Source organism: Lepidochelys olivacea (assembly GCF_965140295.1).
Source record: "Lepidochelys olivacea isolate rLepOli2 genome assembly, chromosome: 15".
In the NCBI taxonomy this organism is placed as follows: Eukaryota; Metazoa; Chordata; order Testudines; family Cheloniidae; genus Lepidochelys; species Lepidochelys olivacea.
In genome coordinates this window covers 17,657,808-17,801,986 of record NC_140425.1, presented here as the reverse complement: position 1 = coordinate 17,801,986, position 144,179 = coordinate 17,657,808, and the positions used below count along the sequence as shown (strand labels likewise).

General features: G+C 40.7%; 5 protein-coding genes across 8 annotated transcripts; 3 read left to right on the top strand and 2 right to left on the bottom strand.

The window, feature by feature from the left end:
* Window positions 1-13,616: 13,616 nt before the first annotated feature.
* On the bottom strand, window positions 13,617-33,898 carry CDC45 (cell division cycle 45). Its single transcript, XM_084648826.1, has 19 exons — window positions 33,622-33,898; window positions 30,374-30,433; window positions 29,914-30,006; window positions 29,164-29,301; window positions 28,300-28,443; window positions 27,281-27,336; window positions 26,596-26,644; window positions 25,506-25,567; window positions 24,994-25,044; window positions 24,060-24,179; window positions 23,446-23,577; window positions 22,933-23,031; window positions 22,242-22,403; window positions 21,904-22,042; window positions 21,372-21,455; window positions 19,741-19,859; window positions 17,893-17,969; window positions 16,958-17,024; window positions 13,617-14,952 (listed from the first exon to the last, which is right to left on the bottom strand). The coding sequence occupies exons 1-18, from the start codon at window positions 33,670-33,672 to the stop codon at window positions 16,960-16,962; spliced, it is 1,701 nt and encodes a 566-aa protein (XP_084504952.1). The 5' UTR covers window positions 33,673-33,898; the 3' UTR covers window positions 13,617-14,952; window positions 16,958-16,959.
* Window positions 33,899-34,267: 369 nt separating this feature from the next.
* On the top strand, window positions 34,268-47,356 carry UFD1 (ubiquitin recognition factor in ER associated degradation 1). Of its 2 annotated transcripts, XM_084649609.1 has the most exons (12): window positions 34,268-34,553; window positions 35,644-35,776; window positions 36,525-36,557; window positions 36,982-37,103; window positions 37,484-37,614; window positions 38,324-38,396; window positions 39,523-39,591; window positions 40,757-40,822; window positions 41,206-41,253; window positions 43,279-43,367; window positions 45,194-45,275; window positions 46,301-47,356. In XM_084649609.1, exons 1-12 carry the CDS (start codon window positions 34,551-34,553, stop codon window positions 46,373-46,375), a joined length of 924 nt encoding a protein of 307 aa, XP_084505735.1. In that variant the 5' UTR covers window positions 34,268-34,550; the 3' UTR covers window positions 46,376-47,356. The 2 variants fall into 2 exon arrangements, with proteins under 2 accessions (XP_084505735.1, XP_084505736.1); XM_084649610.1 differs by lacking the exon at window positions 34,268-34,553 and having other exon boundaries at window positions 35,644-35,750.
* Window positions 47,357-59,969: 12,613 nt separating this feature from the next.
* Window positions 59,970-64,524, top strand: LOC311531796 (synaptic plasticity regulator PANTS). The gene is made up of 4 exons (XM_084649507.1): window positions 59,970-60,108; window positions 60,925-61,092; window positions 63,203-63,324; window positions 64,180-64,524. The coding sequence occupies exons 1-4, from the start codon at window positions 60,085-60,087 to the stop codon at window positions 64,196-64,198; spliced, it is 333 nt and encodes a 110-aa protein (XP_084505633.1). The 5' UTR covers window positions 59,970-60,084; the 3' UTR covers window positions 64,199-64,524.
* Window positions 64,525-64,672: 148 nt separating this feature from the next.
* MRPL40 (mitochondrial ribosomal protein L40) lies at window positions 64,673-71,348 on the bottom strand. 2 transcript variants are annotated; one of them, XM_084649506.1, is made up of 4 exons: window positions 71,081-71,348; window positions 69,460-69,543; window positions 67,293-67,448; window positions 64,673-65,126 (listed from the first exon to the last, which is right to left on the bottom strand). In XM_084649506.1, the coding sequence occupies exons 1-4, from the start codon at window positions 71,125-71,127 to the stop codon at window positions 64,817-64,819; spliced, it is 597 nt and encodes a 198-aa protein (XP_084505632.1). In that variant the 5' UTR covers window positions 71,128-71,348; the 3' UTR covers window positions 64,673-64,816. The 2 variants fall into 2 exon arrangements, with proteins under 2 accessions (XP_084505632.1, XP_084505631.1); XM_084649505.1 differs by lacking the exon at window positions 71,081-71,348 and adding an exon at window positions 70,744-70,981.
* A 1,252-nt stretch (window positions 71,349-72,600) lies between these two features.
* Window positions 72,601-139,064, top strand: HIRA (histone cell cycle regulator). Of its 2 annotated transcripts, none has more exons than XM_084649455.1 (25): window positions 72,601-74,527; window positions 94,168-94,230; window positions 95,867-95,977; window positions 96,789-96,879; window positions 97,407-97,501; window positions 99,526-99,621; window positions 100,673-100,833; window positions 105,008-105,175; window positions 108,087-108,200; window positions 110,618-110,688; window positions 117,370-117,475; window positions 118,091-118,318; window positions 119,170-119,255; window positions 120,478-120,672; window positions 121,791-121,961; window positions 125,935-126,139; window positions 127,040-127,144; window positions 128,069-128,217; window positions 130,176-130,337; window positions 131,234-131,292; window positions 132,435-132,540; window positions 134,082-134,204; window positions 135,975-136,138; window positions 137,019-137,107; window positions 138,096-139,063. In XM_084649455.1, the coding sequence occupies exons 3-25, from the start codon at window positions 95,899-95,901 to the stop codon at window positions 138,210-138,212; spliced, it is 2,940 nt and encodes a 979-aa protein (XP_084505581.1). In that variant the 5' UTR covers window positions 72,601-74,527; window positions 94,168-94,230; window positions 95,867-95,898; the 3' UTR covers window positions 138,213-139,063. The 2 variants fall into 2 exon arrangements, with proteins under 2 accessions (XP_084505581.1, XP_084505580.1); XM_084649454.1 differs by lacking the exon at window positions 72,601-74,527 and adding an exon at window positions 79,654-79,933 and having other exon boundaries at window positions 138,096-139,064.
* Window positions 139,065-144,179: the final 5,115 nt, after the last annotated feature.

Below are 144,179 nucleotides of genomic sequence, written 5' to 3'. Positions count from 1 at the left end.
AATAAATGGGTTAGTCTCTAAGGTGCCACAAGCACTCCTTTTCTTTTTGTGAATACAGACTAACACGGCTGTTACTCTGAAACCTTTCCAGAAACACACACTCTAAATAGTAGCATTTTCCTATTCCATTAAAATTATCACAAGAAAAATTTAAATCTAATTCTTTGGCAGTGCTTTTGCAAACGTCAGCTCACCAGTGATGCTGCAGAAACAGTGCTGAACTGGAAGGTTGCTACTCTATGATGTTATGTTATGGCTTATTTTTGTTCTGATGGTTTTTTCCTTCCTCCTCCTCCACTGTTTGGTTGTTGCTGCCGTTTTCTTGTATAGGTTAGATGAACAGAGTGAGCACTGATGAGTGCTGTAAAGTTGAGGAATGGGAGCGGTGTGCACTGTTGGTTTCTTAGGGAGATTTCATATGCTTCTTCCCTAGTTTCACTGGAGGAGGAAGGCACACCTATTTCAAGGCTTAGCTAGATTCAAAAATTAGCTGTTATCCTTTCAATGGTTCAGTGCCTTCATGGGCAGGTCTTTAGTAACAGCTTTAGCTCATGAATATGCGATCTACATATACAGTGGTAGCATAAAGGCTTGCATTTACATGCAAAATATTTGCAAATATGCTTCTCAAAAAAAGCTTATGGCATCTTTAATAAGGAATAGCTAGGTTTTCACAACTGAGAGGAAACATGAATTAGACATAACCCAAAAACATTTCCCAGCTATACATTAGGGCTGTTGATTAATCATAGTTAACTCACGCTATTAACTCAAAAAAATTACTTGCAATTAATCGCAGTTTTAATTGCACTGTTAAACAATAGAATCCTAACTGAAGTTTATTAAATATTTTTGGATGTTTTTCTACATTTTCAAAAATATGGATTTCAGTTATAACACCGAACATAAAGTGTACAGTGCTCACTTTATTTTTTTATTACAAGTATTTGCACTGAAAAAATGATAAACAAAAGAAATAGTATTTTTCAGTTCACCTCATACAAGTACTGTAGTGCAATCTCTTTATCGTGAAAGTGCAACTATCAATTTTAGATTTTTTTTTGTTACATAAATGCACTCAAAAAGATGTAAAACATTAGAGCCTACAAGTCCACGCAGTCCTACTTCTTGTTCACCCAATCGCTCAGACAAACAAGTTTGTTTACATTTGCAGGAGATAATGCTGCCCACTTCTTGTTTACAGTGTCATCTGAAAGTGAGAAAAGGCATTTGCATGGCACTGTCGTAGCCGTCATCGCAAGATATTTACGTGACAGATGCGCTAAAGGTTCATATGTCCCTTCATGCTTCAACCACCATTCCAGAGGACATGTGTCCATGCTGATGATGGGTTCTGCTCAATAATGATCTAAAGCATGTTCATTTTCATCATCTGAGTCAGATGCCACCAGCAGAAGATTAATTTTCTTTTTTGGTGGTTTGGGTTCTGTAATTTCCACACTGGAGTGTTGCTCTTCTAAGGCTTCTGAAAGCACACTCCACACCTCGTCCCTCTGAGATTTTGGAAGGCACTTCAGATTCTTAAACCTTGGGTCGAGTGCTGTATCTATCTTTAGAAATTTCACATTGGTACCTTCTTTGCGTTTTGTCAAATCTGCAGTGAAAGTGTTCTTAAAATGAACATGTGCTGGGTCATCATCCAAGACTGCCATAACATAAAATATATGGCAGAATGCAGGTATAACAGAGCAGGAGGCATACAATTCTCCCCTAAGGAGTTCAGTCTCAAATTTGATTTTTGCATTATTTTTTTTAACGAGTGTCATCAGCATGGAAGCATGTTTTCTGGAATGGCGGCCAAAGCATGAAGGGGCATATGAATGTTTAGCATATCTGGCACGTAAATACCTTGTAATGCCGGTTACAAAAGTGCCATGCGAACACCTGTTCTCACATTGAGGTAACATTGTACACAAGAAGTGGGCAGCATTATCTCCTGCAAATGTAAACAAACTTGTTTGTCTGAGCGATTGGCTGAACAAGAAGTAGGACTGTGTGGAATTGTAGGCTCTAAAGTTTTAAATACTTCTATCTTTGAATGCAGGTTTTTTGTACATAATTCTATATTTGTAAATTCAACTTTCATGATAAAGAGATTGCAATACAGTACTTGTAATGAGTGAATGAAAAAATACTATTTCTTTTGTTTTTCTACAGTGCAAATATTTGTAATCAAAAATAAATATAAAGTGAGCAGTGTACATTTGGTATTCTGTGTTGTAATTAAAATCAATATATTTGAAAATGAAGAAAACATCCACAAATATTTAAATAAATGGTATTCCATTATTGTTTAACAGTGCAATTAATCGCATGATTAATCACAATCAATTTTTTTATTGCGCAATTAATCGTGATTAATTTTTTTTAATCACTTGAGAGCCCTACTATACATGTTTTCCTTAAAATTAAATGATGTCTTTAGAGTGTCAATATTTTTATAATTCTCTGTGTGTGTGTGTTTGATTGAAATCAAGCTCTCTCCCTCTTTCAAGAGGGTGAAGAAGCCCTAAGCTCTGATAACATCTCTTATGGACCACTCCTCTTTGAAGTATCCTGACTAGAGAGCATTCTTCCATTCTTTTGAAGTTAGCTCAGAAACAAACTTTGTAAGATCTGGTTTAGAAAAACTCCTAAGACCATATCGATACCAGCTGGTATCTTATACAAGATGTGTCCTGTTCTTTGATGAGACAAATCTTGTGGCTTATTTGCCTTTTGCCCAAATTGTTGGATTTGCAACCTGCCATTTGCATTACATTCACAACTTGCAATAAAAGACTTCCATCAAATATTCTATTAATAGCACAATTATAACACTTATATCCATCTTTCAAAACATAATATAAAAAGAAAATACTATAAAATGTTAAAGCAAAATAGAAATTATAAATGCATTTGGAGCCTGTGTAATGAGTGGGTGTTATCTCCATTAACTCTTGAGGCTTCTCATGTTGAAGAAAACAGAATTCCTCCTAGAAATTACCTTAGCTACCTTAAATCTTTCATATAATTAAACAAACAATTAGAGCACAAGTATGTATATTATAGTCACCAAGCATAATGTATACGAAAATAATTGTAAATATTTCTTAAAATTTACCAACATGCAGAAAAAGTTTTTACAAACCTAACATTGATAAATTATTACAATTTGCATAATCCATTTTTTGCACGCATGTTGAGGTTTATCCCCCACAATTAAGATTAGTTGAGTCCCACTGTGAATCATTGGTACTTCCTGTGGGCCACATGGATGGACATATGGAAGTTCACATCCTGTTGGTTGAGATCCATGAACCAGTCTTAAGCTTCGAGAGACGGAATAATGGAGGGCAAACGTTGCCATCCTGCATCTGAGGCAATGTATGTATATGCCTATCACAGGCATCCATGGCCACAATGTTCTCATGACTATCTGCCCCTCCTTGAAGATGTATTTCATTTCCTCTCTGCCATCCCACAGGATTTTTTTTTTAAAGGAAGAGGATGACTCCCTATCACATTAGGTAATTGTATTTGGTGAACAGGGCTTGGTAGTTCACCACCCAGAGCGGCAATGAGGCTGATGAATATGCCTTTTGCCCAAGCAGGTCTAACTTCTGAGGGTCCTTGTCCTTAGGAGTGCCTTCATTAGACTTCAATTTCTCGTGTTGCAAGAAGCAATGAGTTAGACCAAGGACAACATGGAAACACACAAGAGAAGCAAGAAACTTATTAAAATTACATGGCAAGAAGTTAAAACTGCAGCAAGTGACTGTCAAAGATGGAAGGCAGTGGTGAAGGTCTTATTTTCCACATGGAATATAGAGGCATAAGCGCAAGCAAGCAGAAATGAGCAAGGACCCTGGATTCGTCTGGGCGTAAAAGTGCTCAAAACTTTTTGTCGGCACTTTGATACCTTATCTCCACACACTTGGAGGTGGGAGGAAGAGAGGATGGGTCTGTCATAGCCCATTGGCTGGATCTAGGATCCCTTCATTAATAGGGAGAGAGATTCTGACTTGTGTCATCACACTCAGGACATCAAAGAGCTTATGAGACTTTACTTGTACAAACGTAGTCTCAGTTGACCAGGGTCTCCGTAATTTGGGACAGGAAGTCCTGGAAGGTTTTAAAGTCATCTGTTGCTGGGGTGGATGCTACTGTAACTGCCTTGTCCAGTAATGGGTAGTATTTATTAGAGGGATACCAAGGTTTGCTGATGTCCCTCTGTCACCTCTTGTTCCTATGGGCCCACATCCAGTTCCGGTGTGGGTGGCCTAGACAGCAAAGCCATCTCGAAGTGCGATATCCTCCTTTTTAAAAATGCATTTGAGGGTGACCTGCTCCTTAACATATGGGAGGATGGCCACACTGACCTTACTGAGAACCAAGGTGGCATTTTGCACAGGTATTGACCAAGTTGGGGCTGGCTGGCCAAGTGCCACTCATGCCTGTGCTCTGAACAGAGGGATCCCTGATATCCTCTTTGGCATCCTTCTCCAATGACTGGGGAGAGGAAGCTCTGTTAGTAATAACTGTATACCTTTCTTAGTGTCTTTTTGACAGGTTTCCACATGCCCTTCCTTTTTTCTCGCTCCCTTTCTGACCAGTGAGCTGGCCATAGCATTTTGGAATTCCTTCCTACTTTCCCATCCTTTTCAGCACCCGTCAGAATCTTTTTTGGACATTTGCATTTTTGGTGCCATCTGCGATTTAAAAAATTAGATTTTTTCAAAAAATGTCTCTATTTACTGGAAGCATTAACAATAAATTAATAGATTTTATGCCTGTTCTTTTTTAAAGAGGGAAATATGATTTTATGCAGTTTGTATAAATATTTAAGATTTTATTTAGAATTGTACTAAATCTTAATGACAGAGGAATAAAGGAGAAGTGTTAATATATAATCATATATTTCCCTCATTTTTAGAGAAAAAGAACATGAATGTTAGATTTTTTTTTTTTACAAAATGTTAGTTTAGCAAATAGCATTATTTGTTTTTTTGTTTGTTTTTTATAATTCTGGACTAGGAATAAAATTTCCTCTTTCTACGCAATTCCTTTACTATTTGTCTTTAAAAAGTGGTAGACACATCCTAATGGCATTACATGCCAAACCTGTATTGCAATTTTCCTTATTCCATTGATTTAAAGTAATGTGTTTCTTCATAACCTTTTATATTTACTGGTAGCCAGCTCCTATTAGCTTAAACTGTATGAAAGGCCTCTTAATTTTAGTAACATGTTTGAAGTACAGCAATTAAAAAATGTCTCAGCAAAACATACACCACCAGACACACAGAGCACCAGCACCCACTCCTCCTTTCCAAAACAATTAAGCATACATTCACCCACGCAAAGGCGCTCAGTTGTGGCTGCTAACAAATCAAAACAGAATTGCAGAGAAACCCTATTTAAACTGTCCCAAATGCCTAAGAAAAGGGCCAAGAGGAAAAAGGTATTTCCCCCTGAAATCCTCAGGGCAGCGTCAGCACCTGTGGCTCTAGACAACAGACTTACATAATTTGTGTAAAATAGAGAGAAAAAACATTCATCACTTTCTGAAGGACAGGCAGCAAGGGTAAACATGCAAGGGAATACATTACCCTCCCGTCTGCACCACATCCACCTCCTCCTTCCCAAAACAATAAAGTATTCATTCAAGGAAAATGGTATGCTATTCTATAGATAAACCACCTTAAGAATACAAATAAACAAGTTTTATATTATTTTATAGATAAGTCCCCCTCCTTCCACACACACATTCATACTTGTTTCTCAGCATTATTTTATATGAAACACACAAAGCCTCACTTAAAGGAGTGTAAAATTGCTTAATACACCCATGTATGAGGCAAAATGCAGGTCTGATTTAAATTATTCTGTGCAAAACTCTTTTCACTCGGTTTTGTTTAAGGCAGATCTGTAACTCTTCCGGAATTTAAGGTACCCATATGGAATGCAGATTTATTAAAATGATTTAACTTGGATTTAATAAACAAAATAAAAACAGCAATGGAGTTTTAGTATTTTAGTATTTGTGAGGCAGTAGATACAAAATGTTTTCCTTAAGAGTAAATGTACTTTAAAGGCTAGTCATTTTGCATTATTAACTGTTGGATGCTGTTGAGAATGAATACATTGGCAATGGAGAGAAGGAATTTCTTTCTTCATTGAATGCCGATGCCAGGGGATAATTCAGGGCCAGTAACGGCAATCCTGTTTGGTACCGGGAATGTCTCCGAGTGTGATAGAGATGCCTCTAAAGCATATCTGAGGTCCTCACTAGGCTCCATCACAGTCATCAGTATTGGGATCAGTGATGAGTCCCTCCATCACAGGATGGGCAGGATTTGAACCTGAGGATCTGAAGTCCACCATGAGGCATGGCAGTTAGCATGAATTGCCTCACTACTGTAGTGGAGGGGAAAGAGTGAGGAGTGAGTGCACAGAGAAATCGATAGTCCTACTCCTCCACCCCCTTTTTTAAAAAAAAAAAAAAAGAAAGAAACCCTCTTTAAAGAAAAAATGTGAGGGTAGAATTCCTTCACCAAATCATTTGAAAGAACCGGTTAAAGGTGTCTGAAGAGAGTAGTGGGTCAAATCACTTACTGCCATGAGCGGTAAGAGGGAGCTGAGGGAGGATCACAGCTGCTTCACCCTTTGTGCCTTCACATGGGAGCGCAAGGGGCAATGCATGGCCCCAAATGACACAGTTATGTAAAGAAAATCCAATCTCTCACACAAGAGGTACGTGTGCCCCTCCACTGGGATCCACACTGATACATACTTGAAGGACCTTTTCTGTCCTCATTGGGCAGTTGTCCTACAAGCTAGCCCAGCAGTCCTTCTGAGTGCCCTCTTTTTCTGACAACAGCTGTAATGGTAGGTACAGTGCATCAGTATTTTAAAAATCACCGGTGCTTGCTCTAACATTCTCTTGTGAAGCAGAACTATTGCTATTTATCTCTGAAGCAGGAAAACATTCTGTGGCAAAACACTAGCTCAATAAAAAAAATCAACCTGTGATTAGTAAACTTCATGGATTTAATGGCTTTGAAAACATAAAACCCAGGTATCTCAAATATACTTATGAATGGAACAACCCCTAAATGTTTGATATCGACCTCTTTCAAAACAAAAAACTCTGAGGATCCCCAGGTTCACAAAGGACTCCGCTATAAAGCTGTAACACATCCAAAGGGAGAATTTCAAAGGCACAAGAGGCAGTTATGCACCCATCTTCCCCTTTGTGTTTGTTTTGTATCAAGCTTATAAACTGTCTGTTCTTTGGAGCAAGGACTCATTTGTTCATCCCAGCTACCCATGTATGCAGCACAAATGCTCCTTCAGAAAACAGCTACAAATTTTAAATCTTCAGGCAAATCGCCAAGCTGCAAACGACTGTCACATGAAGGCATGAGAAGCGACTATTTTGCAATCTAATTATTGGTTCCATTTGAACACTATTTAAATACTAGGATAATCACAAAAACATTTAAATAAAAGTTATTTTGTTCCCTTTGTCATCCCCTTTAAATGCCAGTGTTCTGTCTAGATTCTCAGAGCACACGGGAGATAACTTTCAGTGGCATAATTATTTCTGCAGCCCTTTGGTGACTTTTTCAGCAAATGAAAAACATACCAGAAGCCGAATGTCCCTATGAATTCTTTCCAACCTAATGGCAGGTGTCTCCGATTTTCCATTGACATGCTGCGAATGGCTGATTAAATGAAAGTAAATTCCACCAACTTAAACACCATGGGAACTGTGAAAACACACAAGCTGTGCCAGCTAGAAGGGAAGATTCTAAATGAGTTTCTGCCTAGCTTTATTTAAAAAAAAAAAAGTGCAGCACATATAAAGTTGAATAGGAGTATCACCTAAATAAAAACTAGTTATAATAGAAAATAAAAGTCTAGAAGATTATATTTAAAATGGATTACTTAGCTTACACCATTAAACACTCAGGGCAACATTCTGCAGTTCTTAATCAGGTTAAACACCCATTGACTTCAACCATTGAGGAACACAGAATTTGGACCTTAGGTCTTAAAGGACCTTCATATAGGAAAAATGTAGGTCTTGAACCAGCAAAAATGGGCCTAAATCACACGCTTAAAGTTAAGCACATGGTAAAGTCCTCTGCTGGATTGGGGCCTTAAAGATTTTCTTGGTCTCCAATTTGACACACACACAGAGATACAGGTCTCGTGTTGGTTGCAGCAACCATATGATCTTAACCCTGCAAACGTCAGTACAGGACAAATTGAATGTCCCCAAAATAAATCCACTTCCCTGCACACCTTCAGACTTTTTTCCAGATTTTTGTTTGCGCTAGTTCAGAAAAATATTAAGATGCCTTCACAGAAGTTTGATTGCATAAATACAGAAGTATAACTCCTATGCAGGATCATGCAAGTGTAGCTGGTTGTGAGAGAAGAAAGCTTTCACACACAAAAATATAATCAATAGCAAAAAGAAACATGGAAATTCCGGCCAGGCACATATCTTTTATGTGAACATCCTCTTTTCAAATTTGCTTCAAATGAAAAATTCTGCTTTAAGGCAAATATTTTAGACAGCTAGTCATGGTTTGGGAGTTTTATCATTTGATTTCCAAAGTCATCCCAGATCAAAGAGCTATTACACTTTGATAGAATGTAGCCTGTGAATAGAGGCAATACATTCCAGACCTTTAAAGTCCAACCAAGAGTTAAGTCCCTAGTTAGTCTGGTCTATAATAAAAATTAAGACCAGTTAAATGTTTTGTGCATCTGGATAAGCTCACTGAAGGACTGTTAAGCAATTTTAAAAAATGCTTACCTCTCTATCCATGAAAAGGGTGTAAAAATAATAAAAATATTGTAATTAAACATTTCACCCTTACAACCATTTAATTCAGATCTAATTCTGGCCTCATTCTAGTTTAGGAAGTTCTGGTTTTCGCCCACATGACACCAGCGATAGGGAAGCTTATATTCCTTGCTCTCTGCGGGAGCCAAAAAACTATATGCAGTTGTGTATGGTTGAGTAAAAGGCATTTTGGGACATTAATCCAGCTGCTGTATTTGATGTCTCACTTCTTCTACTGCCAAATTATGAAAAACAATTATAGAACCTAAACATTTGTAGAGGACTGGAGCCCAGCCTGAAATCAAGGGAAAGATTGTTTGGGTTTTTTTAATCCACATTGTCCTTTTATACTGAATGTTGCTTAATGTTTCCTGCTGAGAAACTGTTTATTTCCAAAACCTTAAGTGTTTTAAGGTGGCACTGTGCTTTATGACTCCACCCTTGAGCAGCATTTTTCTTAGTCCTTGAATTTGGTCCAAGTAGAACTTTCTGTACCACCTTGAAATCAACAAGTGATCAACAGGAATGATCAACAGTACCAATGGGAACTCTTTCTTCCAAATTTTCCATTTAGCAAAAATAAACATCTTGCTGTTGTTTTCCCCTCTTGGCCATACCCAATTCAGCCGTATGGGGATTTCCTGGGGTCTGGAAAGAAGGGTCTCTTAGTGCTCTTCACAGATTAACATGGTTTGGAGGTGGGGGTCAGGTTCCCCATAACAGTGAAGGTGACAGCAGAATTCCATTTAGAATAAGAATCCAAATTTCTCCAAAACTAACCAGGGTACCTAATGTATGGAAATCAAACTCTACAACAAATGCATCCTGGGAACCCTTGAATAAAGGGGTGATATTGACTACTGAAAGGATAGAATTGGTGTTTTCACCCTCCTCTTCCTGCTCAATTGCCATTTTTCTATTACCTACTTTACCCCCTTTTTGTGTGGCTACTCTAGTGGCATTCTTTTCTGCAATTACATCATGCTCTGAGCATCCCTATCTCCTTTTCGTCTCTCCACTCACCCCAAGGGGACATCACCTTCATAGCACAAACCCCTTAGGTAGGAAGCTGATTTTAAGTACTCTCTTCCCTGTCTTCAAAAACCAGCACACTCCAGGCCAGTGTTAATAGGTATAAATTTCATCCCCTTCTTAGAAAGAAGGAGCACTTTATCTCTCCAGTAACTGTGGCCATCTGAGGGCAAGGGAGAACAAACCCTGAAAGTGTCCCAGAGCCAGTGTGTCTCTTTTTCACCATAAGATAGCTTTTTAATCTACCCTATATGGATAGATAAAAAACTAAAAAGATATAAAAACAGACAATAAGTTTTATACAGATTCTGAAAACCTGATTTTTTGGATAATTGACTTATTTTTAGAGTAAGTCCCATACCGACAGAAGGAACAAACATGCCAATCAATTCTAGGTAGCCAAATTTCAGAAAACCACCAACCTCATAGCATATTCTTTGGTCACACTTCACAGTACTGTGTGTTCACCCTCCCAAACTATGTGACTGGATGCAATTTATGTGCAATTTGCAATTTATTGTAATATGCAATTTAGCCTCAAGTGTTCTACCTGGCACCTCTGTTAGGCTTCAGGACTTCTGGGTTTACTATCCTAGAGCCTATAAAATTCCATTTGTCCTGCAGGAACTCTCCAGAGTGAATTCTACTGAACAGTACTGAGTTTATGTATTAAACAAATGACAACTCCCTGCAAGTGAGTTGGAATTTTAAGGGTCCAGGATTGTATTGACAATCACAGTAGAATTTAAACATTGCAGTATAAAAAACAGGCTAAGTAAAGATTAGATAAGAGAGACCAGGAATTGTTACCATCCTTTAGATACAGTAAAGCTTTACAGAAGCTGATAAGAACGGGTATTAAATATCTGTAAAAGGGCTGGCACAAAACCCCCAAAACACTGTACAGGGCTTTTGCCTTCTCTCATAGGGATAAAGAAAGAATCAGCAGTCTTTTGGGATGTTTACTTTACTGTTGATCATCCTACCCCAGGGGTTTGCTTTTGCAACATTTATTTTACCATTACAGATGTTTCTAAGATTTTAGCCATAGTATGTCATCTAGTGACCAGAGACTTTACGGGCTTCATCACCATCAGCACCCAGTGCATCAACATCTATTTCATACAGGCCTTCAAAAGAGCCAAGATGTTTTTTCTGGCACTTCCCTCCGATTTTTCAGTTCCTCAGGACTCATACCATTGTCGTTTGTGATTTATGAAAAATAAGCATTGGGCAAACACAGAGCCAGCTGATTTAGATCTTTCGTTTTCATTTGTTTGAGAACGTTTTAATATATTTCAGGACTTAGCGAAGCAATGGCAACAAGATAAGTCAGACTCAACTCCTTTTCTCAGGCTCTGTTACCACAGAGTGCCCCAGTTAGGTGCAGCATAGGTCTTTTCAATTATTGGGATCCTTCTGGGCTGGCAAGCCACTTCAATTCCAATGAGGTCTGTAAGATTTTGTTTAAATTACGTGCAACTTTGCTCACCCAGCAAAAAAGTGGGTACAGGAAATAGGATTTCTTGCCAAGCTAATGAGTCACTGTACAGCAGTAATTAATTCAGTTATCTTGCTTTGCCAACTAACTATTTTTATTATTTAATAATTTCCACTGTATTTTATCCTCTTAAGAAAAATGTACGTGAACGCACCTTGAGGAATTTTTGCTATTCTCTATTTTTAAAGAATTGTTCTCTGAAATGAATAAGGAACAAGCAGATAAACAGAAACTGTTTTGTCCCGGTGCTATTACGATAAATGAGTGCACTGGAGGGGAAAAAGGTTGCTGCAGCTCAAATATAATCCTTAGGGAATATTTCTATTTGCATTCAGGCCCAGCTAAAACGGAATGTTACCATACATAAATAGGGTAAGCCGATTAGTTAGTGCCTTAACCATTGTATTTTAAAATAACTAACTCTTGTAGCCAAAATTTTCTATTTGGTCAAATAAGCCGAAAGCATAATAATCCCTTAACAAAGGGAAGTCAAGAGTTCTTGGCACACATCCTGTACCCAGCATTCACTGGTAAGGGGTTAAACCTGCAACATTATGGTGGTTCTTAACATTTTTGATTGAACTACACAGCAGGTGATTTCACATTAGTGGTTGCTACACATCATGGCACCAATTTACTGCCATTAAGAGTTTATGTAGACTCACTGGAGGGGTACACATTTTTACTGCCTTTCCTAAACATGGGCTGTGGAGCAAGTAACTGACTAGGTTAACACCACATTAGTCTACAAGTTCCACAGCCCAGAAAGATTCAGTGCAGGCAGCAATCAGACTCTCATTGTCAGAAGAATTTCTATTATAGTGCCATGTTACCACTACATCAATTTCAACAGAGAAAGCATCAGAAGCTTGTTAAGCATGTCTAAAACTTCCTGAAAAAGTAGCTCTTCAGGCTAAATTTCTCATGCTTGTTCTCTGTGCAAATCGTAGTTTCAGAAAAGTTTAATGAAAATACATGGGGTCATTTCTGATACCAGGGAGTGTACCACTGATGAACCATGCTTCCATTTCCACTCTCCTCACCTTCTCTCAATCCTCACCTGGGATGGAAGAACAAAATAGAAACTGAAGGGAACTTTGCAGAGTCTCCAGCTCTCTGTGTGGTCATTACTGCATGGTGATATGTTGTGACACTATATTATTTCCCTTAACAGTAACCATGCTCTGAACTATGAAACGTCAGATATAGGCAGGTGTATATCTGGGTATGCACCCAACAGATTTTTTTAAAAATTCAAATAATGTGCAATTTTACTGTAAGAATTTATTTGAATATGCAATACCAAAAAGTCATTAAATCCAAAAAAATTACATTAATGTAGTAAAGTTGAAATCTTAAGCAAACAAGTCAGGAAATCTAGTTAAAGTTCCCACAGTTTTTTGTCATTGTGTCAGATATCGTGCATATATAGTAAGGCATTAAAACTAATCCCAGACACCGTAATACAACATACTCCCTGTGCCTCAGCATCCCCATCAAATGGGGATAATGATATGGACTTCCTTTGTAAATTGTTTTGAGACCTTCAAATGAAAAAGCGCTGTAAGAGCTTGATATTGTATATCTGAGACCAGAATTACAACTGCTGAATTATAAGTACTGTGACAATAATTTAAACTTGGGTTAATAAATTCTCAAATTTAACATAGTTTTTGGCAATCAGTTATGATAACATTTAGTGCCTTTCATCTTCAAAATGCATTATAAATACCAAGAGATATGGTCCAGTGGCTAAAGCATAACACTAGGATCCAAGAATTCAGTGTTCTAATCTTGGCTCCAATACTGATTTACATAGCAACAAGTCACAACCTCTGTGTGTTTCAGTTTCCCCATGCTTCAAGTGAGGATATCTACTTCAGAGGTACTGTAAAAATTAACTGGTTAATGAAGTGACTGTATACTGTTAAGCACTGCATTACATCACAGGCATCACCTGAAGTATGCTGGGGGGGGGGCGGTGAGGGAAAGGGAAACACTATATTCATGGCACAGTGTAACCTATTAAAATATGCAAGAGAAAAAAGGTGCATTTGATGTTATGCAGTCAAGTGCTCTATTACAATTTGGCACATGGATCATATTGACCAAACAAGACTACTGAATAAAATAACAAGAGTTATTTTATTTGAGCAGAAATATACAATAAAAATTTTGTATTGGGTACATTTTGCATTGGCTACATTTAAAATCCCATTAGTTTAAAATTAATCTATATAAAATCTATACAACATATGGTAAAATCGAGGTAAGAAAACATTTACAGAGTCAATATAATACACAAAGACAAATAAAATTACATGTGTAAGGAATCCAGGCAGACACTGCAAAAGGGGGAAAAAAACTCACCCTTTTAAAAAATGTACAATAACCTAAACACAACACGGAAACACACAGAATACATCTAATAAAGTGGTACTTTTTGTAAAACAAGAGTTTGGAGTTTTATTCAGGACTATATCAGATGATCTGAATATATGGGACATCATGAGACACTGTTCATATCTTCACAATCCATTCGCTGCTTAGAAATTAAAGTAACAATACACTGTTGAGGACTGCAAAAGGGGGAGTTTAGTTGATTTGACAACCATTTTGTGTGACTAAGATCAAGTGCAGCATCAGTTCTATAGGAGAACTGAAACCTTCCCTATTTGAGAAATCAGATCCTGCCTTGACAGGGGGATGGGTTTGATCTAACTTGTCCATATCTAAAATACTATAGTCCATGCATAATAGCACAGCCACTCCAAAAGCCACTTTACAAGTGATACTGCAGTATCAAAGTGACTGGCTAAGGACATGGTGTTGATACAGGAATTGCCACTTTAGGAGATGCTATTAACAGGAATGCTGTCAAAGAACAATCGTTCTATACTGCTTGTACAGGTTCTCTTTCAGTACTTGTGGTTGATCAGTATTTGGATTTTAAGAGACCTACAATATTAAATCCATGCCTCACAGGACAGCTATTTTTAGAAATTAAAACTATACAGAGCTACTTCTGGTGACATGTATTAGGAGTTGATTTCAGAGTGGTATAGCCTAGAAATTCAAAAGGGAGTTTTTCCCATGCTTGCAAATCAGGTTTCTGCAACAAGCATTTAACAATCTGGACCAATAGATTTTCGTTTGCTACTCGAAATTGCTAGGCAGAGACCAATTCCTGGATGCAAGATTTTTTCTCCCCACGAAACTAAACTCCCTCTATATACATTTTATTCAGATGAATACTTCCTTAGCTTTTAAAAAGGCACTTAGGAAAAAAGGTCAATTGAACAACAGTAGTTCTGTAGAATGTGAATTTTTAGAAAAGCCTAAACTTATTATCTGTATCAACACAGAAAGGCATAGGAGAGTTCCAGATTGTCAAATGCTTGGTCATAGAAACGCAGTTTACAGGTAGTCTTTCTGCTCCTACTCGTATGCCGATCTGGACCAGTGGGGTCCAACTAGTTCCTAGATCAAGAGGCTAGGGTCTTTACAAAGAGAGTGCTCAGCAACCACATGCCAAGGGCGACATTCTTCTGTCTGCCTATGAGAGAAAGAAGATTTAAGTCCACGCCTATTGCAGTAGGTCGTGAAGGACAGCAAGATGGAGCATCACAATTGCAACACCATGAATGAAAACAACATTTGGGACTTCAGTGATATTTTTTGCCTGTCTGCAAAGTGCAGCAGGGCAGGAAAAGCAGTCTGGGAGGCCAGCAATTGGTCACTCTGCCTTACAGGTCCCCAACAGCAGCTGGTAACCTGCTGGTCCAAAGTTTTGAACAAGTAGGAAATTATTAGTGCTTCTGGTACTTGTTGAAGGACACTCAGGCTGACAGATGTGTGAATAAAACCCAGAAGTCCTTCCTGACAATGAATGACCCTTCCTGTCACTAACACCTTGGACAAGTCTTAACTTCGTGCCTCAGTTTCCACATATATAAAATGGGGATAATACTTGGTTACCTCACAGTTGTGTAATAAGGATCAATTCTTGGTGTTAAAGTTTTCCAAGGTCCTTTTTAAACACTTCTAGAGATCCAGCTAACAACATACTTCCAAATGTGTATTCCAAAACCACTTAGCACACCTAATAAAATTTATCTCAAGAAGGTTAGACTCACACCAGTACAAAGGAACACAGAAAACTCTTATAAAGGGGGCTCAGAATACTGAAGAATTGTGGCTGTTCAAAAAGTAGAGGTAGCAACAATTCACTATTAAATTTGGCCTGCCTCGAAACAATTCAACAACTGATTTTCAACTGTTTTGCGGCTAACACTGTTGCACTGTCCAGTAGAGGCCAATATGGACGGGGAGAAAGCATTACCAAAAAAGATTACAAGGGAGAGCAAGGGTTTAGGTTTGCCCCAGCCATACCAGCTGTCACAACGTTACCCAGAATGGTTAAAGGCAAGTTCCTGAAAGCTAGATTCAGGAGACAGAAAATGTAACAGTGTAGGCCCGGCCTTAACTGAAAACTAAAATGGACATTATCTGTCTAAACTGAAACAAAAACAACAATGGAATGAAATACAGATTGCTAGTGCAGAGAGAGCTACAGGGCAGACTTCTTAGGTGATTATTTAAAAAATATGAAATGAGTATGTTGTTTATTTACAAATATCCTATCTTATTTTGGTATATTAAAAAGACTGCTAGACAACAGCTTCATAATGACCCCCTGTGAAGTATTAAATTGTCCCAACTTTGTTCTAGACAACCACCTAAATATCATGGATACAGGCCACAATAAATGCAAACTTTGTTTAAATAATAAATAAGGTTACACAAACTTTCAAAGCCAGGAAATTCACTGTTAGGGCCAAGATTCTGTCTTGAACTCAAAGCTGCTGTGATGATTAAAGAGAATTTTTAAAAAGTATGAGTCAAGGACAGAGTATTAACCTTCATTTTGAATATCCTGGCTTCTGTCAGTGTTTCAAAACTTAAACAGTCTGTTCACTTTCTTAGTTTAAAACAAAAAAAATCCACAAAATAAACTAATGAAAGATAAAATGCTATTTAACAGATGGGAAGAGCTTAAGTTAGTCTTTTGGGGAAATATTGCTACTATGTACAAAATAAACACACATACAGCTTGTGTGTTCCTTCTGGATTAAAACTGATTTGTTAATGTTTTCAGAAGGCATATTATTTATCTGACAGAGCAACCTATTGTGTGTGTTTTAAGGCACTTCACATACATGTGTAAAAGCAGTTAGACTATAGTAAGTACAAAATAACTTTTAAAAACAACAGGTCTAAACTAAAATCATTCATTCATTTGGACTTGTACAATTTAAAAACACAACTAAATAAATTTTAAGAAGTACTATTTCTGACCCCTGCATTCCATGGCAAGTTTCAATTTATAGTATCTTTTTAAGGGTAAATAGACCCCAGACTTGAAAGGAAAATAAGTTGGCTTTGTTTGAAATTGTATCTTATCTACAATTTATACTTCCACTAAAATTTGCTGCATCATCTGAGAACATCCTACCAATAAACCATGTTCAAGAATTAATTCTCCTTTCACACACACTTACCATTAGGACAAGAGAGAAATAAGTGCATCCAGAAATTTGCTCCGATCTTCCATTTTCAGTTCAATTACTAAAATAATGAAAGATTATTAGTATAGGAGACAACTGCAGACATATCAAGTCTCAGACTGGGATTATGTACTAGTATTTTTAATCAAATTATTTCTCTAGGTTTTTTGAAGTCTGGGTAATATAGTAGTATGTAGGTTTACTGTGCTGTTAAAAGGGAGATCTGAGCAAATTAAGAATTCCAGATTTTCACCCTTTAAATATGGTCTCCATTTTTAATTCAGTGGGCTTGACAGATTCTAGGTTTACATTAGATGTTGCAGAGCAAATACCCACATCATAATTTTCAGAGTTTAAATTTTGCCTTCTTTGCAAAGACACAGACAAACCCTTCCAGAATACTTTTCCTTTTTCTGTTAGATAAAAAAAGGAGGTGTGAAGTCTTTTTGTGCTGATGTCCCTTTCAAATGGCTGTACCCAATGTATTTCAAAACAAATGTTAATGCAGATAAGCCTACATCATAACTAGCACATAACTATACCTGTTTATGGTTACATTTGAGAGCTCCAAGTCATTTCAGGTAAAAATTGTCATTCCAGGCAAAATATATTTCAACTTTTTCAATAATGATGAAGAGCTTTGCTCGCTTACAGCTAGCAGTTTTTATACTTTCAGTGTACCAAGACGCCAACTGAAAAAGTGCCCCGCTACTAAAATCTGGATTGTGTTATATTACAGACTGCTTGTGAAGCACACCAGATAGATGCTCATCATTTATGTATATATTAAAATTACAAGAACTGCCTGTTTGTAGAATGGCAGTAATCATTTAGGGAGTCTCCTGTCTAAAACAATAGAAACACTGACCCCTAAAGGATTTGCCTGTCAAGTGCAACATGTGGCTATGGAAAGATAAAAAGTTACTTACTAGACATGTCAAAGTGGTTATGTAAAGTCCTAGAATTGGTGCTTTCTGCAGCTTTTTCAAATGCTCTCCCAAAAAAGCTTTTTTTAAAAAAAAAAACCCACATATTAGGAATATCACCTCATTAAATTAGCAGCACACTTATTCATTTTTCTAACACTCCAAATGTTATAGAGATGACAAAATATCCTTCCCTTTCCACCCTATTCTTCCTGGACCAGGCACATTATATCCTACAAGCATGCAGTCACAACAGGCCAGAGTGCATGGGCTCCAATTAGTCACTGTGGCCAAACACCTGCTTTGTCTCCCAGGAAGCGGATTAAAAATTTAAATTAGGGGCAAACCTCTAAAGTAGTCAAGATTAAAACTCCTTCCATATGAATATAACAAATCCTCCCATGCAAACACTGAGCTTTAGCAGGATATAATTCTATTGCCCGTGACAGCAATTTTAAAAAAAGGATCCGCAAATAGCCCTGTGACTGAGCAGCCTGAACATGATTTACAAGCACAATGAAAAAAAGTCAGGACCTACACAAAAAGTATAGCCACAAAAAATGACCACTATTTTTATTTTTTAGCAGTGTGACAAATATTAATAAGAACGGCCATACTGGGTCAGACTAGGTCATACTAGGTCCTTCTAGTCCAGTTATCCTGTCTTCCAACAGTGGCCAATGCCAGCTGCTTCTGAGGGAATGAACAGAAGAGGTAATCATCAAGTGATCTATCCCCTGTTGCCCATTCCTGGTTTCTGGCAGAGGTTAGGGACACCATTACTGCCCATCCTGGCTAATAGCCATTGATGGACCTATCCTCCATGAATTTATCTAGTTCTTTTTTGAACCTGTTAGTGTCTTGGCCTTCACAACATCCTCTGGCAGAGTTCCACAGGTTAACTGTGCGTTGTGTGAAGAAATACCATTTGTTTGTTTTAAACCTGCTGCCTATTAATTTCATTTCGCAATCCCTAGTTCTTGTGTTATGAGAAGGAGTAAACACTTATTTACTTTCTCCACGCCAGTCATGATTTTATAGACCTCTGTCATATCCCTCCTTAGTCGTCTCTTTTCCAAGCTGAAAAGTCCCAGTCTTATTAATCTCTCCTCGTAAGGAAGCTGTTCCATACCCCTAATCATTTTTGTTGCCCTTTTCTGTACCTTTTCCAATGCCACTATATCTTTTTTGAGATGGGGCGACCACATCTGCATGCAGTATTCAAGATGTGGGCATACCATGGATTTATATAGAGGCAATATGATATTTTCTGTCTTATTATCTATCCCTTTCTTAATGATTCCCAGCATTCTGTTAGCTTTTTTGATTGCCACTGCACATTGAGAGGATGTTTTCAGAAAACGAGCCACAATGACTCCAAGATCTCGGTCTTGAGTGGTAACAGCTAATTTAGACCTCATCACTTTATATGGATAGTTGGGATTATTACATTTAAACATTACTGAAAAGATATTTATTGTTCAAAGGTAAATGAACAAACCAATCAGAAAAAAAAAGAGGAGGAGGAATTGGGGAAATGTGTGCCTATATTTCATATCCATAGCAAGAGACAAGGTGGGTGAGGGAATATCTTTTATTGGACCAACTTCTGTTGGTGAGAGAGACAAGCTTTTGCGCTATAGAGAGCTCTTCCTCAGGTCTGTGAAAGGCACTTCACTGTCACAGCTAAATACCCATAGCAAAATACTTAAAACGCATACAATTGATCATTAAAACATTGGGATCAAAAAATTTGGCATCAAAAATATATCTTAGTTAAGCTTAGCCTCTTTCCTGATATAAATCTATTGATGTCATTTAGATAGGATACTAAACAAAAAACACCCTCACTTCTTTTTGTCGGAGCTTTCCGTCTCTGGAGGAATTCCCACCATGCTCACTGTACCCTGTTCAATATCCATCGGCGCTGCTACTATCAGTGGCAGCAGCTTACAGCGCTTGTTTTTTGTCTGGAAGACAGAAAGTCCCTCAGATAGACAAAGAGCTCAAAGATGATACAATCAAGCTTCAGTTCTGCATGCCAAGTATTACTAAAGATGTTGACTTAAAATGTCAACTCTAGTCCAGACAAACAGAGTGGTTTCTTTATTTGATCTCCCTGTCACAAGTCTAGTGACTTTAGGCATAGTAGTAAGTGACCTAAAGAAAATTCAATCCTCTTTCAATCCTACATTCAATTTTAACATGGATCAGATATGAAGCTATGGACATCCTTTCCAGTAAGGAAGAATGCTGCCTTTTTTCATTAGCCCATGCATTGTCACCTTGGTATGTAAAACGTGTGCTGTGCATAAGTGAAAAATTTTGCACAATTTTCTAATAATACAAGAGAAACTAAGCTTGAAATGTAAGTTCGACTCCACTAAATACATTCCCTTCCTCATTAGTGTAGTATTCCTTCACCCTTCCACAGGTCTGTAGTAGTAGAGAGCTCCTGGGAAAGTTATCTGATCTGTATTTATCAAAGATAAAACTGCCGCTTTTATCAGGTTAGCACTTTGATAACCTTCCCATCTTTAAATAAGCTCTTCAAAGTCAGGGAGTGATTTAAGGATTTTGCAGGAATGTCTATTCCAGTAAGTCAAGTGTTCAGCGTGGCATAAATGCCTAGACATAATTCTTTTGCAGCTAACTTTGAGATTGCCATCCTGTCGCACTGATAACTCTGGGCATAACAGTCACCTTGGTTGACAGCTAGGGACCTAAAGAAATTAGAAAGACAACCCCTTAGGAAAAGAGCTTTGTATTAAAGCTCCAGTCCTGCAACTAGCTCCATAGAAGTGTCAGCCCACATGGAACTCATGGGAGGGTAGGGACCTTAGTCTAATTTTCAGAAGAGAAGTAACATATGAACATAGTGAAGATTGCTCACGATAATGTTATTTGTACAGTAGAAGAATGTTCACTGACTGGGTGATATGTTAATCTAATACTAAGCCCTGTGTTTTAGCTGAATTGAGTACTACTTTTATATAGTTTAAAAGATGACCATTTTAGTAAATACTGCTTAAAATTCAATTTGGTTTGTTGGGAATAGAGGTTTACTGTTTTAAATATATATTTACAGAAACAAATTAAAATGTTCCAGGTGTTTAGATAACTTAACGAATTCTGCATTTTCTATTGTATTCAGTGTTACAAACTTAAGCTAATTTCTCTGCCACAGTAAGTTTGTTACAAAAGGTATAACAATTTTAAATTTAATTACTATGATCTCCCTGTTTTTGGATGTCAGCATCTCAAATGGAAGCTCTCTCCAGTGTTAAGCAGGTCTGCAAACTGGAATCTTCCACACTGCATCATTTGTACATTGGTGCCATAGTACCTAACCGTTCATTTAGCTGAAAAAGTAACTTGTATATACTTTATCCAGTGATCCATTTCTCAAATAATCCACTGAAGAATTATAACTATGTATTCAGAGCAATAGTTAGCCAGTTGTAAGCCTTTGATTTACTTACAGAGAAAACAAAAGACTTGAGTAAATATTTACTGAGCAGGCACAGAGATACTGGTTTGGAGAACAGTTTCACATCTGGAGTGCCCTGGGAAAAGAAAAAAGTTAACTCAGTTATACCTAAAGAGGAGGTAGTAACATCCTTAGCTCATTTAGGGTGAACGGCAGTTTAAAACAAAAAAACCAAACCAAACCAAAAAAAAAATAATAAATTGTTTCTACTTAAAAAGTGCTCTTCATTTGCATATAAAAAACCCTAAGGAACCTGCCTTAATTTTTACAAGGCAAAACTCCAGAAGGATTGATCGCCTTGCTGACTTGAATATCAAATCTAGTACCATGACAAGACTGATTCTTAAAATGGGGAAAATCGGGGGAGAAAGGGTGTCAATATAGGCTGATTTGAAATCAGTGCAATACAGAAAGCTAAGCTCTTCCAGGCTTTCTGATCAAGCTTTCATATCTACTTGACATACCAATGATGACAGTTACAGTATAGGAAGTCAAATGAGGAGGAACAAGTACATAATTCTGACCTCCATTAGATAGCAATAGAGAAAAGGCCCCTGAGAGATTACAAGATTGGTGCAAATACAGCTGGCTACAGTCTGCTGAATGGCACGTAGTTGTTTTTTGGCGAGTTCCAGCCCTTGATGCAGTTTGTCCAGGTTACTCCTATAATGGAACAAGGAGAAGAGAAATACTTTCACATAAAAAGAAAATTCTTGTTAAATGGAGTTATTTCTAAATACTAATCATAAGGATATTTGCTTTGAATCTTCTGAGAGAAGCATTTTCATCAACTTAATCATTAGTTATAAAACCATGTTAAGAAAACAAAATTGTGAGAGGGGAGAGAGCATATGCACAATACCTGGAAAGACTGTCCAACGCCTTGATAAAATTATCAGTTCCAGGTTCATCTTTCTCTATATTCTCCATTAGAGAAGCTGTTGCATAGACTATGTCACTTGCTAAGAACTTGTTCTTAAAACCAAAGTGAATGCTGAAGGTCTGTACTCTTAAGTTTTTCATTCTGTAAAAGTGGACCAAATCAATGGAGAGAAGTTATGACACACTTCTTATAATCTATATGATACTATTAACAGTTATTGCCACCCATTAAGAAGTTTGGAATTAGAAGCACAAGGGTAAATCTCACATTAACTTTTCTGACTAGTCTTATTCCTATCTAGCATTACTGTTATGTCTTTTTAAACAAGTTGTGACATCCTCTTTAACTGCTAGTAAAATTACTAAACTGCATGTTAATAGTTAGAGCACAGCACTAGGAGTCAGAAGTTCTGGGTTTATGCCTGATGTGGCAGCATCAGGAAGTCTCTCAAAGCCCAATTCTGAGAGATGCTGAGCTTCTATAAATTGGTCAAATGAAGTAAGGGGCCTAAGCATCTTGTAAAGTCAGATCCTCAGCTTCTCTGCCTCAGTTTACCAGTCTGTACAATCAGTATGATAATCTAATATATATGGGTGTTGTGAAGCTTTGTAATATTTCTAATACACTATAGTAGTTAACAGAAATTTAATTAACAGAAATAGGATTTTACCCAAACTTGCTGGCAGATTCTTCAATCATTTCCTGCAGGTTCTCCTTTAAGGAAATGTCCATGGAATTAAACTTTTGTTTCACCTGCTTCAAGGGCAAACTACAAAATGGGAACAGGTCATTTTTTAAACATGCAGTTAAACATGTCTTCATCTAATGGAAAGGAGATTGCCCTATAAGTGAATGCATTCAACAGGATAATTCTAATTTACAGCTTCATATTCATCTACCTGAAACACTGATAAGCAGATGTGCAAGAGTCACTTCATATATCTACTGTCCAATAAAAGCACATATCTTAAAACTAATGAGTACAGTAGTGTCAGCAGAGCAGAATTAATGCAGTGGAAGGGCAATCTACTATGTGCCCATAACAATATTTCCATATTTAATATAAGTGCCCACCTCAAAATTCTAATCTTTACTATGTTATATCCTGAATATTTTTCATATGCTTCCTTATTGAAAAGTACAATGTAGTGTCTCCTTTTCCCGACGAATCTTTATAACTCACCCCATGTCAGCAAAAAACTCCTGAAGCCTCTTCTGTCCTTGTACAGACCAAAGTTTGAGACTGGCAGAAGTATAACAAGTGTTACAGAGGCTTTCAAATAGGGACCAATGTTGATAAAGAGCCAGGCGCAGACTGAGGACATTAACAGGAATTAGGGAAAAATAGTAGTTTAGAGCATATATATTCACATTTACAAATTAGTAATGAACTTTACAATTGTTTATTACTATTCCTTCCCCACCCTCACCACACTATTTAAATCTACATTAACTGCACCTCACTGGAATAAAGATTTCCAGATGTGCATAAGAGCATCATCACAGTGAAGACTAACTGATGTAGCTGTCATTTTCCCCTCTTCTATTTTTCCTGGGTTTGCATGTGTACTCCAGTTCCGTAGTTCTGGAAGGTTAGATTGTGTTGCTGGAGTTATGCTCAAATATTGGAACAGAGATTCACCTGCAGTAAGTCATTCAAATATCTGTTTCTTCCAATTCAATTCCTAGCTCATAGGGAACCTTATAAACTTCCTTTTCCTAGATTAGGTCTTCAGTCTGTCAAATCAGGGTGGTTTTTTTAACCCCTTAATATTTATAGATCAGACATAAGGATACTCATACTCAAATGCTATTCTCATGCAATCAATAGAAAGGGAGTTCTCGTCATCTTCATTGCGGTGGTTATGCCGGGACACATGACGCTGTAAAGTTCCAATATCTGTCACATACTTCATTCTTTAAAAGAAAAAAAAAATTTAGTTTCTCTTTCCCTTGGTACTTGTATTCTTGTTGACTACAAAATTCTTTCCTAAGGCTTACACCTTTCACAAAAATGAAACCTTACTATGAAAACCTATTTTTTTTTTAAATTTGGCACTGCCTAGCCATCAGCTCTCCCTCCTACCCCACTTGGTAGTATACAAAGTAAATCAAAACTAATATATTTTATTGCAGTAGTAACACATACAAAAATGAAAGTAGTTACTAAATTTACCCTCAACCTCACAAGAGAGAGATTAATGTAGGTAGGTGTAGGGAGAGCAGAATACACAAACTGGAATCTATCATACATATCAAAATTTTGTACAATGCAAGATACAGAAACTGATAGATTTATCTCTCGATAGCCACTATGTCTTAAAAAAAGGGGGGAAAAAAAAGATGAATTAGAGAAAAATGTTTCAAGCTTTTAAAAAGTGAAACAAGCAACAGAATTTTTAAAAATATAGGCTATACTGAGATTTTTCCCTTAATGAAGCTACTGTAAAACAGACATCTTTACATTAGCCATAATTAAGCACTGCTTTTCTACGGAGTATTAGCAAGGATCATTTTATAAAATGAATAATCTGGAAGAAAATAAAGTCCATTAGAAATTTTTTCTGTTGTTTGTTTTTTTCAATTAAAAATGCAATTTGTTTGAATAATACGTACACCACATTCACTCACTAACACAATAGCCTGACTCATGTATTGCTGCGTACATTAACATGCAGATTCCCTGATGCATATTAGCTATTAAATAAGAATAGATGAACAGCTTGCTTACTGTGTGATTTTATCTTGAACCCACTGGTCTGTAAGCCCAACAATAGCCCACCTAAAAAAACGGGGTTGGGGAAGGAAAAAAAAGTCAGGTAGGACAAGAATCTAGTGCAATGTAGAAAGGTTAAGACTGTAAATATAAGAAAAACAGACATCTACGACTGTGTGCAGCAGGTATACAAACACTTCTGAACTAAATTAATCACAGAACATGTTCACATGAGAAAGCAGCTGTATTTTTACATGACAAGATACTTTACATACATAGCCACAGAAATAATTTCATGGCCCCACACAGCAAATTTCTGAAATACAACAGCTCAGTTTGTAGCGGAGGTACCTTTCTCCAAGCTTAAGATAATATTTTTCCCCAATATAAAATTAAAAAGTCACGCACGCACATTAGATATAAATACTATTGAGGATTTTTGTACACTATTGCCTCATTTTGCTATGGAATTAGCCGGTACTATTACTATAAATAATGAACGTTGAAACCACAACTGGACTACATACCACAACATGTCATTCAAGTCTTTAGACATTATCCATGCCAAGTCAAACATCACCATGGCAGACTACAAGAGAAAAGAGGACTGATGAATTGCCATAACAAATCTGACAATTAGAAAAAAAAATAACAGAACACTTTTGAAAAATATCTCGTGCACCAGCTTAGTAGCAGAGCTTCTGCAGGACAGACAGGTTCGAATCTGAACTGGGAAGAGGGGCAAAAAGTGCCTTTCATAACTCAATTATCCTTCTACGTTTATATATAAATTGCATTTAACAACAAGATTTAAAATAATTTGATAGATAATATGCTAGTTATGAGAAGAAACAGCTCAGTAATCTAAACTTTGGGTTTGAAATACCTACTTTCTTTGGAAATAGGAATAAATCCAAGCAAGGTCATATCAACCCTTATTTCTCTTTCTGAAAAATAAACAGTTCCATGCATGTGTGGGTATTTCAGATTAGACCTTCAAATAAAGGAGGTGGCCCTGTATGTTGTTTTTTTTTTTAAAATGAACATTAAAGATTCCATACAAAAGTAAGCTTAATATTAGGGATTTCTTTGACCTGTTGTCAGCCAAAATTTCCCATTCTTCTCTATTGTGCGGCATGCTATGCATCAGTTGGGTTGCTGGCTCCCAACTCAAAGGTGGCTGCACTTCACCGCTATACATATAATTTGTGAAGCACTTTGGGATGCAATTTTTGTATTTTAACATTAAGATTGTTATGCAGTAAGGTGACACTCACTAGTGGTGTAAAGATGGGAACTCATGGAAACCCACTATTGGCAAGCAGTGGCACTGATGGCTGTGCCACAGAGTTTCTGGTTTACATCTATAAATGCCAAAGCGTACTTCAGAAATCCCAGAACTCAGAACTGATTAATAAATGCATAGGTAGGAAAATATGCCATAGATACTATTTGTTACACCTTGCAGTAAATCAATGGAACATAACACAACAACAAATTAATGCAGGATAAATAAGTCAAAGAACTTTGTACAACATATTGGAGATATTCCTGTTGCAGGAGGACACTTTCTTTGTGGTAGTTTAGCATTTACGGCAAGCAGCACTTGATACTTACCGAGGTCCCATGGTATTCATATTGCTCATAATCAAAGAGAATTTCTCGTCTAAAAGGCGGAAAAAAGTGTTTGGTTAAATAGCAAGATTTGCTTCAAGTTCCTTACATAAAGAAGTAAAGTAGAGTAGCACTTACATTGTTTTAAAATTAGTATATTGCAAATATGAAATCAAACTCAGAGGCTAAACCAAGCTTTTTTTTTTTTTTTTTTGGTAAGAGAGTTACGCGTTAGTAACATTGAAATTTAGGAGACTGCAATGTAGCTTCTATTTTAAAAGCAATCTTATCAAATTCCGTCTTCCAAATTTTTCCCTGATTAGCAACTTATACATAGGATTGCACAGGGAGCAAATCAGGGCAGGATTCTATTATATGATAGATGAAATAAAGAGTACATACAATCAGTTAATGGCCAACCATTGCACTCAGTGGTGTGCAAGTTTACAAATTATTAAATTTTTAATAAAATAAACCTACAGCTATACTACAAAATAGCAAGATGACTTGCTAGATATGACTTACACAACTTTTACCGTCCAATATCTGAATGAAATGTGAACTGCAGCAATATTGCAGGTCTAGCAGTAAAGAATAGACTTTTGTGGTCTCAATGTGAAGATTACTACCAAAAGGGGAGGGACAGGAGAAGAAAGGTATAAGCAACATCAAGAGTACTAACACATACCTATGTGCCTCCCACTCTCTCCTCTGTCTTCTTTTCATTGTTCTTTCCATAATATCCTGCAGACAGGTTTAAGATTCCAAAACATAAGATGGTCAAGGAAAAGAATTACTCAAAGGTAAGTGACAATCCAGTCAGTTTAGGCCCACAACTTAGGCTTTGTCAAAATAAACATTTAGTAAACCTAATAGGACAAGAAGTATTTTCCAAACATTTCCACAGAAACAAGATTAAAAAAATGACACCCTTCTATATTGTTATTTATATTATAATTTTGTAAGCTGGAAGGTTTTAAATGATATTTTGAAAACCGGCTGGCATTTGGAATTAAGGACCAGATCCTGCAAGGTGCCAAGTGCCCTCACCTTTTCACATGACCTGGCCCCATGAAGGTGCTTTAGAGATATTGTCTGATCAAGAGTCCATCACCCTGACCATAAAGGTGGTGAAAGACAGAACCCTCACTGAGCAATTAACAGTAAAGCATGTGTGTTGAGTTTTGAGGTCCTAAGGTTTAAAAAAAAAAGAACCAAACAAAAAAACAACCCTCCCACATTAAGGGATGCGGTAGTCTGAGGTTTTGGGTTTTTTTTAAACTTTTCTTAGGGCATTGTTACAAGGGCAAAATTAAAAATAATTTATCCAATATATGAATTTCTATATATTCAAATGTTTGGATTCTTGAGAGTTTAATATTAACTCTAAATGTCCTGTTTTTTAAACTTATATTTGTTTAACTATGAAGTTTTTGTAAAGATTTTTATCCTTAAATTATTGAGATATACTCTAAACCTGAACTTCACATTAAAGTTTTTTGTCTGGAGATATGCTAGAGTATCCTTTCAACTTTTTTATTTTTTAAACTTGTGTCTAGGCCTTTTGATCTTCTAATGGAGCAATGACTTTTGTATAGGCTTCATTTGCCCCTAAAACCTAAATGGCGTGATCATATTTGCTGAACTACAACAGGATATGGGTATGATTTTTTCCCCCTTTTCACAACAAAGTTTTAAGAAAAACACCTCTTCAAATCGTTTGCGCTTCCCTGAAGGCTCTGATCCATCACTTTCATTCCCAGAGTCATCTTCATCCTCCTCTTCATCTCTGAAGATATCATCATAGGCAGGAATTTCAAGGTCATCATCCTGCTTCACCAACAGCTTAATCTAACAACAACAAAGTGTATTTTAAATAAAATAGCTCATTTTAACAACTGAAATAATTGTTCAACCCACAAATGTACATCACTTGTCCCTTTTAGTATAACAGACTAATCCAGTCACTCTTGCTTTGATCTACTCATACTAGAACATCAAAATGTTACTCTATTAGAATTAGGTGATTAATCTATTTACACAGGCTAGAACAATGGCACTGTATCCATATGACTTAAGATAAAGATGTTTATTCTTCTGTATCAACACAGGGTAAGTGTAGCACTGCAAAACAAACTGGAATTATAATGATTTTCAATGTAAAAACAAATCATATCTGTTAAGGAACATCGCCAAGTAATTTTAGACTATAAACAAAATGTCAGCATTCTTCATTTAAGATGTTATCACTAGTTACTGAGATAATAAATTATACATCCTAAAAGAAGTCAACCTAACAGTAATATGTTCTCTTCAATGGTACAGAACTTACATTCATCTCTGTGAATCTCATAACAGCTACCACAGGCACCCAAGGTATAAACTTTTCCTGGGGGAAAGCATATTTTCCCCCTTTTGACCATACAAACTACTACTGCAAGTTATTATTCATTTGTTTTCTGCTTTCCTGTTAGCACTGTAGAAGTTACCTATGTTGAAAGGGATAGAAGAGTGGTAGGTCACCTAGCTCAGGACAGGATATTGCGTATTCTGTTGAACAGCTTGATTTACCTGTGTCTCATTGTAAACATTCACTACATTGATAGGCCTGTGGGTGTCACAGATAAAGAAAAACATATCTTCCTCAGGCTGCAGGATCTCCAGCAGGTCAACGTTGGAACCACAGTTTATAAGAACAAAATACTGGAACTGTGAAAGAAAAACATCATATCGTACCTAAATTAGCCAATAGTTTGTTTACCACACTAACAACCCGCCCCAAACAAATAAATAAAGCTTTGTAAACTATTCTGCCTACAAAGCATTTTGTCTTGTACCCATTTACATTAGACTCCCAATCTACAACACCTCAGAGAAAACAGAAACAAGTTTTGCATACAAGGATAACGTGCTGGGGTTTTGGGGTGTGCAGACTGCTAAAAGAGCTAATGATCTAACTTTTCACAGTTGAAGAGGGTTTAAATTTAGTTTATATAGATCAAAAGTGAAATCAGTTTACTTGTGTTATCTCGGCCCACCTCATAAAACCACCACACTGTTTGATGCATTTGGCAGTTCTCTTTAGAAGTGATCCATATCTAAAATAGCAGAAATATTTGCTAAACCAGGATTATGGCACATTAGCAGAACAAGGCGTGGGGACTTGCCAAAGATTTGTACATCTAACTTTATCAATGTTATTTGGGTAACCACTAAAATCTCAACCTAAAACTTAGATCCGCAGCTGAGAAAAAAAGTGTGCTTAAAAATTACAACTATATAGCAGGATCACATAGAAAGCTCCCACTATGCTTTTTTTACCTGATCTTTATGTTCAAGAAATGCAGTTTCAAGTTCTTGCCACCCAGATACCGGGACTAGTGTATATTGTACTTGATCACATTGAAACAAAGCCTATAAAGAAAGCAAGGCTTTAAACAAATGAGAAAGAACAGCAGCAACTACTATAACTCTGGCTCATCCAAGTCCTCCTATTGCTCTTTAGAGGTACATTAAAAGTATCCTAAAATATATGTCTATATAGATATTTATGTATGAATTATCAAGTCTCAGTATCATGTTAGGAAAAATATTAGTAAAATAGTCAGGAAAATAAAAAATTACAACATTTAAAACTGAACTAATTTTATAAAAATTTCCCTTTCACTTTTCTTTCTACATATTCCTGTATAAATCTTTTAAATGTGATTCTCCCCCCCACATCACACACATTCAGCCCCCCTTCAGTTGTAGTATATAATTATAATGAACGTAAACTTACTTGGAGTATTTTACAAGCACATAATGCATCTACATCTGAAGCAACAAGAAGAAGAACACGCTGAAAAAAAATTGAAGACAGTATTAATATATTAATTAGTTCATATGGCTTGCTATTGCATAGAAACGTAGACATATTAGGTCATTTTCAAAAGCATCGCTTTCCACCAGCAAAATTTAAAATCTTTCAATGCAACAAACAATACAAAAGAAATAAAGTACGGATGAGAGCATCATATTATCATTATTTATATAAGGTACTCAATTAAACAAGTGGAGACTAATTTTTTAAAAAGGGATCTACCGTTGATCTCCCATATCTGACAATTGTTTCACATGGTACGTTTCATATTAATGTCTCCAAAGACAGATTTCTTTCTGCTTAATCTAGCCTGTTAGCATAGCCTACGAGAATCACACAACAGATTGCAAAGTGTAAACAAACCTGTGCACACATGTTGGTTCAAACATGTCATCTTGTCTTGTTTGATTGTACTGGGTTGCTCAGTAAAGGCTTATCTAGCAATGAGCTCTATGCAGGCAAATGCATGCACACAGCCCCTTTAAATCAATCAGTGAGGGTCTGTCTGGACAGAGATCATGGCAGCATTGGGAACTAAATCAGGACTATTTTTGAAGGAACACTAACAGCTTGAAGAGTCATATTATCCATGTGAAAACATTGCTCCTTCTAGTACAATTAACATTTAAGACCAGTTAGAGAAGTGAGGACATTTCCCACAACACTTAGTTTTCTTGTGTTTAGCCAGTTTTTCCAATTCCAAGAATAGTCACTTAAACTAGGCTCTATCAGAAACATAATTGTTTAAAAAAATATTTTTTTTAAATTTCAAGCTGACACTGTCCCTTTAAATTTCAGAGCAACACAAAAAGGTTTAAGTAGTCCACCTCACAGTAAGGTAAAAGTTACACCACAAAGACCTTGTCTCTCCTACAAAATTGTCATATCATGAACCCATGCCCAGGATCTCTTCCTGTTAACCATTTCAGGAAACATGGTTAGGTTGGCCTATGTGGCATGGTCATAATTTTTGAAAGTTCAAAACCGTTCAATCCTAGAACAGTTTTTATCCATATTTAAAGTAATGTATATATAATCCACACACAATGGTGTAAGAAACCCTAGTTTTCAGTAAGATCTTGACTAGAGTGTCAGTACTTGGGGAAATTGGTAGCATAAATAGGGCTTGAGACAATATTCAAGATGAACACGGTTTAGTTCAAACATCATCACTGTTCTTTTCAGTGTTGGCCACAATGAACGTTTTCTTAAATTCTTCCAATGTCGGACAATCACCAGCACAGCTTCACTGGTGGGAGAACTAATGTAGGCTGCCTAGTAATGTTTTCATCTAGACGTACTCTGATCAGTTTGACAAACTGATACTAAAAACGCTGGAAGCCCATCTACACTAAACCTATCATCATGGAAGGCTGACTGCAAGATAAAGGCCAACAGAGATGGAATATAGAATTAAAAGTCTGTGCAACCAATGCTACAGTGATTTTCAAAAAAGTTCTAGCAATATCATGTTTTTGCAAGAAAGATTTAACAAGAAGCTCTAAATAACTCATAAAAAAAGGTCTCCACTGTGAAAAAGCTTCCCAGTTTCTAGTTGGAATCCTTCTGTTATCACAGACAGTTAATAAATCTGTTTCTGTATCTTTAAATCTGTATCTCAAAATGTAAAGATTAACATGTCAATGTTTTCAGCATTCACTAGTCTGAAATTATGTTAAGCATTTGTCAGAAGCTGGTAATCTTATGACCATTGTAAATTAATTTTATTACAAGATTATTCTTTAAACTTTTTGCAATCCAAGCATAGCTTTCAAATAAGTAATTTCTAATCCTAATTTAATGTAACACGATATTCTACAACAAAAAGGATAACCCTTGACAGTGCTTAATGTACATGAACTAGTTAGTGTCATTTTATAGCACTGAAGATATCTCAGGGCAATCAGACTTTGGCCATGTCTACATTACAAAATTATGTGACTCACGTTGGCATACAGCCACTGTAGTTATAAAATCACTTGTGTGTGTGCACACTTGGCTCCTTGTATCAGTGGTGCGCATCATCACCAGGAGTGCTTGTATCGATTGTATTGTATTGTCAGTGTGGGGCTCTGTGGGATGGCCATAACGGTCTATGTAAGCAACGCAGTGACACTGTATTGATCTAATTACATCAACTGTGACTCTATGCCTGACACTTAGGGAGGTGGTATTATGAAATTGGCATAGAGAAGCATTGACTTCAGTGAGTGCCAGGAGCCAAATTTAAGTGAAGACATTTGTACAGCGAAGTCAATGCAAGGCAGCTTACATGGAGCTAACCCTGTAGTGTAGGCTATGTCTTCACTGAAAACAAAGATGTATTTTTACATCAAGACAGCTAACTCGATGTAAAACTCAATATAAAAGCCTAGTGGACACAAGGCTTTTACCTCCATATAGCTAGTTGTGTTCAATCTTACACTCCCCACATGGGGTTTATCTCAACTAGCTACACCCAGGTAACAGCTACAGCTCCTTGTCTTCACGAGATCGCGATGCGCATATCACCAACTCCAAACATCCCAACTCCTTGTTGCTGGTTCTGCCACTTTTAGAGCCTCTGACTGCTCCGGGGGCACTACAAGAAACCCAGGCAACAAAGCAAAGCACACTCTGAGTTGTCATGTGCCCGGCTGGGGACTCCTGCTCCACTACCCCACCGAGAGCTGCGGAGCCAGATGTTCAGTGCAAACGCGACCAGCTCTGTGGAGTTCGGTGTGAAACCAGCACCGGGAGGGGAGGGGTGGGGTGGGGGGGCAGCGCGTACCACATCTTGGCCAGGAAGCTGACAGCAGGGCAATGCCCAGCTCCCTGGGTGACACAGTCCCGCCCTGTCTGGCCCGTGCGGAGCGAAGATCCATCCCCACCCCAGGGGCGCCGTGACAAAGCGCTGTGAGGAGGAAGGCGCGGGGCTGGAGCACCAGGGAGCCGCGGGATCCTCCACAATCTAGCCAGGCGCCCCCCTCCACCCCCTTCGCGAGCTCACCGCCCCCCAAGCGCCCCCAGGCGGGGAGACAGACAGGCTCGGCATGCCCAGCCCCGGGGCTACTGGAGCCCGGCTCCTCATGGCCAAGGGGTTAGCAGGCCCCGCTCAAGTTTCGCGCGCGCGCGCGCGCGCCCCCCCCGGTTCGGGCTTCACCCTCCCCCGCCCGGACAACGCTCACCTGGGTCACGATCACCTCGTAGAACTCCTTGCGGAAGTCGGAGAGGAACATAGCCGAGACCGGGCCGCTACCGCCGCGCTACAGGGAGCTGGGAACAGTGGCGGGATGGCTGCAGCACGGGCGACTGCTCCGTTCTCCGCCACAGTCAAAGCAGGCGCCAAATCGCGTCCTTTCCCATTGGTCTCAGCTTCCTGGCCACCACCCAATAGAATTCTACTACTTTGTATCTCTGCAGTGCTGATTGGACTATCTTTCCGATCGTCTCAGCCCTCCACCAACCACATTGCGATTAGGGTGATCACCGAACCGGGCAATGGGCCAATCCGCACGAAGTCCTCCTGGAACCGCCATTTTGTTTCTCCGTGTACAGCGCCATGTTTGATATGGGCAAGTTTCCCCATCAGCTCCCCCCCCATATAAGCTATAAACAAACCACTGGATATAAAAATATAACTGTTTCAGGAGTGAATCGGCAAATAAATTATTTAAAGAAAAAACTATGTTGACACCTGTGAAGTTCCGCCTTCCGCCCTTTCCCAAAATGGCCGCAGCGGAAGTCTCTTGACTGCCTCAATGGCTGCTAGTGTCAACACGTTGCATTCTGGGAAATGTAGTTTTGTGGGGACTGTGGGCCACAACCTCCAAACATTTTTCGCCCCTTTGCGATGAAAGTGCTCAGTTTTGCTGATTGCCTTCAGCGCTGTTAAAATAGCGCCACGCCTGTAGAAATTAAAAGTCACCCTAAGAGGAGAGGGGCTGGGCTAAGGGATTTCCCCCTCCCTGCCCACCATTTCCCTCAGCCAGCCGATTTCCTGTGGGGGAGGGGAAGCAGCCACTGCATTGATCCTTCCCCGAGCTGTCTAAAGGCGCTTCTGCGGTGTCCCTCGGTGAGATCTCCGAGAAAAGGGGCAGGAGCAGCCGCCGCCAGGATGGTAAGTGCCTGCAGGGGCTCTTGTGTGGGTGTCTGAGAGCTGGGGGAGAGACGGCGGAAGCTGCGGAGTCACCCTGGCTGGATTGTTTACGCAGGCAGGGAGGCGCTAGGGGAGCGTGTACCCGCCAAACGCCCCCCTGCTCTGCGAGAGGGTCGGGCTTTGTCCCCCTGGCTCTAGGGCAGTGAGGGGGACCCTTCAGGGTGTCTGTCTGGGACATATGTAAACCCCCCGGCCTTCCTCTCAGAGAGAGCCAGCTGGGACAGGAAAGATTTTTAAAGCCCTCTCTGGAAACTCCCCCCCCCCCCCCGGCAAAATCTTTGCTTCCAAGAGCAGAGAATTGCTTAATAAAGCACCCCCAATTTAGTGTCCCTACTCCCTCCCAGACGGTTACAGGGTGGGGTATGGATGGCTTTTTAGAGTAGTAATATTTGGAGTAATCTTAAAGAGTTTGCAATCTGTGTGATCCTGGGCATTTCCTGGGAGGTGCTGACTCAGTGTTCTCCCCTCCCTTTGGTTTACAAGTGAGGATGCTACCCCACTGGATACCTAGGAATGATTCTCTCTCCGCGATGATGAAGACTTCAGCCTGTGTTTATCTATAGGCTATATGCACTGTCATCTCTTTAATCATTAAAATAAAAGTGCAAGGGTACAAAAATATCCTTCTGCCACACCTATGTTGAATATCTCTTGTCCTGTGCTGAAGAGTTAAAGAAATGACAATCACTTGTATTCCTTGTTCAATTTAAATTAATAGTTTGCACTGTACACTTGCTGTAGCACTGAACAAATAAATGGTTTTTAGGATGTGTATGCTTATTTCAAATTGAAGTCCATGTCTGTTCTACAGTTTGTAGAATCAATCTAAATTGATTGTGGTGATAAATTACAGATGAATTTTTCACTTTCTTATTTTGTGTTTCATTGGTACATACATATGTCTAAACCATATTTATATTAGGAAAAATAAGCACACAGCATTGGTTAAGATGACTGCAATGGAGAACAACCTCCTGAAAATCTTAGTCTGCTGGTGTCTTAGTAAAGTGGATCGATGTTTGCTAACACACTGTCATTTTTCATCCCCCAGTTTTCTTTTAATATGTTTGATCATCCAATCCCCCGGGTTTTCCAGAACCGCTTTTCAACCCAGTATCGTTGCTTCTCAGTATCCATGCTTGCAGGACCTAATGACAGGTCAGATGTGGAGAAAGGCGGGAAGAGTATGTGCATGTTTTATTTTGAATAATAGACTGATGAATGCTATATGTGAATGTTCAGTAGTATTGTTTATGGCAGGCAGTTGCAGAAACAGTATAAGGCCACAAACATAATAAGCATGGAAACATATTGATGGCTTTGTGACTTGAATTAAAGGGGCACTTGCAGGTTAAATAAATAATCTCTTCTCATGTTAATATCATTTAATTGATGTTGGAGTTCCTGATTTAACTCCATGTAAATTAAAGGCCCATTATTTTTAAAAACAAATGTTTTTAGTTGTCACTAATAAAAGAAGCCATTTAAGCAAATAAGATTTAAAAATCTGTTGTCTTTGCCATATATGTTTTTTGCTTCCTCTTTTGGCTTCACTCAGCTTCAATAAGGAGAATAGATTTGTCAGCTCCACTTTCAGGCTCCCATATGTTAGTCAAATGCTGTGTTTGAGTCGTCAGCACTTGGGTTGTTTAACCAAATAAAATTACTTTTGGGAAATATTTTTGTTAGTGTATAAGCTTTTGTAAAACTTTCTAACTTCTCCCATTTGCCCCACTCAGAATCTACATTTTGGATTAAAACTACCAGTTATTGTTTGTCTAGATTGATTCCAATAGAATTTGTAGCTCACAAAGTCGGAACCTGGGTAAAATGCTGTCTCCTAAGAAGGAATGATAAAACTGTACACTGCAGTTGCTTTCTGTAGCCATGCTATTCCTAATCTTATTGTAACTTTCTGATTAATTTCTGCAGTAATTATGCCACCATCTGCCTTGGATCAACTCAGTAAGTAATGTTTATTCTACTGTAAGAACGCTAGAAATATTGTGTTGTATGTCTGTGTAGGCAAACACCAAAAACTGCTTTATGTATCCATTAAGAAGATGTGATTTAAATCAAGATATACCAGGAAAATCCATATTGAGGGTAAAAATCATATGGGTTTTTTTAACATATTTTTTTTGTCAAAGGGTTTGGTGTTCCCTTATCTACACATAGTTCAAACGCTAGGCCGACAGTGTCAGCTTTCTAACAGCGGCTTGACACCATATCACACTTCCATTAATGAAATGAGCGTCCTTTTTTTTGCAAATAATTTGGTGTGTTTGCCAGGATATTGGCTCATTCTCTTGCTAATGTTCAGTCTCTGCAACTTTATAAATCTGCCATGAGCTTTATAACAAATTGTATCTTTTTCCCCTTCTGCCAGGTCGACTTAACATTACATACCCTATGTTGTTTAAGCTGACTAATAAAAATTCAGATCGAATGACGCATTGTGGTGTGCTAGAATTTGTGGCTGATGAAGGCATTTGTTACCTTCCACATTGGGTAAGTGGCCTTACACCAAACTGTCAGAATTTAAAGTATAGGATGAATGTGGTGTTGGTGAATATTACAGTAGAATATTTGCTGTAATTGCATTTCACTTGCACAGTCAACACCTTTTAGTGTTTCAGTCACAGCTAAAGCTTTCCTCTGAGTTAATCAAAGTAATTTGCTGCATGTACTACGTTGTTACTGAGACATAAAGGATCAAGAACTAGTTTTTTCCTGTAATTATACCCAATGCAAACCCACAGAATTCAGGGCAGAATATGACCCAATATATTTTACATATTCTCAAGGGAAATTCCATCTAAAAGTTACCTGTTTCTGTTGCATAGATACTGGTATAGTGTCCTGTCTTTGTCACCAATGATTTTTTACAGATGATGCAGAACTTGCTTCTGGAGGAAGGAGGCCTGGTGCAGGTAGAGAGTGTTAATCTTCAAGTGGCTACTTACTCAAAATTTCAACCACAAAGTCCAGATTTCCTTGACATCACCAATCCCAAAGCTGTGTATCCTTTCACTTCATCCCAGAGGAAGCAAAAGAAGGGGCTTTGGCACTAGCTTACCCTAAACAGGGGAGGAAAGGCTGGGGCAGCTTTTCAAGCATTGTTCATATACGTCCAATACCAGCTTACTGTTACTAGTGCCACCTCTGAAAGCTAAGAAGTAAGAGAATGGAATCTGGTAGGAGCCAGAGCAAGTGTGGAGAGATGTGAATTCCCTGCAAAAAGTGTAGCATTCTTCTAAATAAAGGCCTAATGAAATGGGCCAAATCCTGTAGTCCTTCCTCAGGCAAATATTCTTTGCACCAAAGAATAAAAGCCTAAAGTAGGGAATAAAGGATTTTTCCTTAAAATTACTTAATGAGAGCTGCTAGGTACTTGGCACATCTGAAAAATCAGGCCACTGGTTCAGGAGCCTAACTGTAGAAACTTTTTTTTTTTTAAATTCTTAGCTTTTATTTTCCAGACAGTCTGAATAGGTAAATTGTGGTCTGAAGCACATGCCTTGTTTTACTGTCTAGAGAACTTTATTGGGTTTCCCTAAGAACATCTATAAGGGATGTTGAATGCCTAATCCTTGTTAAACTGTCCATGGTACTTATATTTTAAGTCACATGTAAGACAGACCTGGAACCAGAAAATATGAACTTGTTGATGTATAACTTGAATATTGCACTGAAAACAACCATACAGTTCTTCTTAACATAATTCAAAGATTAGAAAATGCTTTGAGAAACTTTGCTTGTCTAACCACTGGGGATGTTATTGCCATCAACTACAATGAGAAGGTACGGTATCTAGTGTAAATAACACTATCTAACTAAACCTGTGTACAGTCCCAGGAAACATAAATCCTGACTCTGCATATGGTTTGCATGGAACCCTAAAAAGACATTTATAGAATCACATAATTTACAGATACTCACATTTGAGTGTCAGTAGTAGCTGAACACGGGACACGCCATGTGTTCAGCTTAAACCACTACCCTGGTCCATCCATTTTTCTGCACATATGCGTAAATGGACACTTTGGGAGCTAAATGTCAGGAGCAAATAGACCCAAACAGGAAAGACGTAAGAGTTCCGAAAACAGCCCCAGAGGGACTTTGGACATCTCAGGGAGGCAGGTTCATACGTGGGACCTTACCCAGGGCCTTGTGGACCCCATGGCAAGTGGGACCCAGATTTTCAGGAGCTACAAATGCAAAATTCTATAGTAGCTTCACCTACTTTTTTTTTTTTTTTTTTAAAGGTCTTTATTGAATTCTGAGAATGAATAATGCAATCCGTTCAGGAGCCTTGGTGCTGCTCTTAATATTAAATTCTGACTTCTGACACCTTTGACTACTGAACAACTTTTATATTTTCAAATTTTGCTTCTGGGCAAAATACTTATTTGCCAGGTTTCAGCTCAGTTTGGATAACTTGTGGGTAAATCATAATCCATTTCAGACAAAGGATTATTAGGAGCAAAAGGGCTTCTTATCAGCAGTAAAACTATAGAGGACCATTTTAACATAAATGAGTACAAGACAGTGCAGATATCCTACCTCACCTAACTTGGAGCTGTTTTTTTGGCAACTGGAAATTAGGAGATTCTGAGCCAGATAGCTCGCCTCTGGCCAAATAAATCCCTCCAGCTCTATTGAGGGGCAATGAAAATCTCTAATGTAGAAGAAGTCTTCCATTTTGAAATATAGTCATGATGGGGGCACCCAGAGGCCCTGATCTGATTGGAAGCCTTGTTGTGCTACATGATGTACAAAATTAGAGGTAGACACAGTCTCTGATCTGAAGAGCTTATGGTTCATTGAAATGAATGCTCTCTGATGTGAGAATTTTGCCCAAGTTTCTTTAATCATTAATTTGCACACTAAGAGGAACAGCTTTATATTATGCATGCTCCTGTTTCAGATCTACGAGCTTCGGGTAATGGAGACCAAACCTGATAAAGCTGTGTCCATCATAGAGTGTGATATGAATGTAAGTTGAAGTCTTTGTGGCAGGATCTTTATTTTCACTTAAATTATTCTTTTGAGAAGGGGCATCTGATCATGACAATGCTGCATTACAGAAATATAGCTATGCTGTGGGAAAGGTGAGCATTTTAGTAATACAGATCCTGTAACCATAAGTGAGTTGCAAGATGAAGGCCACAGGTCATATACTAGGGTTGCCAACTCTGCCTGAAGCTATTCCGGGAGATTCCTTCCCCTCCCCCCCCCCCATATGACATAATGTCAGGTTCTTAAAATATCCTATTAAAATTTCCTGGATTGCTTTCAATAATCACCAGGAGTCCAGCAATTCCAGGCCAATCCTGGAGGGTTGGCAACCCTATCATATGCCCGTAGGTGGCTGAAGTGCCTATAATTCTTGTAGAGCCTTATTTGCAAATTATTCTCTTGGGCATTTTGTTTTATGTACTTATGAAAGATGCAGGTCCATTTGACAGCCTGGAGACTGAAAAGTTAGAACAGCTGCAGCGTGATGTTCCATGCTGCCCTGCCAGTATATTACAACTATATGCTGGAGAAGCATCTTTTAGAGATGAGTCTCCCACATTCCAATTGTAACATTTTTGCTAATTGAGCTTTTTTAAAAGATCCATTCCCTCTAGTTCAGAATAGAATGGTCGAGTTTGTAGCGATTTTAGGGATGGCATATGGTGATGATTTAAAAAAAATGGCAGGTTTCAGAGTAACAGCCGTGTTAGTCTGTATTCGCAAAAAGAAAAGGAGTACTTGTGGCACCTTAGAGACTAACCAATTTATTTGAGCATGAGCTTTCGTGAGCTACAGCTCACTTCATCGGATGCATGCCGTGGAAACTGCAGCAGACTTTATATATACTCAGAGAATATGAAAAAATACCTCACTTTTGATCACTTTAGATAAGCTATTACCAGCTGGACAGTGGGGTGGGAGGAGGTATTTTTTCATATTCTCTGTGTGTATATATAAAGTGTGCTGCAGTTTCCACGGCATGCATCCGATGAAGTGAGCTGTAGCTCACGAAAGCTCATGCTCAAATAAATTGGTTAGTCTCTAAGGTGCCACAAGTACTCCTTTTCTTTTTTTATTAAAAAAAAATGTGGCTCTGTTTAAAAAAACAACAACAACAACAACGTTTCTTGCTATAAAAACAGGTGGATTTTGATGCACCTTTGGGATACAAAGAACCAGAAAGACACACACAACATGAGGAGAGCACAGTAAGTTAAGTTCATTCTTGTTCTCTACAGTGCATTCTCTCTAGTTGCCTTCTTTTCTTACTGTGGCTGTTATGGAGCAAAGATCACTAATGGACGCCTCTTTCTGAAAAGGTCTTGAGATCAGATAGTTCAGCCATACGTTTTATTTCCAAGATGCTCTTGCCTACACTTCTTTTCCTTCCTCACCCCACCCTATGGAGATTGTTCATGTAGAGCAACCTATTTCCAGGACAAAAACTTTGTCAAAAGAATTCATGTTCAGTGAGTTTATAAAATACCTGTAAAAGTTTCATTCTGTAGGAAATCCATGAAACAATTCATGTTAATTTTGCATAACAGAGCATGAATGTAATGAAACAGCTTGTTTCTCCTCTCCTTCCTAGGACGTTGAAGCAGACCACAGTGGCTATGTGAGCGACCTAGGATTTCGTGTAAGTATCTTCTTTCGGTCTGGTAGTGTTGTGGGCAAATCTATCAGCTGGGAAGGTGAAAACATATTCCCTGCAACTGCACAAATCCAGTTCCTTTGCTCAGGGCTTTTCTTTTACTTAGAAACAAAGATGCAAAGCAACCCAGTCTCGCCACCTCACAGAGGTTTGTCTTAGTCCTCGTCTCGCCTTTCCCAGCTGAGGCTTCCCCCAGCCAGCTCCTGCTTGCTGTAGGTGTTTCCTTCTCAGGACTTCCAGGTGTGACAGGCCCCTTTCCTGGGCTTGGGCTGTCCTTTCCTGAGGCTAGGCTGCCTCTATTTATAGCAGATGCTGCTTACAACATGTAATCACACAACAGCCTGGCCTTGGAACACTGAGATGTGCACCCTAGGACCAACACTAGAGTCCTGTGGTTTTCACAAATGTGAAATAACACCACAAAATAAAATGAAAACCTCATCCTGGAGCTGCTGTGCCTGTGGCTCCTCTCCCACAGGGCAGGGTCTGGTTCCATGCTCAGGTTTGGCCTGTTCACCCTTCCGTCATCATGTTATCCCCAGAGCGGGGAGCTGGGCCCAGCCCTGTGGGACGGGAGCCACTGCTGCAGGGTGAGTGCAAGGTGGGCTCGCTCTGCAACCCCCTGTCCCCGCCTCAGGACCTCCCAACCCCTTCAGGGGAAAACATGTAATCTCCCACTCCAGCGTGGATAAAACGAAATAATACAAACCTATTAAAAAAAAAATAAAACAAAACAAAACCTTAATGTATTTTAAAAAAGAAAAATCACAGGGTGCTAATCACCTTGTTACACCTCCCAAAAGAAGTGTATAAGATTCTGTGTAATAGGTTCTCCCTGCAAGGCATTTTCTCAGGAGCTTCTGATATATAAATACAGCAGTAACTTGTGTTCTGAATCCATAGTAAATATTACCACTCAAGACTCTGATGGCTTGTGCGTAATGGAAGTAACACTTAAGTATCTAACAGTACCTGAAGGAAGTGAATTTTGTTTATAAACTGTTACTGGGAGCACAAACAAGGCGTCCCCTCTGGACATTTGCTTAGCACTGGCACAGCTGTCCAAGAGGCTTGTATTATCAAGATTTAGATTTACTAAGATTTAGAGTAAAAGTTTCTTCTATTGTAAATGTCATAAAATGATGAACTGACTTGTGAAACAATCATGCTTGTGTAGTATTCATGTGTTTAGCCGTTCTGAGATGCAGCCACGTACATCTTTAAGCCAGTCTGACATTCCATCCAGTAGTGTGCAGGGATCTGTGTACATTGTACAACAGACCCCCATATATACTTTTACAGAGGTACTCTTGCAAATTACATGCAATTAATGGTGTGGGAGTAGTTCCAGTGTTCTAAGCTAGGGCACAAATCACAGCCCTAGGAAAAATCACTGCCCCTGGGCCTTCAGTCTCTGTCCCAGTCCAGTTGTCTAGACCCTGTACTATAGTCACTGTCCTTTCAGTCAAGGAAGACCAGAGGTAAATTCTTTCTTATAGCAAGAGCAGTTTAGGTTGGACATTAGGAAAAACTTCCTAACTGTCCAGAGTGGTTAAGCACTAGAATAAATTGCCCAGGGAGATTGTGGAATCTCCATCATTGGAGATTTTTAAGAGCAGGCTAGACAAACACCTGTCAGGGATGGTCTAGATAATACTTAGTCCTGACTTAAGTGCAGGGGACTGAATTAGAAGACCTCTTGAGGTCCCTTCCAGTCCTACGATTCTATAAGCAGTCAATGCTATTTGATTGGCAGGAGAGGTGCTGGCCAGTGATGGTGGGTGCTCTCTACTGTTCCTGAGGAGCCAAGAGATGGGAACTGAAATACCAGTCTAATCTCTTGCATGGCAGTGCAGAATACTAACACTAGTCCACTAGATCAGCACCAATCTTGAATCAGGCCCTGTGCCCATTTTAGCCTTTTTAAAAAACAAAAATACATGCTTGCAGTGCTCTTCTTTAACAAGAAGGTGGAACATGTAGAAATGACTTTCTGCTTTATACCTGTAGGCATTCTCTGGCTCTGGGAACAGGCTAGATGGCAAGAAGAAAGGTGTCGAGCCTAGTCCCTCGCCAATTAAACCAGGAGACATTCGAAGGTTAGCCCATTTCATTCAGATTTCTACAGGTGGAAGGTTAATGTTTGAACAAAATGAATCAGATGTGTTTGTCTGCTTCTGTAATATCAGTGAGAACCTGATTTCCCCAAATGTATTTAATATACGTTGCTTTGAGAGTGGTCAGATAATCACATGGACTCAGATCTGTAAAGGTATTTAGATGTTGCTGCTCTCAGCATTGCAATGAACGCCTAACTGACTAGGAGCCTATATTTCATTTTCAAAAGGCATTTAGGCACTTGAGTATAAATCCCATTAACTATCAGTATAAATACTTTTACAAAACTTGGCCATGGTCTTGTTTTGTTTCCTGACAGGATAACTGCAAAAGCATTTCTAAACAGGGCAGATTGATTTAACTCAAAGCAATGTAAATCACCAATTTTAATCAGGATTTAAATGAGCAAGCAGGAAACCTTGATTTAAATCATCAATTTTAATTGTTTGCATCTGTACTTTTAGTTATTTTCCTAAAGAAAAGTTGATTCTCATAGAATAGTAACCATTAAAACACATTGATTTGCAATTAAATATAGCCTTTACACTAAATTTGGTTCTTCTTGCTAACCAGGAAGCTATGGCTTAATTTACATTCAGATTCTTCATCTTTACAGTTTTTATTATTTTAGAAAACTGTGAATGATGCATTTCTTATGTACTAGATTTTTTTTTCCTTTTAATTTGTATCATGTTCTATTTGCATGGAAATTCAAACTCGATTAAAAATGCACAAAAACAGCATTTTAATTTTTTTATTAAAAAAATTACCTTAAAAGTGATGGATACATAAGAAGAAAGATTATCAGAAGGCTTATCAAAACATATTTTTCATTTAAAACTAATACATTTATTAACCAAAGAAAATATTGTATGTAGGTAAGGAATTGACATGCTTCTTTCTGGTCATATTTCCTTCAAAATGTTAGAACTAGTAGATCTTACTCTCTCTCACCTAATTTTATTCATAGATTGGAACACGAAAACAAGCTTTCTTGCTTTTCAACTCCCAATTCGTCTCTCAACTTTGAATGAACTGATGTGATTGAATTAGTTGAATAAACTGAAATTAAGAAAATATCCTCTTTGCACCTGCAGAACAGGCCAGTGCTGTCAAAAGCTGGTTTAGCACTTCAACAAACTCTGGTTCCAGATGCTTAGCCAGTGATTACCACCAACTCAGTGGTTTGACTTTCTTTAAAACTTGGCAACAAACGTGCTACTTAATATTATTTTTTGTATTTAATTTAAATTGTTTTAGTAGATTAAAGTTAATTTAGGCCTTATTCTATGTTATCAAATTTCAAAATTAGATTTATTTTTAAGCTGTATTTATTTTAAATAAAAAATATCCAATTGAAATTTTAAAAAATCAATTTCCCTCCACCCTGCTTCTGAATTAATACTCACTATAGTAATGGTCCTATGAAGATGTGTGCATCCAGCTTCTACCTTAGTTTTCCACATATGCTTGGACCAGTAAAATTTGATCCCTCTTGGAAAGTGCAGACATGATGCATGTACATGGCTGCAGACAACTTAACTAAAGTGAATCATCACAGATATTTCTTTACAACATTTGCTCAGCTCTAATAAATAAATCTTTGCGAGCACATCGGACTCAGACCATAATAATCCTAATGACAGCTCTTCAGAAGGAATGGTTAGGATGATACTCAAGAAAAACAAAACAAAAAACCAACAAAAACTGTAGAGAATAGTCCTGGCTATTGTTTGTCACATTTATTCCTATGACAAGAGTCTAAAGGTTTATTCAGTACCTCAATATCTCAATCTTCCTTTCCCAGAGGAATACCCAATTATGACTTCAAAATCGGTAGGATCACATTTATTAGAAATTCACGACCACTAGTCAAGAAAGTTGAAGAGGTGAGTAAACCTCTGTACCTTGCCATATTTGTAGAGAACTTAATACAGTGGAACTAACAGTTGTTGAAGGGGTCTGCATTGCTAGTGGGCCCCAACTCCAGCAAACCTGCTCAAATACTATGACTTGTTGACTGATTATGCAGACCCATCTTAGGTCAGAACAATTAAGAAAAAAAATATGCTAATTATAAGTGTTATAAATCACTGAAACCTAGTTTAAATAATTTTTTTAATGACATGAGCAAAGTTCCCTTCATAGAAGGCTTTTTTAGGGAATATTGTGGTCCTTGATGTGTGGCTTCAGATCAGCGTGTGATCACTTATCTCATGATAAATCTTCAACAGTGGGACTATTGTTGACTGCAGGGCCTTTTCTTCCACCATAGGGTGTAACTCCTATTCAAAGCAGTGGGAGTTTTGTCCCCTGTGGGGAAAATTGGGCCCCTGTTTGTAGCACAGTAACTATTGTGCAGTCAACCAGCTTTGCCACTAAAGGTCTGTATGTTAGCATTTTAGTGCGATGAGCCTTAATCTCTTTTATCTCTGAAATGGTGAATAACGGTGTGTGGGGGGTTACTGGCAGTAAAAATTAAGAGCTTCTTGCTGAGCATGATCAGATCCATTGTTTAGACTCCCTGGCTTTGCCAATTCACAGCCTGTGATTGCTCATGGAGACCTTAAATTTTAAAACTACTCAATGATATTGAATATTATCTACAGGACAGAAAGCTCTGATGTTCTTATGTTAGCTAACATAAAAAGGTTTGCCTTGTATAAGCTTGGAGGAGGAAATATAAAATGGAAGTGATGCAAAGGGATTTTGAATTAAATCTACAAAAGGTCACTGAAACACTAGCAACTTTTGGGGAAGGAACCTGTTTTCTGTGTAAATTTATGGATGTGAAATGTCAGTAGCCAGTGGAGTAGTGCTTTTATGATGGAATGTTGTCTGAAGCAGGTCTTCTCTTTGTTCAATAATAACAAAAGCTGAACCTAAACAAATCTCTTCTCCCTCCTACATCCAGGATGACTCTGGCAGCCGGTTCATTGCATTTTCAGGAGAAGGCCAGTCCCTGCGCAAGAAGGGAAGAAAACCATAAATTATGGAATCTTTTGGCCAATCGGGGAGAATAAAATAACATTGCAGCGCATTGGATCTTAGTTATTGGGTTTGAGAGGAGGGAGGCTATTGGTCATATATAACACATGGACACTTTGGTTTTGATTTTACTTTAAAGTGGAGTTAACAATTTAGGAATTCTTATTTTTCAATTGAAAACTAAGCTCCAGGAGCTTGCAGTGGTTATTTTGTTTGCTGGAAAGAGGGGAAGTTGTTAGAGAAACCTAAGAAACAAATCCACCAAGCTGTACCTTATTCAAAGGATCAATGTTTTTCTGCTGGCTCAATTCTGAAGACTAGATACTACTTTCTTTGATATCCCCCATGATGATGGTATCATGTTGCTCTGAGCTTGTTAATTTTCCTTGTACATTTGTTTACCACACTTTCAAACCACCTTTCCGGTGCCATGTTCTCCACAAACCAAGGCACGTGTTTAGGTGGCATAAGCCCTCCATGGAAGGACTTTATCTGATCTTTAGGTTGGTTTCTTACTTAACGCCTAAGAAAACAAGAAGTCCCAAGCTCTGACGGAGAACCAAATACTTTCCTTGTCAGTTGTAATTAAATATATGGCTTCATACCTTTCTAATAGTTAAGATACAATAGGTCAGCTTAATATCCAGCAATTACAAGTCAATCAGCAGCATAGATAGGGATGGTAAGGACATGACTTCTTGTGAGTTGTGCTGGATAACTGAGTACAAATGTCCAGCTCCCTCTTCTTTTAGAAGAGTGGTGTGTTTCCCACATCTGACACAGGGTCTTTAATCTTCTTTTCCTCTTCCTTTTACATTGACATGATCTAGTTTGTGCAGCCTCCCTAAAAATGACGTAACTTTTCTTTACTCAGCTATACCTCCTCCTCAAGCCTGGCTTAAGGCAGGGCTCAGGGGCTGTCCATGTTTGATTACTCGCAAATAAAGCAATAAACATTTTAAAAAATGCTACATCAGAAAAATCCACTGCATCCTGCCCATCTCTAAAGCCAAAACACTATTTCCCTACAATGTGACCTACACCAAGAGAAGGCTGATAGAAAAACATGCATTTTGAAGGCAACTGTGTTTTTACATAAAAACCCTTCCACATCTGCTGGCCTATGGGAGGTGGGCTACTACCTTTTATTGCTCCAGAAGTGAATCAAACAAGAATGGCATGATCATCTGCTATCTGCCAGAACTGACCATCTAGAAATATACAGTAGACAACAGTGAATGATCATTCATAGCTGTCTACAACAACTTCCTTAGTCACATAATAGAAATTGGATGGCTCTATTATGTCAAAAGCAAAACAACATTTATCTCCTCCTAGTGACTCTTACTTGATGAGTAAGAGTATTGGTACCCATAGCAATGGCTCTCATTTACACAGTTCAAGTCTGAAGTACCCTGGAGTACAGTGACAGCTGGAGTTGGGGGGGGATGTGTTTGCTTTCGGCTCATCTCTATCCACCATGTCTGTTGCATTTATAAGACTTCTCAAATCTCCTTAGTAAGGCAGTTTTACCCTTACCAAAGGTGACCATACAGTCAAAGGTTTGCAACTAGTGTGTGGTTCATGAGAAACTTCATTTTAATTATAGATTTTGCTAACATAATTTATAATTAAGCATATATAATAAACATTATAACAAGTTATTTTATTTCAACTAGAATTGCTTTGCAGTAGGTCTTTCCGTGTGAGGTGAATGTAACATCCCTGAGCAGCGGATGTTGAATGTGTGCACTGGGGAAAACAGGTGTCTGGGGTGGGGGGAGAAGGTAGCAGGGCCCTTCCCTATTATATAAAATCTGAAGAATTTTGTTGAAAAGAGCAATCATGCAATGAGCTGTATAACATTTATTTAATCTTCCCTGGTGTGAATAGAGCTATGTAGTCACGTGGGCCCTCTCATCTCTAGGGTTATTGCTCCTCATTGGTCTTGTGGCCAAAGCATTGTCCCCTATTTCTTAGTCTGAAGTCCTGTTGGAGATGACATCTCCTAACTGCTCTTCCTGTTTTTCTGTTTGGCAATACTGTTTCCCAAGCTGTGGAGGTGGGTCACTGGTACCTGTACTGCGACCTGTGCTGTTCAACATATTAATAAACGACCTGGAAACGGGAGTGAACAGTGAAGAGGAAAAGTTTGCAGATGACACAAAGTTATTCAAGACAGTAATATCCAAAGCTGACTGCAGAGCACTGCAGGGGATGTCACAAATGTGGGTGACTGGGCAATAAACTGGCCGATTAAATTCAATTTTGAGAAATGCAAGTAATGCACGTTGGGAAAAAATAATCCCAACTACACATACAAAATGATGTGTTCTAAATTAGCTGTTAACCACTCAAGAAAGAGATCTTGGAGTCACCATGGATAATGCTCTGAAAACTTCAGCTCAATGCATAGCAGCAGTCAAAGAGGCTAACAGAATGTTAGTAACTATCAGGAAAGGGATAGAAAAATAAGAGAAACGATCATCATGCCACTATATAATCCTTGGTGCACCCACACCTTGAATACCGTGTCCAGTTCTGGTGGTCTCATCTGAAAAAGAATATAGTGCAACTGGAAAACATTCAAAGCAGGGGGACGATGATGACGAAGAGTATGGAATGGTTTCCGTACGGGGAGAGACTAAAAACATTAGTCCTGTTCAGTTTAGAGAAGAGGCAACTAAAGAGGGATCTGATAGAGGTCTATAAAATGATGAAAGATGTAGAAAGTGGATAGAGACGTATTATTTTCCCTTTCCCACAACACAAAGAAACAAAACAGAGGGAGAGGGGCCTTCACTTGGTTAAATTGACCTGTGGAACTCACTGCCATGGTATATCCCAATGGCTAAAAGTATAGCTGGGTTCAGAAAAGAACTAGATAAGAAAACAGAGGATAGACTATTAGTCAAGATGGTCAGGGATGCAACACCATGCTTGAGGCAACCCTAAACCTCTGACTACAGAGACTGGGAGGGGGAAGCCAGGGGAACACTGCACTCTCTACACTCCCTTTGAAGCTCTGGTACTGGCCACTCTCAGAGACAGGATACCGAGATAGATCAACCATTGGTGTGACCCAGTATGGCAGTTCTGATGTTCCTATGGGAAAACCTGGGGTCAAAGAATTAATTGTGACTTCTGCATAACATCATTTAAGCCAACATGAGTACCCTCTTTTTGCACCATTAAATAACAAAACATGCAGCTGGAGCTAAATTCTGTGCATAGGGCATGGGGATTAATTAATATTCTAAATCCTTAATTTGGAAATGAAACCATGCACAAAGAAAATGACAATTTAAAATAATCTGCAAGTTATGGTTTACATTATACAATTATTGTCCAGACAAGACAGTAATTTTATTTGAGATAATGTTGAAATAAGGAACGGTACAGAGTTCAAGCATAGGAGTTTCTGGTCGTCAGGGGATAAGGTACAGATTATCGAGGGGTGCAAAATGCGATTTAGGAGCTGGTGGAGCAAGGATCACATAATAATCTGCAAATTCCCCGACTGGGGGAAAAGTTTAACCGGTCAGAGTACAGACATCGAGATATGGGATAAGTTATCCACACAACAGCTACATTCGGTATGCTGGGTATAGTGAGTGAATACGGGGGTGGGGATGGGTCTACCCTCATATGGTGGGGTTTAATGTTCAGCGGGTTTACGGTTCCAGTTCATACCGTCCGATGGGGAAGGCCTCTCAGTCTCTTTCCCACAGTGTGTGCACAGTGTCGTACCGGCTCACTCCTCCTGGTACCTGCGGGATCGGTAGACGCTAGGCACGACTCATGCGGCGCCTCATGGTCTCGGACACCATCCGATGGTCCAGGGACATCTATATCGAGCACATCACCGGCCACCGACAGTACCAGGAGGAGTGAGCCAGTACGACACTGTGCACACACTGTGGGAAAGAGACTGAGAGGCCTTCCCTACTAAACAACCCTGTCCAACCTGAAAGCAAGATGGGTCACAAAACACACCCACCCTTAAAAAGTTACTCAGCAGAACCCATCATATACAGAAAGGAAAAATAGCACGTCCCTCCCAGCACCATAAATGACAACTAAAAAGTTATACAAAACAAACACAAGCTTTCTCTCACGCACAACTTGTTCTGTTTTTTCACACCATTAGATAGCTTCACCGAAGTGAAGCCTCAAAAAATTAGATAGAAACTCATAAATGTTCCTCTCCACGGAAATCTTTAGTAAAAGGCGAAAGATTTATACGATCTGAAGAGAAACCAGAGTATACTCAACGCTTTGCAGAAGGGCTCCCAGGGCAACAGCAACACTTCACTACCTCACGGTGACTCTCCTGACGGCTGGCTAAACCCCCCGTTTTCACAGCCTGTTGCACGGGCCCGATTAAAGCGCGCGTTTGCTCCTCGGAACCAGGGTCCCTGCGAGCAAACCCAGCCCATGGATCAGGGACGCGGCTCAGGGTGCGCAATGCATCACGGGTATGAAAATTAGCATTCCCGGGTAGATCGGAGAGGGCGGGGGAGCCCCGGCCTCCGAGCTGCGGCTGCGGCCCCTGGAACGCGGCTGTGGGCGGGGCGCTGGCGCGCGGGCTCCCCGCAGCCCACGAGTTACCCGGAGCCACGCGCGAGACGCCCCCGGGCCGGGAGCCTGCGGGGGCAGGTGCGGTGCAGTCGGGCTCGGGGCGCGGGTCGCTCCCGTTTGCCCGCGGGAAAGGGCCGGTGCAAGGGCCGCGGAGCCGCCCCGGCCGAGCTGGTGGGGCCGGAGCGGCCACTGCCCGGAGTCTGCAGGGGCTCCCGCCCCGGGGCAGCAGAGAGCGGCCGGCTCCGCCCCAGCCTCCGCCGCCCCCTCTGCAGGCCGCGCCAGGAACAAGGGGGCTGTTACTCCTCTCGCATCTGCAGCCCACTGAAATGTTCACACGTGTTGGATCCTCGGGATACAGAGAACTGCACAGCACTGTGCTCCGAGAGACTCGGGGAAATGGTCTCTTGGGGCTGATGCTGGAGCCCTTACTCAGGTTAGTCAGTGAGCACTTCGTCTCGAATAGGGCTCCTCACGTAAGTGCTCACCAAAGTAACGGTTGCCCAGTGTGACCCCAGGGTTCTCAGACTCAGGACTGCAGTTATTGGGGCAGCAGATTATTAATTACTGTTATTTAATATTTTTAATATGGCAGCACCCAGAGGCTCCGATCAGGATCAGGGCCCCACTGCTCTGGGACTAGACAAAAAGGTAGAAAAGTTCCCTGCCCTGAAGAGCTTACAGTGAAAGAAGACAAGTGGTATACAAAGTGTGGAGAAAAGAGAGACAAAATGTTTTCAAAATCCCTATCAAATCCTCTCCTGGCTAAAAACTCAGTTATTGGTCGCACACCTGTGTATAAGAAGATTCACTTGAGTTGCGTGGTTGGAAAGCCCAAGTGGTTACACATCTGAGGTTAAACAGTAATTTGGTAATTTTATTGAAATCCAGAAAGAATCAAAATCTGTCCCTAATTGAGAGAGAGAGAGATGGGGAGTAATCTTCATTCTTGTGAGTTTTTCAGTAGCTATTACATTGATTTTATAATAGAATGGGCCAAATTCTCTCCTGGCATAAGAAAGGCAAAGCTCTGCTGGTGTAAATGGAATTACATGCATTTACACCAACAAAGAGTCTGGCCCCATGAGGCAAATGGTGCAAACTGAGTATCGCTTTACAGATTCCATCATGCTCATCGCAGCCAAACTTCAGTCTAACTAGGGCTCCACTGAAAACGTGCCACTGCACCTGCATGAAACAGAACTTATTCCTGGGGGAATTCTGTGCCAATAAATTAACAATTCTGCACCAAAGAGATAAAAATTCTGCACACAATATTTTCAAATTCTTCATATTTTAATTGTCAAAATTTGGACATTTATTTAAAAATACCTGTCAGCAAGTATGTCTGTAACAATACAGACAACCAAAAAGACTCAGAAAATATTTTTTGACAAATAGATTCCTTACTAGGCATATTAATACAGAACTCTGAGTAATAATTCCTTTAAACTCAATACAGAACCGTATTTCCCACACTCCTCAGAAGCAGTGCAAAGGCTTGGAGGAGTCAGGGGTAATAGAGGAGCTAAGGGAGAGGGAAGTAAATTGTTGGGAAGGAGACTGGGTGTGAACTTGGAGGATTGTTGGGTATGGGTGGAAAAAGTATGGAACAGGTTTTTTGGGGGGGTGGGGACGGATTGTTAGAGTGCTTCCCCCATGCAGACCCTGGCTGACCCCTAGTCTTTCCCATTGAGTCAGGCACATCTGCCCCTCTCCCCATATGTTCCTGTACCCCATGTGTCCTTGAACCCCCTGTCCACAAGTATCCCTCCACCCCCACTCAGACACCCACTACCCCTGGCCCCATGTGTCTGTGCCCATACCCAGCCACCTACGTAGCTCTGCACCCCTCCCCCATCACCGTGCGGCCCTGTGCCTCAACTCCTATTCAACCCCACCCCAGTCTGTCCTCCCCCACTAGCCCTTTTTGAGCCCCTGTCTGACACACACACACACACCCGAGCACCCCACGCTGCCTGTCTCCTGACCTGGCCTAACAGGCGATGTGAAGAAGCCAGGCTCTCTCTTCCTTAGCTGGCCCAGAGCTGCTGCTTTCTTTGATCGCCACAGCGCCCTCTCGTGGGCAAAAGGCAGAACTGCAGCAACATTTTGGCAGAAGCTTTTTTCTGTGCAAAAAAATTTAAAATATGCATGGTTCATTAATTATGCACACGCGCAGAATTCCCCCAGGAGTAAAAGATAAATGGAGTAACTCTGGGCCTTCACAAAGTTGCTACACTAGGCAAGTAGATGAGCTGCTATGGCTATCACTTTGGCAGAAATGGAAGGCTCTGCAATATCAGTGCTTCGGTTTGAATCCACCCACCAAGCTGTTTGCCCAGAATTTCTCAGTCATGAATTCTAGAACTAATGTCAGATATCTATAATGTACAATCTCATTCAAAAATAAATAGTTTTTGAGCAAGGCCTTTCAGCATCATCAGAGTTCTGCTACGTAACTTCCTAAAAACTCAGCTGTTAACAAGGGAAACCTTCAAGCACAAACTTAGTTCCTTTCATTTTCTGCACAGACAGTAAACCTCGTTAACTTATGATAAAACTCCTGAAATCATTCTATTTTTTTACATCAAAAAGCAGCCTCCTCAAAATAAGGCTTCATTTGTGTGTATGTTTACCTGCTTTAACCTGGCAAATAAGTTTCTTATTTCTTTTCCTAGTGAATAAATATTTAGTTAGTTTATTATAGGATTGCCTATGAGTGTTGTCTTCGGTCTGAGTTGCAATTTACCCGGGCGAGTGACCGGGAATGACCTGAATACTGTTGTGGTTTTTAGTGTAAGGCACCATCTATCACAAAGGCGAGCTCACCTGGCTGGCAAGATAGACCAGCATGCCCAAGGGGACTGTCTGTGACCCCAAGTTAAGGCTGTTTTAGTGTCTGAAGAGTTCACACTTGATACTTGACTGGTGAAATCTAAGTATAGAATATATAACCACCAGGAGCCCCGCTGTCTGCCAGCCCCAGGTGCCCGGGGCTCCTGCTCTCTGGGGCTGGGGCTGTCCTAGAAAGATAAGTTTCTAGCTTGCTCGGTTGCAGAGGAAATGTTTAAAATGGGACCTGAGAGCCCCTTAAAGGCTCAGAAACTGAAAGGGAAATAAAGAGAACCCACATGACATTAAAAAACAAAAATTCTCATTATTTTTAAGCCAATCCCATGATTTCCAGGAGTTTTACTCATGATTTCCAGTGGTGAGGGTTGGCAACACTGATAAGGATTATTATTTAGAATTTACATTACATTAGGTTTGAAAAAAACCTCATCGGGACTGGCACCCCTGGGAGCAGCATGACGCCTAGTACCTTCACTGGATTCTACAAACCAAGATACTGGGAGCATATGCTGGGTGGGGAGAAGTCTGTGTAACTCAGGCAGTCATTGATCTACCTAAGTCTTTCAATATTACAAAACACAAAATTAAAGAAAAAAGTCTCCCCCACAGACCCACAAGTCTGGAAAACATTAATTCCTCATATTGTCAAAAGCAATCACAGCAGAAAGTAAAACCCCAGCTTTTTAAACAATTCTCCAGTAAAACAAAGAAACTCACATATATAGACTCACAGAACACTACAAGAAACTTTAACTATATTTCATCATAAACAAACCAATGCATTTCAACTACTGTAAAGATCTACTTCAAAGAAGCCATACAACAACACAGTGAAACTCTTTCTATTTTTCTAACCAAAATATTCTCCCCAAAAGAGATACGCCATTCTTGGAAGTACTGCAATATCAGGTTGATGCACAGGGTGGACAGGGAAAGCTGCTCTTCTACCTCTCATATCAAATTTCATATACCGTTCTCAAATAAAGGATATAGCAGATATAACTTAGATAATGTTTTTACTTCACGGTCCAAGAGATACAGACAAGGTTTTCATCTCAGGGCCAAAAGACCAAAAACATCAAGACGATCACAGCATTTGATAGACCGAGGGTCTACTAACACTAGATCTGAGCTCCAAGGAGCTGAGAAGCTGACTGCAGAGCATTGCAGGGGATGTCACAAATGCGGGTGACTTGGCAATAAACTGGCTGATGAAATTCAGTTTTGAGAAATGCAAAGTCATGCACACTGGAAAAAAATAATCCCACCTACACATACAAAATGATGTGTTCTAAATTAGCTGTTAACCACTCAAGAAAGAGACCTTGGAGTCACCATGGATAATGCTCTGAAAACGTCAGCTCAATGCATAGCAGCAGTCAAAGAGGCTAACAGAATGTTAGTAACTATCAGTAAAGGGATAGGAAAATAAGAGAAACGATCATAATGCCACTATATAATCCTTGGTGCACCCATACCTTGAATACCGTGTCCAGTCCTGGTGGCCCCATCTGAAAAACAATATAGTAGCAGAGCAGGGGGACAATAATGACGAAGAGCATGGAATGGCTTCCGTATGAGGAAAGACTAAATACATTAGTCCTGTTCAGTTTAAGAGAAGAGGCAACTACAGAGGGATCTGATAGAGGTCTATAAAATGATGAAAGGTGTAGAAAAAGTGGATAGAGATGTAATATTTTCCCTTTCCCACAATACAAAGAAATAAAACAGAGGGAGAGGGACCTTCACTCGATTAAATTGACCTGTGGAACTCACTGCCATGGTATGTCCCGATGGCCAAAAGTATAGCTGGGTTCAGAAAAGAACTAGATAAGAAAATTGAGGATAGGCTATTAGCCAAGATGGTCAGGGATGCAACACCATGCTTGAGGCAACCCTAAACCTCTGACTACAGAGACTGGGAGGGGGAAGACAGGGGAACACTGCAACTGCCCTGTTCTCTACACTCCCTCTGAAGCTCTGGTATTGGCCACTCTCAGAGATAGGATACTGAGATAGATCAAAAAGAAAAGGAGGACTTGTGGCACCTTAGAGACTAACCAATTTATTTGAGCATGAGCTTTTGTGAGCTACAGCTCACTTCATCGGATGCAGCTCACGAAAGCTTATGCTCAAATAAATTGGCTAGTCTCTAAGGTGCCACAAGTACTCCTTTTCTTTTTGTGAATACAGACTAACACGGCTGTTACGCTGAAACCTGAGATAGATCAACTATTGGTGTGACCCAGTGTGGCAGTTCTGATGTTCCTATGGGAAAACCTGGGGTCAAAGAATTAATTGTGACTTCTGCATAACATCATTTAAGCCAACATGAGTACCCTCTTTTTGCACCATTAAATAACAAAACATGCAGCTGGAGCTAAATTCTGTGCATAGGGCATGGGGATTAATTAATATTCTAAATCCTTAATTTGGAAATGAAACCATGCACAAAGAAAATGACAATTTAAAATAATCTGCAAGTTATGATTTACATTATACAATTATTGTCCAGACAAGACAGTAATACTAAGCAACCCTGTCCAACCTGAAAGCAAGATGGGTCACAAAACACACCCACCCTTAAAAAGTTACTCAGCAAAACCCATCATATACAGAAAGGAAAAATAGCACGTCCCTCCCAACACCATAAATTACAACTAAAAAGTTATACAAAACAAACACAAGCTTTCTCTCACGCACAACTTGTTCTGTTTTTTCACACCATTAGATAGCTTCACCGAAGTGAAGCCTCAAAAAATTAGATAGAAACTCATAAATGTTCCTCTCCACGGAAATCTTTAGTAAAAGGCGAAAGATTTATACGATCTGAAGAGAAACCAGAGTATACTCAACGCTTTGCAGAAGGGCTCCCAGGGCAACAGCAACACTTCACTACCTCACGGTGACTCTCCTGACGGCTGGCTAAACCCCCCGTTTTCACAGCCTGTTGCACGGGCCCGATTAAAGCGCGCGTTTGCTCCTCGGAACCAGGGTCCCTGCGAGCAAACCCAGCCCATGGATCAGGGACGCGGCTCAGGGTGCGCAATGCATCACGGGTATGAAAATTAGCATTCCCGGGTAGATCGGAGAGGGCGGGGGAGCCCCGGCCTCCGAGCTGCGGCTGCGGCCCCTGGAACGCGGCTGTGGGCGGGGCGCTGGCGCGCGGGCTCCCCGCAGCCCACGAGTTACCCGGAGCCACGCGCGAGACGCCCCCGGGCCGGGAGCCTGCGGGGGCAGGTGCGGTGCAGTCGGGCTCGGGGCGCGGGTCGCTCCCGTTTGCCCGCGGGAAAGGGCCGGTGCAAGGGCCGCGGAGCCGCCCCGGCCGAGCTGGTGGGGCCGGAGCGGCCACTGCCCGGAGTCTGCAGGGGCTCCCGCCCCACTGCTCTGGGACTAGACAAAAAGGTAGAAAAGTTCCCTGCCCTGAAGAGCTTACAGTGAAAGAAGATAAGTGGTATACAAAGTGTGGGGAAAAGGGAAACAAAAATCTCTTCAAAATCCCCATAAAATCCTCTCCACTCAAGACTCTTCAAACCTGAGCATGAGGTTCATTGATCTCCAGCTAACTGAGGCACTAGATCAGCTTTGTGCTCTATCTCTCTCTTATGTGGTATGTAACAGAAGAGATAAAGACATACATTTTATGTTCAAAGGTCAAGGACCCATGGTGCTGCAGATTTGGGGTGTGTGTGTGTGTGGCAACCCCCACCCTTCCTTGATGACAAGAGACTGAAATTTCAAATGGGAGGAATTAAATTGGAATTCAAATTGTTGGAATTAAATTCATGTGCATCAGATTGCACCAGAGTTGCTACCTACCTCACTACTTAGCTCTATCTTGGTCTGGGTAATTAACATACTGCTAGAATTTTTTTTTGTAAGTGCGTTTTTCCAGGCCAGGGAAAATTTAAGGGGGGTGAGAAGACCACAGCCCCATTCCCTCAATTAAAAAAAAGCAGTACAACCAAAATACAGGATTTCAAACAGTAGCACTAAAGACCATATAGTTAATCCTGCAGGCCATTCCCTTTGAAGTTCCCCAGAGTAAAGGCAAGACATGTCTTTAGAGGCATGTCCTCTCCTACAGCTGAGGTCATATATTTTCATACCAGGCTTTCATAATGGGTAACACACTGGAGGAGAAGGGGAATTATAAAATAACTTTCATATTCAATTTATTTAAAAGCAGCAGATTAGATCCTGATGGAGCAGGGACTGTATAGACAAAAGTAGCAGCCTTTATACATGCAGCACTTGCTCACATACAACCTAGGAATTTAGCATCTGTGTTACTGAGAGGGAAAAGTCTAAGGGGAGAATTGTTCATGATTTTATTATTCCAGTCAGACAGAAAACACCTCTGTGCACCTCATTCCTTTTCAGTGTGTTCTCAGAGCTCAGACACAGGAACTGCTGGGGAACTTGAAGAGCATACTCTGTGCTCATGACATGCAACTGAGCACAAAAGGATCCTTGCTTCAGAATTCTCTTATCCAGTACTATCTCAACAAAGAACTTTCAGATTGGACTGGTTTATCTATACAGGGTATGCATCCTTAGACAGGTATCCCCATGTTAGGAACATCAGCTGAGTATATACTGGGTGTGCTTGTGGCTGCAATAAGCTCTTCTCTGGGCTCCTTAATAACACAAGAACTGTAGTGGGATATCCACTCACCTTTAGCCTCCAGATTATGATAGATTCATTATGAAACAGATGGTTCTGATAAAACTAAAGAATGAGCTGAAGTTTGATTACATCTCTTTCTGCTCACCTGCACAGTCCCGAGTGTCTGCAGAGACAGCTATTCGGCTTTGTGGGGGTGCATGTCAGCAAAGGAATCAGGCCTTTGTGTACTTGGTTCTGATACTTGAGATTGCCATGGCCTAAAGAATCCAACAGAATTTGCACTTGTTCTTGAGTCTCTTCTGACTTGGAATTGGCTAAAAACTCAGCTATTGGTCGCACACCTGTGTATAAGAAGATTCACTTGAGTTGTGTGGTTGGAAAGCCCAAGTGGTTACACATCTGAGGTTAAACAGTAATTTGGTAATTTTATTGAAATCCAAAAAGAATCAAAAACTGTCCCTAATTGAGACAGAGGTGGGGAGTAATCTTCATTCTTGTGAGTTCATCAGTAGCTATTACATTGATTTTAAAATAGAATGGGCCAAATTCTCTCCTGGCATAGAAGGGCAAAGCTCTGCTGGTGTAAATGGAACTACATGCATTTACACCAACAAAGAGTCTGGCCCCATGAGGCAGATGGTGCATACTGAGTATCGCTTCACAGATTCCCTCACGCTCCTCTCACTGCTAAGAAAGTTGTTCACATCTTGAGTATCTGTCACTGATTGTAGTGAGGGGTTCCCTTTCACAATGGCAAAAGCATTTGTTTTTGTCCAGACTTCAAAAACATCTGAAGAGATCTAGCTTCCCCTTTTCTGAAAAATTCCCGATTTTTCCAGCGATGCCCATCACAGACAATGTTCGCTCCAAGGGGGAAAGCTTAGAAAGGGAGCAGCGGGCGAACGCAACCGGTTATCGGGAACCTTAACCATAGCAGTTGCAGTAGGAAGCAGCATGACAGCTGCCATCCATCCAGTACTGCGGAGGGCATTCTGCGCCCAAAACACGGGCCGGGAGGGAACAGGGGGGCCCAGCTGCCTTGTGGGCTGCGCAGCCCCCCCTGGGAAGGAAGGCGTCCCCATTTAGGGCCCGCTCTCGCGCAGAGCCTGCTCACGGGGGACTCTCCATTCCCGCAGGCAGAGTTCTCCCAGCGCTAGCAGCCTGACACCCCTCCCCCATCTCGGCGGCTCCCGCGCGACAGGGAGGACTGCGCGCTGCCTCGCCCGCCGCGGGCACTGTGTCGGCGACGCGCGCGCGGGCGCGCGCTGCTGAGAGCGGCACGTGGCATCTGTCCCTGGCGCAGCGCGCGCCCACGCACTTCGCACCCTTCTGCCTCGTCCCGGGTTGCCCAATTTCCCGCTTGCTGCGCGCCGGAGGCAGGCGAATGCTGAGTGGCTCAGCGCTGCGTCGCTCAGACCAGTTCTTGTCTCGTCATTGGCTTTCCCCAGCCAGGGGCGGAGCACAGGTAGCCGTGGCAACACCTGGCTCACCTTCGGCCTTCCGGCCCCTCCGGCTCACGCGGCCGGAAAACGTAGTTTTACACGCTTGCTGGCGATTGGCTGGGATGGAGCAGTCCGTCATACACCCTTGTCCGATTGGTTCGATGAGGTCAGCGCGGGGCTGGGCTCACGGCGCCGGGCAGCAGCATGGCTGACGGCGGCGCGTGGAGGGTGAGTGAGTGAGCGGGCGCGCGCGGGCTCGGCTGGGAGTGAGGCGGGCAGCCTGGGGCCCGTCGAGGTCATGACAGGCCGGGCCATCCCCGTCCGTCTCCTAGCGGCCCAGCTGTGCGCGGTGGCCTGCGGCCGGGGTCTCCGGGCGCCTGACCCCCCTCCTTGCGGGCTGCCAAACCGCCCGCCCCAAGCTGCGAGGGGAGGACCATTGCCCCCGTGTGCTGAGGGTGTAATTGTCTCTCCCGGGATAAGGGGTGGGCCCAGGCTCCCACCGTGAGCCGGTGGCCAAGGCTGAGAGCAGGGCCCAGCACTCCGGCTACTGCCTCAGTTGCTCTGAGCAGTCGGAAAACGCCCTGTTGTGTGTTTCAGGATGAAACTGATCAGGTAGAAGAATATTAGTAGCCCAACTCTAGTCCTTAAACATTGAGTCTTACCCTGAGCTGTTTATCTCTGGATTACTTGTTCATAATGCAATAGTTCCTGTGGCCCGCCCCCACGAGACAGAGCCTCTTTGTCCCAGCCTCTGTACAGCAAAGTAACAACGACAGTTGCACACTTGGTTCCTGACAGAGGAGTAAAGGAATAACAATAGCACAGTACTTAATCTCAAAACACAATACACTGAGACAGCATGTGGGGAAAATACCCCCATCAAGACAGCTGAAATGAATGGGACAGGTTTGATTTCCCACCGTGACAACATAGACTGGGCATTTTTAAACTCGGAAACATCTTGTTCCTTACTGCTGAGTCCAAATATCATGATTCGTCTCCTGCAAGTGTCTTCTTAACATATTTTTTTTGCTATTTTACCAGCCTCCACGAACATGTGAGGATTATTGGTCTGAATGGAAACACTGTAAGGGCATCCGTAATTTATTCCATAACTATTATACATATGGGGAAGCGCCCTCCTGTGAACAGTGGAAAATAGACTATGGCAATTGCAGAAAGTGGGAAAAAAGCAAAAGTCCAGATGCTAAGGTATGATGAATGCCAAACTGAAGGTAGTATTAAGAATGGTTTAAAAAATAAATTGTGCATCATGCATGCACCATGGTCATCAGCATTAACCTTCCCCCACAAAAAATCTACTCAGCCACCCATACCACAATAAAAAAAAGTAGATTTTTCTAATGTATCAATATAAAGTACTTCCACAATTGAGTGGGCAAGCCTGTCACAAGGCTGGTGTAATGTATATTGAACAATAGTTATGTCAGTGATGAGAACAGGCCTTTTCTATGTTTGTGAGGCACTATGTAGATGTTGTTGGATAATTTTCCAATACGTTTAACTCTTGGGTGTGTTTTGTTCCTGGCAGAGGGGACTAACAACTGCAACATTATAAGATTTTACAAATCCTTTAAAAATAACTAAATGTTGAGCCTAAATTGCCTGCCACTGTCCTTTTCAATCCACAACCTTTTCTTCAAAACTGTAGAGGGAAAAATGTCTTGCTTTTTTCACCACGCTAATCCATACAAAATGTTGTCACTAAAATCATCTTCCTCTCCTCTTGTTTTGACTGTATCATCCCTTCTTCAGCTCTCCCCACTAGCTCCCCATTATCTTATTTCATGTTCAAGCTTTGTCATTGCTTTTAAGAGCCAACATCCGTCATTCAGCACAGTATATGGCTCTGACTTTGCCACCTTTCATGTTCTCCGCCTTCTCCCTTCCACTCCATGAACAATGTCAGCCTTAATTTTCCCATTTCCTTCTCCAATGCCTGCCTTTTTATGCTTCTGTCGCCTATGCCCACAACCTCACGCCAGTTCTCTATATTCCTTGCCTCATTCAAATCTCTCCTAGAAACCTCAATTGTGCTGTCTTGCCAATAAAAGGAGAATTTGAAAAAACACAACCCAACTTAATAGAATACCATTGAGGCAGAAATAAATATCATAGTGGTGTTAGTGCTACTATTATTAAAGCTTTGTTTATCAGGATCATTAAGCCTAAATTTTCAAAGTAACACTTGTGTTCCCAACTTGAGACAATAGAGAGGCCTGATTTTAAGAGGGTGGATGTTCAGCACTGTGTGAAAACAACGCCCTTTGAAAGCATCTCAACACTGAACGCCCCAAAATTGAGGCATTCAAAACCAATAGCTACTTTTGAAAATGTAGGCCTTATGGTTTGGGTTTTTGGCCTAAAAAGTAATGATCTTTTGAAAAGATAATTATTTGTACAGGAATATACACATCCACTCCCAGTCTTTATTCAAGCCTAATTTAATGGTGTTCAGTTTGCAAATTAATTCCAATTCAGCAGTCTCTCATTGGAGTCTTTCTATTCTGGGGACACCATCATAGGGCCTAATCACAACAGCCACATTATCAGAGGCTCGTTCACCTGCACATCTACCAATGTGATATATGCCGTCACATGCCAGCAATGCCCCTCTGCCATGTACATTGGTCAAACTGGACAGTCTCTACGTAAAACAGTAAATGGACACAAATCAGACGTCAAGAATTATAACATTCAAAAACCAGTCGGAGAACACTTCAATCTCTCTGATCACTCGATTAGACCTAAAAGTCGCAATTCTTCAACAAAAAACTTCAAAAATGGACTCCAACGAGAGACTGCTGAATTGGAATTAATTTGGAACCTGGACACCATTAAATTAGGCTTGAATAAAGACTGGGAGTGGATGTGTCATTACACAAAGTAAAACTAATTTCCCCATGTTTATTTTCCCTCTACTGTTCCTCACATGTTCTTGTCAACTGCTGGAAATGGCCCACCTTGATTATCACTACAAAAGGGTTCTGCGGCCCCCTCCCCCCAGGTAATAGCTCACCTTACCTGATCACTCTCCTTACAGTGTATATGGTAACACCCATTGTTTCACGTTCTCTGTGTATATAAAATCTCCCCACTGTATTTTCTACTGCATGCATCTGATGAAGTGAGCTGTAGCTCACAAAAGCTTTTGTTCAAATAAATTAGTTAGTCTCTAAGGTGCCAAAAGTACTCCCTTTTCTTTTTGAGTTGTTGTGTGAGTAGTTAATGTCTATAATGTGCTTTGAAAATGCAGCACACTGTGTTTGAGTGTTGAGTATCGTATTGTCATGCATTGCAGGAATCCCTATGCAAGAGTGAAAGAGCCCGGATTCTGGAAAAACAGAAGTATGATCCAGTGTGGAAGCTCAGGAAAAGCCCACCAAGGGACTGGTACCTTCCTCTTGGTCAAGATAAACCAAAGTAATAAGACTACCTACCATATTTGGCCCTCATATACCAGATGTGAGGCCCATGCTATTTTTTTGCCATGTGATTCTGAAATAAGACTAGCCTCTAAAGGAGAGAGACTTCTCAGCTTATACTTCTGCTCACAGCAGCCACCCACCTCATTAATGCCTATTTTGGGGTACATTTAATGGTGTTTAAGAAACATCTTATTGAGATGTAAATATTTTAAAAGGATAGTTCAGGTGCTCAGTTTGATTCTTGTCTGCTACAGTCCTCTGCCTTTTTCATTCCCTTTACCATCCATCCAGACAAGGACAATGCCTGCTGCTTTGAAACAGCACACATTCATGTAGCCTGGCTGCTCTTGCTAGTAGAGCCGCCCCCCTTCCTTCACATGGGCTAAGTCTGCTGCCATTTTGGTATGCCCAAGACCAGGCTGGCCAGGTGAGGAATTAAAAAACTAAGATATCCCTCTCCATTGGCAATAGAGATTAGAGTAATCAGGACAGCCCAAGCAGCTAGTATTTGGAAAAAAAACAAAACCTAACCAGTTTGTACAGATGCACTATTGTCATCCTTAACAGTGTGCCAGGGGGCAGCAGACAGAAAATAAAGTTGACCTATGCCAGCTGTTTGCCCCTGCAAAATTATTCTCAAGCAGTTTTTGTTCTTAAAATATGTTTGTGAAAGCATTAAAAGTTATCACAAAAATAAAGTGACTTCAGTGACTTTCAAAGATAAGTCTTATGGCTTTAAGCAAATTAGTTAAAATGGAATGTCTTATCACATTAGCCATGCAGTATAAATAGCTATATTTACTTTGTTGTGATACATGTCATATCTGTTTTCCCCTTGATTTGTACACAGGCACCTCAGCAAAACCTGAATTGGAGCTAAAGGAGAAATTGGCAGTTATTATCTTTCCACTACAGCAGACTGACATACGATCGCTTTAACAATTTTTCTTCATGGCATAATTATACCCTCAGGAACTATGGTTTGTCCAGAGTGAGGAATTGTTACTCAGGAATAAATGAAAAGGGAAAAATATTCCATAAGTGAAAAATGTCCCTACATGGGACCATGCTTCAGTTTGTGGCATAAAAATACAGTAGAGTAGTACCCTGTTTATGTAGTCTAATTGGGACCAGGGCCAGATCAGATAATCAAAACTCTGAATAAATCACGGAATGGGAAAATGCTATGCCACAGCACCATCTAATGGCTACAGGAGAGATTGCCCGCTTCTGGCCCTGGAGTCACGGTAAATGCAGAGAACTGGCTAAGGGAGGGTTAGATAAACGGGGTTCTAAAGTATTTTGGTTTTATTGTCAAGATGGCCAGTTATAAAAAGAAAGGGAACAAGGACAGGTGGTTTTTTATTTTCTTTTGACAGCCACCTGCATAGGGATGTTTGAAAAAGCGAAAGAAATAGTCTAGTCGCATCCCATTGTGTCCTCCTCTCATGCCCTTTAATGCAGCTGCGTGGCACAATCTTCTGATCTCACTGTGTGTACACTTTGGTAACGTCGATGCATTTCCCTTCAGGAGCCTCATAGCCAGGAACCTGTGGTGTGTAAGTAGGCCCCTCCTTCTCAAAGGGAAACAGGTCATCGTCTCGTCTTATTGCTGCTTGGTAAAGTTCTTCTGATTCGAGACGCAATTCCTCTAGTGCCTCCTGCTGAGCTGCCATAAGAGACTTCAGTGTTTCCATCTCTGCCTCATGCTCTTTCTGCTTGTACAGGGCCCACTTCTTCAAGAGCAGGGCTCGCCTTTCACTCTCCTCAAAGGACAGCGGGGAGATATCTCGCACTCTGGCAAACGTGAAAGAACATTTTAACACAGAAGCTGCTGACATCCCAAAGAGCAAGCATCTAACAAAAACTACAGTGAGATACAAAGAGGCAAGTTGGCCCAAACACACAATACTCTGGATTGCCTTTATGTAGGGTCTTTCATGGGAGGATACTACTGCACTATCTAACAGCAAATTCCACTTGCCCATTCATCTGTTTGTTTCTAAACAAACAAGTAAAAGATCATTCATGTTCTCTCTATTGCCACCACAGGGAGAGTGGGGGAGAAGATTTTGTACCTAAGCTGATGCGTTTTGTGGCAATTTTGCAAGATTCCTTTACAAACATTCCTCAATACACCTGAGGTAATTATCTTTTTTAAAGGTAAGAGAACAGGAGCTTAAAGACTTGCCCAAAGTAATTAGAGAGACCAGGTGGGTGAGGTAATACAAGCTTTTGAGCCACATAGAGCTTGTCTTCAGATCTGGGAAAGGAACTCCCAGGTCACAGAAAAATGCAAGGTGAAACAGATTGTTTAGCATAAGTAGTTAGCGCATAATGTATGGGAGCTTAAATTTATTGCTCTGCTAGACACTACAAATAATGGATTTATGGCTCATTACAATAATCTGTAACCCACTAACCCAGTGGTTCTCAACCTATTTATCACTGTGGGCCAATGCAGGTTGAGAACCACAGTGCCCCTCCCCCCCAAAGTTCCCTATGCCCAGCGCCCCTCGCCCTGAGACCCCTCCACAGAGCGGGGCCAGAAGTGGGCAGGTGGCACCCACATGCCACAACGCGGGGCTGAGCAGCCTAAAACTTGCTGCAGCATCCCCACAAATTCCTAGTTCAAAGTGCCCCCTCACTGCCCAGAGTGCCTTCTCACCCCACAAACCTGCCCAGAGACCCACTCTCCTTCACCCTGCCCCCCTGTGGCACTCACCAGCCCCCTGCTAGTAGGAGTGCTCCAGCAGGCTGCCAGATGGTGTCTCCCCCTCAGCCAGCTCTGCCCCCTTTCAGACCAGAGTGGCAAATTTTGAATTTTTTTTAGCACGCACTGGGCCTTCAGGCTGCCTGCTACACTAACCCCATATTTTTGTTCTCTGACTGCAGAGGTGTTAATGGGCCACTCTATCTTGAATGGTCCCTTACAAGAGGGGTTCTCACCCTTTTTCTTTCTGAGGCCCACCCAACATGCTATAAAAACTCCATGGCCCACCTGTGGCACAATAAGGAGCTTTCTGCATAAAGAAGCCAGGGCCTTTGTTAGGGGTAACAAGCAGGGCAATGGGCTATTAAACACTTTGCATTTTGCTGTGACACTGGGAATTCCTTTCCCAGACCTGAAGAACAGTTCTGGGCATCTCAAGCTGTAGCTCACAAAAGCTCATGCTCAAATAAATTGGTTAGTCTCTAAGGTGCCACAAGTACTCCTTTTCTTTTTTCAAAAGCTTGTGTCTCACCACCAGAAGTTGGACCAATAAAAGATATTTCCTCACGCACTTCGTCTCTCATATCTTGGGACCGACACAGCCACAACTAGTACATTGCCAAAAGTCAGTGGCAGAGTAGGTAGGGAGTAGAACCTAGGACTTATAATTCTAAAATTCTTGTTCCAACCAGTAAACAACACTCCCCTTACCAGGTGCCAGAGCAGGGATACGAATGAATCTAAAATGGGAATAAAAGTCACACCAAACAAATTACATTGATATGTTTTCGCATGTGCGAAGCAGAACATTCCAAAATCAGAGAGAAGGATCTGCTGCCCCTCCTCTCATGATAGATTGTTGAGCCCTCCAGAAACTCCTCCAAAGTCCATCTCAGCACTTGGAATTGGAGATAAAGTCTTAGACTGATCCCATCTGATTTATCAAAAGATTTTTTAAAAAACTCTGTATCCCACACCCAGAATTACAATTTTTCATTACAAACACAAAACACTGTTTCAAAAGCAATTTGTAGAAGGAGAAACAACTCAAGAAAAGAAATTCTGGAGTTGCAGAAGTCACAAATTTCTTGATCCTTTAACTATTTATCTCAAAACTGACTCCCTTGTATCTAGCACAAGGCAGCTTATGGGCAACAGGGTAGTATTAGTAGGTAGAGGGTATTTCACTGTTATTTGCACTTCTTCAGTTCATAATCAACCCCAAAGTAAAAGCTAGCAGTTCTCCATACCTTGAAGCATCCAAAAACTTGAATGGTGTTACAAAATCCTCAATGGGAATCATTTCCAGGGCAGCTTTTTCCAGCTTTTTTATCTTTTTCTTCATACGGTCCTTTTGTGCTTGTTCTCTCCTTGGATCTGCCTTCTTTTTCTTCCGCGGTTCTGCTCTAGCGGAGGAAATTAATTTAAAAATTTTGTATCTGTGTATACCCATGTAATAATACTTTTTGTTTCTATAGTAAACCCATCCTAGAATAAAACGGTGTGTCTAATAGGGAATATTTATCTATACATACTGGGAATTTGAGAAGCATTCTTGCAGCAAATCAATATAAATTGTAATATAGTACATTTTCTTATATCAATCTGTACACAGAAGAATACTTAGCACTTTACAAACATTAACTAATTAGTCCTTACAGCACTTCTGTTATACTTAGAAAATGAAAACCAGCAGGATCTTATTTAGGGGATAAGACAATATGCTGTGTTTACTGTGAATACAGAAAGAATTAATCAGTTACAGCTATAACATGCTACTCACTCACACAAGTTCTGCAAGGTGGTTGTTATAGTTACCAACCTTAAAGTTGCTCGTGCCAAGTCACTAGCCAAGTGGCCAGGACATGTGGAGCCGAGTCTTGTCAGAAGCGCATCCGATGCTCCTGAAGGGTAATTGCAGAACCAGACTCAAAGTTCCCAGTTTTTAGAGTCTATCTTTATAGGGATTCATCCTTATTCAAATCTATAGGGTTTGCTTTGTCATGCAGTTTTTATGTTTGAAGTGATAATCAATCACTGTTCTCACGTTTGAAATTATAGTCAATCACACAGATGGCACAGCAATGATGGCTTGTTGTTATCTTGGCCTTTGGCCCCCCTATCCTTGGGGCAGTTGCGGGGTGGATTCTGGCTTGCCCTCAGGGTAATCCAGTTATCTTACCCAATGCATTCTCATTCTTTGGCCTATTGGTTTTTCCTCTAGATGTAGTGTTATTTATTAGGCTGGCACTTCAATCTTTTATTACTCATTCAAACATACATCCGCAATCATACCTTATTTTACTTAACATACCTCCTACATTTTATTACCTATGCATTCTTTAACATAACTATTCTCAAATCATTGGGGCATGACAGACTCCAATTAATCTATCCATGCCACCTGTTATACACTAAAAAAAAAAACAAGCAAAATAGGAATGTAAAAGTAAACGCACAACAAATTTTGTTCCTAAGTTCAAAAAAACATTTGTAACATGTTATCTTATCACTTTTAGAACAGACTCTTTGTCTCTGGATGTTTTTCTACAATTAACACAGATCTTGCAAACTAACAGGCCTGCTTCAATTAGCACAAACTCAGCAGGCTCAGACACATATTTCTTTCTAATAATACAAGCCAAATCCAGGGTCTGTACTGGATCATACTTTCCCCAAAGCATCAATATATTAATTTTTACTTTTAATTCAACACTCTGAAGTATTATGCCCATTTTACAGATAGGGAAACCAAGGCAAGTGGATCAGTGACTTGCATAATGCTACAGAATAAGTCAATGGCAGTCAGGTTTAAAACTCTGGTGTTCCTGGTTGGCGTTCAGTCCACCAAGCCAGGCTGCTTCCTTATACTACATACACAATACAGTACAGGCAGACAGGTTTTATATTTGGATGTTGGCTTGAAACAGAAGTCGTACAGTATTTTAGTTACTAACTATGGAGTCATTTTAACCAAGCTGTATTAAGAAAAGGGTGGCATGCAAACTGATACTATACATCTATAAATGTAGAAAAAGTACATTCAAGTATTTTTAGTGCAGCTAGTGCTACATTTCAACTACTGTTCAAAAGGAAAAACTAGAAAGTTGTTTACACCAGAATATCCCCAAACGTTTACACCCTTACGTTACATGCCTTCATAACTGAGGAATTATGAGTAAATACAACTAACCATTAACACTAAAATTTTATTCAGAACACTAGCTACATATATGGGAATTAAACACTAGGCTAGAGTCTAATAGTTCTACCTGATTTTATATCTATGCCTCATAATGTAGAACTATATATGTGCGCCTATTCATTTGAATAATTTAAATTCTTCCTAACTTCCTGTAAAGAGGATTTGAACATCTGAAAACTATTCTATGAAATACAATATAAATTGTATTTTACCTCATGGGGAGGGACGCCTGAAATGCCAGCATAGAAGTCTGCCAGTGGTTTCCCCGAAAATGAATGGTCCAGGACAGCTGAGAACTAAGAAAAAAGGAATACAAAGCATGAGAAGAATCAAATTCAATTATGTTAATATATAGCTTTTGTAGACTGCCTTTTATTAATGATTTCATTTGCATAAATACATTATAATGAATAACAGATTTATTTGGGGCATAAGCTTTCGTGGGTAAAAGAAGTGGGTTTTTTATCCACAAAAGCTTATGCCCAAATAAATGTTAGTCTTTAAGGTGCCACGAGACTCCTCGTTTTTGTGGATACAGACTAACACAGCTACCCCCTGATATTATAATGAATAATCTTCAGTCCATCCTCAACTGTTTGAGCGAGTAGTGGTGCCTGGCACTAATTCAACTGTAACAAATATGAACCTTTTCAGCCCAATAACAGTCCAAATTTTGCACTGTTTGAAAGTTTGAATCCGCAAGGGGGAAAAATCACTTTAAAAAAAAAACTCCACAAATTAATTATGTCTCAAATTCAAATGACCATGTATTTGAAAAGTAAAAATAACTGATTCTGTGGACTAGGGAGCATTTGCAGCTTCACTTTTAGGAACAGGGTGATACAGTTTCTCAGGGTCTATGAAGTCTGCTACAAAAGAAATACAATCTGTCAAAGTCTGAGCCACCAACTTGTCCATGCCCTTTTGCTGGAGCCCGGACTAAGCCTGCTGGTACCACAACGCTTGCATATAATACTCCATCTCAATCCAACTTTTTTGCAAAACTCCATCCCGATGCCAAGGAACATGTATCACATGCTGGGACCTGCTGCTTCCAGGAGGGCAGCACCCACAATTGGCAGTGAGGGTAGCCAGGCAGATCAAGATGGCGCAACACGTGAAAGACCAGGAAATTTCAACAAGGGCCACGCTGGTGGAAGGCACCTATGGCAAAGGACCCCAGGGCAGGGCAGGGCACGGGCTGCTGGATCAGAGCATGCCACGCAGGGGCCCAGTGACTACTATGCCTTTGCATTCCCCATGGGCGTGGCCACTCCGCCCAAGGGGGGAACCGCGTGCGGGGAGCGGCCGGCACCACGTATCACGGGGATGGGGGGGGGGCGCACGCGCCCGACGTTCCCCGCGCGAGGACAGCGCGTGCAGCGGAAGGGCCCTGCCACGGGCCCGGCAGGAGGTGGGGTCACAGGGGCCACACGCGCCGGCTGGGGGCGGGGGACCGACCGGCGAGCCCCAGGCCAGGCTATCCCTGGCCCTACCTGAGCAGGGAGCTCCCCGCTCCGCCCCGGACTCCGGGGAGCAGGCGCACCGCCCCGCGGGCTGCCGCCAGCATGGCTTTTGCGGGACGCCTCAGCAGCAGCAACAGCAGCGCCTCCTCTCAGGTCCCCGCCAGTGTGGTGCGCCCGCAATTGCGGCCGGCTGCAAACCTGCTCCCCGCCGCCCCTGGTTCCGCCTCGCGAGGAATCCGGCCCCGCGGGCGGAGCGGCGTGGGACGCCAGGGACGCTCGCGCCGGACTCGCTCAGTGCCCGAGGCGGGCGAGAGGCTTTAGGCAGGGGAAAGAGGCGCTTTGCATTGACCGCAGGGCTGCCACTCACGTGGGACTGAAGGGGGCGCTCCAGGAGAAACGACGCGCGAGTCTCATGCGGAACCCCTGGCTCCTGCCAGCCGAGAATCCTCTCAACTCCTCCGGTGACTGGTCCCTGACCCGCCTGCAGCCCTTCACCCCAAACACGTGAACCCTAGAGCCTGGCCAGCCCTTGCAGCCTGGGAGTCCAGAAAGCCTCTTCAACCCAGTCCCGCTGGAGTAATCACCAAATACTTGGCTCCCTATGTGGTGTTTAGATGCTGCTTGTAATTATTAGAACTGGGAGCGCTGGCTATTGGGAGTCTGAAAGGACAGGAAACGGGAATGAGGGCGGGCGGGGAGGGGGGGAGTTGAGGAGGCTGAGTGAGAGCTACCGAGGGTGTAGCAGCAGCTTGGAAAAGAGGTTTCAACTTTAAAAATAAAGTCCTGTTGAAGTTTGTTAGTACCTTGCCTGGTTGCTAGAACAGTTTGGCGATGAGGATGGCTCTCCTGCCTCTGAACCCACTTGCGCCCTTTCTGCAAAGCCCACATGAGCCTCCAATTGCTTTTATTGCCTGGATCCATATGTTTGAGATTTATCTGCTTGCAATCGGTGCTACAGAGATTTCTGAAGTAAGAAAGCATGCTCTGCTAATCCACTGCCTTGGAACAGAAGGGCCGCATATATTTTACACTTTTCCCCTTGCAGCTGATAAATATGAGACTGCACTCACTACATTAAAGAACTTTTTTGTGCCAAAAGTGAATGTAATAGCTAATTGCTACAGACTTTGCCAGCGTGAGCAGAAAACGGGAGACTATAATGCAGTATACTGCTTCCCTGAGGAGTTTGATTATAACTTGTGACTTTGGGAATATGGCAGATGAGATGATTAGAGACCAGCTCATTGAGAAAACAACCGTGCTTCATGTAAGAGAATGCTTACTTCTAGAACCACAACTTACACTAGAAAAAGCAATAACCATTGCTACTCAGATTGAGTCAGCTACAGCTGAAGCCAAATAATGAGCATGGATACAGGAGGAACAGTCCAGGCTGTGACTCTTTTGCAGAAAAGTTCACTATCGCTGCAGACAAATGATTACAAGAGGAAAACTAATGAAAAGCCACCGAATCAGCAAATTCAAAATACAGTAAAAGCATGCTTTCACTGTGGATCCCCACAACACCTTGCAAGCTACACAGGATGTCCGGCCAAAGTAGCTCAGTGCAATCATTGCAAAAAGATTGGGCATTTTGCTAAAGTAAAATGTCGTAGCAGCCAATTCAATCAACAGGTGCATGCAGTTACAATACCAGATGTTACTGTGCTGAGCGTGGACAAAATCACTACTGCACTTATTCCAGAACAAATGAAGTGCACTGTCAACGTTTCCGCCATAGTCTCAGGCAAATCACACTCTATTCAGTTAATGTTGCACACTAGCTCAGCAGTATCTATACTATCTGATTCCATCTATTTGCATTACTTTAAAGATGTGCCTCTTACTGAACCCAAACTTCACTTTGTGTGCTATTTGAAAAACCATATTCCAGTACACGGCTGCCTGCCAGCAATAGTTACTTTTGGCGATTGCTCTGTAACTTCAGAGTTCTACGTTGTCCACAAAGGCACTCCTCTCCTTGGCAGAGATTTATTGGCTGCTTTAAATCTCAGGGTAGATAATAGATGAATTGATCTTCCTCATCAAAGCACTCTTGCAGTAAACACGCACCAGTTTCAGCTGGGACCCAACACCAGGTTGAGGAGAAACTCGGTTGTGCTTATGGGTTTCTGCATAAAGTTAAAATGTGGAATAATGTGATGTCTGTACAACAGAAGTTACGGCGCTTACCATTTTCAGTCAGGGAAGCTGTTTCAGAGGAACTTAGAAAACTTGTTCAAGAGGACATTATTGAAGAGATTAAGTCCTCAGAATGGGTTTCACTTATAGTAGTGACGAAGAAGAAGGATGGAGGCATTCACCTTTGAGTGGACTTAAGGGACCCAAATAAAGCTATTGTGATTGACAGCCATCCTCTTCCTCACATAGAAGAAGTATTTGCAGAACTCCGTGGAGCAAAAATGTTTTCTACTCTTGATTTGCAGAGCGCATACTACTTGGTTATGTTGCATGAAGATAGCAGAGACCTCACAGCATTTACTACATATGAGGGACTATTTCATTTTAAACGTGTTCCATACGGTCTCCCATCTGCCCCAAGTGCCTTCCAAAAAATGATGTCATTGATTCTGAAGAATCAACATGGAGTTCAGTGCTATCTGGATGATATTATCGTGTTTGGAAATACTTCTGAGGAGCATGACAATAACCTGCAGTCTGTACTAAACTGCATCAGCAAAACAGGCCTCAAGCTCAATAGGTCCAAATGCAAATTTAGACAAACTTAACTCTCCTTTCTGGAGCATACAATTTCACAGGCTGGACTAAAACCTGATCTGGCTCATATCCTGGCAATTTCAAATGCTCCTCCTCCAACAGATTTGCAAACCTTACATTCCTTCTTGGATCTTACCTTCTGGTATGCAAAATTCATTCCCAATTATGCTTCTGTCATTGAACCATTATGAGAATTACTACGGAGAAGTTCAACCTTAGTGTGGACAATGGATGCACAAGCTAGTTTTGAAATGGTGAAAGACTTCATTGTACATAGTCCAGTACTTGCACTATTCAGTCCTGCATTGCCCACAATTGTAACTACTGATGCTTCTGATTATGGACTTGGGGCTGTCCTCACACAACTTCATGAGGACAACAAAGAAAGGACTGTTGCATTTGCTTCAAGGACACTAAGTAATGCTGAGAGAAATATTCTACAGTCGAAAAAGAAGCACTTGTTTGTGTCCGGGCTACTGAAAAATGGTGAACTTACCTGTGGGGCTGCATGTTCAAGTTGGGCACAGACCACAGCCCTTTGACGACGTTGCTCACCACAAAAGGACTGGGAAGAGCAGGATATCATATTGCTAGATGGTCTTCAAGACTACTCTCTTTCAAATATGAAATGGAATATAAGCCTGGAAACCAAAATGTGGTCGCTGATAGCCTTTCTCGCCTGCCTTTGCCTTCACCAGCATGGTCCAATGGAGGATGAGGATGTAGTAGTTGCGCTTATTACAAGCACTCTTACTGCAGTTACAAAAGAACAATTTCAAGCTGCTTGTTCAGCGTGTCCAATTCAACAAAAACTACGGGAATTTCTGACAAAAAGATGGCCCAGTAACCCTAAAAACTTTGACCCAGTTTTGCTGCCTTATTTTAGAGTTCGGGATGAACTTTCTTTGCTTGATGGCTGTGTGCTATGAGGTACACACCGGCTACTTGTGCCAGAAGAATTACAGTCAAAACCCATACACCTGGCACACAATACTCATCAAGGAATTGTCAGAACCAAACAACGACTATGGGATCTGTTTTGGTGGCCAGGGATGGACTCCCAAACTGAAGCACTGTGAGTTTGTGTGTGTGGTTTTTGGAGGGGGGTGGTGAGGGAGGGAGAGAACCTGGATTTGTGCTGGAAATGACCCACCTTGATTATCATACACATTGTGAAGAGAGTGGTCACTTTGGATGGGCTATTACCAGCAGGAGAGTGAGTTTGGGGGGGGGGGCGGAGGGTGAGAAAACCTGGATTTGTGCTGGAAATGGCCCAACTTGATGATCACTTTAGATAAGCTATCACCAGCAGGACAGTGGGGTGGGAGGGGGTATTGTTTCATGGTCTCTGTGTGTATATATTGTCTACTGCAGTTTCCACGGTATGCATCCGATGAAGTGAGCTGTAGCTCATGAAAGCTCATGCTCAAATAAATTGGTTAGTCTCTAAGGTGCCACAAGTACTCCTTTTCTTTTTGCAAAGACAGACTAACACGGCTGTTACTCTGAAACCCATAAAATCCTGTGTCACTTGCCAAATGCATAAGATTGCAGTGACCTGTACGCTTCCATTGCAGCCTGTTCCTCTTTCTGAATCTGCATGGGAAAAAGTGGTGACTGACATTGTAGGACCCTTTGATACTGCTCCAGGTGTCTGCCGTTATGCCATCACTTTAATAGACTATTTTAGTAAATGGCCTGTTTACATCAGGCCTGTTTACATCGTAAATCTCTTCTGCTACAGTAATTAAGTTCCTTTCTTCAGTCTTTAGCAGGGAGGGTAACCCCAAAGAACTGGTTTCAGGTAATGTTAGTCAATTTACCCCCTGGAGTTTGAAACTTTTCTAGCAGAGAGGAACATTTTACACAGAAGATCATCCCTATATTACCCTCAAGCCAATAGGGAAATCGAACAGTTTAACAGAAGTTTGAAAGGGAGTTTGCAAACGGATAAACTGGAAGGGTGATTGTGGATAACCTTCACTACTGATTTCTTGCAAGCATACCGGGCTACACGACATGCCAAAACGCAAAGATCACCCACAGAGTTACTGCATGGGAAACAGTTGAATACTAAACTGAAGATTGCTGGATTGTTAAAGGCATGACCTGATGCCCCAACCCAGGATGATGTGAGAAAAACAGTTGAACAGAACCAAGCAAAGTATAAGGCTTTCACAGACAAGCGGCAGGGTGCTAAGGAACCAAAGTTTTGAGTGTGGTTCTTTCGTTAGAATATGAAAACCTGGAATTTTACGCAAAGGGGACCATAAATTCACAGCTTCTCTTAAAATCATAGAGAAGAAGGGACCTTACACCTGTCGACTTTCTGATGGGCGGGTATGGAATGCTTCTTATCTTGCATCTGTCTATGCACCAAGAGGAGATTATGCCAACCACCAGTCTGCATTGGATGACTTCACTATAGTATCAACACAACAAGACATTGCACTGGAACCAGAGCTTGAGAGACGGCCTGTCAGACCCAGACAACCACCTGTCTGGACTAGAGACTATGTTATGTAGTATCTACAGTGCTTTCAGTGTAATATTTCTGCCAACAGTATAGTGTCTTGTTTCATATTTGTTCCTGTGGTTAGAATAACAATGTTTATTTTAATTGGGAGAGTTTCTTAAGAGAGGAGGGAATGCGGTGTTTAGATGCTACTTGTAATTATTAGAACTGGGAGCAATGACTGTTGGGAGTCTGAAAAGACAGGAAACAGGAAGCGGGGCCGGGTGGGGGGGGGAAGGAGTTGAGGAGGCTGAGAGAGAGCTACCAAGGGTGCAGCAGCAGCTTGGTAAAGAGGTTTCCACTTTAAAAATAAAGTCCTGTTGAAGTTTGTTAGTACCTTGCCTGGTTGCTACAACACCCTACAACTCCTGAAGCCTGTAGCTGCCCCATCTGAGAGTAGGATATAGCCTGTCTTACCCATGTAGTCCAAGGAGGGGGTGTGGGTGGGGAATCAGATGACAATCTGAAAAGTGCAGAAAGATTGAGGGAGGTGGAATGAGTTAAAAAAAAATCAAGAGGATTAATACATTTGCATGGAAAAACTCTTAATTAAATAGCTGACTATGAAAGATGCTTAGATTAGACTCCCGAAGATGAAATCCTGACCCCTTTCAAGTAAATGGGAGTTTTGACAGTAATGTCGATAGGGCCACTAATTTATCCTAAATATCAAAATAAAAAGAACGTTTTCCTTCAACTGGTCTTCCAAAATATTCAAACAATTCAAGTCCTTCATTGAAGGTCTTTCTGAAATTAGTTAGCAGTTTTCAAACTGGCTTTCTGGAAGTAAGCCCGTGAAGGGATCAAATTTGAGCTACTGGTTACCAAATATAGGGCCTGACCCAGCAAGCATTTAAGTGTATACATAATCACTCACATGCATCTGTGTTTAGAGAATTGAATGCTGGGGTGCTATATATAATCCTCCATTCCCTTTGATTTGGCTGACACACAAATTCTTTAATCCTGTAGCTGGACATATTACCTTCCAACACCCCCACTTCATTCCTACCATTTGGATGATGATGTATAAGTATTAAAATTCCACTTCCCTTCCTCCTCCACACAATGCTCTCAGCTTTAATGCCATCTCCTTTTTAAATATAAAAAGGAAGAATTCAAAATACTTCATGGAAACTCATTGTGCAGGATTCTTTAGCTGAAATGGAGATAACTGAAAATACAGAATTTGGAGCATAAGTTTAAATTGTGTCTCTGTGACTCCTATGTTATTAAACAAAAATCAGCTATTCAAGGTGAGGGCAAATGTTGACCATAGTTGAGTATTCTAGGTTAATGTATTTGCTATGGCTGAAATAATTGACATTCCTTCTGTAAGTGACTGTGTTTGAACTGTTGTCCTTTGGATATTATAATGTTAATATAAATACTTTGAAATGCCAATGGAATTGTGTGTCCATGTAAAATTTGTGGAAAGAAAAATAATATGTTAAGAAGGCAGTATCAATTACACATGCACACACTTTGGAGCATACACCAGCCAATAACTGGTGGTTAGGGGAACATTTCACCTATAGTCAGGTAATTTCGTTATCTGCTAAATGGTTCCTGGCTCCTTTTGATGAAGCATCTGGTACTGGCCAACGTGAGAGATCACACACTAAACTAGTCAGCGCATGGTTCTCCAACTGTGGGTCGGGACCCCGAAGTGGGTCAAAACCCCATTTTAATGGGGTCACCAGGACTGGCTTAGACTTGCTGGGCCAAAGCCCAAGCCCCACCTCCCAGGGCTGAAGCCGAAGCCTAAGGGTTTCAGCCCAGGGAATCAGGGCACAGGTTACAGGCCCCCTGCCTGGGGCTGAAGCCCTTGGGCTTTGGGCCCCCACTCCCTGTGGTGTGGGGCTTGGCTGGTCTCAGGCTTGGGTCCCCCCTCCTGGGATCATGTAGTAATTTTTGTTGTCAGAAGGGAGGTGATGAAGGTGCAATGAAGTTTGAGAACCCCTGAACCACTAATCTGGTATGTGTCTGACCAATCCTGTTCCTGGAGTTAAATCATGGCTTCGTGTAAATCAATGGAAGTTTTACCACTGACTTCAATGGGGCTAGAATTTCACCTCTGCATTCCAATACCAGTACCTAGTACTGGACAGTCACCAATAAATACAGCATACATACCTATTCATGCAGGACTTTAAGGGAGATAAATCTAGAGTCTTATCACATGATGTAAATTTTTGCATGATTCCAAAGTTTTTATCATACAAAAACAGGGTAACACATTAATGGGAATATGCTATAAAAGAGTTAAAAGTGAGTGTGATTAATATGCTACTTAGGCCACTCATGAAAAAGTAAACAACCTGACTCCTCCAACTTCACAGCATTGTACATTATTTGTAGGGGAAGAGAGAGGCAAGCAGAGGAGGGTAGACTAGATTATCTACTGGGTGTTTTAATCTCCGATTTCTATGATTTTTTGATGCTTAGAACTATGAAAAATTTATAGACAATCACAAAGTTTCCCTAAAGGAAGTAGAATTGCCCTAGCTTATGTAAAAAGAACAGTAAATGCAAAGCGTAGTTATTCATCTAACAAATATTTTTGTTTATGAAATAACTGTAGAGAAAATGACATTGTAGGAAAGTAAATTATATGAGCATCAACTACAAAGGTAATAAAATGACAGGTTTCAGAGTAACAGCCGTGTTAGTCTGTATTCGCAAAAAGAAAAGGAGTACTTGTGGCACCTTAGAGACTAACCAATTAATATATCTTGTGTCTAGACATAGAGTTTGTACTGGCAAGTTTATTATGTTCTGGATACAGTTACATAATGATGTATGTGGTAGCATAAAGTTTCACATTGGGTACTGAATGTCCCATTACAGGGATATTTACCTAGTGCTGTTAAATTACCTAGTTAGAGACCCATAAAGGGACACTGTTTTACATAATTAAAAATACAACATATACCTCACCTATTGCCCTGATCCTACAAACACTTGCACACCTGTGGTCCCAGTGAACTGAAGGAGTGTAGCGTTTGCAGAACTGGAGTCCAGGTTATTGAAAGTTATTTCCCGTTTAGTATCTACATGTTATTTTCCTGTTCATGTTGTTGGTTTACTTTTTCCATTTCTCTCAACTTAGGCAGTGAAAATAGACTAGTCAGTTTCACTTACAGGTTGTCACTAACAATCCCCACAATGCAATGGTCACTCAACCCAGATCCTCCCCCAACTCTACCGGGGGAGTCGCTCAACCCAGACCTCCGCACACCCCATCTCTGCCTAGGGGTGGGTCATGCAACCCAGATCTTCCCTCATCTCTGCCTGGGGATGTGTGTGTCAGTCAATCGACACCTTTTCCCATCTCTGCAGGGGGAGAGGGATGTCACTGAACCCAGATCTTCCCCCATCTCTGGGTCTGTGTGTGTTCAACTCAACGCAGCCCTTTCCTCATCTCTGCTGGGGGGTGACTCGGGGGAGGGGGTCCCTCAACCCGGACCCGCCCCATCTCTGCTCGGGGGGGCACTGGGCCGAGCTCCCGCAGACCGACCCCTGGCCCCACGCGGGAGCAGCGGCGGCCGGGGGCCGCTGGTTTCTCCCGCCCTCTGCGGGCGGGGACAGCCGGGCTCGGGGCGGCTGTTTCCCGCCGGGCCGGTTAGGCGGTTGCCCGGCGCAGACTTCCGGCGTTGCCGGGGAGCCGCTGGGAGCCGAGCGGGGGATGCGGCCCGGAGGAGGTGGCTGGGGCAGGGCCGGGGCCGTGGCCGGGGGATGGCGCGGCGCTGAGGCGGCTCCGGCCGGGGCAGGGGCCGGGCAGCGCGGAGAGCGGGAGCGGGGCGAGCCCATGGCTGCTGGCGGCGGCGGCTGCTGAGCCGAGCCGAGCCGCCGCCTCTCGGAGCAGCCCGGAGCCCGCCCGGGGGTCCCGGGGGCACGGGCCGGCGGGGGCCCCGGGCCGGGGGACAATGAAGCTCCTGAAGCCGACCTGGGTCAATCACAATGGTGAGTGCGGGGCCCGGGCGCCCCTGTGCGGGGGCCGGAGCCGGAGCCGGGGCGCCCCAAGGGTCGAGTCCGGTGGGTGTGAGCTGGGGGAGGGGGGCGCGTTGGGCCCCGGGCCCGGGGAGGGCTCTGCGCGCGTGAACTTCGCAGTGACCCTGCTGAAAGTAACCCCCCCCCCGCCCCCGGTGTCCCAAAGCAGCGCCCTTGACTCCCGCCCCACTGCCCTGCGCTCCTCGGAGGATGAGGGACAATTGGGTGTGGTGGGGAAAGCTCTTGTGATGGGAACTTCGTGCTTTCGGGGCATGCCAGCCTTTGCTCGCGAGGGTGTACGTGTGCAAAGACGAATGCACCGGGCAGATTTGAAGCTCCTTTCTTGTGACTCTTAGTTAAAGTTAAACGCTGACAAGCGTTTTGCACCTTTAACAGCCCATGGGGTTTGTGATTTTGTTTTTCCTCCAAAGCGAATTAAATGTAGCCGTCACTGAGAGTAAACTAATCCCTAACCACGTCTGGTTTTAGCAACTGCAACACTGTAGCAGATATGAAGAGACGTGGTATAACTTGTTTCCAAATAAGAAGATAAGGATACATTCTTTAGCATGCCTAAAGTGTCTGGAAATCTGCCTTTCTTGGCTCATTGTGGATTTTTATATGTTGGGAAGGCAAAGAGAAATACGGTACAGATAGTTTGCAAAAGTAAATGGAATGAAAATAAAATGAAACTGTTTGCTAGAGAAACATAGTTTCCAAAATACAGACGTTGGCTTGCAACTCTGCTTCGCAAAAATGTCTGCCAGGAGATCTGTGAACTGGCCTGTCAAGCAGGGGTTCTCGACCTTTTTCTTTCTGAGGCCCCTTAACATGCTAAAAAAAAATTCCACAGCCCATCTGTTCCACAACGTTTTTTCTACATATCCAGTAGATTAAAAGCCAAGGCCGGTGTTAGGTGGTAGCAAGCAGGGCAATTGCCCAGGGCCCCACACCACAGGGGGCCTCCTGAAGCTAAGGCTGTGTCTACACTGCCACTTTCAGTGCTAAAACTTTAGTCCTTCAGGGGTGTGAGAAAAGACCCCCTCCCCCCCCGAACGACAAAAGTTTTAGCACTGAAAAGCACCAGTATAAACAGCACCTCCCGGCCATAAAGCTACCACCCCTCATTCGGGGTGGTTCTTTTTAATCACTGGGAGAGCTCTCCCCCAGTGATAAAGCATGTCTACGCTGCCCACATCACAATGCTGCTGCAACCGCGCTGTAACATGGGCAGTGTAGACATACCCTAAGTTGCTCTGGCTTCGGTTTTCAGCCCTTGGTGGGGCTTGGGCTTCGGCTTTTTGCTCTGGGCTCCAGCAAGTCTAACCCAGCCCTGCTCTCTGTATTTTGGCTGACCACCTGAAACCTGCTTGTGGCCCTCTAGTGGGCCCCGGACCCCTAGTTGAGAACCACTGCTGTAAAGAATAGAATGATGTGTGAAAAGTAAATAAATGTGAGTACCATTGGGCAAATGCTGTCTCCTATGCACTTAGGGCAGAACTCTATTTTGTTTCACAAACATAGTTGCAGTTTTCTTCAGGGAAACCTTTGACACAGTGAAAAGAATATAAAGGCACCAAATTGTGGATTTCTTGGCTTTCACACTGGATAGTGAAATGGTGTCATTCAGTGGCTGCATTGTAAGAAGCCTGAGCTGCTTATAACTATTCAATACAAATATTTGTTAATTTAGTGCTTATGAAGGAAAGAGTAGTAGCTTGAACAAAGCATACTTTGAATTAGCATGCAAGAGAGATGCAGATTTCCACCTATCTCTATTCCATTCTGGGCCTTGTGCTGGAACTTATAGAAGTTCTGTGCAAATGGGTACTAACCTGAGGCCACCAAAATAATTTTTGTTTGAATCAGTTATTTTGTATATTCATGTCTCCAGGTGTGTTGAGCTGCTGCACTTGCCCATTATACTTCCTGTAATTCAGCCCATAATACACAGTTGTGGAAGAATATTATCCCAATATATTATCCCACACACTATATATTTTTCAGAATGCATATGCACATGAACAGTAACATCAGATTCTATACTAAGATTAGGAAGTCATTGCTTTTATACTGTCTTGTCTGCCACTTCTGTAATTACTTATCATAGTGGTTTGTGAGTTATGATGTATCTTGATCTTCAAGAATAAAGTGTTCCTAGTGAGATATAAATTAATGTACATTTGCAGAGGAATGTTGTAATTTCTTACCAACATTTTTTTAAATGTGCAGAGTATTATCAGAGTACAATCAGTAGCAAACAAGCAACTTGGTGTCTAAATTATTACATCACAGTGACAGTGAGTGGAACAAGTAGTGGTCATGTAAAGAGTTAATTTTGCATGTTCAAACTCTGCCCATATACAGGTACTTTTTCATAATTTGTTCTGCATATACCTTTGTTTTGACAGTGCAATTTACACCAGAATATAAACTTTTAGAAACTTGAACTCATTTCTTGCAGGTGACTGATATCCAGAGTAAGCTGAGTATTGTTCAGATTGGACAATTTTGGGGTTCTTAAAGCTGGTTTATTGTATGGTTTATTAGAGAGACCAAGTAGGCGAGGTAATATCTTTTAGTGGGCCAACTTCTGTTGGTGAGAGAGACAAGCTTTTGAGCTACACAGAGCTCTTTTGGTCTTTTAACTAAGTTAGCATAAAACTGTAGTTAGATTGTAGGTTTTATGATTAATTTTGACCTCAATCCTGCAAACACTTACACACATGCTTAACTTGGATAGATATTCCATGCTTGAATAATATGAGTATAGCAGTAGGAATATACTACCAACCATGTGACTAGGATGGTGACAGTGATTGTGAAATGCCCAGGGAGATTAGAAAGGTTATAAAAACAGAAAACCCATTAATAATGGGGGATTTCAACTAACCCTGTATTGACTGGGAACATGTCACCTCAGGATGGGATGCAGAGATAAAATTTCTAGATACCATTAATGACTGCTTCTTGAAGCAGCTAGTCCTGGAACCCACAAACGGAGAGGCAATTTTTGATTTAGTCCTAAGTGGTGCGCAGGATCTGGTCCAAGAGGTGACTGTAACTGAACCATTTGGTAGTAGCAACCATAATGTGATTAATTTAACATCCTGTGGTGGGGAGGAAAAGGGAGAATAACAAAGAAGCCCACCACAGTAGCATTTAACTACAAAAAGGAAGAAATGGGAAGAAAAATAAAAAAGCAACCATGGCTAAACAACAGAGTAAAATAGGTATTTAGAGACAAAAAGACAGCTTTTACAGATTGGAAGTCAAATCATACGGAGGAAAATAGAAAGGAATATAAACTCTGGCAAGTCCAGTGTAAAGTGTAATTAGGCAGACCAAAAATGAATGTGAAGAGCAATTATTAAGAGACAAAAGCTAACAGCAATTTTTTTGAAGTATATCATAAGCAGGAAGCCTACCAAACAATCAGTAGTGTCACTGGATGATCAAGGTGCTAAAGGAACACTCTAGGAAGACAAGGCCATTACAGAGCAGCTAAATTAATTCTTTGCATGGGTCTTCACTGCAGAGGATGTGAGAGAGATTCTCACATGTGAGCCATTCTTTCTGGTGACACATCTGAGGAACTGTCCCAGATTGAGGTATCAATAGAGCAGATTTTGGAACAAATTGATAAACAGTAATAAGTCACCAGGACCAGATGGTATTCACCCAGAAGTTCTGAAGGAACTCAGATATGAAATTTCAGAACTAATAATTGTGGTATATAACTTCCTGCTTAAATCAGCCTCTGTATTAAATGAGGGCAGATAGCTAATGTAATTACGATTTTTTAAAAAGCCTCTAGAGGCGATTGTGGCAATTACAGGCCAGTAAGTCTAACTTCAGTACCAGGCAAATTGGTTGAAGCTATAGTAAAGATGAAAATTATCATACACATAAATGAACAAAATACTTTGGAACAGTCAACACAGTTTTTGTAAAGGGAAATCATGAGTCACCAATCTATTAGAATTCTTTTGTGGGGGACTAGAAAGATGTGGAGAAGGGTGATCCAGTGGACATAGTGTACCTGGACTTTCAGAAAGCCTTTGATAAGGTCCCTCATCAAAGGCTGTTAAGCAAAGTGGGCAGTCATGGATAAGAGGGAAGGTCCTTTCATAGATCAATAACTTGTTAAAAGACAGGAAACAAAGGGTAGGAATAAATGGTCAGTTTTCACAGTGGAGAGAGGTAAATAGCGGGGTCCCCCAAAGATCTGTGCGGACCAGGGTGGTTCAACATATTGAGAAATGATTTGGAAAATGGAGTAAACAGTGAGGTGGTGAAGTTTTCAGATGATACGAAACTACTCAAGGTAGTTAAGTCCAAAGCAGACTTCAAAGAGTTACAAAGGGATCTGACAAAAGTGGGTGACTGAGCAACAAAATGGTAAATTAAGTTCACTGTTGATAAATGCAAAGTAATGCACATTGGAAAACATAATCCCAACTATACATACAAAATGATGGGGTCTAAACTAGTTACCTCCACTCAAGAAAGCGATCTTTGCTTCATCTCTGAAAATATTTGCTCAATGTTCAGTGGCAGTCAAAAAAGTTAACAGAATGTTAGGAACCTTTAGGAAAGTGATAAATAATTAGACAGAAAATATATTGTCACTATATAAATCCATTGTATGCCCACACCTTGAATACTGCATGCCGTTCTGGTCGTCCCATCTTGAAAAAGTACTGCGAAGGGCAAAAGAAATGAGTTGGGGTATGGAATAGCTTTCATATGAAGAGAGATGAAGAAGACTGGGATTGTTCAACTTGGAAAGGAGGCGACTAAGGGGGAATATGATAAAGATCTACAAAATCATGAGTAGTGTGGAGAAAGTGAATAAGGAAGTGTTATTTACCCCTTCACATAACACAAGAACTAGGTGTCACTCAGTGAAATTAATAGTCAGTAGGTTTGAAGCAAACCAAATGAAGTCACCCTGTGGAACTCATTGCCAGGGGAAGTTGTGAAGGCCAAAAGTATAACTGGGTTCAAAAAATAATTAGATATGTTTATGGGGGATAGATCCATTAATGGTTATTAGACAAGATGCTCAGGGATGGAGCCCCTTGCTTTGGGTATCGCTAAACTTCTGTCTGCCAGAAGCTGGGACTGGACAACAGGAGATGGATCACTTGATCATTGCCCTGTACTGTTCATTCCCTCTGAAGCATCTAGCACAGTCCACTGTTAGAAGACCAGATACTGGGCTTGATGGACCATTACTCTGACCCAGTCTGGACATTCTTATGTAATGTCAGTACTGAGAGTGGTCCATTGAAGTAAATGGAAATGGTAGTAAAATTAAGCATGTGGATAAGTGTTTGCATGAGTGTAGCCGCAATATAAAGTTAACTTTTGATCAGTGTACATTAAAAATATTTACTTTCATCTTGAAACGGTTAATGACTGAGCAAACATCCTCTAAATGAAAGATCACCTTGATCAGAAAGAAAGTGAAAGTATTATCATTTGAGATACTTGGCTTGATTTCCTTTTAAAAAGTTCTGCTAGGTTAGTATTACAAATGTAGCTTTTACAACCTAAATATAATTTTAAGACCTTGATCCTGCAAACACTGAGGCATGTGAATAATCCCAGTGAGTTTAACAGGACTACTCTCATGTGTCAGTGTTTGTCGGATAGGAGGCATAAATTGTTTCTGCTGTATATATCAGAAATGTTAGATGACTATTTTTACCTTTTCCTCCCCACCATCAGAAGAGCTCTTTCCACAGCAGTTGCTGGGGAAGCAAGAGACCAGGAATCTCTTCTTCCTCTCTCTAATCGATCCATCAGCATGTCCTTTGGAGAATACTCTTCATCCCCCCCATACAACCTTGTGAGGGTTCTGCAGGGCTTTGTCCTTGATCCCTTTTTCTTTCTCTTCTTCCTTTACATTTTACCTCTGGGTAATCTTATCCACAAAAACAAATTCAACTACTATCTCTATGCTGACAACTCTCAGATCTACCCCTCTACTCCAGACTTGTCATCTTCTGTCCAAACTAAAATCTCAGCCTGTTTCTCTAACATCTCCTTGTGGATGTCTTGCTGTCAGCTCAAATTCAACATGCATAAAACAGAGCTCATAATCTCCGTCCTCCTCCAGTCCCTACTTTTGTTCAATTTAGGCATACAATTTATGACCTCTTCAAGCCACCTCACTGAATTTAAATACGTAATGTAAATATTTGAATAGATTTGTGAGTCTTATTGGATGTTATAAATTAAAAGGGTTGGAGAGAAACAAAATTAATGTAAACTCACCCATATTATGGTACAAGCTCACAGAGGATGTTGACAACTTTAAATTTCACTTATTTGTGCCTCAAGCTAACCAATAAGCAAATAAAAAGATGCCCATTTAAAGTTTATCAACAAAAAAGACATGTATGTTTGCAAACAATTTAGTGTATTTTCTTCAGCTGTGGTGGCTGTAATTTAAATTCCCTTAAGTTCAGGGCAAACTAAAATCTATTTGATAAGATTTTCCAAGTTCCTTTTGACTTTTGAAGTTTCTAAGTTGTATTGTCGTGTTTTGGACTCCTTATCCTTTGAGAAAAATCCTTAGGAAAGATCTTTTATTTAAGCCTAGTCTGGCTCTTAACACCATGTGATTTTGGGACTTTGATTGTTTAAACTGTTTGTTAGAGATCATTGTAACTGTATAAAAAATATCCTGGAACTTAGTCTATCAAATTTAAATATTCCCCTGTGTTAATATGTCCCTGGTGTTTTGGTTTGTTGCTTAATTAATGGAGAAGACTTGAATTTCCCACCAGTTACTTGAGTTTCTGGCAAAAGGAAAAACATTCATCCACTTGCAAACAGGAACTTTACCTTTTGACTCATTCCAACAGGATATAACAAAATAATTCAGAGAGAATTCAGGAAGAAAGCAGTTACTATCAAATCTAATAATGGCTCTTTTTTTGTGTAATTTTGACAAAATGATACAAGATGAATGTCATACCTGTGGTTTGTAAACTGTTCACAAATACAGTGAAGCAGTTCTTAAATGCTTTTTCTTTGTTTCATGGTGCCCACTAAAGTGAGTAATAACTTTAACAGACAAAAGAAATAGAGCATGGTGATGGTAACAACTCTGTCTTGCTGAGTTTCCTTCCTGTACTACATTTATACTTTTTTCTTTTTTTTTAATCATTTTACATCTGTAACTTCATAATACTGGAAGCAGATGTACTTCTTGAAATGCTTGGAAAACTGAAGATAGAGAATCTGATGATTGTTGAAGTGTTCCATATTTTAAGGGATAGAGAAGAACCAAGTGTACTGGGTCTAACTCATCAGAACAGAGATAAGACGCCATTATCTAAAAGCGATCTCTGTTTGGTAAAGGAATTAATGTACATTCACAGTGTGCAATTTTAGTACTGATTTTATCCAGTTTCATCAAAGAATAACATAGTAACAGTCTGGCAGTTGTGAGCATGCATAGCCCTGGAACTGTGCTACTGAGCTGATAAGGAAAATCTCTCTATAATGCTTCAGAAATACAGCACTTGCTCGTGCTGACCCTGAACCTCTAGTTTTGGAGTTCCGAAGGTGCACGTTTGTTTTGTCGAACTGTACTTGTGCATATGACTATCCAACTAAAATCTTAGCAGTAATTTCATATCGTGCCAATTAAAATCTGTAATAAATTATAACTTTAATGTGTTTCTTTTTTAAACTTGCCAAAATGATGGCTCCTTACTGAAGATTAGCCATAGTTCATATTTAAAGGTCAGCCTTTTTTTGAGTACTATTTATTTAGGAAGTATTGAGAGGTTTACAATTCTTTGCCATGTAAAAAGATGGCAAAATAATAATCATTACAACAGTGAGCTCTTTTTTAATGATACATTATACAGGAGTATAGTAAGCAGATTTCTCCGATTAACAAAGTGTTACCATCTTACAGAGTGAGCATCATTACAACACCAAAGGCATGTTGGGTCTAATGATTTCATTAAATTAAATGAAATCTCTTATTACACATATTTAACAGACCAGGCATGTCTATTAAATGGTAATATTAAAAATATTGGGCAGGTGTGCTAGTTTTATTTTATTTTTATTTTTGCAAGTGAATGTACTTTAAGTCTTGAATGTAAAAGGGAACTAAACATCTAAGTATCTATTTGTCTTCATAACTGGTGTGTGAATTTTTCTGTACCCACAGCCTCTCATATTTTTTGAACCATTTTTCCACAGTAAATTCAACCATTTTGTAAGGGATTATTTTGGGAAAAAAATTGGAACAGCTTTTCCAAGTTAAAAGGGGTATATTTCTTCCACATCTCACTGGCCTAACTCAGAGCTGAATGAATTCTTCTGAAATGTTCCAAAAAATTCACCTATTGGTCTGAGTTTAAGTATTTGTTGTTTTGGTTCAAATAAGTGAAAAGGGAGATTTAGAATGCAAGTGGCTTTGCAGCCGCTGTATAATGCTTGCTGCTGCAGACTCTGTATGGCATTCATAACTGACTTTTTTATGTATATTTAATACTCTTCAATTACCAAACATAGTCCAGTTGGTTAAGAAAGTGGCAGGTGACTAAACAACTCTATGAAGCTCTGAGGTGGCCTATGCTGCGAGGAGCACTCACTTTTTCATGGTTCACTGAAGTACAAAAAACATACATGTCAGGAAGAACGTTCCTCACTGAGTCTTTGTGATAGGAGCTGCTTAGTCCCTATGGCCACTCCAGAATCCATAGTAGTGCTTATGTGGATCTTTAAAGGGGCTGCTAGGACTGCCATGCAAAAAATTGAGAGTTGTGTCCAGACCTGATGTGACACTCATGCATTTTTCATGTGTGTTATGCATTCCTGGTGAGGCGTCATAAATTTGTGTGTGAGTACGAGAAACTACGATTTTTGGATTTAAAAATAATGAGCTTCTACCACTTGAGCTAAAACACCATGCACATTAGCAGGGAGGCAGCCGAAGACTTATAAACCTTTATATGTGGTCTAGACTAGAGAGGGACAAAGACCCACCATGTTAGCATGGATTAAATAGCACATAATTTGGACCCTTCCCTCCAAAAGGTAGCATGGCAAAATGGATGAAACTGGGTTTCTCATATTAAAGAATTGGATTTTATTTCCAGTTCTGCTTGCAGTGGCCTTGTCCAATCTCTGTTATCTTACCTGTAAAATGGGTGAATAATAGCGGACTCCCTAAAGTAAGTGACTGAGGCCTTGGTTAATAAGGGCTATGAAGTGCATACAAATATTGAGAACAGTCCATAGAAGAGCTGGAATTAGAACCGATGGACTCTAGGCTTGTAGTCAATGCACCTTCCCTTATGCTATGGGGCAGTGTATGAGGGAAGGACACTCACAGCAGCTACTAGTCCAGAAATTGTTTCCCGCAGATCCTTGTCAAGATGCAGAAATGAGGTTTCAATGGAAACTGTTCTTAGTCACCTAATAGGACCTGCCCCCATGTTCCTCTTCCATGCTGATGGAACGATGAGAAGAACATACAAAGCTGAATTAGGGCATCAGCTGGAAGCTCAAGCTGAAAGAATCCATGAGCTAAGAGCATGCAACAAAGAAACCATGGCATACGTCAGAGATACCATGGCTGTCATAAAATAACAGCTGGCAACAAATTCCACACTTTTAGAGAATTGGCTGCGGAGTACCTGAGGCAGGTCCTAAAAGGATTTGACAAAGTTAATTCTATAAACCAAGTCTTTGACGCAGATGTGATGAGAGTAACTCTGTGAAAACTGTAGAAAGATAGCATGGGACAGGATCTAAGGTCGGATGCAAGAAACACCAGGTGATTGGTGGATGCCCTGTGCCTCCATGGAAAAAGTTTCTAAATGTAGCGTCTAACCAATAGTCACTTGTAAAATTCCTCTGTGAATATATGGTTAAAAATGAACCTGAGAGTGTATTAGCACACCCAACACAAACACTTCTCCTTACTGGATGCTTTTCCAAAGGTGAAGTAGCAAAGTCCATCACCAGTAGAGGAGTTGAAGAAGCCCAAGACTGGTACAATATTCAAGAGGAAACGGACACAACGATGCTTCTGCATGCTGCATGTGCCAACACGGCTTTTGGGTGTCTTGGTGTTGAAGGGACCACAGTCATTAGGTCACCTGCGACAGATGTTTTGGTCCTTGCTGTTCACCACTTTCCAAAAATTGACCACACAGATAAAGTGGATTGAAGCAGGCACCACTACCAGCACAATTGACAAGCATCTCTTCATACCTGTGCCTGCAATTTGTGACACGTTTGCTCCTGACTTCTGTAACGTCCTTCCTGCTGTACACGCATTAACTACTCCTGGGGGAATTCTGCACCAAAAATATCAAAATTCTGCAAAATTCTGCATATTTTGTCAAAATAACACAATATAATCACACCAGTTTCAATTATTTTGGTAATTTATTTCAAAATACCTGTCAACAAGTTTGTAACAATACAGACAACAAAAAAGATTCAGGAAATGTTTTTTAACAAATAGATTCCTTACTAGGCATATTAATACAGAACTTGAGTAATAATTCATTTAAACTGCAATACAGAAACTTATTTCCCGCACTCCTCAGAAGCAATGCAAAGGCTTGGAGGAGTCAGGGGTAACAAGGAGCTGAGGGAGAGGGAAGTAATTGCTGGGAGGGAGCTGGGAGGTTGTTAGATGTGGGTGGGAGTAGTATGGAACAGGGTTTTTTTTGCGGGGGCGAGGGGATTTTTAGCCAGTTGGAGAGTCTCCCCCATGCAGACCCTGGCTGACCTCTAGCCTCTCCCAATCAGTCAGGCACATCTGCTCTGCCTAGTGTGTCCCTGCACCCCCACTCCCATTCAACCCCTGCTCCAGTCTGTCCCCGCCCACACTAGCCCATCTGAGCCCCCGTCTATATGACTCCCCAGCAGCCCTGTGTGCCCTGTTCTGTCTGCCCCTCTCCCCATATCCCATGCTTCCTCACCTAGCCCCGCAGGCAGGGTGCTGTGAAGAACGCAGCCTCAGCTCTCCCCCTTTTGGCTGCTGACCACTATGTCCAGTGAGCGGTGAGCTGGTTGCTTCTGTTCTGGTGCAACAGCAGTGGTTGGTGGTGGTGTCTGCTTCTTGCCTATCTGCCTGTGTAAATTCCAAAAACACTAGAACTTGATCAAATAAACTCATCTTTCCATAAATCAAACCTGACTTTGGAAAGTGTGTTAGCACTTATTCGGAGGCTGGATGCCTCTAAACCTTGCTAATGAGCTTCACAGCCTTTTGCCTGTAGGTAACCAATCTGAAGCCAGCTAACTCGGGAACAACTTTTAATTTGTACTAACTAATGGATGTTTGGTTCCTGTATGAGATTCATGGGTCTCCATTCCATTTCCCACATCACAAACTCGTTGTCGTGCTTTGTAGTAACTGGCAGACTCAGCAGAGAAGCCAACAGTAAATGGGCTGTGGAGACTGAACTACTCCTATTGGTCACTGAGGAAGTTCTCCTCCAAACCAGAGATGAGCCTGCTGTTACTTTGTAGATAAACTGATGACTTCATACACCATTGCTGATTTTCACCAGAAAGAAATTCACACCATTTTTAAGTTTAGATATATGCAGATAGCTCATTAAATAATTTGCATAAACATCACACATGAAGCTGCGTGGAACTTGGCAGCAAAACTGTACCTGAACACACAAACTGGCTGCTATTGCTTAAGAAACCCTGCTTCTAAGGATAAAGCAGAAATTGGCAACATTAAGATAGCTTAAGTAGCAGCAAAGGGGACAGGGGAAGGAAAAGGAGAGAATTGTATCCTGTTTCCTCCATTTTTAAAAAGTGCTTAGTTCAAACTATTGTCCTTTGTGTTTGAAAAAATTACCTTTCACGGGCAATAGTGTCCCCAGGCTGCAGCTTGACTTTGTATCCCACAACTGGTCACTCTGCAGGTTGATAGTTTTTCATGATAAACCATTTCTCTGCTCATGCATACTCTCACATATATACTCCTCAGGAGAAACACATTTTATCTGGTAATTTTATGTAGCACAATATAAAATATATTGATGCCAGTAATTTCAGCAAAGGAAGAGGTATAACAGCTTATTTCACAATTGTAGATATTATAATTATGCACCAGAATGCCTAACATATTCATTTTATCTAAACGAGGAGGCAACACAACTGCCAATCAAAAAAACTTTTCAATGTCTGCTTTGACTGTAACTCTAATTTTCTTATCATGTGTCCATCCTTTGTTTGGGGGCGTGTTGGGGGCAGGGGATGGAGGTTTGAGAGGCAAGCGAAGTGTTGCTGACAATTCGTTTAATAGAATAGGAACTTGTAAACCTGAGAGAGTTGCATCAATTTAGCTTAATCAGTTTTTAAACTTGGTTAGTTAAACGGGTACAAACCCCTTTAACTGAAATAAGCATTCAGTGGTTTGCACCCGTTTAACTAACACCTTAAGTTAAACCTTTGCAACTTTCTCATGTGGTCACGGTCTAAATAGTTTAGTCTCCTAGTTCTCTAATCTTAGAGCCTTGAAGATCCGTTTTTTGTTTAATTTTTTTACAGACGTTTGTTTGCTGCCTTTGCTTCCCAGAATATATGGGTTATCTCTGAAACTTATGTGAAGTTTGGCAGAGTAAAGGACAGATGCAGCACGCCCCTCTGAAGAAGAGCCACAGTTTTTAAAGTACAGCTCATGTGTTTTATGGGACTTGGATCTGGAAAGAATGCAAGTTGGGTGCCATCCTACTGTACTTCAGCTTCGCTGCCTGTAGGATGTTACTGGGATCATGTCAGCATTTCAATAAGAATAAAATAAATAATTTAAAAAAATTACCCTGAAACAAATCATCATAAACAAACACAAATAAACAGCCCTACCCCAAGCAACGTGTTTACCCCAACAACAGAAATATCAGAAACTTCACAAAACCCACTGTGGGCTCTGCTGTTGCTGTCATTTTTATGTGAAAGGCACTCAAATACTATGGTGTCGGGTAATAACTCAAATACCTTAGACAGATAAGTCAAGTCCCTCTAGTTTTCCGTTTTGTGTTTTTACATATCATGAAGATACAGTATAACCATTTCACCAATATGGGAAACTGCTCAGATGTCCAAATCTAATACTCTTGGTTAGCGTTTACAGAGTGGTTATGACATAATTGCCCTCCTTTCCACTGGGATGCTGATGATTTTGACATGTGGCAACATTTTTAGTTTTTAAAAAAGTTCAGACATCTTTCAGTTGCTGTATGAAGTTTTGTTTGACTATATAAATCCTTTGTTACTCTTGTTTGTTTTTGTTGAATTTTGCTGCTTGAATTTCCACTTCCTATTCAGCTTCCTCCAGCTAATCCTTGTTGGTTTCATTGGCCTCATGGGAGGCTGCAAGTTAAAAAACGTTCTCTGCAAAGGTGATTAGAACTGTTTGATAGTATGGTGGAGGAGGGTGGTTTAGTGCTTACAGCAGGGATGCAGGCAGAGCAGTGCCGACTGGGAGCTGTTGGTTTCCCAAATTCTGTTTCCAGCTCTGCCAGTGATTTGGGCAACCTTGGGAGAGGATACAAAAACTAGGATTATTGTCTTTGAAAGTAGATGTGTTAGGGTACCTTAACTGAAGTATTTAAGATTGAATTGGTTAGTTCCTAATCTTCTGTATCCTAATGGTGTGCTTTGTTATTGTGGTGATAGAAGCCATATAAATAACTTGATAAGCCTCTGGGTGTTACAGGATTGTATATATTTAAAGCAGGATTTAAATTGAACTAAGTCATATGAACAATAATATTTGTTGTTAAACAAGCTGAAATAGGGGGAAATCAAATCTCTTGCTTCAGGTCATCAGTTTGATAGGAGTCAGAAAGAAGTTATTTCCCAAGCTTTACGTAAGTGGCCAGGTGCATTGTGAAGGAGGTTATCTTCCTTTGAAGCATTATGCTACTGCGGAGGCAGGATATGATATGTTCTGGCATGAGAAATCCTATATTCCTATGAGGTTTTTAATCTGGGTAAGCTGTAGTTTGTTATGATTTGGATGTTTTATACTTTCTAGTCATCTGTATTTGTTATATGCTGATTAGAACTTTTAGAAGAAGAAAATTGCTACTTGACTAAACAGAACATTTGAGATTTAATTGGCAGTACTGTATTCTCAGGAACATGGGTCCATCTCAGTGTGTGTGTTTTTCTTTCTCTGTGTCCAGGAAAGCCAATATTTTCAGTTGATATTCACCCAGATGGGACCAAGTTTGCAACTGGAGGACAAGGTATGTTTGCACACTAATGGACGAAGGAGTTCTGGGCCATAATAATCTCATGCCCTCACCACATTTTTCTCATTTTATCCATTTCTTTTAAGCTCATCATTTAGGAAAATTATCTATTCCCTGGAGATATAAGACCCTGAACATGCATATGTAAAAATGCTGCAGTGGATAAACTAGACTTTTACGCTTACGGTGGCAAGTTCATGCTTACTGACGTGGCCATATGCTTGTTCTCTTGGACATCAGTGGAGAATAGCAGTTGTAGTAATTGTATTGTGTCCATTGTTCCCTCTAAGCTGTGCGCGCGCGCACACGGATCCAAAACCCCGCACACACGGCGAAACACCGTGCACACAAAAATTTGCACAGAAGCACAACAGTTTGCACAGAAGAAATTTTTGTTTTTGTACACATGGCCTGTCAAAAATTAGAGGGAACATTGATTGTGTCTGCTGCTACTAATATTGGTATTTAATTTCCCAAAATTACTTGCCAGAAATCTTGTTTAGACAGAGGTAAAACATGCAGTTTGGCCTTTTATATTGATAGCTGGTGGAAATTGGGATTAAACGTTTTAATAAAATTATATATATATTTGTACACAACATAAATATTTTGTATATTAATATACACAAATATAATTTAGTAGTGTTAGGGTTCAGTTTCAATTATTGAGTAATAAAACCTCAGGTAACTTGGCTCAATTAGAGTTTATTAATCAAAGATAGATCAGCACAATACACAAAGGCAAGGGTTAATATCTCATAAGTCTGGATAGAAGCTCCACAGAGTCTTCAAACCTGCTCTGAAATCATGGGCTGACTTCTGCTTTATTTATATCCCAGAGGGTTATGACTTTCACAATGTTACCTAAGACTTACTCACCAGTTCTTGTCAGTTTTGAACACAGTTTTCCAGAAGTCACCAAAACTTATAGCATCTTATACTAGCTATACCTGGGTACAGGATGCATGCTGGGTAGGTATCAACAAGAGTTGATTTGTAATTTTTAATCAACAAGAGTTCATTTTAATCACTCTGATATATTTCCATACTACCTATCCTTAGCATTCTGTACCTTAGCACATTTTGTCCCTACAGTACCAAGAAGAGGCTTGGCTTAAGTACAAAGGATGCTGGAAGTATGGATCGTACATTTTGTCTTAGCATAATTATACAGGCTTTTGAGAAAAGCTTAACATTAATACCCTTCATAGTTATGCAAAACATTAATACAATATATGATATTAAGTATACTTTTGGTGTTCTGTATAAAACTGATATTGTATATAATACTGGCTAACAATAGTTTAAATGCCCCCTTTCCTTGAACTTAAATTTAATTTTTGTGTACATGACAAATCACAGTCAAAATATTACTTTTATATACAGTATGACTTTTACTATTTCTGAAAAATTACATGTGATCATCTTAATAGCTTTGTGGTAAATGAAAGAAAAGCACAGTTTGAATACCAGCAAATGAATATGAACTCTAAAAGTATATCTTTGTGTTAAAGATTTTTAGGGCACCTATTGCTGCAGTATCAGAGAGCCAGTATTTTCTATGAAATTGAAAACAAGTTCAGACAAATTTTTGTTCTCTATAAAATATTGATTTCTTCTTTGTCTTCAGGACAGGATTCTGGGAAGGTGGTGATCTGGAGTATGGCTCCCGTCCTCAAAGAGGAAGATGAAAAGAATGAAAATATTCCCAAGATGCTTTGTCAGATGGACAATCACTTAGGTAACATAGAAGCATTCTCTGTAGACTTTGAGCCTTGGCAAATTACCTGTTAGTACGTCTGTCTTTAATGAAAAAATATAAGTCTCTGTTCAGCAGTAAAGAATATGTGATGTTCTGCAGAGGGTCTCAGACCTCAGCTACATACCTTTTTTAGATGTTCAGCAGAAAACCTTGTCAAGCTATAGAATATGTTTTGGACAGTTCTTCAGATACATCTGGAGATCCCTTGCATATAAGTCTCTTCCATCTAATTTGGTGGGGCCAAAAAATAACTTGTAGATCATTTTTGAAAACCAGTTGGATTATAGAGAAGGGCAGGAGAAGGAATTAAGATAGAAGAGATGCCAAATAAAATATATTGATTATAGTCTTAAAATATATTGTACCATGCATGCAAAATGTTTGAAATGAGCTCATCTGAATAATATGCTCCTTGATTTTCTTGAAAATATAGTGTTTCCAGGTTGCATGTGTAATTTAATCCAATTTCATTTATCACAAACAATTTCCTTAGTCAGACAACTGCTACTTTTTCCCCTTTAAACCATATTTTTGTTAAATGTTTTTTAGACAGAATAGGTTGTTGTTGAAACTTAGATAAGTTATTCATCTGGTATTGAAAGATAAGTGCCGATCCATTTATCTGAAGCAGATAAAGTAACTGCTTTGAGTGGAGTGAGCATATTTAGCAAATTCCAAGCATCTACTGCCAAACTCTGCTTAAAATGAAATCTGCTCTCATTATGGAACCATGGGGGTTTTTTTGGCTTTTCATCTTATAAACTTTTTTTTTTTTTTTTTCATTTTCCAGCCTGTGTGAACTGTGTGCGGTGGTCAAACAATGGGGTTTATTTGGCTTCAGGGGGCGATGACAAACTGATCATGGTGTGGAAACGAGCTGCGTAAGCATGTTTTTCCTTTTCAACTTGTATTTTAATTTTAACAGTTATCTCTGTCTATTTTCACAAAATTTCCCCCAGTGCTAGCTCCTTGCCTTAAGAGCATGCAGGGAGGAAGTCACAGTTGCAGATCAGTAACATTGGAAGTTTGTTCTGATAACCTGTGTCTTGAACAGTAGTCTGTTTCCATTAGTGTGTTCTCTTTTCTGGGTAGGAGGTGAGCCATTTTCTCCCTGGGTTTGGAGACAGCTTCACTATTATACTCTTCAAAGAGATATTTTACGTTTTAGCATTATCAACTTGCTTTAGGAAGCATAGTAGTATAGAGTATATTTATGTAGCTTTTAAAGGTATTATCAGTTTCACTTTCATATAAAACAATATTGCTATTTTCGTGTCATTCTCCATTGTGATAATATCTGAGCAGAAAGTAGACTTGTACAGCTATACTATATTCTAAAACAAACAGTTAATGAGTAACTTGTTGAGGTGGTTTCTGTGAATAACTCTTCTGGTCCTTTTTTAACTAGGTACATTGGACCTAGCACTGTGTTTGGTTCCAGTAGTAAACTTGCTAATGTAGAACAGTGGAGATGTGTTTCAATTCTCAGAAGCCATTCAGGGGGTAAGTGAAAAGGTGTAGAATAAATCTGAATAGAGTATATTGAAAAATATTTTGTATACATTAACATGATATTTTTCTTTTTCACAATATAATCAGTTGGTCATAGAACTCCTCACTACACAGCAGATCACTAACTATTAAAACTGGTTATGAGGAAATAGCATCATGTGTCAGGAGCCTTAAAAGGGGGGAGAAGAAGATGGCTTTTATTTAAGGGAGGCAATGTGTCTAATGGCTAGAACAGGGGACTGGGTGTCAGGATTCCTGGATGCTGTTCCTGACTTTACCATTGTGCTCTGTGATGATGAGCACATAACTTAACTTCTGCAAGGCTGTGTGCTCAACTGTAAAATGTGGATAATACTTTTTTATTGTTAGTATTATCTTAAACAGTGTCTTCTGTTTACTATCTTATTATAGTGGAATGATGTTATTTTGACATGAATTATAAAAAGTTGGTTATAAAAAATGACAAGCATGTGTTAATTTTGTAGTTGTCCGAAGGGGCTGTGTGGTTTCCATCAGTGTTTCACAGTGGACTGTGGTAGTGAGATATTTTTTTCCATCTGGGTTGGAATAATATTGTGTTGTGGTATCTCCTGCTGCTGCTTCACTAAGTGCAAATCAAGTCTTTTGGACAGAGGAGATTCTGGTTCCTGTAAACACCTTGGCCATCATGTTTCTACAGCTCTCTATCTTAGGTACTTATACAGCCCCCCATTAAGCCATACAACTGCAAGTGCCTCCCAATCTTTAATGTACTGATCCTCACAACACCCTTGTGAGGTAGGGACGTGCTATAATTTCAATTTTTAATAGATGGGGAACTGAGGCAGAGAGGATGTGACTTGCCCAGGGTCACACAGGAAGTCTGGTGGAGTAGGGACTGGAACCCAGATCTTCCAAATCCTGGGCTAATGCCCTAACCACTGGACTATTCTTCCTGTCTGCATAAAAGCTTTGGAGTAGAAGCAGAAAAACTTGCAAGTAATGAATGTCTGTAATTAGTTTCCCTAAGATTTTAGAGCAGGGTGCACAAGCTATCAAATAGAGGTCTTGATAACTAGTCCTGTGCCTTAACCACAAGACCACCTTTCCTCCCCTTCAGTATGTTGTGACCAATTTTGAAATAATAAAAAATACAACTTTGTCTTTAAAGGATTTGGAGGCTTTTAGTGAAATATGGGGGAAAGGAGATATAACTGTTCTAGGGCTACCAGCCTTTAGTGTTCTTGTGGATATGCTAGCAGCCCAGCTGGGACACACTAACAGTATGTAGAAGGATCTCAGCATCCATGGCACACCGCATGGGTTGCAACCTGGCACATTTTCTTAGATGGCAGTAAAGCTGCTTCTAAGTCTCTATTTTCCTTTTGGGTCCCATATTAAAGATGACACAAACTGGAAAAACCGAATTTCAATAAAGGAAAATCACCAGAATGGGAAATCTTATTATGGCTGAATTTATAATCTGATTCTGTATTTATTGCTTTTTGTCAAAAGCAAAATAAAAAGGTATTTATCAACTGCCAGATGGTAACAGAGCTACATATAATATAACTTGATTGTGCTTATTTAAATGATCTGTCCTAAAGTTAAAAAATAAGCCTTGACTAAAGAATACCTTGAGGGGAATGGAACAATAAAAAATGGTTCTGCAGGTGAAATAGCTTATGGTTTTTATTAACCATCTTGTAATCGGATATTAAATATGGAAATAATATAAATAGTTTGTTGTGATATAAGGGAATATTAGTTTGTGACTTAGCACAGCTCCTTCTGCGTGTGGCTCAGTCAAAGGAAGGCTTCCTTTTCACTCCCTTGGTTCATTTGCTTTATATGGACCATAGTGGTGGTAGTTTTACTTTTGAGTCTCAAATTAGATAGTGTTCATGTAACATGCATAGCAAGTACATCTCTGAAACGGGCTGCACTAATTGGTGAAATCAGTTAAATCTATTTGGCCATCAATTTGCAGCTCCAGTGCAATTTTTCATATAGATAGAGGACTTTTTTTTTAATAGATGTCATGGATGTGGCATGGTCTCCTCATGATGCCTGGCTGGCCTCCTGCAGTGTGGATAACACCGTTGTCATCTGGAATGCTGTCAAATTCCCAGGTGGGAACTTTTTTAATTCAGATATGTATATACAAATATAATTATCAGTGACAAAAACTAACTGCTTTTTGTGTCAGTGTCTTTCATTGACTATGAACAGATAGGGTGTATTTTAGAGCAGGCATCCTGCCCTTACTATAGTGACTAATACCTTGGAATCTGCTCAGCTGTTGAAAATCAGAAGTGGATCACACCACCACTATAAAGAGCAGTTATGTTCAGATTGTGCTGTTGATTTTACATAAACATCACCGTTACTAGTATTTTCCCTTTTGGCTTGTTTTTAAAACATATATATATATCTTTCAAATCCTGAAGATGTTCTAAGAATTCCTTCTTTTCCTATTTTCTGCTTTTGTGCCTGTTCCACATAGCAGCTACCATCTTTGGAAGCCCATCAAAGCCTCACTTTTAAATGGCTAGAAGAGTTGACCTGAGGTGATACCCTCCCAAGCTAAAAATGCTGTTATACAGTGCTCCCAGCCTCCCCTTAAACAATCTGAGAGGCAAGAGATCAGGAGTGGCAGTTGAACACTGTCCAACAGGGTGGTATAGATATCATTGTCCCTAGGTTAGTGGGCCTGTCAGGCTTAAACAGTATTTAATATGTAACCTGGACATAGATCATGTACACAAATGCACCACGTTGAAGCTGTTGTGATGGTTAGTGAGAACAGAGGGAGGAATAAGTGCATATTTTAACTAGGTTCCAATTAAACTGCTGTTTACTTTCCAGTGCTTGACAAAAGTTTCATAATAAACTGGTCTTTGCTGGTCTGGATCTCTTGCACAATGACTTGCATTCATTATGCTGTCAGAATACCCTTTTTGTTTCTTGCTTCATTTGTACAAGAAGCTTAATTTGAACATAGGTTGAGCTTGATTGGTACATTGGTGTTTGACCATCCAACAAAAATGTCAGGCTGCATTTAATATGGTGCTTCAGAAGGACCCTAGAAATCTCCACTAGACTTTTTGTCTATAATTAAATAACCTTTTTAAGGGAATGGTAGCATCCAAGTGTTATCTCTTAACTTTTTGCTGTACGCAGAAATTCTTGCCACTCTGAAGGGACACTCTGGCTTGGTGAAGGGATTGACCTGGGATCCTGTTGGGAAATATATAGCCTCTCAGGCTGATGATCGAAGCTTGAAGGTGTGGCGGACCATGGACTGGCAGTTAGAAACCAGCATCACAAAACCATTTGATGAGGTATCTGTCGTGTGTTAAGGAGCACGTAGTGAACAAATTAAAAAACAGTTATAATACTTCTGCTCTTCAAAGCCCTGTACAAATATTAGCTAATGAAACAGGACTGAAATGCTTACAGTGTGGTTTGTGCCTACTCTTATCCCACCTGGAGTTCCCAACTGTACAAGCAGAGCTGGCACTAGGCCTAAGAAGACTAAGCAATTGCTTAGGACCCTGAGCAGCTCAAGGGGCCCCCCTATTTGTTTTTTATTTTGTGGTGTGTATATGCGTGTGTGTGCGTGCATGCAAAAATATTCCTGCATATGGCCCCCAATGGGCTAGAACCACCTATGTGTACAAGTTAGCTCTCTGCTTCTCCTGTGACTTTCTGCCCAAAAAGGGGGTTTCAACTATTTGTGAACATGAAATAACTGAGTTCAGACCATATCAACAAACCTTTGTGAATAGTGTGTCTTAACCCAAATGATTGCTTCTGCCCTCCCATATCCCTGTAAAGAGGCACATTATGCCACAGCTGCAAGGGCTGGATAGAGCTGCCTGTGGAGCATATCAATCCTGCTCCCCTGTTTGCAGCAGGTATCTTCCCTCTGGCAGGATACCTTCCCTCTGCCCATATAGGAGTAGATAAATAAACAAACAAAACTTAGTCTTTGTGTTTGTTAAAGTCCTAGCTTTGAAGAGCAATATTTGCACCTTACCAGCACTAAGCGTTTTATAATATGATTGCCAAGGGCATTGTGTTGTGGCTTGGTGTGTTGTTTTAGGGGTTGGAGGGTGGGAAGTGTCTCCAGGCAATTGAGATAAAGCCAACAATAGGTGGGGGTGCTGTTTCCCAGTTTTTCATTGCACTGATGCCTTTGTAGTTTTAATTTTAACAGGGTTCACATGCAAAATACTGTAGTCTTAGCTTTATCAAATATTTTTGAAGATTAATCACAGTCAGTGATCTGCCAGGTGCTAATAGCTTTATGAATTGCAGACATAGTAAGTTTGTCTATCATCCTCTGAGCAGGATGCAAATGTAGTACAGTGACTTTGACTAGACTTGCATATCTGCTGTAAAAACATGAAGGCAAGTACCAAAATCTGTTTTGTTTGCCTGGTTACTTTACTTTGGCTAGGAAGGCAATCAGACCTCTCCGGGTCTGGGGCTAATGAGTAGATTGTTTTGCAGTAAGTTTGTAGTGATGTGGCTAGCAATGTTCTTCATAGTCACTCATTTGCATTCAGCCATTTAGAGTCTGTGAGGTAGTGGGTTGGCAAACTTGGGTCTCATAATTTGCAACTGATGTGTTGTAGCCATGTCACTAACCAGGATGATGAATATTTGGTGTACAGGTTTCAGAGTAACAGCCGTGTTAGTCTGTATTCGCAAAAAGAAAAGGAGTACTTGTGGCACCTTAGAGACTAACCAATTTATTAGAGCATAAGCTTTCGTGAGCTACAACAACTCTGACATCATAATCAAAAAGGCTGACAAAGGAGGTGCTGTTGTCATCATGAATAGGTCGGAATATGAACAAGAGGCTGCTCGGCAGCTCTCCAACACGAGTTTCTACAAGCCATTACCCTCTGATCCCACTGAGAGTTACCAAAAGCAACTACAGCATTTGCTCAAGAAACTTCCTGAAAAAGCACAAGATCAAATCCGCACAGACACACCCCTGGAACCCTGACCTGGGATATTCTATCTACTACCCAAGATCCATAAACCTGGAAATCCTGGGCACCCCATCATCTCAGGCATTGGCACCCTGACAGCAAGATTGTCTGGCTATGTAGACTCCCTCCTCAGGCCCTACACTACCAGCACTCCCAGCTACCTTCGAGACACCACTGACTTCCTGAGGAAACTTCAATCCATCGGTGATCTTCCTGATAACACCATCCTGGCCACTATGGATATAGAAGCCCTCTACACCAACATTCCACACAAAGATGGACTACAAGCCGTCAAGAACACTATCCCCGATAATGTCACGGCTAACCTGGTGGCTGAACTTTGTGACTTTGTCCTTACCCATAACTACTTCACATTTGGGGACAATGTATACCTTCAGATCAGCGGCACTGCTATGGGTACCCGCATGGCCCCACAGTATGCCAACATTTTTATGGCTGATTTAGAACAACGCTTCCTCAGCTCTCGTCCCCTAAAGCCCCTACTCTACTTGCGCTATATTGATGACATCTTCATCATCTGGACCCATGGAAAAGAAGCCCTTGAGGAATTCCACCATGATTTCAACAATTTCCATCCCACCACCAACCTCAGCCTGGTCCAGTCCACACAAGAGATCCACTTCCTGGACACTACAGTGCTAATAAACAATGGTCACATAAACACCACCCTATACCGGAAACCTACTGACCGCTATTCCTACCTGCATGCCTCCAGCTTTCACCCTGACCACACCACACGATCCATCGTCCACAGCCAAGCTCTGCGATACAACCGCATTTGCTCCAACCCCTCAGACAGAGACAAACACCTACAAGATCTCTGTCAAGCTTTCTTACAACTACAATACCCACCTGCAGAAGTAAAGAAACAGATTGATAGAGCCAGAAGAGTTCCCAGAAGTTACCTACTACAGGACAGGCCTAACAAAGAAAATAACAGAACGCCACTAGCCGTCACCTTCAGCCCCCAACTAAAACCCCGCCAACGCATTATTAAGGATCTACAACCTATCCTACAGGATGACCCAACACTCTCACAAATCTTGGGAGACAGGCCAGTCCTTGCCTACAGACAGCCCCGCAACCTGAAGCAAATACTCACCAACAACCACATACCACACAACAGAACCACTAACCCAGGAACTTATCCTTGCAACAAAGCCCGTTGCCAATTGTGCCCACATATCTATTCAGGGGACACCATCACAGGGCCTAATAACATCAGCCACACTATCAGAGGCTCATTCACCTGCACATCCACCAATGTGATATATGCCATCATGTGCCAGCAATGCCCCTCTGCCATGTACATTGGTCAAACTGGACAGTCTCTACGTAAAAGAATAAATGGACACAAATCAGATGTCAAGAATTATAACATTCATAAACCAGTCGGAGAACACTTCAATCTCTCTGGTCACGCAATCACAGACATGAAGGTCGCTATCTTAAAACAAAAAAACTTCAAATCCAGACTCCAGCGAGAAACTGCTGAATTGGAATTCATTTGCAAATTGGATACTATTAATTTAGGCTTAAATAGAGACTTGGAGTGGCTAAGTCATTATGCAAGGTAGCCTGTTTCCTCTTGTTTTTTCCTACCCCCCCCCCCAGATGTTCTGGTTTAACTTGGATTTTAACTTGAAGAGTGGTCAGTTTGGATGAGCTATTACCAGCAGGAGAGTGAGTTTGTGTGTGTATGGGGGTGGGGGGGATGTGAGAAAACCTGGATTTGTGCAGGAAATAGCCCAACTTGATTGTCATGCACATTGTGTAAAGAGTTGTCACTTTGGATGGGCTATCACCAGCAGGAGAGTGAATTTGTGTGGGGGGGTGGAGGGTGAGAAAACCTGGATTTGTGCTGGAAATGGCCCACCTGATGATCACTTTAGATAAGCTATTACCAGCAGGACAGTGGGGTGGGAGGAGGTATTGGTTCATATTCTCTGTGTATATATAAAGTCTGCTGCAGTTTCCACGATATGCATCTGAGGAAGTGAGCTGTAGCTCACGAAAGCTTATGCTCTAATAAATTGGTTAGTCTCTAAGGTGCCACAAGTACTCCTTTTCATTTGGTGTACAGTATTTTATAGAATTCTGCATTCTTGCAGAATATAAAGAATGGTATTTTCAGGTGTTCTTTCCATGTAAAAAATTGTCCTGGAGAGCCTCTTTTCAATATCAGTCATTCTCCTTTTTTGCATCTTTTCTGACAATAACCAGATACTCTTATTCACTTTCTAGCTCCTAGGTTACAGCTTCAGAACTTAGATTGGACCAACAATGTAGATAGGGATGAAGCTCTGAGAATTTAGTGTACTGAAATGTTACTGCTGAAATTGTGTTATACTCCTGAAAGAAACAAGAAATCACTCGTACAGTTTGTAAAATCTAACTTTCCTTTTTCTGCACCCTCAAAAGTTGTCATAAATGCCTCTGATCAATGAATCTAGACCCCTTTAAAGGCCTAATGTGTTTTTTTTCTTCTCAGTGTGGAGGGACAACACATGTTCTGCGTCTCAGCTGGTCGCCTGATGGACACTATCTGGTTTCTGCTCATGCCATGAATAATTCTGGACCTACTGCTCAGATCATTGAGAGAGATGGATGGAAAACCAACATGGATTTTGTAGGGCACCGCAAGGCAGTGACAGTCGTGGTGAGTAAATTTAAAGGGTAACATCTCCTTAAAGTATAGCTTTGAGAAAATATGCTCTCTTGATATTTTATGTGCAACAGAGGGAAACAGCTGATATAGGTAGATGTAAATATGATAAAAGTTATTAATTGATACATGGATGTTTAAAAATCTGTCAGTTGAAGGTAAGTGTAGACTTTCACCTGTACAATTTTTTTATTTCATGGGTTTGGAAGCAGGTCTGCTGACAGCAATTCTGGGCCCCAGGGCAGAACAGTCAATGGGCCCCCTAGAAAGGGATAGCATGGAGCAGGACCACATGCGGCGGCTGATGCACGCACAAGCCGCACGGATGCGGTCCACCTGACATTTGGGCAGTGCTGCGCCTGCGCTGGCTGGTGCCCAGTGAGCTGCCAGCTGTGCTCCTGGGCGCACTTTTCTGGCCAGGGCCGGATCAACCTTTTGTGGGCCTGGCACCAAACATATTTGTGAATTTGTGCTTCCCCTTGTTCATATCGGCTACTGAATTGTGACTCAATCACTATTTGGTCTCTTCCTCCCTTCCCTCTTGCTCCCTAGGGGAAGTAAGCTGCACAAGCACTTTTTCTGGTACAACTTACTTTCCCCAAACCTGCTGTCTTCCCTGTACCCCCCTTCCTCTCTCTCCATGTGCAGAATTGTAAGGTGATGCCTTTCTCATCTCTTACTTCTCACTGTGGGCACAATGTAGGCAGCTCACAACTGAGCTCTTAGAAAAGGGCTGCCCACATAAAGAAGTGGAACTTCTACACTCCCCACGTATCCTTTGCTGACTTCAGGTACAGCCTCGGACCCAATTCTATTAACATTTATTCTTATTAGTACAGTTGCTAGAAAGCAGAAACAGGAGAGAACTGACAATTGCCATCTCTTCCTCATCACCTCTCTTCTAGTTTCATATTTAACACCTTCCTCCCCCACCCAAAGAAAAGGCAGAGAGGCTAGAACTAATCCGTTTCCCTCATGCCTGCATTCTTTACTCAGGGCCAAATCTCCTTTGAAGTCAGTGGGACTTGTCATGGAACCTGTTTCTTCCTGTAGCTTCTGCCGGAGCTCTGGGGCTTCCCCATCCAGCGTGGCTTCTACTGGGGCTCAGGGCTTCCCTCCACCCCTCCCCACAGCATCTGCCTGGGCCAGGTCTTTCTCCCACCTGCCCATCCATCTGCCCGGCGTGGCTTCTGTCAGGGCGCCCAGGTGAGCTCGGGGCTTCTTCCGCCCTGTGGCTTGGGCTGTCTGCCTGCTGGAGTGCCCATTTTTTGGGGGGCCCCAAATTGGCTGGGAGCACCCTGGGCATGGGCGCCGTTGGCCCGTGCATTAATCTGCACGGCTCCTAGTCCCTCTCAGCACCCACTGCCCGATGCCAGCCCCTACCTTGTTGATCTCCCAGGGTGTGGAGAGAAGCCCTCTTGCCCCTCAGTTGGCCAGTGGGTGGGCTGAGAGCAGAAAGCGGTGGGGGAGGGGACAGGCAGGGCTTCTTCTCCCCGCCCCTTTACCCTTCCCTCCTCCTTTTTTTTTAAATTTCCTGGCCGCGCTGCAGTGGTGGTGACTGGCGACTCCCAGGCCCTTTAAAATCACCTGGGCCCCTGGGCAATTGCCCCCTTTGTCCCCCCACCCTCACCCCCCTCCAGCGTTTCTCAAATGAGACCACAGTGGCTGCATGCAGCCACCAGGAGCTTTTCTTGCGGCCACAGCCTCCTGGGCAGTGACATGAGGGGTGGTGGGAGGGAGCAGTGGACCCTCCCCTAGGGCCACCATCAGGGGTTGGACCCTGACCCCTTGTGAAGCCATGAACACCGGAGGAGCAGGCAGCCAGTGAGTTCCCACCTACCCAGGGGCAGTGAGGCTCCAGCTTCTGGCTTTAGCCCTGGGGTGGCAGGCTTCAGTCAAGGGGCTTTGCGCTCCACCCCTGGACCCCAGCCATGTGGCAGCAGGTGCTGGCCCTTGGCTCACCCCCACCCTCAGATTGCCCCTGGCCCCCGCTGTCTGCCTATCCACCTCCCCATCGAGGGCTTAATTTGTCCCCTGGCTTGCCAGGGTTGAGTAAGTCTGCTGTGAAAATTAATATTTGTATGTTTGTTAATAACACTTTTCACAGCCTCACAGCTAGCTGGTAAGTCTCCTGTGAAAAGTGATATTAACAAATATTACTTTTCACAGCAGCAGACTTACTAACTAGCAAGTCTTTTTTCAAAAAGCAACCAAAAAAGCAATCAAAAAAGCAAAAGAAACAACAAAAAAAGACAAGAATGCGCAAAGCACCTTATTTGTGTTTCTATTCTGTTTAGATCCAGTAAAGAATAGAGACAACTCTACGTTATATTTATTATTGAGTCTGCAAAAAGAATCTCTGCATAAATAACTTACGATGAGTTGGACATGTATATTTGCATGTTTATTTGTTTTTCCTAAAGTTAATTAAGTATTTTAGGAAAAATTGTCACCGAAAAATTGTTGTGAGAACCCCTACGCTAGGTCACTAGTTCAAATCCAGCCCACTTCGGGAGTGGCCAAAAGTTTACCTTCCGAAGCCTCTTCAGTGGCTTCTTTGAAATCAGTCTGGTTCCAAACAGGCTGATGTTCACATCACAAAACCAATACAGTGTGGTATTCCTGTTGGTGCATTTGTCAGAGATGTCAAAGACTGAGTTGACTATGGAGACAAAAACACTCTGACCCATAGAAGGTGTCCTTCTAGCTCAAGGCTGAGACACATTGGGTAGGCAGTATGAGGAAACCAACATTGCTTTTGTCTGTGCTGAACGTGTGATGCGGGCTAGAGAGGTTAGCCTGACATCATTTGTGAGCATTAAATTAACTTAAAAAACTCCAAATACCTCCTAAAAATAATTCATTGATTGTAATATGTTTGGCTTGTTTTTTTTCTGCCTTTCAGAAATTCAATCCAAAAATCTTTAAAAAGAAACAAAAGAATGGGAGCTCCACCAAGCCAAGCTGTCCCTATTGCTGCTGTGCTGTCGGCAGTAAGGATCGGTCCCTCTCTGTTTGGGTGAGTTTCCTTTGTTGCTTTCATTGGCTGACGTGATCACTTGGACAACTAAAGGACTTAGCACAGAGATCAGGGTGTACAGAATTAGGATCTTACATTTAGATAGAGTTTTTATTGGCCACTCTGCCTGTTGTCAGGGGATTGTAGGAAAACACTGCACTGGAATAAGTTTGTTTTCATTATCCTGAATTGTTTTAGAAATAAGCACTGAAACATTTTTAAAAATTATAGGAAGAGTTGATTATATCCTTAGCCACAATTTCTAGTATATTCAGGTAAATCTCCCATTGATTTTTGTAATTTACATTTTGATTTATTCTCGATCAAGTTTTGGGGACTGAGGTCTCTGCTGATGTTTGGCCCAGAACAAGGTAGGCAGTACAGAGACCCAGAAGAAACTAGGTTGTGGATAAAAGAAAAGGAGTACTTGTGGCACCTTAGAGACTAACAAATCTATGCTATCTCTCCCTCTGTGAAACTAACTCGGGAAGCAAAGGGCCTAGGGAATCCAGTTCCAAGGGCTAATGGTACATGAGGGACTAAGAGAGTCAGTGATAGAATATGCTGCTGTTGTCAGAGAAGAGGAGCTGGTGCCCAAATTGAGACCCACTGAGCCTGATTTGCAGAAGTTCTGAGCACTTGACAGCTGCAACTGAAGTCAATGGGAGCTGTGCTTTGAACATATAGAGTGCTGTAATAATGCCCCTCATCTGTAAAATTGAAAATATGAATACCAGCTCACCCTAGGGATGTATCCTGAAGATAAATCTGCTAATGATTGTGAACTACTCAGATGCTATGGTGATAAGTGCCATAAAAATGAGGAAATTAATAATAATAATAATTTTGTCTTCAGAACAGGGTTTGAGTAGTAAGCAGTAAATAAGCATGGGGCCTCATATTGAATGATGAGGTTAAAAAGGAGTATTGAATAGCCTTCCTCCTATCCCATATTCAGCATACCCTACCATGGAATCTGGCTTCCCCTGAGCTTGCTCTGCAGAATGCAAGGAACATAGTTAGCTGCTGCATTGACTGATCCCCTGCCTGCTTTGTACTGGCCTCAGTCCCCAGCTTCTGCTTTCAGCCAGGAAATAGAGGCAGGGTAGAAAGAACTTTTTAAAAAAAAAAAAAGAAAAAAGAAAAAAAAATCCAAGTCTTCGAACATCTGGTTTGACTTTTATTGTAAAGTCTAAAGTAAAATTATATTTTCAAATTGTGGCTGAGGATAAAAATGGTTATTCCTCCACTTTATTGTAAGATTGACTGGTTTGGAAGCTGTAATAAGGCAGCGAATTGGCTTAAACAAAAGTGTATGGGTTCATAATGAGGGACATATGCCAGAACATGCCAGTTGCTACCTGTAATTCCCTGTTTCCTTTCTAAGCAGCCTAAGTGTGATATTTATCCATCAATCACTTAAGTGTATAACACTGAATCTTTCTGGCAAAAATATCAAATAACCGGTGTTTTGTTAATCAAAGTGTCACTTAAGTATGTCCCATTATAGCTCCTAATGGGCCTTGCAGAGATTGGGATCTCGTGCTAGGCACAGCAAAGACACATAGTAAGAGAGAGTGCTTGCCCTGAAGACCTTACAGTCTGAATAGACAAGACTGATAGATGGTGGAAGGGGAAACAGAAACAAAGAGGTGAAATAACTCGCTTGGGGGTCACACAGCAGGTCTGTGGTAGATCCAAAATTAGAACCCAGCTCTACTGAATCCCAGGTAACCTCATTATTCACTAAACCATACTACCTTCTCCTACTTCAGCTTCTGTTAGAGCCAGGTATCTGGGATGCTAAGTATACTGGCTGAGAATTAGAGGTACTGCACCTCTTTGTTTTGGAACAAGTTATGGGAAATTCTTTTGCTTATTCAGTTCTTTATTGTCGTATCAAGTTGATCCATAAATACAGGGTTGGCTGCCCTTCTTTAGGAACAATTGGTAGTTTCCCTTTGTTGTTGACTGGCTTTCCTTACTTACACATTGATAGTCTGAAAGTGAGCGCATTACCCTGATCTATGTTCTGCCTTTCTCTTATGTTACCAATGAGCAACCTCCTTATCTTAGTTAAGGTTGGAACAGAAGCTCTCTCCAGGGTCTGGAATTACTTTGAATTGGTAGAGAGCTCTATATCTGCAACAGAGAGAGGGCTACTTTGGTCAGAAGAGTCAATCTGTTTCAAAAAGTGGGGCTTGAATGTCATACAAACTTTTGAGGGAATGGGTTGTGCTTTATAGAGAAATGACTAACTCCAGGTACGCTCCAGATCTTACATCATCAGCCATACAGATAGCATTCCTGCAGGAGGTAAGATTTGGTAAATGCTATTAGATTCTGGAAGAGGATGGGATTATGTGGTTGTGTATAATATTTCTAAATTTCTGTCTCCTGTATTTTTCCATTTTAAGCTCACATGTCTGAAACGACCTTTAGTTGTCATACATGAGCTATTTGACAAGTCTATCATGGACATCTCATGGTAAGATGGCTTTCTCTTTTGTATAAAAGCTAAAACAAAATATTGTCTACTTCTGTACTTATCTGTTCAGTGGAAGTTTTTATTCTAGTACATTGCAACACTGCTCACATTTTGAGCATAATTTGAGCACCACATCAGTGTGACCTGGAGTTTTTGAAGTTGCAGCAATATCTTTGATAACTCCATTAGTTTTGACTCAACTCTATTATTCCGTGTACCAAATAGGCCCTTAGTGTCTCTAGATGAGATGAAAATGTACTACAGAACAGGGAAACTATTTAAATTTGAAATTTTATGTGTTTGGAGTGTATGTGTATCTCCTTGCAGGGGAAGAATAGTGTCTTTGTAACTAAAGGATATAAAATATAATAATAATACAGTGTTATGATGTACAAAGACATTTGTAGAATAAGTTCAGCTTGTTAGAATTTCCTCTTTTGAGCAAGCTGCTACTATTTTGTAAAACTTAATGGGCCTGAAGGATTTTACACATATGTAACTTATATACAGTTATTCATTTACACTGATGCAAGCGAGAAGACTCTAGTATGTCATCTCAATGCCTCTTCTCCCCTCCCAAAAAATCCACAATGGCTCCCATCTCCAAAATGGTTCCCTTTTTTTTTTAACTTGAAGTTCTTTAAGTGTCCATATTTGCTTATCTATCTGACCCTCCTGGTAGTTTTTCATTCAGAAAATTCGACATAGCTGCTCTATTCTTTAATAAATAATTTAGTTATATCAAAAGTGTTGCAGTGCTATGTAAGAAGGTATGCATTCCTTTGTGGCCGAGTGTAGCAGAAGGGTCAAGTTAAGAGAGTTTCAAATCACAAGGCAAGTATCAAACAGAAAACAATGAAATCATAAAGTACTATAACACCGCCCACCAATCACAGCATAGAACATAGCAACCTTCCAAGCAGGTGTGTTTTTCCCGAGGGCATGTAGTCTAGTGTGGGTTTTGTCCAGAGTTCTATATTGTGTGGGACATCATGCTTTTCAGCTATCTTCCAGCCCAGGTCCCACTTCCCTGTCCTGCTGCAAGAAGCCTTAGGGTTGCCAGGCATCCAGTTTTTGACTGGAACACCCGGTTGAAAAGGGACCCTGAAGGCTCTGGTCAGCGGGGCTAAGGCAGGCTCCTTGACTCTGTGCAGCTCCCAGAAGTGGCAACATGTCCCTGTGGCCCCTAGGCACTGGGGCCAGGGAGGCTCTGTGTGCTGGCCCCGCCCTGAGCGCCGGCTCTGCAGCTCCCATTGGCCGAGATCAGCAGCCAATGGGAGCTGTGGGGGCAGTGCCTGCGAGTGTGGGCACCTTGCAGAGCTGCCTGGCCGCACCTCCGCCTAGGGGCCGGACATGCTGGGCATGTCTGGGAGCAGGGCGGAGCCAGGGCAGGCAGGGAGCCTGCCTTAGCCCCGCTGCACTGCAGACCGGCAGCCACCTGAGGTAAGTGCCGCCCGGCCGGAGCCCACACCCCAACCCCTTGCCCCAGCTCTGAGTCCCCTCCTGCCCCCAAACTCCCTGCTAGAGCCCACACTCCAACCCCTTGCCCCAGCCCTAAGCCCCCTCCTGCCCCCGAGAGCCTGCACCTCCAGCCAGAGCCCTCACCCCCTCCCACACCCCAACCTCCTGCCCCAGCCCAGTGAAAGTGAGTGAAGCTGGGGGAGAGCGAGCAACGGAGGGAGGGGGACAGCGGTGAGTGGGGGTGGAGCATCAGAGAAGAGGCGGGGCCTCGGGGAGGGGCACAAGGCAGGGGTGTTTGGTTTTGTGCAGTTAGAAAGTTGGCAATTCTAAAAATCCTGCTGTGACCATTTCATGAGCACTGACTCCTCCCTTACTCCAGCGGAGGGGGGGTTGGATAGGGCGTGGAGTCCTGGGGGGGCAGTTAGGGACAGGGGTCCTAGGAAGGGGCGGTCAGGGGACAAGGAGTGGGGCGGGGGGGTGGATGGATCAGGGGTCCTGGGGGGCCTGTCAGGGGGAGGGGGTGTGGATAGGGGGCGGGCAGTTAGGTGGTTGGAAAGGGGGTGGGTCCCGGTGGGGGCGGTTAAGGGTGGGGGTCCCAGGAGGGGGCTGTCGGGGGACAAGGAGCAGGGGGGCGTTGGATGGGTCGGAGGTTCTGAGGGAGGGCGGGAAGTGGGAGGGGGCAGATAGGGGGCGGGGGCCAGGCTGTTTCCGGAGGCACAGCCTTCCCTACCCGGCCCTCCATACCGTTTTGCAACCCCGATGTGGCCCTCGGGCCAAAACGTTTGCCCACCCCTGCTCTGTGGTGACAAAGCACACGCACACGCGTGTGCACACACACACACACACTGCTGCCCGATGTTAGGTCTTGGGAATGACCTGCGTTCAGCAGCGCCATTATGTCTTCTGACAACCTTGCCGCCCTGCCGTCATTCATCCCGTCCACCGTGGGCTGCTGTGGTGTGACAGCTGGGGTAGGGAGACACGCTCGCAATTCTCCACTGTTAGACGTGAGCCAGCCTCTAGCTGTCTGTTGGAGAGAGGCCAAGATGGCAGCAGCCACCAGCGGCCCCAGCCCTCACTGCGGCAGGCAGTAAGAGGTGTGTGGTGGTGGTGAGGAAAAGGGGCAGGGGCAGAATGGAGGAGGCTGTCCCAGGTTCCTTCACGCAGGCTCCCTCCACCACTGGACAGCATCACAAGTCCCTAGGCTGCTGCTGACTGCAACCCAGCCCACCCCCCCCTCTCTTCTCCAGCTTCTTCAACACCTTCCCCCCACAGCCCTAGCTCTCTTCTCTCCATAACAAACTCTCTTCCTGCCTCTGGCTCCCTCCCTGGCGGCTACTAGCTATCCTCACTCATCTTTGTCTTCCCCTGCTGATGCCCAGGCAGCATGAAGGAAAAGGAAGAAGTAGCTTGACTCTAAAGCAAAGGGGTGAGGAACAGATGGGCACAGGGATAGACTGGAGGCAGCAGGCTACAGTTATAGGAGAAGGGGGGGAATGGGACTGGCTGCAGGGGGCAGTAGCAGAGGGAGATAGAAACATTGGGGGCAGGGAAGGGCCATGCTTGCGGGGGGATGGTGAAGAACAGGAGCAGCAGGGTCTGTAACCATGAGAGGGCACTCCCCTCAGAACCTAGAATTGAACCCAGAGGAGTGCTGAGATACAGAAATCCTGCTGTCAGCAGTATCTGTGAAACCCACTGGCAAAATGTATATCATTCTTCTCTAGTGCCTGGCCCCTACAGAGGATAAAAGATTCTGCTACTATCAACTACTTCATTAGCTCAGGTGGTCAAGGTCTGTGCTGTAAACCTGGAGGTTCAACCCTGCTGCTGACCAGTGTGGGGATCATTATGTTTCCACATGATGGAATTTGTTTTTATTTTCAGTTTTGTTTTTTTAAACCTAGAAAATTACATTTTAAAAACTACATTAAAAGAATGTTAAGGTTGCAACGTCAAGAGATACCAGAATTGAAGTTGCAAATACAACCTTAATTCAGCCTTCTTGTGTGTTATGATGCAGTCTTTAATTACATGATCCCCTACTATATTTTCCACAGGACCCCTGCCTCATTCAGTTCATAGGATGGGTGGTGCTCTGGGCATGTATCAGGGTTGTATAGTGAATGAGGTGGTTGTCTTTAGAACCTTCGTCTCATTTATTGCAGAAGTTGGAAGGTGTGTGGTGAATGAGGCAAGAGAAAGGTTGGTCGCATGGTTAAAGCCCTTGACAACTGGATTCTATCCCTGCCTCTGCCACAGTATTCCTATGTGATGCTGGACAAGTCACTTAAACTAAAACTTTCACAGATGGCCAGTATGTATTTCCCAGTTTTCGGGTGCCCAAATTGAGGCACACTGAGCCTGATTTGCAGAAGTTTTGAGCACTTACAGCTGCACCTGAAGTCACTGGGAGCTGTGCTTTGAACATATAAAGTGCTATAATAATGCCCCCCATCTGTAAAATTGAAAATATTAATACCAGCTCACCCTAGGGTGGTATCCTGAGGATAAATCCGCTAATGATTGTGGACTACTCAGATGCTATGGTGATGAGTGCTATAAAAATGAGGAAATTAATAATAATAGTAATAATAATTTTGTCTTCAGAGCAGGGTTTGAATAGTAAGCGGTAATAATAAAATAAGCATGGGGCCACATATTGAATGTTGAGGATAAAAAGGAGTACTGAATAGCTACCCATTCAGTGAGCGCTGTCCAATCTATGCACTGAATGAGGCAGGAGGTCCTCTGGGGAAAAAATAGTATGTGAACATGTAATTGAAGACTATCGTAATGCATATGAACGAGAGGGCCGAATTAAGGTTGGACAGGCCACCTTAATTCTATCATAGTTACTTCTGAGTGCTTGACTTTGCAACCTTAATGTTCTTTTAAGATAGTTTTTAATGCAATATATTTTATACCTTGCAGTTCTATTGAGCCTTTCATTTGAGGATATCTAACATTCATTAAGTTTCCCACCACCCCTGTAAAGTAGGTAATAAGTAGTATTCCCATAATAGAGGGTATAGAGGACCACTGGGAATTGTGCACCCATACTGATATACCTATAATAAACCTGAAAGCTGTTTACTAAGGCAGCAGAATATGTACAGTTTGGTCAGGTGTCTGTATGCCTTCTCCGTGGATCTTACTGTCAAATTGAATAATATTTCCTATAGAGATTTCTATCAAAAGACTTCAAAACATTTTACTTACATTAATGAATTAAGTGGTGCACTAAGTAGTATAATTGCATAAAGGAGTGCCTTGATTTTCGTGCTGCTGTATATAGCAGCTTTGTGTAGTTTCGTTACCTATTCAAAGAAAAGGCTGCCTCATCTGCAAGTTACACCTTTTTCAGTGTTATAAAGTCTTTAGAAGCAATATCCAGTTAACATTTTTGAGTGTATGGGTAAATGTTCTTGTGGGATATTTGAGAGAGACAGTAAGTGATCAGCAGAAAGCTTCTTGCTTTATATCCTGTTTAGAAAATCAAATTTGTTTGGCTAAAATCTTAGTAATACGGAACCATTCCCAGAAGTGCAGTTTCAGTCTTGTACCCGGGTCTAAAATCATACTGACTTGGATCAAGGAAATCTGAAATGTACATACTGCCAGAACTGTCTGAGCTTTCTTTATTTTAGAGTTGTAAATTTGTACCTATCACTCTTCTGTCTGAGCACCATTACATTTTCCATAATCTTTTCCAAAAAGGGAGATAAGACATTGGTCTATATTACTTATTATTTTATTGTGGAAGCATTTAAGAGCCCAAGTTTGCTAGGTTCTGTACAAACACAGAACAAAAAGTGACATTGTCAATGTCCAGTGATGGATCCTTGCATATGGTTTTACTGGTGCCTTCCTGATGTTCATCTGGCATTGTACCCTCAGACAGAGGCACTGACTATCTTCATCATCAGTGGATATCTACACTATCCCAATGTTTTTGTCTGAATCCAAGAATTTTTTATCTGTCCAGCAAGCAGAAAACTTGTTAGGAGAAACTTGACTCACTTTCCAGTTGGGAGTTTGGGTTATCTAAGTTACCTACTATCTGGGACAATATGACTGGGTGTGGCACTGCAGATCTTATGGTAAAGACAAAGAAACTTTTCTTTGTCTCTCATGCAGCCATGATACATGGTTTTAAAAAATTGTTTGCAATTGGGCTGACTCAGCAGGACTTCTGCCATCAATGCTCTGCTGTCTTCATTTAATCTGTGGCACATCATCTGTAAGTTTCTGTTACCTGTTAGGGGGAAAACTGAATTTAGAAGCTACTGGATCAGTGGTCAAGGCCTCTTCTAGGAAAAAAAACCCCAAGTCTCTAAATAATGGGCCACATTTGGAAGGTTATTGCCTTATAAGGGCCACAAGGGCTTTTTAAAAAAAAAAAATTTTTACAGACACTGTTGAGGCCCCCAGAAAAATGCTGGTATAGTGCAGATGCTGTGTACCAGAGTAGTGAGGCCTCTGTGTGCAGTATACTAAAGAGAAAAACAAAAATCTCTGGCCTAAACCAGAGACTATTGCGCTAGTTCCAGGCTCCATCTGGCTTCTATTATTGCTGACACCACAGAGGGATGGAATCGCAATGGAGCAGAGAGGGCTGGTCATCATTCAGCTTGTATATCTTCTCCCCCACACTCTCTGTATGTCTTTTCTATGTAGATTGTAAGCTCTTTGGGGCAGTGACTGTCTACCACTCTGTTTGCCTTACATAGTGGCCCCCATTCTTGATTGAATCCTACACATTACTGTAGTACTGTGATTCTCAGTGCCTAAAAAGAGAAGCTTTTTAGTTGCTTATGTGCTGAATGCTGCCCTTAGCCCAATTAGTGGGCATATTTAGCACATACTTTCTGAAGCAAATAGATTTGTATTCTTGCTTTTTGGTTCACCTTTAGTACTTAACATTTTAAATTCTTCCAGTTTTATCCCTAGTCTTGGTTTTTCACAGTCCTGGTCATTAATGTGAGTGAGCACCATGTTCAAAAACACATGCATGTATGTAGTCACTGGTTATCAAACATAGTCCCTTGGCTATCCCATATTGCCCCACTTCTGTGATCACTTCAGTAGTTTCTGGTGTAATAAATTTTATGCTAACCATTTATTTTTACAGTAAAACATCTATGGATTGCATAAATGCAGCAAAGAAAACTTTTTAAAACTCATGGATTCAAAACAAAGATCTTTACTGTCTTTCAGGACCTTAAATGGACTTGGGATCTTGGTGTGTTCCATGGACGGATCAGTGGCCTTTTTGGACTTTTCCCAGGATGAACTTGGAGATCCACTTAGTGAGGAGGAGAAGGTACTATGAGCTCTCAGGACAAATGTGATCATCCATTCTTTTTCATTACAATAATATTCTCAAAAGTGTTCATAGAAGCTTGTAGTTGACTGATTTTCATATTATAGAAAAATGTGGTCTTGTCTGCTTTCCAAAACCAGGGAGTTTTTTTGTAAAGTCAGCCATCAAGTTCAGAAACAACTTGCGGTATTAAGTATCCTTTCCAGAGTAGAAACTGTCTTGGCAAATACCCATTTGCTTACATTGCATTATGCATTTGAAACATTTGTCTGGCCTAAGTAGTAAGGAGTGACTTCCTGATTTCAAAATTATGGTTTAAAATTACTCTTATGAGCTTGTATGTGAGTCTTTTTAACGTACTTTGCTATCAGCTGGATTTTCCCCCTTATCGCTGCTAGCAACAGAAGTTTTGCTACCCTAGTTAAGTTAGTTAATGAGTTGGATGTTATCTAAAAAATATAACGAGAGAATTTTTTTTGAATGATGTGTAAATAGTACTGAAGGCACTTGCATATTGATGCTAATAGATAATGTGTAATGTCTATATAGCACAGTCACTGATGTATTGCTAGCAGTTGTAATCAGGTTTTGTTTTTACATTTTTAACACCCATAGAGCAACATTCATCAGTCCACCTATGGTAAAAGCTTAGCAATAATGACTGAGGCTCAGTTGTCTACTACGATTATTGAGAATCCAGAGATGCTGAAGTATCAACAGAGACAGCAACAGCAGCAGATGGAGCAGAAGAATGCAGCAATACGGGAAGCAGCAGGGACTGCAACAGCAGCTCCCAAAGTGGCGAGCATGGTTAATGGTGAGAGTTTGGAGGACATTAGAAAGGTAGGCCTTTTGAATGGTGGTTTTATAGTATCCAGTACAAATTTGATAATTATCTAATTAGAGAGAGACGGTGGGTGAGGTAATATCTTTTGTTGGACCAACTTCTGTTGGTGAGAGAGACAAGCTTTTGAGCTTACACAGAGCTCTTCTTCAGGTCTGGGAAAGGTACTCAGAGTGCCACAGCTAAATACAAGGTGGAGCAGATTGTTTAGCGTATGAGGTTAATATGGTGTAAGAGACTATTCACAGTGAAATGAGCAGTTATGACCTCTGCAGTCCTAGGACAAAGGAGGGTTAGTGGTTTATAGATTGTTGTAATGAGCCATAAATCCAGTGTCTTTATTAAGGCCATGATCTTTTAGTGTCTAACAAAGTTATGAATGTAAACTCCCAGGCTCATCTTTTGAAAGTGTTGTGCAGGTTTCCTTTGCGGTTGAGTACTGAGAGGTCAGATATGAAGTGATGGTTTTGTGAAAAGTGTTCTACCTTGTATTTAGCTCTGATTTATTGTTTGTATTATGGTGGTGTCTAAGAGCACCAATCACAGATCTGGGCTCCATCGTGTTAGAGATTAAACAAACTCTTATTAAAAGACAATCCTTGCTCCATGGAGTTTATGGTCCTAAAAGCTCCATTTGTTTGTGATGACAGGAAGGCAGATCGAGTGCGTGTGTGTGCAAATATTTGGGGCCTCTTTGGTTCAGAAATACAGTTGGAAAAAAAAAATCTTCCCTACAATAAAGGATATAATTATTGATGACCATTTTTCATTTCATTGCACCTAACCAGAGTCTTGTGTCAACTGGAGACAACATTCATTTTAACATTATTTTCTCCCCTTCCCCCAACAGAATCTTTTAAAGAAACAAGTTGAAACACGGACTGCAGATGGCCGGAGGCGGATCACACCTCTCTGCATAGCTCAGCTGGACACTGGGTATACTTCGAAGTTTTACTTTTCTTATCTCCCTTGACCTTTTCATCTACTTATTCCAGTTCACACTGGCAAAATTTAGGTCCATCTTAAACCCATTGCATATTATAATACCTTATATTTAAGAACTTTTAAGATGAATTGATTTCAAAGTGCTTTAAAATGATCACTTTACCTACCATTAAAATGCAGCCACTTCTAGGGTAGAAAGTGGCAGCTGGGTTCTGTGAAAATAATACTGCAGAATAGTTTAAAGAAAGAGAAGTGAAAATCATTTCAAATTAAATACACAGACATTTAGGTGAGAAGAATGTAATAATCCCACTTGGAATTTGGCTGGTATGCGATTGCGATTTTGTTCCAGCACATTCCAAGAGCTATGGGATCTTGAATGACTGAGTGGTCCCATCCTTGGTTTCCTGTCTCATCCAAAAAATGTTTTTTCCTCTTCTAGGAATATACTGTGTATTGAATCCTTCAGTGTTTTAGATTATCTGGATTTGTGTCCTCAGAATGAGCAGCTTTAGCTATTGTTTTTGGAAGAGGGAAGGTCATGGAAAAAAGATCCCAAAATCAGAGCCACGAGTGAAAAATAAACTCCCTTTTCCAAGGACTTGTTATACTTCTGTCGTCCAAAGCAATTTCTGAAGCATGTGTCTACATCCTGTGTAATCATGCCAGTCATGATTTGAACTCGGTAGCTGGCTTTTGCTGGAAATATCCTGCATACAGTTGAGAAAATCTGCATTTATCCCAGTGTTCTCTTAATAGTAAGATTTGAGAGCCAGTCTGGAATGGTTTGTCTTAAGACATAGGTTTTCTCCCATTAAAAAAAACAGCTCGTACTGTTAACTTCAACAGGACTAAACTAATGTTTTGCATCTGTCAACTAACGCTATAAAAACTCTTAAACTTAAAACATGTTTTCACCAGAAATGGGAGAGCTCCCTTTGTTTGTTCTTCAGCTGTACACAAACAAATATTACCCCAAAGCAATACATATTCTGTCTGCCTCATTAATTAACAGAGGTAAACTGCAAAGCACCACACTGGCCTACATTGCAGTAGAGATGAGAGAAAAATATATTGAAAAAATGGAGGGTTTTTTAAGTGTGTCTATGTATACACACACAAGTGATATTAAAGTTAAATTAAAATACTTCTTTAAAAACTACTAATTTTTAAAAAATCGTATGTACTTGCTTTTAATCTTTTTTTGATATAGGGATTTTTCAACAGCATTCTTCAATAGTATCCCGATATCTGGATCTCTGGCTGGCTCAATGATGTCTTCTCAAAGTAATCAGCAACTGATGTCATTAGATTCCAATGTAACCAATTCCCTCTGCACTTCAAAGCCTTCTCTAGAACCACTGGCAGCCAGTATAAAACCAACAGATGACACAATCAATAAAGATGGGTCAGTATTTGCAAGAGGTTTCATTTCTTATAGCCTATATGACTTTTCCTTCATATTTCTCTAAATGAGCAGTTGCTAAAGTGATTTCCTGACAGAAAATATTAATTGAGAATCTAATATTGTCTTGCATACTTCAGGATTTTATTAATATTCAGTTACTCTTTTAATAGTGGTGGGAACTAATTATACCAAACCCATGTTTTTTGTGAAGTCAGTTCATCCTTGTTAACATCCAGTGCGCACCACTATGCGGCACTTACTAAGAAGTCAACTAGCATGAACGCTTCTGTTTTCCTTGAGGAAATGCATCCATTGTTGGATTGAACTTTGAGTTGGGATATAACTAGTAGCTTTAAAACGCTGCAGTTTACTTAATTAACCCTCCCAGGGCTGAACAAATCCCTAGGCATGCACTGGAAATGCTCTTCCCCAGTGAAGTAAGATGTATTTTGGTTGTTATCCACTGGAGTAACTACTAAATCATCCTTACAAACACTGAGCTGCTATTAGTACGAGATTGCAGCCTCCTTAAAACATCTTTATTCACTCTAAATTGAGTATGTTAAAAGTCCGCAAACCTTATTTAGATGATTTTTTGTGATGTAAGGTTCTGTTGTGTGGTTCAAAGAGTGTTTGCAAGAACCAGGTTATGTGGTTTGAACTATAGTGTAGGCAACAGCTAGGCTTGTGTGTAAAATTTTCAGTCTGCTACAGCAAAATAAATTTGCAGTGGAGACCTACAGATCATTTCATGCTGTTCCACTGCATATACATAATCGCTAATTTATTGTACTTGGACACTACAGATAATATGTATTTTTAATCAAGGAATGAGAATTATAAAGAATGAATCAGTTGGATATAGCTAGATGAAAAGACTTTATGCAGCAGCATTAAGATTTCAACTCTCAGATCTATTATAAACAATTTTTGAGAGTAGAGGATATTGACACATGAAAGGATGTGGTGTATTTTAATTCACACACGTCCAAGAGTGGCCAATTTAATGAAACTTGTAGTCCATGTGGGAGGTTTTGATAAATGCTGATGTATTTTTGAGTACTACACAATTCTAAATATATTTTCAATCTTTGTTTTTCTCTTTCCTCCTTTAACAGTATAAATGCTACCTCTGCTTCAGCTGCTCCCCCTGTATCATCTTCCTCTGTGCTAACAACTCCATCTAAGATTGAACCAATGAAAGCGTTTGACTCGAGATTCACAGAACGATCCAAAGCCACCTCAGGGACTTCTGCTGTAATAAATACAAATCAGACTGCCATAGACAGGTAAGTGATGGTACAGGGCAGGAGAGGGCACACAAGCAGACAGTGTTAAAACAATATGATTCTCTGAGGTATGGATGCATCAGTGCTGGGATTCTGGAGATTAACTCAGATCTCTATAGAAGGGGGCAATGAAAAAGAGCTACTAGTAAGAGAGATTTTCTGAGGTAACATTATCCATGGATACTCATATTTATGTTTTCAGCCTGAAACATATGGGACCAAAAAAACTCTTCAGATCTTCCTTAGTTAAAACTTTTGTTTCAAGATAAAATCATTGCATGTGAGGTCTTCATGGAAGACAATAAAATCTAGCCTGCCTGTACCAGGGAGTTCCATCTCAACCTAAATTACATTACATAGAAAATAGATCCCAATGGCTACAGACATATTTCAGTTTTGTGCTGAGAACCTTGTACAGGCGATACATTTTCTTTTCAAGTATTTGTCTGTGGAGCCACGTGATCAGAGTCGAGAAAAGGAAAACCTTTCAGTTTGGTGATGTGAGTGTGCACAGACAGACCGCTTAAGAAATTGTGTGGAAGGTCAGTGTCTTGCCAGCGAGCTATGTAGTCACCTCATTTACAATAAATACAGCGGTTTTTTTCCTGTCCCATATTTCCTCCCATAAAACTGTCCTTTTGCTTAAAACAAACAAACAAACAAAAAAAAACCCCCCAAAAAATCCCCCACTATTCTGGAGGATTGAAAGGTAGCAAATTTTGTACCTGTATTTTAAAAAAGGCTCATGAAGTGATCTGAGGAATTATAGACCTAATCCTTACATCTATACCTGGCAAATTGCTTGAAACAATAATTAAACACCTGGAATAATAAAACACCTGGAAGATCATTATATGATAGGGTCTAACCAGCATGGTTTCTGCAAAGGAATATTGTATCTCACTAATCTTAAAATTCTTTGCATGTGTCAATAAAGTAGTGGATAAAGGAATATCAGTGGATATAATTTATTTAGACTGCTGATAGGCCTTGGACAAGTTCCTTCATGCAAGATGCTACTGAAGAAGCTAACTAGTCATGGAGCGAGAGGCAAAGTATTGTCAGGGATCAAAAACTGGCTAAAAGACAGAAAACAAAGATTAGGATTAAATGGTCAATTGTAATCCATAGCAAAAGGTTTGAAGTGGGTGCCTCAAGTTTCATACTAGGTCCTGTGTTGTTTAGCATGGGCTCTCAACCTTTCCAGACTAGGGTACCCCTTTCAGGAGTCTGATTTGTCTTGTGTGCCCCAAGTTTCACCTCACTTAAAAATTACTTGCTTATAAAATCAGACATAAAAGTACAAAAGTGTCCCAGCAGACTAGTACTTAACAGTTGTTCACGCTCTCATTTCTACCACGTAATTATGAAATCAATCAATTGGAATATAAATATTGTACTTACATTTCAGTGTATAGTATACAGAGCAGTATAAACAAGTCATTGTATGAAATTTTAGTTTGTCCTGACTTCACTAGTGCTTTTTATATAGCCAGTTTAAAACTAGGCAGATATCTAGATGATGTATCCCCTGGAAGACCTCTGCGTACTCCCAAGGGTACATTTATCCCTGGTTGAGAATCACTGGTTTAACATATGTATTAATTACCTGGAAAGAAGTATGGTGAGTAATGAGGTAGAACAATTTGCAGGTGAGACATGGTTATTTTCAGATACTTAGGACCAGACACGATTGTGATGACCTTCAGAGAGATCTAAACAGGCTGAGTCTATGGACAACATTGTGGTAAATGAAATTCAGTGTCAGTAAATACAAAGTGTAATGCACATTGGAGGAAAATAATTAAACTACTCTGACACCTTCCAGGGTTCTAAATTATCTGTATCAACTCAAGAAAGGGGCCTGGGTTTCATCATAGTCATTGAAGACCTGTTTTATGTGATGTTGTGGTCAAAAAAGCAAACAAGATGTTAGGGTACCTAAGGAATGGGCTTGTGAATAATATGGAGGATGTTATAATGCAATTACACAGAGACTATGATCATGCAATTATATACATCAATGCTGTGGCCTCATTTGGAATAGTGTGTGCAGTACTGGTCACGCTATCTCAAAAAGGGATATTGCGGAACTGGGGATCGGAGGAAAGCAACAAGAATGATCATGGGCTTGGAAAAATTCTCATATAAAGAGAGATTGAAAAGAATGTGATTGTTTGTCTTAGAAAGGGGATGCATAAGTGGTACACAATAAAAGTATATAAAATAACAAATGGTCTAGAGAAGGTAGATCAGGAACTTTTGTTCTGCCTGTCTCCTAACACAAGAGCAATGGACAAGCAATGAAAATTAAAGAATGCAAATTCAAAACGAGTAAACACACAATATGTAATTAGCCTGTGGAACTCATTGTTATAGGATTTTTTTGAGGCGAAGAACGTAGCAAGATTCAAAAAGGGAGTCAACATTTGTATTGATATCATGAGTATCCAGAGTTTTCAAATTAATAACAAAAATTTGAAAAGGCTATTAAACCTCATGTTTTAGGCCTGGAGCCAATCTCTAACTACTAGAAACCAGGATGACATACTATGGGGGGCAGATTACCTCTCATCTGCATACTGTGGGATTCTTAAACATTCCTCTGAAGCACCTGGTTCTGGCCATTGTGAGAGACAGGACACTGGACTAGCAAAATTTGGGTCTGATCCAGTAGGGCAGTTCCTGTGTCTTTAATGGGTATATTTGCCGAGAGTCAGTTGCATGGCAAACTGGTCCACATGTATGTGTGTGAGGTACATTGTCTTTTCTGCCCACTTCCCAAAGTCAGAAGGGACATTGGTTGGGTACCCCTGTGAGTGAGTGAGGTAAACAGTAGTATCCCAACTTACAGCTTGGGAAGGTTGAGGGACAACGAGGTGGTCACTTATCTGAGAGTCACTGTGATCTATTATCATGGCATAGGACTGGGTATCAGGAGACCTAAGTTCTCATCATGATACTGATGTTCTGTATGATGTCGGACAAAAGTCATTTAACCTCTCTGAGTCTCTTTCCAGCCAGTAAAATGGGAATAACAATATTTACTCTTGAGGGGGTGTTGTGAAGCCTATCTAATGTTTCCTATGTGCTACTTAAATGCAAAGAATTATGGACAAACAGCAGTGGAACTGGGAATAGAAATCACTCCCCATCTTTTACTCATTTCTCTGTTATGTGGAGAAGAAAGAGAGGAGAACTACTCTTAAAATTCCTTGCATGTTTAGATCAACACAAGATGAAAAATTCCCTTCCTCCCACCCTTCCCAGGTAAACATCTTGGAAAGCTGGGAGGTAGGGAGAGGCTGCAAAAAAGGTTTTTATTACAACCTTAACAATAACTGTGATTCCTGATGCTCATCATAATGTGTGTGTATATATGTGCATTGAAAGCCATTGCTTCAGAGATGTCAAGCATGCTGTACATGTTAATTTATAGCCCTTGTGTTCTTTTCATTTGCAAGCTTGCTACTGTCAGTTTATTCTCTTCCACCTCCAGCGCTTTGCCCATCCTCCTGCCCCTAATGGAATTGCTCCGTTTTAGCTGTAATGGAAACCAGTCTCTCTAAGCAAAACTCTAGTTGTGTCATCTGATTTGGATATTATAATTGCTCTTCATGTGGTACAGTATCCATTAAATGGTAAAATAAAAGTTTTTTTTTTTTTTAAAAAAGTATCTCGGATTGCTGAATAATGTGTTTGTGCAAGCCACCATACCCTAGTTTACTATTTGCTTTTTAAGCAGAAAATTTACTTGAAGTTGCATTTTGTATGTTCCATATTTGCACTTGCATAAAGGATTGGGTAGCCTTTTCTTACCTTAATTTTTTTCCTTTGCACTTTTTCAGATATATTCAAACAAGCCTAAGAATGCATCTGATGCTTAGCTTGAAAGCAAATAGTGGGTAGATGGGTGGCAGCTTTGAGTACAGCTTATGTAAATTATTAAACAAATAGTTTACTTTTTTTGCAGATTGAAAGATCAGAATTTAATTAAAGAGAATAAGCCCAAGGATATCCTGGAGAGCAGCAGTGACAGTGAGGAGAAGATTCCAGCTACTAAACCGCTGTCACTGCCCAAGCGTAAACTAGAACTTGAGGCAGAAACAGTAGAAAAGAAGAAAAAAGGCAGGCCTCGAAAGGACTCCAGACTCGTACCTGTGACTTTAACTGTTCAGGTAATCAGTATGTCAATAATTTAATTAATGTGCATAGTATTAGTATTTATGGTTTCTACTATTCATTTACTAAAGCAAAATGTCGTCCTTGCATTAAATCAGACAAAAGGTGGTCAAGTGAAACCAGGAGTGCTAAGGTTTCTCAAAATTTTGAAGCTAGTCCTCTTGCTTGCTTTTTACCTAATTCTTAAGGTTTTAAAATGAAGGTGCACATAATGTAACAAATCTGTATACTGTGCGCATACAAATATTGCAGTCACTAGCTAAACAGTATGTATGTAGTACTGGAGTTAGATGCAGGACTTGGCTTCAAAAAACACAGATTTCTGCTGCTTGAACTACATGATAAATTCCATCAGCTGTCAGCAGTATGATTCAAGAGGGTGAAGGAATTATAAGCATTTGAGCAGGTATGATCTTCCATTCAGTACAGGACAGTAGAGTACATACCTAGCTAGTCCATTATGGCAGTACTTCCCAGCCTTCAGTTGCAATAGCCCTTTTCATTACCAACATTCAAAAGCTGGCCTTGCCCTGAAACATACCGGAGCTTCCATTATGTTAGTACAGATGGAAAGTGTCAAAGATGGCCTAATGCAGACCTCAATGACCACATATTGTTCCTGAAAATTCTTAGCAGCTAGTTTAGAGAACGAAGAAGAAGTATTTATGCAATATGTATTTAAAAAAAAAAAAAGCTTTTGCACAGGGTTTTTCTGATGCGTGTATCCATATTTGTTGAGGTTTCCCTCTTGGCAACACAATCTGGACTACGGTATATATGTATTGAGGTGCTTTCGTGAGTGATAACCCTGCACTCTTCCATTTGTTCATAAGTTTTTTTTCTTTTTGTTTTTAATTGCTCTGTTTGTTACTGTTGTTGAAATTTTTGCTTTTCAGTCCCCAGCTGCACTGGCCTCTGAGAAGGATGCCACTTGCATCTCTGCACCAGCATTAGCACTTAAACTGCCAACCCCAATCCCACAGAAATCGTTTACATTGCAAGTAAGTGGGTGACAGCAACATTGTTTACTTAAAAGGCATTTTGGGGGATTGGAGCAGAATCCCTTTGACTTGTCCAAGAAGGAGCTTTACCCATCTCACTTTCTTCTAAGACTTTCTCACTTGGCTCCTTCCTGCCTCTGTAGGCCTCCCAACTGCCTCTTCCCCTCCCCTGCCTGACTTCGCTTCGGGACCCAAGTAAGTCACATGCACCCTCTGGCTTCTGCCTCCTTACTTCCTACCTCACCTGCAGAGGCAATCCATTTCAGCAGTTCATTCCTTCTTTTCTCACCTGACTTGGCTTCAAAGCCAAACATATTTTCTCCTCTTAGGCACCCCCTCCCTTCTTCCTTTATTTAGCCTTGGTGTTACAAGAGAAGTGGTGGCAGCAGCAGCTCCAGACAGGGCTGATGCTTTCTCTTCACACATGCGCCACAGCCAGCTCTCTACATAAACTGGACATTTCCTCTGAGGTCTCTTCACATGATAAAGTGACATGCTCAGCACCTGGAGGGCCTAACATAACATTGACTCATGTACCTGCGTAATCCCTTGTCTGTGTGCTTTTACCATAGAAGTCTGGCTTTGACTGCAGGAATCCTGAAAGGCTGCAGCAGCAGCCTTGTTTAAACTAGATTTGATGTCCAGGACTTAAGAAGAACAGATGACTGAAAATATAAATTGGTGGGCTCAAAATACACAGAAATTGTTGATGGGGAGTAGCCTTGAGTGACCAGTTGCCTTTGGAATCTCTTCCTTTTGAAGTAATTTGTTGTATTTTGAGGATAATTTTAAAGAAAAAACTCCAGAGTGTTTTCTCTATCAGACGCCAAGGTTTAACTGGGCCCTATTTTGGACCTACATTACTTGACACTTCCCTGAGCAGTTTTCCTCTGTGTAAAAAGATTTTCCTTTACTTTTTTTCAGGTAAGTTCAGATCCCTCCATGTACATTGAGGTGGAGAATGAGATGACCACAGTGGGAGGTTCCAAGCTGAGCAGGTTAAAGTGTAATCGGGAAGGCAAAGAATGGGAGACTGTCCTCACCAGTCGAATTCTTACTGCAGCTGGAAGCTGGTAAGAGAATTTGCTTGTAGAAGTAGGAGCCTCCAGAAAAGGATAGTTTTTGGGCAGGAGAAAGCATTTAGGGCTGTATTGTTACACTATTAAACAAGTTGTTAGTGGAAATCTTATTCAAGGTTCCCTTTGAGAACTTCTGATGACATTAATAAAATATATAGGTATTTAAAATTTACCAAATTTTGATAGCTTCAGAGAATATTGCTACCCATTTGTCTTTATTATTTTAACCCCCCGTGCATGGCATATTTTTGCAAAATGTTTAATTAAGTTCACTATTACAGTGCATGACAGGATCCCTTATTTTTATGGAGTTGTGTGATTCTTCATAGTGCAAAACATCTTCCTAAGACCTTTCTCTTCTTCCTCTTCCTGCTATCCCACTCTAGGACATGTATGTTCCTCTTTTCTCCTCCTATAGCATTAGTAACAGGGGGCATTGGCTTTGCTGGTCATTGCGGTTTGCTGTTTTTTTCGTTACTTCTTTTGTAACCTGTACACAATGCTTTGGTATTAACCATGTTAGATGAATAAATATAATATGCACTGTATGTAGACCTGATGGCAACCTCACGAGTGAATTAGCCCCTAGGGTCTTGACGTAACCACAGGCTTTATAGCATCCCATGTCCCCATTAGCCAATTAAAATACTTCCTTTGCCAGACATTGCATTCTTCCATTAAATTCCCCCATTAGAGTGGACTGAATGATTAGAAGCAACAGTTGTTTAAACAGCAAATGCCACAATGACTGAAGGTTTAAAAGAACACTTTAAATAGAATATTTTTGTGGGGTACATGTTTCCTCAGAGATACCTGCAGTTTCTCCTCCTCCTCAACAGCAGCTTTTTGTTTTTGCATCAGAAGTTTAAATTAAACTGTGTGATCTTGTTGAGGTCCGAACTGTGACATAAGTACCCACAAGTCTGGTTCACAGGAATTCATCTGAATCTTTTTCTGGTTTTATACCCTTAAGAGTTAGGCTGAGTTTTGGATTGGAACAAATTAATAAATCACAGCTGAAATTGACAAGTTTTACATGTTTTTTGTGGAAGCTGTTATGTTTTGAGCTGTAATGTTTTGCAAAAACTCACAGTGGCTCAAGTTGACTCAAACTTCAGCCCAAGCCCACCACAAGGTTTGGTTAGTCTGGCCTGAGTTTCAAGCTTGTTAGGAAGAGTGTTGGTTATAAAGTTACGTACAGCTGTAATCAGAGCTCACCTTCACACCGTGCCCTGTCATCCATAACAGGAAACTGCAAACTCCTGATCATTCACATACCTTATTCAGTGTTTAGATTAAAAGCATACCTTAGAGCAGGATAGAAATAAAAAGTATGTTAAAATTTGGGCCAAAATTTCTGATGCTCTTTAATGAAGGAGGTAGGAAGTGCTCCTTTTACAGTATAAGCCTTCCTCACTGACAGAAGTGCTATCCAACACCACCTTTGAAACATGCACCCAGGGCTTTGATTGCAAGGTAATTCAAATCTTTAATCTCACATCACCATGAAAGGTACTTTTATATTTTGTCATTTAGCAATTCCCTACTTTCACCTCTGCAATGTTCTTGCCTGACAGTGCACAACTTCCTCCCTGCCTTCCAAAGAGAGCATCATCATTCCACTGTCTTGACAGACCATTCTTCTGTGTCTGGAAATGGTCTTGTTTCAAAAAACCAACCTCTTCTTCATATGCCTAGACTTATTCTGACCAGGCACTCCTCCTTTCCTTCCCCAATGATATGTCACATTCACCACCATCTGCAGAGTGAGAGACTTGAATTTAGGATTCAAAACCACATTCTTCTCTGTTTTTTGCCTCTGCCTTCTGGAGCCAAGTTTTCTGAATCCTCACAATTTACCAGTGAGACCTACTTCAAGTTGTATGATAACCCAAGAGTTCTTGCCTCTTTCTTTTCACTGAGCTTAAATGTTTCCTTTTGATCATTTTCAGTGATGTGGTGAGTGTAGCCTGTGAGAAGAGGACCTTATCTGTATTTTCAGCTTGTGGTCGTCGCCTTCTCCCACCTATTATATTGCATTCGCCTATCTCCGCTTTACATTGCACAGGTTCCTACGTCATGGCTCTCACCACTATTGCTACGCTGTCTGTGTGGTGAGTACTAAATTATGCTGTCATGACTGCCAGTAAGCATGGGCTATGATTGACTGGTTACCTTACTGCTTCCAGTTAATGACTTTGATTGGGGCTGATAGATTTTTTTTCTTTCTTTCTCGTGGCTGGGTTGGTATGTGCCTGCTGATGCTCTGGTTCAAATCAGATTTCCTTTCGATTGAGTCTTATTTGTGGATGTGAAATTCACCCCTGTATAGAGGGCCCACCATGCAAGACACGAGTCCTGGCTACTCTCTTTTGCAGGCTTAAGTGGACTTCTGCACGGGGTGAATTTCACCCTAGAAAGTGGATGATTTATCCAACTAAGGGTCATTTGTTTGAGCCACCTCCTAGGACAGAGTGATTTTAGTCTGTAGAATTAAGGGAAAGAAGGAAACATAGAAATCATTCATATCTTCATTTTTAGTAAACCAACATTGACATTGGAAGGAGTATTGTCTAACAGTTAGAGTATGGGCCTAGGAGTCAGAAGTCATGGTTCAGTTCCCAACTCTGCTGTTGACTCACTTTGTGACCCTGGACAGTTCACTTAACCTCTCTCTCTACATTAGTTTACTTATCTGTAAAATGGGGCAAATGATTCATACCTATCTCACAGAAGTGTTGTGAGGCTTAATGTTTGCAAAGTGTGATGAGATTCTCTAACAGAAAGGGCCATAGAAGTGCAAATAATAGTTCTTATAATCTTTATCAGAAGCAGGGGTGCATATGGCTCTGCCCTGCCAAAATTGTGTTGTCAAATAACAAAGAAAATATTAAATTACAAATTTTAATCAGGAACGTTCTAGAAACTGTTTTGTTATATGATTGGAGTATTCATTTCTTTTTAATGTATAGATTTCCCGCACCCCACCCCCTCTTTTCTCTCCCTTCAGGGATGTTCATAAACAGTCAGTGGTTGTCAAAGACGAGTCTCTGCAAACAATATTAGCAGGTATGAAAGGGCACATTTACCTGCCAACCATAGTCTTTCAGCCCTCCTGTAATATTTTGAGCCATTAACGAGTGTGCTAAAATTCTACCTACCCCTGTAATGCAAAAATAAATAGGTATTCTTCTGTATGTAGTTGGGTGTTAAATGGAAATCACTGGGTAATGTTTCATTACCACAGAAACAATCAAGATAAAAATATAAGGAGATAGCAGACTATTAAGGATCCTGTAATTTGTTTTGTTTTTTAAATGTGGAAATGCAGTGTTGTAGAGTTATCATGAATCACTTTCTAACCTGGTGTATAAATCACGTAACACTATCGCAATCCCCAATGCATATCTTGCATATAATCAGATATTTTAAAACGTAATTGATCAGAAATTATCTGAATTTAACAAATCTGTTTTCTGCCCTTACCAGTATCTGGCAAAAAAAAAAAAAAAAATCAGTGTTACAGGAAACACACTGGCCTCCTATCTGGATTTAATCTTACTAGTATTAATCAAAGGCAGTTTGAGAAGTATTTGTATGTGTGTGTGGTATGAACCCAGCAGACTGCAGAAGTCTTCTCAGACAGACAGCCACAAACCCTGGTTAATTGGTCCTGTGCTCAAAACATGCTCTGAAGGACTGTAGAATCAGAACACTTTGGTAAGCAGGAGACAATTAATATCTGAGCATTACAACATGTTTATCCACACCTTCCCAAGCGTAGTTTGTTAGGAGATTGGCATGGAGATATCTGTAAACTGAAAGGTTTAGTTTTAAAGATGACAGAAAAATAATTGGGTGAATATTCTGCGCTGAGATACTGCTAATATTTCCCTTTTAACCAACCCTTTATGTATTTTGCAATTTCTCAAGATTATGTAATGATAGTTACAAAGAAATGATACATGTAATAGTGCATTGCGCTCAGTGCTGAGAGTCCTGGCTTCTAAGTCCAGCTCTGCTACTGACTTGCTTACGTGTATTCAGTGAGTTACTTCACCTCTTTGCCTCAGCTTCCCTGCCAGAACTTGTTTCGGTAGGGCTCTTGCGAGGATTAATTAATGGCTGTACAACACTTTAAATGTGTAGAGTTTTAAATGTTATGTAATGATTACTTCAGAGGAAATCATGAGATCTGATTTAATCTGTAGGAAGCGATACATCTGTCTCTCAAATTTTGCTGACTCAGCATGGTATACCAGTAATGAGCCTGTCTGATGGAAAGGCATATTGTTTTAATCCTTCTCTTTCTACGTGGTAAGTTGCACATTCTTTCTTACCATTTATAAAGTTGGTTGTGTTAGCATGCCGGTTCTGATTTACTGCCCCTTAATTCTGTGCTCTGAAAACTAACCAGAGCAGAAACACACTCTGGGCTTGTCTTCCACTTTGCTCCCCACATACTAGTACATGGATGGCTGGGCCAGTCCCTTTCATGTTTTATGATTCAGTATTGTTTAAAATAAGCCTTGTAAATTAAAATCTTAGACTGAAATTTGTTTCCTTACCGTTCTTTCCCCACCTGTTACATATATACTCTGATTTGTTGTCATAGGGTTGCTTGTAACTGCCTGAAAGTTGACATGGATTTAAAATGGTTTGGTCATTCAGATGTTCATGATTTCTGAATGTAAAAGATAATAGTCTTTGGAAAAATTAGTCCGAAACAGCTGCCAGGAAACTTGGATGCTCTTTTATATTTAGATGGTAGTTTGTGTGTTTAGATGATGGGTTCCTTTAAATAAAAAACACCCCAGAGAAAATCTCATTTTTACTGCCTGGGTCTAGTCCATGTCTGTAATGGCCTTGATATTATTCACAGCTAAGGCTGACCCTGCACTTAAATGCTGCTGTCTTTTTCTCCACAACAATTAAACCAATGGAGGATGGAATCTGAATTTCCTGTCACTTTTCTGTTTGTGCCACATCCTTAGATTTATATAAAAGAATAGTCCCTTAGTCACCAGCTCAAATTAACCATGATTAAACAAGCAAGTTTACTGTAAGTATTTGTGCCATTGTGTATCTTAGTTGTCTGGTAAGCATATATATGGCATTCATTTGAGCAACCAATTCCCCACCCTGTAGATGATAGCCTTAATTAGGTGTGGGAAGTGGGAGCTGTAGCTGTCAACTCTCCCCTGTCAGTATGAAGGTGGCATCATATCCTCAGTGTAAGGGAACTTCCAGAGTGGCTGATCAGCAGTCTCAGAGCAGGGTCTGATGTGTGGAGGGGTTTGGGGTAAAGTTAGTTTCATGATGAGAAAGTAATTACCTAGGTTCCGTACAGCCTGGGTCCTACTGTGGATGTGAATTTTTGTTTTCAATATGCAAGTTCCAAGTATGGCAACCTGTAAAATATGCCAGTGGATTTTCTCTTATGCTTTTCAGAGCTCAAGCCAAATCCTGTTTAGGTTATGTGACTAATCCCATTGACTTCAGTGGGACCATTTGTGTAAATAAAGTGAGCAGGATTTGGCCCAAAGCCTTGTACATTGCACCAGTGTGTATCATTAAATGTATTAATCTAAATTTGGGTTATTGCTGATATGTACTATATGTATTGTATGATGTTTGAACCAACCTTTGTACTTTTGGATAATTTAAGCACTATACCCAGATGTACAGACACTCTTTTCTTAACCTATGTATTATATAATTTTAACATTAACTTTAATAAAATTTTTATTGTGAAAATGCAAATAGAGTATAAAGCAGAATAGAACAGAGTCATCTGCCACCTGATGCACCATTCACTGTGTTCTAATATGTTCTTGTTTTTTTTTTTTCCCCCCCAGGAATCTTGTCTCTGACAAACAGGACTCCTTAGCACAATGTGCAGACTACAGGAATAGTTTACCATCCCAAGAAGCCATGCTGTGTTCAGGACCCTTAGCCATAATACAGGGACGAACATCAAAGTATGTATTTAGGCATTTTATTTGTGTTTACTGATCAGCCAAGTGGTCTCTTTCTGCTTCATATACAGTCAACTAAATTGCCCCGTGTTAATTTCTGTTGTGTCGTCTAGTTTCAAGATGACTGAATGTTTGAATTACTTAGTTATTTTCAGAAATATCAGTGGCTTGGAGGGCTAATCTGTCAATCAGATTTGTACAGAGAGTATGTTTAAACCTTACACCTTCGTAACCTTTTATCTGTTTAGTTCAGAGAATATTTGGGTAGTAAGAAGGTGGCTGCATTCTATGCTTAGTAATTCTACTTTTATAGTTCTTCCTTACCTATGGTGCAGTTTTTTCATTTAGGTTTATAGAATATCACTTCGTTTATTTAAATTGGATTTCTTATATTTTGCATTGTGATTTTATAACTTACTTATTGGACCATCATCCCAAAAGTGGCTTGGTCTACAAGCTTCAACTTTGTCTTATTCAATTTTCCTTAGTTGGCTTATTCTGTGGAATCTTTGAGTATTTTAGGGAAGATTGGATGTCTAATTAGTCATTTGCTGCACATTTTTAACTTCTGATCATACCACCAGGGAATAGCAAGAGCCAGTGGAAGTGTCCATAGACAGCTCAGTGGCTCATCTTCACCTGCCACTCACATTCCTGTCTTCTAATTTATATACCCTCTCATAGCCAACTTTGATTTTATTTTACTAATGTATATGCCCAAATGAGAGTGGCTGTAAGTAGGGTAATGGGACTTATTTTCCTTCTTTCCTTAAAAAAAAAAAAAAGTCAGGAAAATTAGGATTTAAAAATAGAAAGAATGGAAATAACAGTTTGGATTTATTTCTTAAAAAAGAAAATATCCGCAGGAAAAATTAGTTAAGGTTTGTAAAGATGTTTTAGTTACTTCAAAAAGTAACTTTATTAAAACATTTTAGTTAACTTCAAAAAAAGAATTTCCAACCTTTTACAAAGACCACTTATAAAACTAGCCTTTATTTAGTTGCCTGGCTTTCACATGCTTGTGGGTGGGGGTTCAGGAGTGTTCTAAAGGATTATATAAACATACAAGAAGACAGCCCATACCCTGAAGAGCTTACAATGTTAAAGACAAAAACCAGATGAAGGGAGGATGAAAAGTATACAAGCAAAGTGATCAGGATGATGATAGGAACTTACTGTGTTAGTTCCATTTTGTTCATTTGCTTATATATTTGATTTTATAATATAAATGAAATTATATAAACTGAACTTTGCTATGGTGGAGGGGAGTGGTGCACACGCAGGATTGAAGTGGGCAAGAGGAAGGGGTTATGGGAGTGAGGAGGAGAAAGGAGGTGGTGGAGAACCCCAGTGGGCAAGAGCGGGCACCTGAGAGGTTGCAGTGGTAGGAGAGGGATGGGTGATAAGGGAGAAGTAATCAATGACAATATAGTAAAATCCATTTTCCAAGCTGAGTGAATGATGATTTCAGGAGGCTGTGGAGGCTCCTATTGGTTACTGCTCCCCATGTGGAAAGTCTGAAGGGACTGGGAGATTGACGAACCTAGTGCCCTGGTGGTTCAATCTGGGTCTGGTGCTAATGTAGGCAGGTCCAAGGGTCTTTCCATTTGTCAGGGGTACAGAAGATTTATAGGCAGTGGCCTTTGGCAGTAGAGGTCCAAACTGGGAATGCACCAAATACCCTTGATATGTGAAAGACTAGAAGAATGGCTTCTGCACTGTGGGAATTTTTTTCTAATTGATCTCTGACTTTGTACCACGTTTGGTTTATAGTTCAGGAAGGCAAGCTGCAAGACTGTTCTCCATGCCTCATTTAGTACAACAAGAAACAACACTGGCTTACCTGGAGAATCAGATAGCAGCGGCACTTATGTTACAATCCAGTCATGAATACCGCCATTGGCTCCTTATCTATGCACGGTACCTAGTTAATGAAGGTGAGCTATGGTATGCAATGTTATTTCTTACCTTAAGTGCTCTTGCAAAAGGTTGGTTTTTTTAAATTGGGCTTCTGCCCTTTTTGCTACTTTCTGATGTAAAGTTGGCTGGATAAGTTTTTGTGTGTATTTTTTAAAGGTTTTCATCTTGGTTTTTTATCTGATAAATATAAAGAATGTCAAGTCTGGTCTTTCCTAGTTTTGATGAAGGTTCTCTTAGAGAGGATCTGGAAACATGATTATTGCAAATACTCTCACCTTAATACAGCAGGCAGGGATGTTGAGTCTTTATCAAAGACAGCCTTTTTCCAAGCTGTTTTAGGTATTGGCATTAAATATGTGTTGTTCAAAAACCCTAAATTTTAAACAGTCTTCCTAAAAACATAATTCTCCTCTCAATTACTCAACTTTCACTCTTTGACTTTTTTGTGGTGTGTAATCATTTCAACAGTTACCGTAGTCTACCAGGGCAGACAAGACATGTATAACATAAAAAGCAAGCTGACTTTTTGAGGGGGAGAGGTTGGGAAAGGAAGGGTGTCTTTCAAGTTGTATTTATAATAAAAAATGTGATAATCATACCATTGTTTTTCCTTTGTAGATCACTTTTAACAGCCTTTTTGTGGAGAACTGTAGATAAAAGTTTTTGGAAGTTCTAGAATAAATCCATCAGCCTGTCTTTATTCACTATTTTAATGTTTCAAATAATTCTTATTGGTTAGGGAGGAATAATTTGCCTTTACAGAAATCATATAGGTTTGTCCTTGTGTTGTTCTTGTCTAGATACTTGTAACTCTGTCTTAAATTATATGTGATTTATATTGTGTAGTGGGTATAATTTTATGTTTATGCATGTTGTTTTATTTCTGGTAATTCTCAGGGTTTGAATATCGCCTGCGAGAATTATGCAAGGATTTACTGGGTCCAGTCCATTACTCAGCTGGAAGTCAGTGGGAATCAACAGTTGTGGTAAGTGCTGGTTTTTGTTTTTAAGTAAAGTAGGGGAGCCATTCCTTTTGTGTATAAACCAGACAGTTTTAATTTAAATTGCTGAATGTACTTTACATTTCCTCTCATAGTTTCTTTTGGTAACATTTAAAAGAACACTGCCAAAGTTGAGAACCCAAAATTTGATCTACCCTTAAAAGTGTCATCTGTTAAGTAATTTTCAGTTTTTATTTTACAAGTTCACTGCTAGGGCTTTCTTGTAATTGTTTTGGGGTTCCATGGTTTTTTGTTTTGGTTTTTTAAGGGAGTTTTCACTTAGCTTTAGAAACAGTATTTAAGTTATGCCAGCCTGGTGCTGATTCACAAGGAAGGAAGTAAATTGAATGAGCCAAGCCTTGTCCAGCCACTGTTTCTTAAGGAAGAAGAAATGTCTGCTTAATTTGTCTAACTTTTTAACTGTTGGGAAGGTTCATAGCCCTTTTAACCTCAAGTATACTTCAAATTGAGTAGCAAGCAAGTAATCTCCAAAGACTTTAATCATTGTGGAACCCCTTCCATTCTATACTAATCCATCCTTTCCATTACTTAAATAGTAACTTCCTTTATTCTCTCTGGCACTGTATACAAACACTTAACAATTCCATTATCTCCACTGATGCTGTCAAACATACCTAATAGATGGAACAGGTTACACCTTCAGTGCTCTCCATTCACCAGGTATGTACCTTTGAAAGGGCTGATATGCCAAAGAAACATGTGCCCTTCAAGGAACACTTCCGCATTCTATCACCACATGGAAGCAGCAACAAGAACATTTAATATGTACTCCCAAAGACTTTATTATTATTATTATTATTATTACTGTTGACATCTAAATAACAGGAGGTGACACCAAATAAACAGCTCTCTAAGATAAAGAGAGACCATGCTAAATTTAAGTGAATCCCGTATCAAATGCCTGTATTAATGATATAAAATAAATTTGAGGATTTTTGACGTTTTTGTGCAGGGTTTACGAAAGAGAGAGCTACTGAAAGAACTGCTTCCTGTCATCGGACAGAACCTCCGTTTCCAGAGGCTTTTCACAGAATATCAAGAGCAGCTAGACATCTTGAGAGACAAATAGTATTTCCCCAGATTTTCCCTGAAGGGCCTGGTCTAAGGGAAACTGCTGAACAGCATTAACCAGAGACAGAAGAGGAGAGAGCCCGGCCAGAATGGGACACTCCTGAAAGGGGCAGTACCAGAATGGCCCCACATGTTTCAAGAGTGATAAGCTTTAATTTCTAAAGAAGCTCACAAAGGCATATGTGGAAATGAGTGGAGGAGCTGGACCTGTTTTCCAAGTGGAATATGAACATCAAAGCTGTGGCCTGTGTTCCTACAGAAGGTTGTGGATCAGTACTTCAGGGGTTCCTTTTGGGTCTGGATCTCATTGTGATATCAAGGAGACTAGCTGAGAACAGTTTGGGGATTTTTTGGCTGTCCTGTGAAAAGCACAGTACTTCAGAGTACGCTGAGCAGCATATTAACCCTGTTCAGGGTTTTTTGTCTGAGGATTGATTGAGGCTCAACACTATATTGAATTAGATGAATGAGCCTATAAAAAGAAATTTCATAAAATATTAAGGTATTATGCAGCCAATAGACTCAAACCTGTGAATATAATTATAAAAGGCTGTTCTAACACAAGGACTATTTTTGTACTAGAATTTGCTAACTTGTAATATGGAATTTTATTTGGCCAATAATCAGGATTTCCCTACAAGTAACCTTGTAGGAAATTTAACTCTAATTATGACAGCTATGTTGCTGAATAATTGTACCAAAATTAACCTGTCATCATCTGGTTTTTAATTTTTAACTGTTTGTAAAGGAGAGATTTTTGGGGGTGGGGGGAATCAAAGAGGGTGGCTCTTTTTGTATGTACAAAAATAAATGAACACTGCATTGGATTAAAAAAAAAGATGGTCTTGCTCTGGATATTCATGTCTTCTTGTAGCAGCAGTAAACAGTAATACAGGTTGAATCATGTTAAACATGTATAGAAATCCATATTGAACTAATGTTATCTGGGTGATCTTTTCTCTCCAAGTGCCAGAGTAGTACATCTTAATACTGATTTTACTGTATTGATCTAGAACTTTGTTTTTGTAACTACTGCTACTTCCTGATGGGAACTCTACTTGACGTGTGCATGTGCACCTTCATTCGGAAGATTTCAGTGGCAATACCTGTTCGTCTTGTGCATGCACCATATGCATCCTTGTGACCCATACCAAGGATATATAGGCAAGATACTACCAATTCTAAGCACTTGACTAAGAAGGCAGTACACTCTTTGTCTTCCACTGCCTCATTGGTACCTAGACCATCAGTACAACTGAAACAGTGATTCCAGCCTTCGGTACCTCACACCTCTATGGCTGGGATTCACCAGGTCAAGGCAGTCCTGCTTATTTCCTAGGAGGCTGAGTCTCCTCTGAGTTCAAGACCTCTGGTACCACAACCAATTTTATCCCCACTATTCCACCTTTCTCCAGGACCACCTGCCTCCTCAGTATTCGACACCTTCTGAAAGACGGCTGATTACTCCTCCATCCCCCCACTCCACCAGACTAAGAAAGGGAGTTCTTCAGACTCCCAGATTTCTGTGCAGGGTTCTGCTGACTGCCTACCTACATTTGTTTAGCCAGAACTATGACTGTTTAGGAACATTTCCAGGCTTCTACCATTGAAGCCCGCCAGACATCCACTTGGTACTACTAACCCTGGATGCGCCCACCATTCCCATATGGTTCTCCCCAGTGGGCATACTGGGATCCCTGGGCTATTTACCAGCAACTGTTTTCTGAAGTGCACGCTGCTCATGTGGATCATCCCAGGGAGCATTCTTCAGCTCCTTCTGTTTCTCCTAAACAATCTCCAATGAGGACACATTTGAGGCCCAGGAAAGGAGAGCTGTCGAGGAGGCTACTCCATATTCTAATATTTCTTCTTCTTCCCCAGTTGAAGTTGTCATCCCCTTCGCCATCTCACGATGATTTCAAATAATTTCAAGATCTGATGAAGAGGGCAGCAGACACCCTTCAGATCCCATTAGAAGAAGTGCAGGAGACACAGCACAAATGGCTTGACATCTTGTATGCACTATTGTCAGCCGGGGTAGCCCTCCCTATAAATGAAGCACTATTAGAATCTGCCAAGTCTATCTGGCAGACTCCAGCTACTGCACTCCCTGTCAGGTAAAAGACCATTGAAAAAGTATTGTCTCAGCTCGGGGCTTGAGTTTTTATTTTCCCACCCCACACCATCTATTTTAGAGGTAAAAAAGCTCTTGCTCCATTTCTCTGGGTCCTCTAAAGCAGTGGTTCTCAACCAGGGGTACATGTATCCCTGGGGGTACACACAGGTCTTCCAGGGGGTACATCAACTCATCTAGATATTGGCCTAGTTTTACAACAGGGTACATAAAAAGCACTAGCGAAGTCAGTACAAACTAAAATTTCATACAGACAATGACTTGTTTATACTGCTCTATATACTATACACTGAAATGTAAGTACAATATTTATATTCCAATTGATTTATGTTATAATTATGTGGTAAAAACGAGAAAGTAAGTAATTTTTCAGTAATAGTGTGCTGATTTTGAAAGCAAGTAGTTTTTAAGTGAGGTGAAACTTGGGGAAACGCAAGACAAATCAGACTCCTGAAAGGAACAGTAGATTTGACATTCCTGATATTTTTTTGCTTAAAAAAAAACCAAGCAGGGAAAGGTGGGGAATAAAACCCTTCAGGCCTAATTTATACATGATATACTTTCAAAACAGAGTAAAACCATTATTTCCCTTTTTAGGTTTCCTTTAAAAAGCAATTCTGGAACCACTTTTTGAACCACTGCTACTCTGCTACTGTGCTTGTAAGATTGCTCACTGAGCTCTCAATATTTAATGGCCATAATTCTGGCCTGAAGAGCAGGAAGTGGGTGGCTTTCTGTAAATATGATGTAACATTCAGGTTTTTTTTTTCTAAAATGCTCACTGCATTTTCCCATGGATTCACTCAAATACCAGCCCCAATTCTCAGTCTTGATTTCTCTCTCTGCAGTTTTTGTGTGTGAGGAAGGAAAGGTATGCACTGCCCCCATACTCCTTCAAATAGTTTAATTATTTTCAGATCATTTTTTAAATTTTATTTTTTGACTGCACACTTTTAGAAATTCTGAAGGCTGCTTTATGCCCAGTGAGAACTGCTATTCACAGATCTGGCTGATTACTTGGGAAAATTTCCTTGCCTGGAATCATCATCACAAATTCAATGAAAAAGGTGGGTTTGCAGATTAACATCAACACAGAACAAATGTGCAGGTAACTGTATATCTGTTGTTCTTCCATCAGTGACTTCCTATAGCAATGTAAAAATACATTGAAATGGGAAATTTCCTTTTGCCTATTTTTGCATCTTTTGGAAATCTCTCTGATCTCTGCAGAAATTCTTTTGGAGCTTGCCTTAGTAGTTGTTGCTACTGGCTATTAGCCCAGCAGCCATAAGAGTAGCTTTTTGTGCAAAATTACAACTTGGACTTGTGTGGAAATCAGTAAAGAAATTAATAAATATGTCTTAATATACCTGAAAATTAAATGGCTAATTTTCTCCTATTTGTTAATGTGTTAATCCACCTTTAAGGTATGTGCCGAATGCTCATTATTGGGACTTGAGTGTAGGAATCAAGACAATAGTCTTCAAAGTGGAAAAATCTGAACAGGGTAAGTGTTGTGGCAGCATATGAAATGATTTAGAAACAGGAAATTTAAAGGCTATATATTGTCAAAACCAAACCTGGATCTATACAGCTTTTGAATTTTGGGGTGTTTAAGATCCAGATCTTTATCCGTTGGCTTAGGCCTGTCTATGCTAAAGGTCTTACTCAGGAGTGAAGGTGAACCTCTATGTAGGACAGGTTTACTGCTGAGCCCAGCATCTGCAGCCTTGACGAATTCTTGAGGCATAGCTTGAGAGACTGTCAAGTAGTTTGGGCCCAAAACTAATCAAGTTTTTATGTTTTAAGGCCTGTTTTCTGAGGTTTATCATCACGCTTAATAGATTTTATTAATCCATTATTTGCTTGAAAAATGGGGAAAAAATACCCTACAGCTGTGTAGGACCTAATGTATTTAATTCTGAGAGCTATGCTCACCCTGACTACTAATGAGGAAATAACGGAATTGGACCTGTGGGAGAAGAAAATTAGAGGAAGTAATTCAATTTTAAGAGTTCCAATAATGCAGAGTAAAAATTAAACTAACTTTTAAGAGTGCCTCTGTGTCCTTTTAATTTACTAGATCACAATTTTGTACTGTTAGTCAACCACTGATCAGGGATTATCTGAAATTTGCTGTCGTTTTTGTTAAACAATCTGTAGTTTGAAAATTAAAATTTATGTACAAAAATGTCAAACATTTTAATTTTTAGATTCAAAAGATTTTTTGGGAAATCAAGAAACTGTTTTTAACCCTGAATGTAACTATAAAAGTACAATAAATGTGACAAAGGTGATATGAGCACTAGTAATCTATACGCTATAGAAGTGGGCTGGCAAATGACTGCAGCCATCTTGTAAAAAGTACAGATTGACTTTGTTCTGAACTAGACTATAGGAGCTGAGCTGGAAACAATGATGTTTCCTTCAAAGAAGTAGAAGTTTCCTATCTTTCAATACTGCTGTAATACTTTGGAAGGAAATTTGTTACGAAGTTCTGAGCATTTCTTAATAAAATGTAAGAAAACTTGTCTGAAAACAATCAAAGATCACACATTCAATTAATGGTAAAACGCTAAATTACAGAGCACAAACACTTTAATATTAAACTCAGTAACAAGATACAGCAATTATGCAAGAATGAATTGATTAGATAGAGGAAAAACACAGAACTGGATTAAGGAGACCAGAGATCTATTCCTGGCTCTGCACCAAACTTATGGTGAGGCTATAGACAGGTCACAGCCTCTGGGCCTCATTTCCTCATGGGTAAAAATAATAATACATAGAGGATCTTCTTCACCGGTGTCCAGATAAAATAAATGTATGAATGTTTCTGAAATACCTAAAATTAGAGTAGAGCATCTCCAATGTTTTTCTAAGACGATACAGGTTGGTCTCTAAATGCCTATTTAATCTTGAAAGGAATGCAAAGTATTATAGTAATGATGTGGATTTTGGTGGGTAAATATCCTGTAAGTATGTTCAGTTGTATGTTGTGAGATGTACATATAACCTATAGGGTAGACTAACATGTATAAGTTAGGCATTCACCACGTGGTGCTTACCCAGTTATTAAATAGCTACTAAAAAAACGATGAGGAATTGTGGAACTCAGTAATATTTCATTGAAAGATGTTAAACTCCTGGCATTCAAGTCTTTCCTCATTGGTGCATATTTAGTAATTAATTTTATTGCGTTTCCTTTAGAATATGTAGATTTGGATGCAAGGAAGTAACTTGAGCACAACTAACTAGTAGTTTAAATGTCCTATGAATGTAAAAAGAACTATTATAGATGTTTCCTGTATCACAAACCAGGTATAGGAAATGACACAAAATTCTTTAGAAAACACACCCTATCAGTGAATCTGACCCAACTATTATAAGTACACACTGCAGCTGGAGGACCTAAGGCACAGCACAAACTGCAGTATGTTAGGTGGGATTTGATGGAATATGTGTCAGTTAGGCTTGCTAACTGTCTAATCACATAAATGCAAACACCTTGCCTGGCCCCCCCGCCCCACCCCTTCTCTGAGGCCGCGCCCTGCTCACTCCATCCCCTCTCCCTCCATCTCTCACTCTCTCCCACCCTCACTCACTTTCACAAGGCTGGGGTGGGGTTGGAGTGTGGGAGGGGACTCTGGACTGAGCCTGGGGTAGGGAGTTGGGGTGCAGGAGGGGGTGCAGGATGCAAGCTCTGGGAGGGAGTTTGGGGGCTGGGGCAGGGGGTTTGGGGTGCAGGCTCCTCCTGGGTGGCTGCAGGGTGCCCAAGATAAGCTGGACCAGGGGGCTCAGTGTGCCACACCTGGAAGCAGATGGCACGTC

What these genes read in the sequence shown, in the direction of transcription:
- MRPL40 (XM_084649505.1), bottom strand. Translation starts at nt 70,817, where the DNA reads ATGCTGGCGGCAGCCCGCGGGGCGGTGCGCCTGCTCCCCGGAGTCCGG. An exon ending in GCGGGGAGCTCCCTGCTCAG is followed by an intron (nt 69,544 to 70,743) that starts GTAGGGCCAGGG and finishes CTTTTTTCTTAG; the next exon opens with TTCTCAGCTGTCCTGGACCA. An exon ending in CAGGCGTCCCTCCCCATGAG is followed by an intron (nt 67,449 to 69,459) that starts GTAAAATACAAT and finishes TTCCTCCGCTAG; the next exon opens with AGCAGAACCGCGGAAGAAAA.
- HIRA (XM_084649454.1), top strand. Translation starts at nt 79,897, where the DNA reads ATGAAGCTCCTGAAGCCGACCTGGGTCAATCACAATG. An exon ending in GAATGCTGTCAAATTCCCAG is followed by an intron (nt 99,622 to 100,672) that starts GTGGGAACTTTT and finishes TGCTGTACGCAG; the next exon opens with AAATTCTTGCCACTCTGAAG. An exon ending in GCAAGGCAGTGACAGTCGTG is followed by an intron (nt 105,176 to 108,086) that starts GTGAGTAAATTT and finishes TCTGCCTTTCAG; the next exon opens with AAATTCAATCCAAAAATCTT.
- UFD1 (XM_084649609.1), top strand. An exon ending in TGTGGAGAAAGGCGGGAAGA is followed by an intron (nt 35,777 to 36,524) that starts GTATGTGCATGT and finishes TAATTTCTGCAG; the next exon opens with TAATTATGCCACCATCTGCC. An exon ending in AAACCAGGAGACATTCGAAG is followed by an intron (nt 43,368 to 45,193) that starts GTTAGCCCATTT and finishes TTCCTTTCCCAG; the next exon opens with AGGAATACCCAATTATGACT.
- LOC311531796 (XM_084649507.1), top strand. Translation starts at nt 60,085, where the DNA reads ATGGCTGACGGCGGCGCGTGGAGG. An exon ending in CTGACGGCGGCGCGTGGAGG is followed by an intron (nt 60,109 to 60,924) that starts GTGAGTGAGTGA and finishes CTATTTTACCAG; the next exon opens with CCTCCACGAACATGTGAGGA. An exon ending in GCAAAAGTCCAGATGCTAAG is followed by an intron (nt 61,093 to 63,202) that starts GTATGATGAATG and finishes CATGCATTGCAG; the next exon opens with GAATCCCTATGCAAGAGTGA.
- CDC45 (XM_084648826.1), bottom strand. Translation starts at nt 33,672, where the DNA reads ATGTTCCTCTCCGACTTCCGCAAGGAGTTCTACGAGGTGATCGTGACC. An exon ending in AGCGCAAACGATTTGAAGAG is followed by an intron (nt 27,337 to 28,299) that starts GTGTTTTTCTTA and finishes ACCTGTCTGCAG; the next exon opens with GATATTATGGAAAGAACAAT. An exon ending in TCTATTGCTATCTAATGGAG is followed by an intron (nt 21,456 to 21,903) that starts GTCAGAATTATG and finishes TTCTTTTCCCAG; the next exon opens with GGCACTCCAGATGTGAAACT.